Source organism: Rhinoderma darwinii, chromosome 3, assembly GCF_050947455.1.
Source record: "Rhinoderma darwinii isolate aRhiDar2 chromosome 3, aRhiDar2.hap1, whole genome shotgun sequence".
NCBI lineage: Eukaryota > Metazoa > Chordata > Amphibia > Anura > Rhinodermatidae > Rhinoderma > Rhinoderma darwinii.
In genome coordinates, this window is record NC_134689.1 from 142,505,892 (window position 1) to 142,650,070 (window position 144,179).

The 144,179-nt window shown below is 40.0% G+C and overlaps 1 protein-coding gene across 1 annotated transcript; it reads right to left on the reverse strand.

The window, feature by feature from the left end:
- Positions 1–25,355: 25,355 nt before the first annotated feature.
- On the reverse strand, positions 25,356–84,020 carry KITLG (KIT ligand). The gene is made up of 10 exons (XM_075860095.1): positions 83,851–84,020; positions 62,275–62,376; positions 52,677–52,739; positions 43,940–44,101; positions 42,769–42,925; positions 42,615–42,680; positions 31,187–31,308; positions 30,211–30,284; positions 29,260–29,318; positions 25,356–27,688 (listed from the first exon to the last, which is right to left on the reverse strand). Exons 1-9 carry the CDS (start codon positions 83,863–83,865, stop codon positions 29,279–29,281), a joined length of 801 nt encoding a protein of 266 aa, XP_075716210.1. The 5' UTR covers positions 83,866–84,020; the 3' UTR covers positions 25,356–27,688; positions 29,260–29,278.
- Positions 84,021–144,179: the final 60,159 nt, after the last annotated feature.

Here is a 144,179-nt window from a genome sequence, read left to right on the forward strand (position 1 = left end):
GCGAGTAGGGGCAAAAGTGTTAATAGGGGGCTTTCCCCCTTTCCAGCCTGGAACAGCAGGCTTTCGCGCCTCTGGCGCTCTGTTGGCGGCATATACATCCGCTATCTGGGCAGCTTTATCCAGGGTCTTGGGCTCACGGTCCAAAATAAACTGTCGTACTTCCATAGGACAGGTGTGGAGAAACTGGTCCAGGATCATCAGATCCTCCAAATCTTCAAAGGTGTTGACAGCTAATCCCTGCGTCCACTGCCTGAAGTGGTTCTTTAGTCCATCGGCCAGGTCTGAGTAACTGTCAGTACCCGTGCGCTGCAAAGCCCGAAATCGTTTCCTGTATACCTCTGGGGTAAGGTTAAATCGTTGGATTAAGGCCTTTTTAATAGCCTCATAATCTTGATCGATAGTTGTGGGCAGGGCTGCAAACACCTCCAGAGCTTTGCCTTTCAGCCCTGGAGTCAGATACTTAGCCCAGTCTGCAGGTGGCAGTTGGAATTGTCGGCAGACCTTTTCAAAACCTTTTAGATAAACATCCAGATCACCGTCTTTCTCCATGACAGGGAAACGCTCTAGACGGGGTTTAAGGTTGATTGTGCCTGTGGACTCACTCTGAGGTGAGGATGAAGCACTTGGCAGCTGCATTTGGGTCAACTTGAGCTGGTACTCCCGCTCTGCCTGGCGTTCTGCATACTCTCGCTCCGCTTGACGTTCTGCAAACTCTCGATCTGCTTGGCGTTGTGCAGCTTCTCGCTCTGCTTGGCGTTGTGCAGCTTCTCGCTCTGCTTGGCGTTGTGCAGCTTCTCGCTCTGCTTGACGTTGTGCAGCTTCTCGCTCTGCTTGACGCTCTTGCATCACCAGTTGCATTCGCATATCTGGATCACAGTTGCCCATCTGCTGGAGGATTAGAGAAAGAGAAGACTCCATACCGTTTTGAGACCTGGTACTGCCATGCCCAGCCAGATCCTGACTAGAGTCTCCTGTCTGTTCCTCTGAGGCTGAAGTTTCCCGCTCTGGTCCCACGGAATGGTGGAGCTGTGTATCATCTGCCACCAATGCTTGGATCAGATCCGCTTTACTTTTGTTCATTCCGTCCAGCCTTCTCTCCTCACAGAGGACTAGCAGTTCATCTTTCCTCTTATTTCTATACACCTCTGCCATCTTATCAGTGGTTTTTAAAAATAAAAGAAAGAAAAGAAAAAACAAGAAGGGGAAGGGAAACTGTTTTGCACGTATGTATGTTAGCTGACAAATAGTATGCACTGAGTTCTTCCTTGTGGACTTTTGTATTATTTTCAAAGATACTCCAGCCCTTAAGTGTAAAGGTTAATTTCTTAAACAAAACACTTAACGTCTTTAACAGTGTAAATGACAATAACACTATCCCACCGCTGTGCCACCAATCTGTGACGATCGCCGATCTCAGGTCACGTCACAGGGGTGAACTACACTACTGAGTTTATTAATTTACCTCATAAATCCACGCCCACCTACTCTAGATGACAGGATTATGCTAAATTACTCCCGTAGTTTCCAACACCCCAATAATTTATACCACAGTATGCTACCACCACCTATACTTATCTAGGCAATAGGGGCCTAAGTCTCTATGTTCCCTTAACACCAGTTCCTATAACACAGGTTATCTAAATTGAACATAAAATACAGGTAACGTTCCTCACCTTCGGAAGATTAAGTTCTGTAAGACTACAAGGAAGAGACTTATAAATATTTCAGATTTAATACACAATAGTGCAGTGCAATACATACAATAGTTGTCAGAATAAAAGATAAAAAATATACATACAGTTACAATGCAATCAAACAGTTTATGAAAATAAAAGGGATAAAAGAAACAGAACAAAACCTTACTGATGTACAGCGGCGATATCCTGGCTGTGGGGACAGCTGAAAATATGGGCAGTCACTCCAACCGAGATATGGATCCCCAACGACTGACACTGACCCTCACTTCTCATGGCATTTTAAACCCAGTTTTTTCCCTCCAGTTCACTGGCTGGTGATGTCACTGAGAGGAGGCTGTTCATATGATAATGAAGGGTACTCCTCCCATTACACAGTTGTATTTCTATAGAGAAACATAAAAGTGATCATGTGTCCTTGCAGGAATCCCCTAGAAATATAATATTACCTGCATTCACCTGTGCAGACATTTACCAACCAGGGCATATCAAACACCACTATAATAGGCCCATGTTTTTAGCCAATAGCCAATCCCAGGTAGTTCCTCTGAGGGTAGGGATCTGAATTTGACATATATATGAGGGCTATTTTCCCTGATCATAACTAGCTATGTGGGTCATTACAAATATAAATTATGACGGGGTTTGCCTTGATGTATCATACTTTCTTTGAACACCATGCCATTCTCCCATGTTTCTCCTGGTCCACAGACAGACACACCACAGGCATCCATTTGCATAGCTTTAGATGTTTGGTCAGGATGTTTGGTCAGCCCTAGTGACAAATCCTTAATCAGCACATTTCGCACCTTGGTGAGGAAAGAGCCAATTAAACATTTGTCAGACAGTGGACATCCTTTGATGGCCAAAGATCTGCATTTCCTATGCAAATCAGATGTATCTTCTGTGTCAGAGGGAGTTATGAAATTACCTCCTAGTAACCTACTTTTGATTCTCTTACCTATAACACCACAGAGGTTAAAAGGGCACTCATCTTCAACATGCTTAGTACATTGGTAATACATTTGTTTGTATTTCTCTGAATTTATGCTTTATCACATAAACCTTATTATGCTTGCTTCAAGTATGACTATGAATAATCCATTCAGTCTCATTTATTAGCAGTTTCATGGCCGCAGTCTGACTGAAGGACAGTGCAACGCTTTGTTATATTGATTCAGATTTAGGGGGAAGAATTTTCAAAGGTCTTCACTCGATGTAATAGGCAGAAAAAAGTGGTAATAGCCGAAGGCACCATCAACATGCTCTATACAAAGATCCCTATTGTAAGGAGGAGGAAATGCCGCAAGACTTTCCATAGCCGCGGCTGTCTTCTTCTTACTGAGATCTACTGTAGGTGCTAAATCATTTTACAAGTGAATCTTCATTATCAACAATGTTTTTATATTGAAAATAATAAATATTCCATAAATGTTGTAAAAATGACTCCAGGATAGCACTTGACTCATCTTTACAATATATCTCCATTTTATATTTTTCTCCGTTACCAGTGAATAGAACATGTTGTGCCCCCCAGCTATGGATGTTAAATTGGCGTCATGTCATATGCTGTTGTTTAGGATGCCATAACTTTGCACAGAGAATAATGAGGCCTTCATCCACTTTGACTTTTTTTACATGCTAGCTCAAGTAAATGTGGATTATAATTTATGACTATGCCAAGAATAAATACAAAAAAAAGATGTTCCTGTTTCTTACTGGCTTAGTGCCCATTCTGTTTGACATCTATCTGGATATTGTACTTTTCTTTTGGATCCCTATTGATTCTCACAAATTATCTTGAAGAGAGGCCCAGATAGTTTCTGGGTGGTTAATGTTCATTTTGTTATTTATTTTTATTTTTATTGGCTCTGTTATCAAAATGTCCAATTATTCAGTCACATGTGGTTTCAGCCTTTTTACAAGTTCTTATAGTGTTCATTTTTGGAGGTTCATTGGAGTGTCATGGGTACACCTGCTAAATAGAAAAAAAAAAAAGAGGATTCTTCCGTAATTATCGAATAGCTTTACATTTCTCATTTGACATGGTCTTTTGAGATTTGTGGCAGCATCTGAAAGAGATTTAGTGCTTTTTCCAGCATATTTCAGAGCACAAAACGATCGGATCACACTTCAAAATACACTTTGAAAACCCCTGTATACAACTTTCAATTGTTTTCAATGGTATAAAGTTGTAGTTCATACAGGACTTAATTTTACGCTGTTTGGGAATATGCTGCGTAATGCATGTCCTCTTGAGGTGTTTTTGAAGCAGATTTTTTTTTAATTTCCCATTTACAACGACAAAAACTATTCTAAAATACACTTCAAAAAGACTTTGAAATTCTGCTCCAAAGATGCCTGGTTTCAGAGGCTACTTTCTCTTGAAATCAGACTCTTATTTTTCTGCCAGAAAATAAGCCATGAGAACGTGTCCTTAACCCCTTCCCCCTGCTTGCATTCTGGGCCCTAATGACCAAGCCATTTTTTACGTTTTTCCATCGTCACATTCGAAGAGCTATAACTTTTTATTTTTGCATCGACATAGCTTTATCAGGTCTTGTTTTTTGCGGGACAAGTTGTACTTTTTAATAGCACCATTTTGGGGCACATATAATTTATTCATTAACTTTTATTAACTTTTTTTTTTGGGGGGGTGGATAGAAGAACACCTGAAATTTCGACACTCTTTTTTTGTGCCCTAAATCTACGTAGTTTACCGCGTGGTATAAATAACACAATAACTTTATTCAACGGGTTGTTATGATTGCAAAGATACCAAATTTGTATAGATTTTGTATGTTTTACTACTTATACAGTAAAAACACTTTATTTTTGCGGGACGACTTTTAGATTTTATTGGTAACATTTGAGAGTAGATGAGACTTTTTCATCATTTTTTCTCACATTTTTTTAAAGTCAGGAATAGGCTTAACAGAAAACAGCAATTTTTCCATTGTTTTTTATTTTATTTTTTACGGCGTTCACCCTGCGGGTTAAATAATGTAACAGCTTTATAGTCGGGGGCGTTACGGACGTGGCGATACCAAATATGCGTAACTTTTTTGTTTTATTGTGTTTTTTTTAATAGTAAAGCATTTTGTAAGGGGAAAAAGTGGGTTTTTCATTATTTTTTTTTATTAACTTTATTCAACTTTTTTTTTACTTTTTTACTAGTCCTACTAGGGGAATTTAATATGCGATCATCCGATCGCTATTATAATACACTGCAATACTTTTGTATTGCAGTGTATTACTGCTTGTCCGTTTAAAACGGACAGGCATCTGCTAGGACATGCCTCTGGCATGACCTAGCACGCATTCACTACAGGCAGACCTGGGGGCCTTTATTAGGCCCCCGGCTGCCATCGGAGACGCAGACACTCGGTGATCTTATCGCCGGGTGTCAGTGGGATGAGAGGGAGCTCCCTCCCTCTCTCCAAAACAACAAAGTACCGATCTCATCCATTTAACCCTTCAGATGCGGTGCTCAATAGCGTACACCGCATCTGAAGGGTTAAATGGATGAGATCGGTACTAATATTGATCTCACACATTTGAGCAGGGACGCCCCCAGCCCTCCGCTACCTCTGGCAGCTGAGAGCAGGGAGATTGGACAGCTCCCTGCTCTGGTTATTTATTCTGATGCAGCACCGTAGAAAGGCTATTGCATCAGAATAAGGCTGGATTTAAACGAGCATGTGCATTTTGCGCGCGCAAATAAACGCAGCGTTTTGCGCGCGCAAAAGGCACTTAACAGCACCGTGTGTCATCACCATATGATGCGCGACTGTGTGATTTTCGCGCAGCCGCCATCATTATGACACTTTGTTTGTAAACAAAAAAGCACGTTCTGTTCACACGCTAAACTAAAAACAGCTGTAAAATACGGAGCTGTTTTCAAGGGAAAACCGCCTCTGATTTTCAGCCGGTTTTTATGCATCAAGCGTTTTTTTAAGCGTTTTTTACGGCCGTCGTTGTAGCTGTTTTTCTATTGACCCAATAAAAAATGGTTCAAAAAACGGCTCAAGAAGTGACATGCACTTCTTTTTTACGGGGGCGTTTTTTTTAAAAAACGGCCGCGTAAAAACCGCCCCGTGAGAACAGAACACTGTTTTTCCCATTGAAATCAACGGGCAGCTGTTGGAGGCCGTGTAAACATACACTTAGGCCATGTTCAGACGTGGCAGAATTTTTTCGCTGCAAATGTTGCTGCAGTTTCGGGGCAATTACGCAACCAATATTTGCATATTTGACAGGTAATTCAGACGTTGCAGATATCACAGCGGACTTGCCACAGATTTCAGTTTTTGCATTGCAAAGGCTGAAATCCGCCGTGAAATTCCGCTTATTCTCCGCAATGTAATGTGCATGCTGCGGAGGGAAAAATCAGCACCGCAGCCTAATTTCTGCATAGTTATTTTCTGCAACATCTGAACTAAGTTTCCTAAAAATATATAGAAAGAAATTTAAAAAACGGCTGCTGCAGAATTCCACTGCGGACTGTCCGCAGCGGAATTCAACAGCAATTCCGCCACGTCTGAATGTGCCCTTAGAATGGCAAGTTGAAGCTAAGGGATTCATTTGCTACTTACAGGAAATTATAAGGTTGGCGATTGCAAATTTCAGCAGTCACTATATCTGTGATCAACAAATGTGCTTGCACCCAGAATAAGTCATAAAATGCACAATAATTTGTCATTTCTGGTGCATAATGTCATATCAAGTTTTAGACCGGTTTATGAAATTCGCCAAACAGATTAGATGTTTATGCCTTTCTAGGCATTTTTTAAAAAGGGTTTATAAAGGGGGTGTAGCTTACCAAATACATGCGTGGTTTAAATGTGCCTATGTTCGCCAAAATAGCACCAATAGTAAACGAAGACAACCAAGAGGTGGTTTAAGGAAGAGGAAAATGTCTACCAAGATGCGCCAAATTTGTCATACAGCATGCACCACTGTAATAAATTTGGCTCATCTTCTGACTGCCTGGTCTGGATTATCTAAATCTGCCCATTGTCTTTACGGAAAATGCCAAAGTGCAACTGTCTGATTTGACAGGTCAGGAAAAGTTCAGGTCATAAACAATCTGATTCATACAATAACCTGCTATGTCTTACTTTTACAATCTGTATTTAGTCTCCTAGATCAAGTTAAATGTGAATAGTGTTTCACTGTAGACATAGCTGCCATTGCTATGATGTCTTACAGACTTGGTCATAAATAATGCAGTATAAACATATGGAGCTCGAAATGTTATATTATTCATGGAAATATAATTGGTAGGGTGGCTTTCTACACAGTAAATTTTCAATGTAATGGGGTTTGTAATAATGTTCTCTAAAGAGATCTGCATAGTAGCAAGTAAGATCCTAATGTCGTATTGAATTCCAGAGAGCCATGCTATTTATTACATCCATACAGGAAGTAAGGGCCTTCACGATTGTTCTGCTCATGTTGCTTAAAAAACGTATACTATATGATGTGCAAGTGCTTATCCTGCTGAAGACGAAAGGTCAATCTGCTTCTATCAGTTTTAGGCCTTATTCAGACGAGCGTGTTCCGCGTCCGTGTGCTGTCTTTTCAAATAACTGACAGCATACTGACCCATGCAAATCAATGGGGTTATTCACACATGCGTGATTTTTCATGCAGCATGTCCGTTGTGAGACACTCACTGCATGTTCTATTTTAGTCAGTTTTTGCGCACCACGTTGCCCATTGAAGGCTATGGCTTCATGCACACGACCATGCAATTACGGACCCTTTTATTTCTATTGACCACGGACACCTTCCCGTATATTTATGGGAAGGTGTCTGGGCCGTAGAAAGCCACCAAAAAACATAGAATATGTCCTATCTTTTGCTTTTTACGGACCATACTCTCATACTTTGTATGGGAGCACAGGTCGAAAATGCGAGTGGCTGTCTACGGCCGTCAGCCGTGCCCGCAATCACGACGCATGATGTCCGTGTTTCATGCACCAGTTGCTAAAGAAATGCTGAGGGAAAAAGAAAACAGAAAGTGCAGAAACACAGACTTGAAAAACTGATGCCACACGGAGAAAACACTGATGCCACACGCAACTGAAATGCATAGAATACGGTAATTTTTTTCTGCGGACGCAAAACTAACATGCTTGTCTGAATAAGGCCTGATCAGTGGTTGAAGTTACAAGCATGATCTCCCATGTCCCTATAACAACTCTTAGGGTACGAACACATACAGCGTAAACACTGCAGATTTTCCGCAACGGATTACCGTAATTGCGGAAAATCTGCACCGTATTACAGTAGCAGCAGTGTGGGTGAGATTTCAACAAATCTCATCCCCACACTGCGGAAAAATGCAGCTGAAAAAAACGCACATAATTTTACCTGCGGTGTGGCTTCTTCAACCACAGAATGTCAATTAATGCTGCGGAATCGCAGCTCTTCTGTTGAGAGTTTATTCAATGGGGTGCTTAAACCCAAAACAAAGTGGTGTGTGTTGCTACATTTGCAGCAGAATCACAGTGATTCCGCCGCTAAAATCGTAAGTAGGAAAAAAAATAAAGTTATACTTACCCTTACTTCCTTGCTTGTTCTCCAGTCCGTAAACCAAAAAATGTCTCGACATAACCATTACAGACACAAAAAGTCCATAAAAATCTTTTATTACGCCACAATTGTGGACCCCCAGAAACAATAAGTATACATAAAAAAATACATTTAAAACACAATTAAAAATAATACATCTGAGACCATAAGCGAAACACCATAAATGCCGTATAAACTCACAATAGTGCAGAAAATGAATTACTTCAATTACCTGTAGCTGGCATTTTGGCTACTCATGGACTCCAAGGAAAAACACCTCGACACGCGTTTCACACCCTTCGTCAGGAGTGGATGGGTAAAGTGGAACACAGGGTTTTAAATGTAAATCCATTATGTCTGCGACCAATGGAGCATAGCGATTAACCAAGCCAGCAGATGTGTGCCATCTGCGTCACAAGCGTAAGTACAGACAAGGGAAAACAATCCCCCGTGTGTAATTCCACCCAAAGTGTGACAGCTTCCGGCCAAACGTCATTAATGGACAGGAATACGAAATGCTTCAATACAAAACTTAATATTGGGGTAAATCCGGGAGTCCATCAACTGCCACTCTGACAGAAATTAGCTCTATTTTCAAAAACACATACATATATCCTTTATTTAAAAAAAGCCGATACATGGTAGAATGGTAGTTCCCATTAATTCTCTGATTATATATTTTTGTTTTAATCTAAAATACATCAATCAGATGCATAATGGATACACAAACCAAAAAGTCCGTGCATCACATGAACATTGGAAATCGATCACATGGGCCCCAACATTGATAGTAAAGAATAGCGGAAGAATATGAAAAATAAAAAAGGAGAAAATAAATATATATAAAAGGAAAAAGGAAAGGATGAAAAAAATATTATGGGACATCACTGGAAGTGAATGGAAAAATGTGCAAAAATAAAAAAAAGAGGTGAATCAAAATTAAAAAATGTGAATACAAATTAAATATGACAGTGATAAGATTATAGGAATTGATCCTCTATACACAGTGAAAACTATACATCCACAAGTGAAATAGATTGGGCCAAATAAAGATCAGAGCACCCCAAAAATGTAAATATTATATCATATTTAAATAAGCATTAATTATGAGATCTCTACAGTGGTACGGGGCCAATGGCAACCACACCAGTTTAGAGATCCAGACAAGTTACGCCAAGTGTAGACAATTCTATATATGTTAGTAAATATTTTCAGTGCATACATAGTATAAGTTAAATCATTATGTGCTTCTAAAATATTAGACCGAAACAAGGTCAAATAAAATATATAGTGATATACTTGACATCCACAAAAGATTTTCCTCTTTTATCCCAGAAATATACCATAATATTTCTAAACAAAAATTATAATGTTATATATGAAACAGGACTCAACAATGAATATAATTCTGCATTACAGTTGACAAAAATATCTTCCTCCAATCAAAACGTCGGACTTCAGTTGGCAAACGGATCCTCATCCAGTTCCACCGTCTGTTTGGCTTTTTAGGTACGATATACATTTCCCGTTCCACACCCATTACTCTAAAAAAAAATAATAATAATAAATATATATATATTTAAGGAATACTTAAAATTAGAGATCTCACAGATATATTTAGAGATTAGATGCAAAGCTAAGGGGCCGTTCACATATGTCCGGCGTCCACTTCAGTTTACCTCCAGCGTCTTGAAGAAAAGCCGGAGGCAAACTGATCCCATAGCTTTTACAACTGGCACAGGGGACATCAGTTGTGGCACCGTACGGCACCGGACCTCCCTGGGAGCCGGAACCAAAAGCGTACATGTAGCGTTTTTGGTTCCGGCACCCAGGTAGGTCCGGCGCCATATCCTATCTATTTTAATTGTGGCCGGATGAACGCCAGGTGCTGCCGCATCCACCTTCTGGCGGCACGGATGCCAGGAGCGGAATCCCCGGTTATAGCATTGCCGGGGATTCCGCTCCAGGCGGAGACCCTGACGACTACCCTCCCACACGTCCCGGATAAAGCGGGACAGTCCTAGATTCCAGGCGGTGTCCTGTTGCTCCGTGCGGCCGGGGGTATGTCACGCTGTCAACTGTGTTTGCGTCCTCAGAACGCAGACACAGTTGAACTTAATACTGAAGTAGGGAACGATCAGATCCCTGCTTCAGAATGAGTTCAGAGCGGAGAAGCAGAGGGAGCTCCTCCGCTTACCGATAATTCCCCGGGCACAGCACTACTTTAAGCGTTGTGCTCGGGGAAGCCCTTGACATCACTGTAATATATGGACAGTGGAGTCAGGGTGTCCTCTGAGAGGGAACCCCCGGCCACAGCATCCGCAATGCTCTGGCCGGGAATTCCTCTGCTAGAGGGATCTTCAGTGGCGCTATCTACAGAGAAAGGGGGGTAGCAATATATACGATGGGGGTGGTGCTATCTACAGGGGGCGCTATGTCGTATAATCTACATGGGGCGCTATGTGGCACCATCTACAGGGGGCACTGTGTGGCGCTATCTACAGGATGGCTGTGTGACATTATCTACAGGGGGTACTGTGGCATTCTATACAGAGGGCACTGTGGTATTATCTACAGGGGCATGTGTGGCACTATATACAGGGGGTGTGTGGCACTATATACAGGGGGGGGTGTGGCCCTATCTAAAGAGGACAATGCGGCATTATCTACAGGGGTTGTGTGGCACTACATACAGAGGGCACTGTGGAATTAGCTACGGGAGGTGTGTGGCACTATATACAGGGGGGTGTGTGGCCCTATCTACAGAGGGCACTGCAGTATTATCTACAGGGGGTGTATGGCACTATATACAGGGGCACATTTTCAGAGCCTAGACTACCATTTTGTGGACCATTGTGGTAAAAACTGATGTTAAAAACGGATGGTAAAAACTGATGACAACTAATGAAAACTGATGGTTTTGTAGTAAAAATCGTGAAAAAGCCTGATGGCAACTGATACATTTTTGCATCAGTTTTTGCATCAGTTGTAATTACGTGAGAGACAAAAAAACTGATGCGGATACAACTAATATATGTGAACGCACCCTAAGGGGTGCGTTCACATATATCATATATCAGATTGTTGTTGTTTCTATTCACACAACAGGGTTCGGGTGTCGGCCAAGAAAAACGACCGTCTAGGTTTGCACCTGTTTTTTATCTGTTCCGTGTTTTCTATTTTTGACACATTTTTAAAAACAGATGAATTTCATGTGTATATAATAAAACAGTGCCCTCTGTGTATAATGCCACAGTACCCCCTGTAGATAATGTCACACAGCCCCCTTGTAGATAGCGCCACACTGCGCCCACTGTAGATAGCGCCAACCCACAATAAAGCGCTACCCCCTTCCCCTATATAGTGCCACACCCCCCCCCAGAGAATGCTGCAGTACCCCCTGTAGATTTGTCACACAGCCCCCCTGTAGGTAGTGCCACACAGTGCACACTGTAGATGGTGCCGCCATGCCACCCTGTAGTTAGTGCCCCCCCACTGTTTATAGCACCCCCCTTCCCCTGTACTGTAGATAGCACCACTGAAGCTTCCTCTAGCAGAGAAATCCCCGGCCACAGCATTGCCAACGCTGTGGCCGGGGATTCCCTCCAGGAGGAGCCCCTGATGCCACTGTCCATATATGGACAGTGACCTCAGGGATTTTCCTCTAGGAGCGGAATCCCCGGCTTAAAGTAGCGCTGTGCCCGGGGAATCCTCGGCGAGCGGAGGAGCTCCCTCTGCTCCTCCACTGTGAACTAATTCTGAAGCAGGGACCTGATGGATCCATGCTTCAGTGTTAGTTCAACCGTTGACAGCGGGACATACTGGGATGGTTGGGAGGTAGTCAGGGGCTCCGCTTTGAGCAGAGTCCCCGGCAATGCTATGACCGGGGATTCTGCTCCCAGCTCACATCCACGTTCCCGCCGGGTGCTGACGGAAGGTGCATGCAGCACCACCCGGTGTTCATACGGCTAAAATGTACTAAGATAGGCTACGGCGCCAGACCCTCCTAGGAGCCGGACTCAGAAACGCTGCAGGTAAACGTTTTTGGAATCTGCTCCCAGGGAGGTCCAGCGCCACAACTGAAGTTCCCTGTGCCAGAACAGATCCCATAGAAAGCTATGGGATCCGTTCTAGCATCAGTTTTCCTCCTGCTTTTCTTCAACACGGCAGAGGTAAACTGAAGCGGACGCCGGACATATGTGGACTGCCCCTAAGAGATTCATTTATAGCTTTTGGTGACATAGTGTCCAATGTAACAATCCTCTTTAATTCTCTACGTAGGAGGTGTCTAAATATATCACCTCCTCTGTTCCCCTCAAAGTCTATCTATACCTTTCATTTCCAAAAGCCTCCAATTGCTTCCATGGTAGTCCCTAAAGTGCCTCGCAAGAGTAAAATCTCCAGACTTATCCACAAAATCCTTCGGTTGGATACCTTTAATGTTACGAATGTGCTCCATCACGCGCGTTTTAAATTCCCTAGTGGTCATTCCAATGTAGATTTTGTTACATGGACAACGTGCGTGATAGACCACATTCCTGACATTACAATTAACGAAATGGACAATCCTATAATTCTTAGAGCCTTCTGAACCACAAAAAGAATCCGTCCTTTCCATAACCGAACATGTCCCACAATTACCACATGACACAATGCCCCATCTCAGTCCCTTTGATCCAAAAATATATGAATTTGTCAGGAGGTGGGACATAGTGGCTACGAACCAACATATCTCAAAGATTTGGGCTACATCGGGGTGTCATTGCGGAGCCAGGGGTAAGTATTTTCAACAAATGTTTTTTCTATTTTAAGTAAAGCCCAATGTTTCTGAAAAATCCCTCGCATTACATTCCATTGTTTATTATAACCCGAGATTAATCTCACCACACAATTAGAAGCGTCGCCATGACCACACTGATGTAATAAATGGGTTATGCTCAATCTGTATAGTATTTCATTCCCAAAACCACATAAATTCACATATGACGGGGCACACGGAGCCCCCATCGCAGTGCCACATTTTTTTCTAAAAATATTTATCCTTGAATGTAAAGAAATTGTAACAGAAAATGAATTCTAGCAACTCCATAATGAGATCAATCAATTTATCATCCATGCTACCGGTTCGCAGAAAGAATCTACAAGCCTGAAGACCATGAGTGTGATCAATAGATGTATACAGTGACTCAACATCACTAGTCACTATATACGTATCCTCCTCCAATCTCAGGCCTCCTAGAGACACCAAACAGGTCTGTTGAGTCTCTAATAGAAGACTGGAGGGCTTCCACAAAGGGCATCAAATAATAATCAATAAAGCGACAAATCCGTTCACATAAACCTCCAATCCCCGAAATGATCAGGCGACCAGGGGGACAGGTAACATTTTTAAGATCTTTGGGCAAAAAATATATTGTAGGGGTTCTAGGCTATTTTACTTTTAAACCCTCGTACATATCAGGGGTGATAACCCTATTCTCCACCGCTTGTTTCAAAATCAGATCCAACTGTGACTCGAAAAGTCTTAGGGTATGTTCACACACACTAATTACGGACGTAAATCTGGCGTTTTTGTCCCGAATTACGTCCGAAAAATGCGCCTCGATAGCGTTGACAAACATCTGCCCATTGAAAGCAATGGGCTGACGTTTGTCTGTGCACACGAGGCGTATATTTACGCGCCGCTGTCAAATGACGGCGCATTAATAGACTCCCGCGTCAAAGAAGTGACCTGTCACTTCTTGGGGCGTAATTGGAGCCGTTATTCATTGACTCCAATGAAAAGCAGCGCCAATTACGTCCGTAATGGACGCGGCGTTCAAGCGCCTGCACATGCCGTTACGGCTGAAATTACGGGGATGTTTTCTCCTGAAAACATCCCCGTAATTTCAGCCGTTACGGACGCTGCCATGTGAACATACCCTTACTGGGTTTTGTTGCAAAACCCTATAAGTTCTGTAGTCATTTAATTGCCGCTTAGCCTCCTGTTCAACATTGTACTCAGCCACGCCACAATGTTGCCCCCCTTGTCCGCAAGGACATATGTATGTTTTGTTTTTTTTTTTAAATAGAGATAGTTTCTGGCAGAGTGGCTGTCGATGGACTCCCGGATTTACCCCAATATTATGTTTTGGCTTGAAACATTCCGTATTCTTGTCCATTAATGACTGTGGAGTGCGCATGTGCTAGACAGGCTATTTCGCGTGTGGGCGGAAGCGCTCAGACTTTGGGCAGATAGCACACGTGTGCTGGATTGGTTAATCGCTATGCACCATTTGTCGCAGCCATAATGGATCTATATTTAAAGCCCATGTTCCACTTTATCCATCAACTCCTGATGAAGCGTGCGAAACACGCATCAAGGTGTTTTTCCTTAGAGTCCATGAGCAGCCAAAATGCCAGCTACAGTTAATTGACGTAATTCATACACTCTGATTCTTGTACTGTCCAGACTTACCATTATGTAAGCTGTGCACTTTCCATATGGATATCTAGGATTGTGGTACCAAACGCTTTTCGGCACTATTGTGAGTTTATATTATGGTATTTAACTTATGGTCTCAGAGGTATCATTTTTAATTGTGTTTTAAATGTATCTATTTTATGTATATTTATTGTTTCTGGGGGGGGAGGGGGGTCCACAATTGTGGCGTAATAAAGGATATTTATGGACTTTGTGTGTCTGTAATGATTGATGGCTATGTAGAGACCTTTTTTGGTTTATTTAGGTTTGTAGTATGTCTTGGTATTATATGTAAGCCTTAACCCCTTAGTGACCAGCCCATTTTAGGCCCTAATGACCAAGCTATTTTATTCGTTTTTCTATAGTCGCATTCAAAGAGCTATAATTTTGTTATTTTTTCATCTACATCGCTGTATGAGGACTTGTTTTTTGCGGGATTAGTTGTACTTTTTAATAGCACCATTTTTGGGTACATATAATTTTTTTATTAACTTTTAATTAACTTTTTTTGGGGGGATTATTAAAAAAACTGAAATTCCACCATTGTTCTATGCGTTTTTAAATTGACGCCGTTCACTATGCGACGTAAATAACATGTTACCCTTATTCTATGGGTTGGTACGATTACGGCGATACCACATATGTAGAGGTTTTTTTATGTTTTACGACTTTTGCACAATAAAAACACTTTTGAACTAAAATTATAGTGATTTTTTGGGCTGGTTTTCTGCGGGACGAGACGTAGTTTTGATTGGTACTGTTTTGGGGTGCATGGGACTTATTGATTCATTTTTATTATGACTTTTTTGGGGGGCAATGGAAAAAAATAGCAATTTCGCCATTGTTTTTTGCGTTTTTTTTTTAACGGTGTTCACCTTGCGGTTTAAATTACATATTAACTTTATTAATGGAGTCATTACGGTCGCGGCGATACCACATATGTGTATTTTTTTTTTACACTTTTACTAAATAAAACCACTTTTTATGGAAAAAATGGATTTCATTTCTTTTTTTACTGTAACTTACTAATAATCTTTATTTCACATTTATTATTTATTTTATTAGTCCCACTAGGGGACTTTACTGTGCGATCGTCAGATCGCTGATATAATGCTCTGGTATACTTCGTATACCAGAGCATTATTGCCTGTCAGTGTAAATCTGACAGGCAATCTGTTAGGAGGTGCCTCTGGCGCGTCCTAACAGGCATATGTCCAGGGCAGACCTGGGGGCTTTTATCAAGCCCCCGGCTGCCATGACACCCCATTGGAGACCCGCGATTGTATTCGCGGGCCGCCGATGGGTGACAGAGGGAGCTCACTCCCTTTGTAAACAAAGTTAAATGCCGCGGTCGCTATTGACGGCGGCATTTAACGGGTTAAACGGCCACGCTTGAAGTAAACTTCGATCGCGGGCGTTGGAGCAGGAGCTCAGCTGTCATCAGACAGCAGAGCCCCGGCTCCAGCCTGCACGGGAGACCCGTGCAGGACGTAGACTAGGCGAACGTTAAAAGGCGTCAGCCTAGCCTAAGGCCCCTTAGTGACCGACGTGAAAAGGCGTATTGGTGGTCACTAAGGGGTTAAAGATATTATAGGTGCTAATTCTTCTCCAGTCCGGCCTCCTGGGAGGACGTTACATCCCACGTGACCACTGCAGCCAATCACAGGCTACAGCGGTCACATGACCTGCAATGTCATCCCAGGAGGCCGGTCTGTGCGCAGAGAAGAGGAAGGATGAACTCGGTTTTTATTTTTCCGACACGGCTTTACGCAGCGTAAATTCCGACGGAAAACCGCACCATTATGTGGTGTAATTTTTAATACGGCATTCCCTGTGGTATTCAGGGCGGATACACTGTGAAGCTTGATGCAGCGTATCCGCCCTGCATATGTTGTGTGTTCGTACTCTCATGGTATGTTCACACAAGGTGGATTAGCAGTCATTTTTGCGTACCCAAATTTTATTGTGGAAAATCCGCTGCGTATCACAGTAGCAGCAAAGTGGATGAGATTTAAACAAAAAAAGTAAATAAAAAAAAGTTAAAAAAATTTACCTAAGTTGCGTTTTTTTCACCCACAACATGTCAATTTATGTTGCAATTTTTGCAACGGAGAAGCTGCGATTCTGCCGCAAACATTGCAAGTCAGAAAGGAAAACTAACTTTAGATTAATAAAAAAAAGCTTTACTTACGCTCACCCGGGCATTGTCATGGCAAAACATTCCTCTGTTCTTCATGCAGTACAGCCTGACTGGTGCAGCTATCACATGGACTGCAGCGCCATCCCAGGAGGCCGGCAGCACAGAGAACAGGGGAATGTGTCACTATGACAACGCTCAAGGGAGTATGTATTAGGCTGTGTTCACATCAGCGTTGCCCTTCCATTGAGTGTTTCCGTCAGGTTAACCCCTCAACGGAAAGGCAAAATAAAACTTTAGCTTCCGTTTTCCTCACCATTAATCTCAATGGTGGCGGAAACGTTACTAAGGATTTCAGTTTGTCACAGGGTTCCGTTGTTTGGACGGAATCAGCAGTGCAGTCGACTAATCCAAATCACCACCAACATCTATGTTCATATGTAGTTTAAGATGGTTTTGTTAGTTTGTGTAACGGTATTTGTGTTCTTGACTCCACGTAAGCATCTGGGGAAAGTGTTGGCCTTATAGAATGATGTTTGTTCTGTATTGCTCTGATGAGATAATACACCAGTTCTATGGCAGTGCATAGAATTCTTTATTTATAACAATAAAGTATATGTATACAAAGCAATACCAAATTCAAACCAGTAAAAAATAAAAATCAGGACATACATAAAATTTTAAAAACAAATATATACATATCACAATATATAAAAGATTGACATTTTTTTCTTTTGGCTTGCAGTCAGAATTTAATTATCCAAATTACTACATCAGTTTGTTCTACTGTTCATACCTGCACTGTTGCTGTAAACATCCTCATTTTTTTTTTCAAGTGCCACAAAACATTCATTAATGTTACCATAAGTAATAATGGCAAGTTTTGGATATATTATATATATATATATATATATATATATATATATATATATATATATATATATACACACACATACATATATATACATACATACACACACACATACAGTGAAGGAAATAAGTATTTGATCCCTTGCGGATTTTGTAAGTTTGCCCACTGTCAAAGTCATGAACAGTCTAGAATTTTTAGGCTAGGTTAAATTTTACCAGTGAGAGATAGATTATATAAGAAAAAAAAACAAAAAAAAACAGAAAATCAGACAGTCAAAATTAGATATATTTATTTGCATTGTGCACAGAGAAATAAGTATTTGATCCCCTACCAACCATTAAGAGTTCAGCCTCCTCCAGACCAGTTACACGCTCCAAATCAACTTGGTGCCTGCATTAAGGACAGCTGTCTTACATGGTCACCTGTATAAAAGACTCCTGTCCACAGACTCAATCAGTCTGACTCTAACCTCTAGAACATGGGCAAGACCAAAGAGCTTTCTAAGGATGTCAGGGACAAGATCATAGACCTGCACAAGGCTGGAATGGGCTACAAAACCATAAGTAAGACGCTGGGTGAGAAGGAGACAACTGTTGGTGCAATAGTAAGAAAATGGAAGACATACAAAATGACTGTCAAATCGACATCGATATGGGGCTCAATGCAAAATCTCACCTCGTGGGGTATCCTTGATCCTGAGGAAGGTGAGAGCTCAGCCGAAAACTACACGGGGGGAACTTGTTAAGGATCTCAAGGCAGCTGGGACCACAGTCACCAAGAAAACCATTGGTAACACATTACGCCGTAATGGATTAAATTCCTGCAGTGCCCGCAAGGTCCCCCTGCTCAAGAAGGCACATGTACAGGCCCGTCTGAAGTTTGCAAATGAACATCTGGATGATTCTGAGAGTGATTGGGAGAAGGTGCTGTGGTCAGATGAGACTAAAATTGAGCTCTTTGGCATTAACTCAACTCGCCGTGTTTGGAGGAAGAGAAATGCTGCCTATGACCCAAAGAACACCGTCCCCACTGTCAAGCATGGAGGTGGAAACATTATGTCTTGGGGCTTTTTCTCTGCTAAGGGCACAGGACTACTTCACCGCATCAATGGGAGAATGGATGGAGCCATGTACCGTCAAATCCTGAGTGACAACCTCCTTCCCTCCACCATGACATTAAAAATGGCTCGTGGCTGGGTCTTCCAGCACGACAATGACCCGAAACATACAGCCAAGGCAACAAAGGAGTGGCTCAAAAAGAAGCACATTAAGGTCATGGAGTGGTCTAGCCAGTCTTCAGACCTTAATCCCATCGAAAACTTATGGAGGGAGCTGAAGATCCGAGTTGCCAAGCGACAGCCTCGAAATCTTAATGATTTACAGATGATCTGCAAAGAGGAGTGGGCCAAAATTCCATCTAACATGTGTGCAAACCTCATCAACTACAAAAAAAAGTCTGACTGCTGTGCTTGCCAACAAGGGTTTTGCCACCAAGTATTAAGTCTTGTTTGCCAAAGGGATCAAATACTTATTTCTCTGTGCACAATGCAAATAAATATATATAATTTTGACAATGTGATTTCCTGTTTTTTTTTAAATATAATCTATCTCTCACTGGTAAAATTAACCTAGCCTAAACATTCTAGACTGTTCATGTCTTTGACAGTGGGCAAACTTACAAAATCAGCAAGGGATCAAATACTTATTTCCTTCACTGTATATATATATATATATATATATATATATATATATATATATATATGTCCATCCATCATACCACCAGTAAAGAGAAAAATGGCATTATAGATAATCATGCCACCAGTAGACAATTGGCAATGCTTTGGATCTGTTAGAATACAAATTACTTTTGCTTATTTAAAGGATCTTAAAAAAAAATATTAAGAGGAAATCATAAGTAACAAAAAAATAAATATATATAATGGGCAAGTATCAAATGAACATATGCAAATCACGTTATACTTTTTTCCAAAATTTTAGTAATTGCAACTCTATAGTTACATTATCAAATATTATAAAAATGTAACGCTCCTCAAAAAAGTTTATAAAACTGCAGTTCTATTTGGTTTTGGAAAAAAAATACTTTGCATTCAGAAATAAAGACATCCCTAAACCCTGTATATATTTTTTTATCTTTTTTTGCAACTACTGTAATTAAATGCTATTCAAATACAAAAGCCCATGCCGGTTTAGTGGGTCAGTAAATATTTTTACATTTTGACTAAAGTGTCAAATTCCAAGAAAGTATCCTTTTGGCATAAACTCATTTAACCCAATTGTATTATTTTAAAGCACATCAAAAAAATTCAATGCTTTCCGCTAGCATAACCCCTAATCTGATGAATCCATTAACAAGAATAATGGATAATAGAGACCTTATAAAGGTGTTTTCCAGTTTCAGCAAAATAATGTGATTTTTTTTGTATAATTAAAAGTTACAGTTAGGTCCAGAATTATTTGGACAGTGACGCAAGTTTTGCCATTTTACCAAAACATATTGAATATAAATCAATGTGGCCTTAAAGTGCAGACTCTCAGCTTTAATTTTATGGTATTCACATCCTAATTTGAGGAAGGGTTTAGGAATTACAGCTCTTTAATATATAGCTGCCTCTTTTTCAAGGGACTAAAAGTAATTGGATAATTATCTCAAAAGCTATTTAATGGGCTGCATGGGCTATTCCCTCATTAATCCATCATCAATTAAGCAGGTAAAAGGTCTGGAGTGGATTCCAGGTGTGGCATTTGCATTTGAAAGCTGTTGCTGTGAACTCAACAGGAGGTCAAAGGCGCTCTAAATGCAAGTGAAACAGACCATCGTTAGGCTGGAAAAAATGAAGAAATCCATCAGAGAGATAGCACAAATGTTAGGAGTGGCCAAATCAACAGTTTGCTACATTCTTGAAGAAAAAGAGCGCACTGGTGATCTCGTGAACTCCAAAAGGCCTGGACGTCCACGAAAGACAACAGTGGTGGATGATCGCAGAATCCCTTCCATGGTGAAGAAAAACCCCTTTACAACATCTACCCAAGTGAAGAACACTCTCCTGGAAGTAGGTGTATCAGTATCTAAGTCTACCATAAAGATGAAGACTTATTGAGAGCAAATACAGAGGGTTCACCACAAGGCGCAAACCATTAATCAGCCTCAAAAATAGAAAGGCCAGATTAGACTTTGCCAAATAACATGTAAAGAAGCCAGCCCAGTTCTGCAACAGCATGAAACTAAGATCAACCTGTATCAGAATGATGGGTGGAAGAAAGTATGGGTCACTAGTATTTATTGAAGTGACTGAAGACAGAAGCAGCAGGATGAATTCGGACGTGTTCAGGGATATACTTTCTGCTCAGATTCAACGTCACTTCACAGTACAGATGGACAACGACCCAAAACATACTTCAAAAGCAATCCAGGAGTTTAAGGCAAAAGTGGAATATTCTGCAATGGCCAAGTCAATCACCAGATCTCAACCCGATCGAGCATGCATTTCACTTGCCTAAAGAGGCTCTGTCACCAGATTTTGCCACCCCTATCTTGTATTGCAGGTGATCGGCGCTGCAATGTAGATTACAGTAACGTTTTTATTTTTAAAAAACGAGCATTTTTGGCAAAGTTATGACCATTTTTGTAGTTATGCAAATGAGGCTTGCAAAAGTCCAAGTGGGTGTGTTTAAAGGTAAAAGTCCAAGTGGGCGTGTATTATGTGCGTACATCGGGGCGTTTTTAATACTTTTACTAGCTGGGCGTTCTGATGAGAAGTATCATCCACTTCTCTTCACAACGCCCAACTTCTGCCAGATCACACTGACGTCACTCACAGGTCCTGCATCGTGTCAGACGAGCGAGGACACATCGGAACCAGTATTAAAAACGCCCCGATGTACGCACATAATACACGCCCACTTGGACTTTTACTTTTAAACACACCCACTTGGACTTTTGCAAGCCTCATTTGCATAACTACAAAAATGGTCATAACTTGGCCAAAAATGCTCGTTTTTTAAAAATTAAAACGTTACTGCAATCTACATTGCAGCGCCTATCTGCTGCAATAGCAGATAGGGGTTGCAAAATCTGGTGACAGAGCCTCTTTAAGACAAAACTTAAGGCAGAAAGACCCACAAACAAGCAACATCTGAAGACAGCTGCAGTAAAGGCCTGGCAAAGCATCAAAGGAGGAAACCCAGTGTTTGATGATGTCCATGGGTTCCAGACTTCAGGCAGTCATTGCCTGCAAAGGATGCTCTACAAAGTATTAAAAAAACAAAAAACATTTTATTTATAGTAATGTTAATTTGTCGAATTACTTTTGAGCCCCTGAAATGAGGAGGCTGTGTAGAGTAATGGTTGCAATTCCTACACTTTTCACAGGATATTTTTGTTCAACCCCTTGAATTAAACCTGAAAGTCTACACTTCAATTATATCTCAGTTGTTTCATTTCAAATTCAATCATAAAGATTGTGTCACTGTCCAAATAATTCTGGACCTAACTGTATACAACTTTTGAATATACTTTCTGTATTAATTCCTCATGATTTTCAAGATCTTATTGTTGTTTTTCAGCAGGAACATTCGTAGTTTACTTCCAGTCGATAAAATCCTGTCCATGGTCATGTGATGGACACACAAGTCCTGGGATAGTTAGAAGACACAGCTCTGATACACATACTGCAATGAGCTGTGCACCTATGTGTCCATCCCATGACCATGGACAGATTTAATCCACTGGAAGTAAATAATGAATGTTCCTACTGAATATCACGCAGAGATCTTGAAAACCGCAAGGAATTAATACAGAGTATTAAGTATATTGGAAAAGAACAAACACTTTTAAAATGATAGAAAAATAATTATAGAACCTTTAATTATACAAACAAAAAAAAATTAATTGATTTGCTGAAATAGGACAACCCCTTTAAGCCTACAAATTATTTCAATATGTAAAATTGTTTAATTCAGTGCTTTGCATTCAGTTGAATGGGGCTGAGCTGCAATACCAGACAAAACTAATAGAGAGGAGTGTTCCGTTTTTTTTTTTTTTTTTATATCAGACAACCCTTTCAAAATTCATAAAAGCACAAAAACTAGTCCTAAAAAACAAATCTAAAATAATGCACTTGGGAAGAAAGAATCCTCTGTCTGAGCATCGTATTGGCAGTTGTGTTAGCCAAGACTTCAGAAGAAGGATTTAGAGGTACTGAGAGCTTCAAAATGCAAGTGTGACCAGGCAGCAGTAGGGTAGGCTAGATGAATGCTTGGCTGCATAGCTATAACCAGTACAAAGAGGGAGGTTGTGATCCCACTGTATGGAGCTCTAGTGAGACCACATTTGGGACACAGTGTTCAGTTCTGGAGACTTCACCTACAAAAAGGCTTTTCTAAAATAGAACAGAACAGGTCAAAAGATGGGCACAAAAATGGGGGAAGGTCTTAAGAATAAAACTTATCAAGAGAAACTTAAGAGACCCTCCAGTCCCCACAAAAAAAAACTAGCAATAGTAGAATGATTTTTAACTTACCTAGTGTCCATCCCGTTAGTTCTGCTGTTCTCGGTCCCGTTGTCTTCCATCCAACATGGCCACCACGGTCTCAGACACTCAGGCACAGGGAGCACAGTCTTCATGTCCGAGACATGCCCCCTCCTCCTTCACTGCCCTCAAGTGGCAGTAGTGATGGACCAGCGCTGATGTCATCAGTGCTTGTCCATTAGAGGGCAGTGAAGGAGGGGGTCGTATCTCAGACACGCAGACTAGGCTCCCTGTACAAGTCTGAGACAGTAGTATCCATGTTGGATGGAAGACAATGGGAACAGAGAATGAGGCAACCAAGAGAGAAGAACTAACGTGATGGACACCAGGCAAGTTGAAAATCATTCTACTATTGCTAGTTTATTTTTTTGTGGGGACTGGAGGGTCGCTTTAAAAAGAATGTAATATCTATACAATTGAGGAAAGAAGTGAAAGGGGGAAAAGATCGGAACCTTTAAATGTTAAAAGCAATTTTTTTTTTTTATAATTTTGAACAAGTTTAATATTTTTTTTTATGAATATAAAAAAAAACAAAAAAAAACAAAACACAAAAACACGAGAATTTAAAACTAAAATGCCACGAACTTTGAGACGCAGCTTCTAACTATCCAGGATACACAGAAGGTGCATCTTGCGGTCAAGGCTGAATCAGTCATGTCAGCAGGACTGAATGCTTCAGTGAGCACTGGTCTGACACGCAGGATCCAGCTATTACCGATACGGACGGATTCTGCTTTTACCGCAAGATACAGCTTCTATGTATTCAGGATACAAAGAAGCGGAATCTGATTTAAAAAAAAAAAAAAAAAAAAAAAAAGTAATTTTTTACTTTAAACCTTTTTTTCGAATGCTGTTCGTCTTTAAAAGGTTTAAATAATGTTCTGGAGTGATGTGTTTTTACTAAGAAACTATCATAAGAGCAAGAAGTCGCAATCTGAAATTTGGGAGGGGGCGATCAGAAACTAGAAAACATCAAAATATTTTAAAAAAACAAAAAACCGTAAGGCTTTGTTCACATCTGCATCGGAAGCTCCATTAAGAGCCTTCGTTGCAGATACTCTGAAAATTGCAGGACACAATAGCGAAGAACGCTGCGCTATTTTGTCCAGTACAAATAATGGAACCCATTTAAGACAATGGCTGGCATTGGTATTCTTTATACAAAGGATCTGGCAATTCCGTTTTTTGTTTTTCTGCTTGATGAGGAAGCAGAACAGAAAACCGATGTGAGCGACGCCTAGGTAAATATAAAACACGCCTGGGATAAACATATCTATCCGAAGATAAAAATAAAATGGAAACAATATACGGGCAGATGGAACAATGTTGTCTTTTTCTGTTAATCTTCTATATTTCTTTAGATGTACTGGCAAAAAGTTATCAATTCACTGTATAAGCAGGTCATAGTCACCTCATACTATTTATAATATCACGGTCTCTTAAAATATGAAGAAACCAAACTTAATTTGAATATGCATCCGTAAGATAAGGGGGTTAATGTAGTATACAAATCAGGCTTTCAAATTGGGCTCTCTATTTTGACATTCTTTAAATGCCAAAACATAATTTACTTCCTTGGCCAGCTAAGGCGGGCGCCAAAGTTTTCGTTGGCTACTATGGGTCATATGCATTTCTAATTTTGTTATGCGTTTTGCTGTATTTTGAGAGATGTGAAGGCTGGTAGACCACATCATACCACCATATTGAAAAAAAAAAAGAAAAAAAAAAAGTTTGACAAACCATAGTTAATCAATGAGCGGGTTTTCATCTACTCCAATAAAACTGACCAAGACGTACGTGAACGTAATCTTTTCTACTATAAATATTTGTGAATCCAAGTTTAAAAAACAAAACAAAACATTGCTATTACAGATTACATTCTTAGGATCCTTTGAAAGTATCTAAATATTTGTAAATGTTGACATGCAATGAACGTTTGTCTTAAAAATTACAGTACACAGCATTGAATGAATGTACAAAAATGCATCTTTTCTTTGGTGTTTGATGTACATATAATTTTTTTTATTTTACATGTTCCTTTATATTAAATGTAAGAGAAAAAAAAATGTGAGCTTAAAATAAAGTCTACATAAGTTCGATTTCGCATGACCGTAATTAGGCCACATTTTAGTATATGTATTATGGCTGTAATACCCGGACTCCCAGGGGGTTTTGTAGGATCTAATAAAAGATAAACATTAAATTCTTGAGTGACCCAAGTTTGGTTTAGTAGAGCCGGTGTAGGCGTTAAGGTCATAATACTAAAATGTGGCCATTTTAAGACCATCAGAAGCCAGCCTAAAAAACGTTTCACAAAACTGGCAAAAATTACAATTATCATTACGCCCATTTTCTGTGGGGGTAAGAATTTGATTGGTTATGTGCATTAGCATTGTTCTTGTTTGGACCAGTTTTTAGAAATGTTCTTCCTTGAGACATTACAGATGGTTCTCTCATGTTGCCAAGCCACTTCTTATAGCAGCTAGCATCTGCTACTTTGACTTTATATTGAGCTGTACCGTAACAAATGCTCAATTAATGAAGACAGTCCGTATGAGATTGTAGTTTTTTTGTACAGTATGAAATATTAAAATAGAACCTTAACATTCACTTGACTATTATTCTCCATTTGGTGGAGTCAACAGAATTCTCATTAAGGTATAATGATCTGATACCACTGTGGAGGACAAGTCGCTTTTGGCCACTGGACCCGCCAGGAAACCCAGAATCTAAAAGCATCCTTTAAAAGTTTTTGTTTTTTTAATAGAATATATGAACCATACACAACACAAGCGTCATATACTAATTTAATCCTCAAACTGTCTTATTTTCAACAAGCACAGAAAAAAGCCCACTAACTTTTCAAATATTAAACAAAAAAAGAAAATGTCTATTCTGCTAATGCAGTTTATGTATGGTATGCTAATGTCAGGATAATATCAAAACCTAGGTAAATGTTTATTATTAACCAAGAGCTTGGCAATAAATCTGTTTGCTAAATGGAGGAAGTGGCATCTGGGGGTGTGATTTAGATTATCATTTTATTTTTTATTTTTTTTACTACTACCACCACCACCTGACCATACACCTATAGTATTGAGTTTTTCACCATGTTAAAAAAAAGTCACTCAAAAAGATGCCACCAAGAATGTCTTACAATAAGCCAAAGGTGCCTGAATAAAATACATATCCCTGAAACCCATGATGCTTAAATTTGAAAATGTGGAATATAACAGAAAATAATTAATGTCACAATTATTGGTCTGTGTGTAAAGTGAGCGAAATATAAACAGATTTCAATGAAGCACTACAAGCAAATGTTACTACTGGCATATGTTGTCTAATTAATTATTAATGTTATGACATCAGATTTGTATTAAAGTATTTAAGATACTAATTTCTACTAGAGTAAATGGTTGCAATAAATAATTTAAATTGTATATAAATACAGGTCACTTTGTTATGCCATTCAACGCATAACTGAATGTATTTTTTTACACTGTCCCCAGCACCAAAATTTCCCATGGTACTTTGCTGGAGAAACATTCTTTGTGGCACAAATACGGTCATCAACCCTTTCTATGACTGCAATCAGAGCTATGCCACAATTCTTGGATTTAAATAGACTATGTAATTCCTATTTGGTTATATTATTTATAATTATTTTGTATTAATTTATACCTAAAAGGCCAAATTCAGCCAACAGAGTAACCGACTCAATGTAAGTGGTACATATTATAATACTTTATGTACAGAAATGTGTGTCCAATATAAAAAAATATATATTTATTATGTGAACTTTAAAAAGTATACATGTATATCCTGACTCTTGTGCTAGGAGAACTTTGCCCTGTATAAGTAATCCACAATAATATATATATATATATATATATATTTATTTGTTAAAAAGGTCTTCATTTTTCTCTATGGTATTGACAGAGGACTATGTTGACATGACAGTATTCAAGGAGTCAGGGTCATGAGGAGTGTTACATACTTTCAAACTGTATTTTCTGCTCTCTCTCATAAATGGAAAAGGTAACACAACTCAGAAAAAGAAGGCAGAACAGATTTAATTATCCAGTAATCCTAAAATCTGTTTTTCATTTTGGCAGGATAATGTCTCTACCATAGAATTTTTCCTTAAGCGTTTAGTATTTAGCATAGCTCTCGTTCTCCATTTATCTGCTGTTACAGATTCTCCAGAAATCTTAGCTATTGTCTTTAGACAGACAAGGCAAATGTACATGGTAAACAATCCAGTGAGGCACAAACTCTTGCACGTGGCGTCAATTCAGGTGGCAACGATTGAATTCATCGAAAATGTAGTCCAAATCACAAGAGTAAACGTCTGTTTTCGACTGTTCCAGATATAAAGCTAATAGAGTGCAGACACCTGTAGATTAAAATTGAGACATAGATGAAGATTTTCAAATAGTAGTTGGTTGCAGGAACATCCTATAACATGAACCTCTAATAAACAAAAATCCACAGCAGGTTTTTTTTAGGTCTGCTAAAAATGTAATGCTATGGAACTGGCTTAATAGGGATGTCCAGGGTTAGAAAACGGTTTGGTTTTTCTTCTTCAGAAAAAGTGCCACTGCTGTCCATGAGTTGTGACTGGATGCAGCGGTTATACGAGGCACAACCCTTGGACAGAAGTGGTGCGGTTTCTGGGGAAAAAAAGGCTTACTTTTTTTTACTGATCGTGGACAATTACATGAAATGATATACTTCAGCTGGTGAGCAGTCTGGGGTTAGGTGGTAACTTTAGATTTAGCAGGATGTTTCATTGAATTTAAAGAGGCTCTGTCACCAGATTTTCAAACCCCTATCTCGTATTGCAGCAGATCGGCGCTGCAATGTAGATAACAGTAACGTTTTGTTTTTTTCAAGAACGAGCATTTTTGGCCAAGTTATGAGCATTTTTATATTTATGCAAATGAGCCTTTCTTAAGTACAACTGGGCGTGTATTCTGTGTGTACATCTGGGCGTTTTTACTTGTTTTACTAGCTGGGCGTTGTGAATAGAAGTGTATGATGCTGACGAATCAGCATCATCCACTTCTCTTAGTTACCACCCAGCTTCTGGCAGTGCACAGACATGCAGCGTGTTCGAGAGATCACGCTGTGGCGTCACTTCCTGCCCCAGGTCCTGCATAGTTTCGGACGAGCGAGGACACATCGGCACCAGGCGACAGAGGCTACAGTTGATTCTGCAGCAGCATCAGCGTTTTCAGGTAAGTCGATGTAGCCTGTGTCGCCTGGTGCCGATGTGTCCTCGCTCGTCCGACACGATGCAGGACCTGGGGCAGGAAGTGACGTCACAGCATGATCTCTCGAGGACACGCTGTGTGTCTGAACTGCCAGAAGCTGGGTGTTAACGAAGAGAAGTGGATGATGCTGATTCGTCAGCATCATACACTTCTATTCACAACGCCCAGCTAGTAAAACAAGTAAAAACGCCCAGATGTACACACACAATACACGCCCACTTGGACTTAACTTTAAACACGCCCAGTTGTACGAAAGGCTCATTTGCATAAATATAAAAATGCTCATAACTTGGCCAAAAATGCTCGTTTTTGAAAAAAAAATAAACGTTACTGTAATCTACATTGCAGCGCCGATCTGCTGCAATACGAGATAGGGGTTTGAAAATCTGGTGACAGAGCCTCTTTAAATACATGGGTGGATATGCTATACAGGATCTAACCATTTAGTAGTCTGATAATTTAGTAAGATCAGACATCCGAATTTCCGTTATTGCTAGTAAAAGCATATGCAAACAGGGCCAGCCACATGCGCCTGTGCAGACACACACAATACTTGGACAGTTATTCAATAGAGTCTGATATTTTCTAATAAATAATTTTTTGGCCAACATTAGCCACAAAACAATCTCATGTGATCTGTACTAGTCATTATTGAAAAGCATATTTGTATATTTACATAGTAATTACTTACCAGATATTGCTTACAAATTCTATATTACAGAGACTTCTCTTGTGGTCTGCCCTAACATGCTAAAAAGAGAAATATATTAGTTATGCTCATAATAGAATTTCATAATATAGTATTGATGTTTTTATTATGAATGATACTACAATGCAAGAGCATGCTAAGTCCCAAACAAATTAAATGCATCATTTTAGAGGCACTGCATCCATAGTCATAACTTCTCTATAGGTCTTTCTTAGACTGTAGTCAGTACTGCGGTCCATCTTGGGCCATAGGGGTTTCTTTGACATGTTAAGTTGCGTGCTTCCACTGGGCCTAAAGGCTAAAAGCAGCATGTATGTTTACAAAGCTGACACGTATTGAGAGGATCCACTGCAGAAATCAGAGACAGACACTTTGATATCTTCCGCAGATGTAAAGTTTGATGGGCTACAGATTTGGACAAGGATTATCCACATTCAATAAGGCTAATCCGCTTGGGACATATACGCTTACTTTTCCATGCAGAATCCTACGGCGTGGAGTGGAAACAAATCTGCATCGTTTTTTTGTCCAAGTGAACAGGTTTACAAAAACCCCATTCAGATGCATTGGATGTGGAATGTTTGTAGATTTGCTGAGGATTACTTATCAAGATCTGAATGTGTGACTGGGGCCTAAGAGTGAATCATGAGGTTTTTGTTTTTTTTACACCCTCTGTCACCTGAATATCTACTACACATCTCATAATAAGCATGCAATGACAGCAAGCAGAAGGAAGGCGGAATAATTTTGTGTCAATGACCGCTTCAAGCTCTAGATTTAAATGTTCTCCCTCCTAGTACATTTTTTTAAAACCAGATTCAACCAAGTTGTATGTGTTAGAATAAATGGGAATGTGACAAAGTTATATAGACTGAAGAATACATTAAAAAAAGTAGTCAGTCTAACAAATTCAGGAAAGAACACAAAACATACTTTTCATTAGCCTCTCTTTGATTAATGGAGTGATCTGGGATTTCGGTTTGTGTGTGACCTCTTCTGTGCTTTACCTTAAATAAAAGAACATACATTTATCGGTTAAAAAGATAACAAAACACGGTGCATCAATTTAAAATAGAAAAATTCTTAATACACTCTAGAATTTTACAGAAATGTATATGCATTACAATGAGATAAAGGTTTTACATTCCAGCCTCTGACTATCATGAGCAGGTCTGCTGGGGTTCAACGACGCAAGCAGCGCGATTACATCGCGCCGCTTAAGTTTATGAAAGGCGCTGATTGGCAAGGCAGAATGACTTACCCTGTCAATCAGCGCCTTTCAACGACGCAAGTGGCGCAAAGAAGTAATCGCGCCGCTTGCGTCGTTTAATTGTACCTGCGTCTTTCAAGTGCAGGAGGGGGTGGCGGCTGGTTTCAGTGGCGCCGCCACCCCTTCAGAGTTGCAGCAGGCCGCCGTCATGGACGGCGCAGCTCAGGCGCCCCACACCTTCCCTCTTAGTTGCGCCCGAGGCACAAGCCCCGCCTGCCCCCCCGAGTCCCAGCTTATGTTAGCCTCATTCCCCTTTTCAATGAGCAGCGGGAAGCTATGCTGGGATATTTGTCAATACAGGCACCGCAAGGCAAATGTCGGGGACACAAAGATTGGGCATTTTGGATCTCAACAGGTCTAATGTTTTTGTTCAGTAGGGAGACCCGTCCTTGCCAGAATTTACTGCCCTTCATTCCCCAGTGAAATAATCATAAAATCATGGTTAAGCATTGCAAGCTTGTTTTTGCGAGGTCTGTGAAGAATGCAGTCTGTCAATCAAGCCGAAAGCTATGTTCTGTGTATGACCAGTATTAGCGGTCAATAATTTGCAGGTAACTAGCAAGAATAACAGAGCTATAAATTTAACTTCAATCACCACCTTCTTACTGTAGAAAACCGGTATAGCATACTAAAACTTACCTTCCAACATAATGCACCAAAGGCAAATCCAACGACTAAACACATCAATGCTATTGACGCTATGCTTGACCATTGTAATGACACTCTGCTGTCCATTTCACTTGGCTCTGTGTACCCTGTAACTAAACATTTAAAAATAGTTTAAATATCCAGATAAAAAAAAATAAATAAATAATAATAAAATCGACTTAAAATAAATTTTCAGTATTGTTTGTTTTTATGTAATCTACAAATCTATACACAGCTTGTATATTCAAGATTTTATTTTTTAATGTAACCTGATGTAGCCACAAAATTTTAGGTTGTATAAACATTTAGAATACAAAATATTTTACTTGGCATTTGCGTATTATCACCTATTGACGTGATGTTCATTTATCCTGGTAGTCATATTTTTAGATAGAATACACCAACTCAGCAACCCAGACAATATACCTTGGCGTTCTAGGTTTTATCTAACAATAGGTTTTCAATTATTGCATTGAAAAACACTTTTAGGCTGGGTTCACACGGAGTTTTTTGCAGGCGGATAATCTTCCAAACTGAATTTTGAGGCAGATTTTCCTCTGCCTGCACGCCGATTTTCACTGCGTTTTTCGCCCCCGCGGCCATTGAGCGTCGCAGGCATAAACCTCCGCGAAATATACCTTCTCTGCCTCCCATTGATGTCAATGGGAGGTCAGAGACGTAACCGCGCGAAGATAGGGCATGCCCCTTCGGCTGGATTCACACGAGGTCATTACGTCCGTAATTGACGGACGTATTTCGGCCACAAGTCCCGGACCGAAAACAGTGCAGGGAGCCGGGCTCCTAGCTTCATACTTATGTACGATGCTAGGAGTCCCTGCCTCGCTGCCGGACAACTGCCCCATACGTAATGACCTCGTGTGAATCCAGCCTTCTTTCGCGGGAGAAAACTGCCTCCGCCTCCCACTGAAATCAATGGGAGGCATGTTCGGCTGTTTTTTTGTGGTGCGGTTTCCGCATAAAACTCAGCCTTATCCGGTCTACTCTCCGGATTTTAACTAGAACAAATCATAATAGAACATGAAAAATGTTAAACATTTTTAGTACTTGTGTAACTCTACAATCCTGTTTACTAAACATAAACAGATTACAGGTTTCTAATTCAAGAAATATTACAGCAAATAAATTCAGACTCGTAACAAAACCTCACATTAAATATATTTAATATTATATTAGACTCCCTGTGAACTTACTTTTCAATAGGGCATCACCTAGATGGGTTCGCCATTTGAGAGGCTCTGTCACCACATTGATGTGATCGGCGCTGTAATGTAGATAACACTTTTTTTTATTTTGAAAACGATCATTTTTGAGGAAGTTATGAGCAATTTTAGATTTGTTAATTACGTTAATGCCCAACTGGGCTTTTAACTTTTGACCAAGTGGGCGTTGTAAAGAGGAGTGTATGACCAGTGTCATACACTTCTCTTAATTCATAATCAGCACAGCGTGATCTAGCGAGGGCACGATGTCTATTCACATTCGAGACTTCGGTAAAGTTTGTTTGTGACTTAAATCACTGCATAGTGTGATATCGCGAGATCGCACTATGAATGACAGCAGTAGCGTGATCTCGCGAGATCACGCTGTGCAGCGATTATTCACAATCCCGACACTTCGGTAAAGTTTGTTTGAGACTTAAATCACTGCACAGCGTGATCTCACGAGATCACGCTACTGCGGTCATTCATAGCGTGATCTTGCGAGATCACGCTGTGCAGTGATTAAGTCACGAACAAACTTCATAATCCCGACACTTCTGGAAATAGACATCGCGTCCTGGCTGGAGGTGATGTCTATTCACTGTCAAGACACTTCAGTAAAGTGAATGTGGGTGTATGGGACAGCACAGCATGATCTCGCTAGATCACGCTGTGCTGATTATGAATGGAGAGAAGAGTATGATGCCGATTGGTCAGAGTCATACACTCCTCTTTACAACGCCCACTTGGTCAAAAGTTAAAAGCCCAGTTGGGCATTAAGAAAGTAATTCGCATAAATCTAAAATTGCTCATAACTTCCTCAAAAATTATTGTTTTTCAAAAAAAAAAAAAAAAAAAAAAAAAAGTGTTATCTACATTACAGCACCGATCACATTATGTAGGAGATAGGGCACTTATAATATGGTGACAGAGCCTCTTTAAAGTGGTTGTCTGGTTTTTTGTATAATTCAAAGCTATATAATTAATGCTGCAAAGTAATAATGCTTTCAAAAATAGAACTTAGGTTTTTTTTCAAACAACAAAATGCAAAAAGTGAATGAATGAACAGAAGAAAAATCTAAGCCAATTAATATTTGGTGTGACCACCCTTTTCTCCAAAACAGCATCAATTCTTCTAGGTACTCATTTGCACACAGTTTTTGAAGGAACTCAGCAGGGAAGTTATTCCAAACATCTTGGAGAAATAACCACAGATATTCTGTGGATGTACATAGGCTTCCTCAAATCCTTCTGTCTCATCATGTAATCCCAGACAGACTATGCTGAGATCAGGACTCTGTGGGGGCCATATAATCACGGTTAAGGCTTCTTGTTCTTCTTTACGCTGAAGATAGTTCTTAATGACAATTGGCTGTATGTTTGGGGTTGTGGTCCAGCTTCAGAATACATTTGGAGACAATCAGACGCCTCCCTGATGGTACTGAATGATGGATAAGTATCTGTCTGTATTTCTCAGCATTGAGTACACCATTAATCCAGACCGAAAGCCACAACTCCATTTGCTGAAATGCAACCCCAAACTTGCAAGGAAGCTCCACCATGCTTCGCTGTTGCCTGAAGACTCATTGTACCGCTATACAGCCATTCGGCGAAAAAACTGCTTTGTTACAGAACAATATTTCAAATTTTGACCCCGTGCTGCCATTTTTCTGCACCACAATTCCTATGTTTTCGTGCATAGTGGAGTCTCTTGGCCTTGTTTGCACTTTGTAGATATGGCTTTTTGGCCACAATTCTTCCATAAAGACCACTTCTGGCCAGACTTTTTCGAACAGTAAATGGGTATACCTGGGTTGCACTGATTTCTGCCAGTTCTGAGCTGATGGCACTACTGGACATCTTCCGATTTCGGAGAAAAGTAAGAATGATGTGTCTGATCTGCTGGACTAAATTTCCTTGGCCGACTATTAAGTCTGCAGTCCTCAATGTTGCCAGTTTATCGGTGAGTCTTCAAAAGAGCTTGAACAGCACATCTTGAAACCCCAGTCTGCTTTTGAAATCTTTGCCTGGGAGAGACTTTGCTGATGTGGTATACCTACCCTTTGTCTTATTGCTGTGCTCAGTCTTGCCATGGTAGATCTGTGCTACAAAAGTGAGGTTGTGGAAAAGAGATTCCCATCAGAGTTTGGCTGTTCTTCATCCATTTTTAAGCCTCCTACACAGCTGTTTGTTAGTTAATGACCGTTTTAACCTACATATGAAAATTATGATCATTATCACCTTTTTGTTATAATTGGTTAATCATACATTTGAGTATAATCCTACAAAATAAATGACTTTGTGCAAGTGTACCTTGAAGAATTGATGCCGTTTTGAAGGCAAAGGGTGGTCACACCAAATATCAATTTGGTCTAATTTCTCTTCTGTTTATTCACTTTGTATTTTGTTAATTGAAAAAAAAAAAAACAAAAAAAAAAAAACTATTAAACACTTCTAGTTTTGAAAGAATTCTTACTTTGCAGCATTTTTCCACAACTGCCTAAAAGTTTTGCATAGTACTGTACTTCTTGTATTAAATCCTCGTGGTCTTCAAGAACTCTTCTCGTTGTTATTCCATAAGAACGTTCATGGTTTACTTCCAGTGGATACAATTCTGTCCATATTCAGGTGGACACAGGTGGTCATTAGAAGACACAGCTCTGATACACATACTGTAAGGGTATGTGCACACGAGCGGTGGCCTTTACGTCTGAAAAGACAGACTGTTTTCAGGAGAAAACAGCTGCCTCGTTTCAGACGTAAAAGCTCCTCCTCGCATTATGTGAGGCGTCTTTGACGCCCGTAAATCTTGAGCTGCTCTTCATTGACTTCAATGAAGAACGGCTCCAATTACGTTGCAAAGAAGTGTCCTGCACTTCTTTGCCGAGGCAGTCATTTTACGCGTCGTCGTTTGACAGCTGTCAAACGACGACGCGTAAATGACAGGTCGTCTGCACAGTGCGTCGGCAAACCCATTCAAATGAATGGGCAGATGTTTGCCGACGTATTGTAGCCCTATTTTCATAATACGCCTCGTTTACGTCTGAAAATAGGTCGTGTGAACCCAGCCTTACGAGTCATGCACCAGTGTGTCCATCACATGAACATGGGAAGAATTTTATCCACTGGAAGTAAGCAATGAATTTTCTTATTGAACAACAACTAGCAGAGATCTTGAAAACCATGTGAAAAATTAGTAAGTATATTAGGACTTGTGAACGGTTAGCCTGCAGATATTCTAGGATTAAAGATTCTGAACAGGTAATCTAGTACTCAATATAAAACGCCCTCCGTCAAACTGCCATGCTGTCCGTACACTCCTTATGTGCAAAATTAGATTCCTTCCATAAACTATACTGCAGTTTTTGTCTGTAGCCATTATGTGTTTTGGAACAGCCTAGCATCAGTGCTGAACAGGTTAGAATAGATCAGGATCATATCGAATTACATCCTGAACTAATAAAACATGGCAAAGAGGAGCACGGACAATTTGGGTATGATTAAACGAAGGATGGAACTTTAATAAGGATATAGGATTCACAGATGTAGCTGTCTTTATCTTGACTTAACGCATTAAATACAGTGTCAAGGAACTTTAGCTTGACTTTTTTTAATGGCTTTTGTTGTGGGATTACGCTGCAGCAAGCGATCAGTCAAGATAAAGATGGCTACATCTGTACACAAACATATCACTTGTACCTTAGTTCACACGTCTGATTTGGATCTCATGCATGTGAATGGGGTTTCTGCATCCCCATTTATATGAAGCAGAACATTTCCATGTAGACTTGTCTGGCGCGGAAAAAAAAAATACAAAAAAAGAAAAAAAAAAAAAATTCAGCGGCAAAAGTAAGGCCTAATTCACACGAGCGTGTCAGGTTTGCGCGTGTAAAAAAAAATGCAGCGCTTTTCCCGCATTACAATTCCGTGTGACATCCGTGTATAGTGCGTGTCTGCGTTTTTTTATGCACGTACGTCATCTGTATGTCACGCGTTTTTTATGCCAGCAAAATAAACTGAAGGAGTTTGTTTCCTAATTATTTCTTTAGCAACGGTTGTGAGAAAAACGTATGGCACACGGATGTGCGTCTGTGTACTGTCCGTGATTTACACGCACCTATTTACTTAAATGGGTGCGTGATGCACAAAAAAAAATGCACAAGTATAAGACATGCAGTGAGTTTCACGCAGTGGACACACGCTGCGTGAAAAACACTGGATATCTGAATAGCTCAATTGAATTGCATTGGTCCGTGTGACATCCGTTGTTTTAACGCGCGTAACACGGACGTGAAATACGCTCGTGTGAATAAGGCCTAAGTAGTATGCTACTTATTTCCACTAATTCCATACGGAAAAAAAACTGAGAATTAATCCTATTGAATGACAACAGGGCTAATCCTTTTGTAGATCTGCTGCACACTCCCAGAACATCTGTGGTAGAAATGCCTTTGATTTCTGTGGCAGATTATGTATGAATTAGTGTCAGATTTGCAGTATGCAAATCCATTACGTGTGAACGTAGCCTAACCAACATTCTGCACAGAGAAAAATACAGTTAATTTACAAAACTGGAGGTAAAGAAATTTGGAACCAATTCTCACTCACCCAGTGGCAGACAGACAGAATAGGGTCTCTGATTTAAAATAATTTATATATATATATATATATATATATATATATATATATATAAAGTGTTATTCCATTCTAGTAAAAAAAAAAAACTCTATTGAATAGTGTGCCACCAATGTAATTCACTAGTAATGAGCCATGGTAGTCAATAGTAGTACTTTACTCTCTTTTTAAATTGGTAATGGGCCCCTTTGCCTACAGGCCCCTGTGCCCTTCCACTAACTAAAAAATTTACTGTTCTCATATGCCAACATTCACTAGTAAAACAATCGTGACCTAACTGATTGCATTGATTGGGGCTTGTAATATACTGCTAGAAATCCATCAAATGGTGGGGGTCATAATGGTGTTTCAATTGGTTGTCCAGGTTTAGAAAAGCATGGCCGCTTTCTTCCAAAAACAGCGCCACTCCGGTCCATGGGTTTTGTCTGGTATTGCAACTCAGCTCCATTGAAGAGAATAGACAGATGTGGTGCGGTTTTAAAGTAAGCAGCCATGTTTTATAATCCTGGACAACCTTTTAATCACATTTCCTGGTAATAGCGTAGATTGAGCCAAGATGGTATGATGAAAACCTATCATGGCGACAAGCAGCAGGTCGACCCTTTGTAATACAGCCTTTTTTCATGAACTGAAGATCAGACAAACTATGACAGAGAAATACTTATATTTATAGAATACTCATTCCACTATGTAGCAGTAGGAGCACTGGGTCCAAATTAAATACCAAACATAGCAGTAAAGTGGTAGCTACACAATGACATTACATCCCATCGTTGCCAACTAGACCCCAGTGTAAATATTTTATAAATAAGATTAATAGATATAAAAGATTGCCAGAAGTATGATGTAAAATAACAAAAGGAACCAAAGGAAAAAATACAAACTTGAAAGTATTTGAAGTACTGCAAATGTCTCTATTTAGAATGTGGAAGGCAAAGTGTATAGCACAGGAATATGCGACAATGTAAATATTTGGAGTAGGTTAATCGGATATAGAACACTGCTTATTGAACTGTATAACATTAGTACACGTAATATAAATATCAATAAATTCAAAGGGGTAAGGAGACACATTTAAAGCATGTTTTGTCGAGCAGGTACTTTTTGCGAAAATTGCGTTGGCGTGATTAATAATTGTATTGGATATTATTTGTCAAAGCTCCACGGGTTATGCCGTTCTTGTTTGGAACACGTGTTTTAGAAAGCAAAACTTTATTTTCACTACCCACCTATAATATTAATATTAGGGAAATTACCTCATATATTAATAGAATCATTACTTTGAGCATGAGGTATTCAAGGATACAGCAGCCCTGTGTCATTGCCTTTAGAGTCTGTCAAAAAGAGTACAGGCTGCTATTTACAGCAGCTTGTATTTTGTATACGCACAGTAGACACCGGCTACAACAGCTTGTAGTCTACGGATGGGAATTTGGTTTTCCCACAGTCTTTTTATTATCAGAATAATTTCCACTGATAAAAAAAGGAGTCATTCTGATAATATATAATTTAATTACAATTACCTAATAGACCAGGCCTGGGTACATCCAAAGTATAACAATAATGGCAAACAGAAATGCAATGTGACTGACTAGGTTTTATAAGCTGTACTAAAAACACAGATATAATGTAATTGGTTGCTATGGAAAGCTCCAGTGATTTAATTTACACCGTCTAGACAGCAGCTTGCTAGTGCCCTGCTCCAAAATATCTTGGTAATTGTGCAATAATCTAACCATACTAGATGAAGCTTTCCCACTAGACAAAATAATTGGTTGTCTTAGATTTAATTTTAAAAAAATAAAAAAAAAGTTTAAAAAACTGTTTTTATATATATTTTAGTACACAGCCCCACCCTTGTCCATGGGCTGTGTCTGGTATTGCAACTCAGCCCCCCTGCAATCTCAGACAACCTCTTTTATACTTTATTTCTTTCTATAGTGTACACAGATCCTACTGTATGCACCATGCCTCTGAAATCATAGATTAAGTGATTGGGACCTTCTATATGTTCTTTCAGCCTTTACAGACATGCACAGACAAAGGAGGACTGCCTTCCATGCAGTGTCTGAGACCCACGTTTGGGGACCAGACTAATGCCCAGAATATTACAAAGTTACTTTATGTTACATACTCTGTTAGTTTTGCCTTATTTATGAAAAAAAGAGAGGACTTCCAATTGTGAGCTAGTTGTGTTAAACATAAGAGTTGACATATTATTTGCATCAAAGCCCCATAAAATAATAAAAAAAAAAAACCATTGTAAATTTGTTGCTTAACTGACTTTACTTTCGTTGTTATGTTTGGGATTGCAGACGCCTGGAGTAGAATGCTATATCTCCCATCATTAGGCAAATGTAGAATTTAATTATACATTAATACAGAGATATACATGATATATCTACTGATGCTCATGGCAATGTCACACCTGCTAAACTATTTCTAGCTCAAAAAGTTTATTGCTTGAACAAGTTCATAAATGTGTCTGAAAGGCATATCCATTTACCTTGAATAGCATCCATGTTTTTTTAGGTAACATTTAAATGAATAGGATATAGAAGGCTATTTTCAGAAAATTGCTCTCTAAAGAGGAAAGAGGTGGCAGCCACTAGGGTACAATGACATACTATAAGGACATCCCAATGTGTATCCGTATAGTGGTTTTCCCCATCTCAAACATTTATAGCATATTCATTAGATATGCCATAAAATGTCAGATAGATGCAGGTTCCACCTCTGACCACCTCTTTTGCTACGCGGTTTCTGAAACTCCCATAGAAGTGAATAGAAGTTATGGAAACCGCATAGCACAGCGAGTAAGCAGATTCTGTAACAGCCTAAGTTCCAGACAGAGTAGCTCACGGTGCTACTCTGTTTTCGGTAACTCCCATTCACTTCTATGAGAGTTCCAAAAACCGTATCAAAACGTGCTTGGCTGTTTCCAGAAAACCCAGCCAAATCGCAACGTAGTGGCCAGATTACAGCGATAGAACGGGCGTCTAGAGAAAAGGTGTAGGTCTCAAAAAGGTGGGACACTTATTAAAAATGTATGGCATTGTCAGGGATCATTACCATGTATATTGTTTGCAAAAAGATTATCCTCACATATATGTATGTATATATCAGTATATTACACAAAGAACTGGAATCTAACAAAATGGAGAATGTATCAGGGGCACGCCTATGGAGACACCACCCCTGGAATGCAAGGGGAGTGTACAGAAGAACTTACAGCTGAGGAGCCAATGGGGCTTAAGCACGTCCCACATCTCTAGGGAGGGAACTTTTTGTGTTTCTTTGTTCAAATAAAGTTAGTTCACTTCCTACTTGACTGAGGGAAAGATGTCTACCAATACTTGTCTGTCTGGTGTACTTTTTTCCATGCATGCTTTCAGTTTTCAATTTACAGAGGTGGTTATTCGGTGTGAGATAACAGGGGAAAAGGAAGTTTTACCCCGACAGCATTTCCTGTGGACAGGCCATAAATCTCAGATGGGAATACCCCTTTAAAAACATGGATATACTTTATGGCCTGCATTTTATTTTATTAGGGGAATTGCTAGTCATGTATTTCAGAAAATAATCAAAAAAGAGGCATGCTTGTACTATAGATATCTAATAAAGTAGGTACAAGTAGAGCATTCTGTGTACTAAGATACCTGAAAAGGAGTGATTCACAGACAGAGCATTTGCAGCATTAATTGATGCAAACATGTGTCTTAAAGGAAACATTACAACAGTTATCACAGCTGTACTGTAGATTTAGTTTGGCAGGGGACCTGTAAGTAGTAGGTGATTTTTTTTTTTTTTTGTAATGCATGCCTTTGGTATGAATAGCTTCATAGATATCTTAGAACAGACAATACAGTGTAACGTTTACAATATCCCTCCTGGTTATATTGCACTGTGGAATTTTCCTTTTTAAAATGATACAATGCTAACAGTGAGAAAAATGCCAATGAAAATTTCCAGAATTTCCTAAGGTTTTAACCATAGTAAAAAGTACAGTATGAATATAAATCTGTAATATTGAAACATAGCGAAGATCCAGTCAATAAATGTTTGTCACCGTTAAAGTGACAATCAACCAATTAGAACAAAATCATCTAAAACTAAATCAAAACATGGTTTACTGGAACTGTACAATTAAAGTTTATTGAATAAAGCATGGATAATGTTTAGACTGCAAAATATTACATAATTCATATCAGCGCACTCTGCAATAGACCCTCTGCATTATCTTCTAAATTACCCTTGAGAAAACTAATATTTAATACAACATTTAGGGTATGTTCACACGAGGGCGTCCGTTACGGCTGAAATTACGGGGATGTTTCAGCCTGAAAACATCCCCGTAATTTCAGCCGTAACGGCATGTGCAGGCGCTTGAACGCCGCGTCCATTACGGCCATAATTAGCGCTGCTATTCATTGGAGTCAATGAATAACGGCTCCAATTACGGCCAAAGAAGTGACAGGTCACTTCTTTGACGCGGGCGTCTATTTACGCGCCGTCTTTTGACAGCGGCGCGTAAATATACGCCTCGTGTGAACAGACAAACGTCTGCCCATTGCTTTCAATGGGCAGATGTTTCTCAGCGCTATTGAGGCGCTATTTTCAGACGTAATTCGGGGCAAAAACGCCCAAATTACGTCCGTAAATAGGCCGTGTGAACATACCCTTATAGGTTTAGGATATAAGGAGACTTAAATATGTCCTATATAGTCTAAACATTAAGAATTGTTAGAGATAGTAGCCCATCCTATGTAATCGATAGCACAATACATAACAGAAAATGGTTGAATGTATTCACAGAAAGAACTTAAAACTAACAGGTCACTCTTCCGGAGTTTGAAATCTGCCAATGGGACATCATACACAGACAGAGAAGACAAAGAGTAGTCATGGGCTGGGCAGAATATTGCACCACAGTTACCATGGACTGGGCAAATTGTATAAACAAATGTATTCCTTACGTTAAAGGGAATTTTTACATAAATTTTTTTTAAACAAATTAAAAACTATATACGGTTCCATATTGTCTGCAAGCGGTTTACATATTTTTTGTATATATTTCTATTCTATGTACAGCCATCTTGCCTGAGATTCTGTTATGAGAGATGAACAGCAGTTCAGAGTGCTTTACAGCAGCCACATGAACATAGGAAAACTCAGATAAAAAACAACCTATTTAATTCTGTGACAGTGTCTTGCAGAGAGAACGAGGAGGGGAGCTGTGTTCACTACCTGTTGTCAACAGTGCAATCCTGTGTTATCTGGTCTCCAGCTAAATAGAGTTGTTACCTTGCATTATAATATTGCCTGTGATAATGAGAGGACTGCTGAGAAGTGATCTCTACAGAACAGGAAGTGTCAGTCTGTCTATTATGAGGCTCAGTGGCCAAAGTGAAAACTGCAAGATTTTAATATAGATCACAAAAAGGAAAAGTGTAAATACCACACACTAAAATTGATGAGGATTCTTTTCCTTTAAATGTATAAGTAAATTAGCTCAGTGGAAGAAAAAGTTCCTCCTTGGACATTAAGATACTAGCGGAACTTACCAATTCTGGTGCTATTTCGTAAACGGCTTGATGCATATTGTGTGTCTCCTTTTGTGACGTAAACCCCTAACAAAATAAAAAATATCAGTATTTTCTAGAATAAAACATACTGAGATGCACTGGTTGCTCTATAGCTTTCATTCATAGTACTCACCTAACTCAGGATCACTTGTAGGTAGCTCACATGTACTATTATAATTTGTATTGTTTATATCCTTGAAAACATCAAATGTGCTGGTCACAGAGTTAAAAAAGTCTCTGGGTAAAAATTCCCCATCGGAAACATTATCTAAATATTCTTCTATAAAGTCCTATAAAGAGGAAAAAAAAAAAAACATTTTTTACCATACACTCAAATATATATATATATATATATATATATATATATATATATATATTTTTTTTTTTTTTTTTTATTTATTATTATTTTTTTTTTAAATGAACGATATTCATAACGTGGATGATCTGCTAACCAGATAGTTAAGATGGTCAAGTCTTACGTTAATACTCTCCAGCCCCCTGGAGTTTTCAGCATATTTTATTTACATAATGAATTTTAAATATTTATGTACAATATGCACAGAATGCATATGAAGTCACAAGAGGCCATGTTTTTGCTACTGGGTTAAGTTCTTTCACCTATCTGCACACGCTTGGAGGAATGTTCTGCTTATTCCAGCAATTATGTCTTCGCCTGCAGCTACATTCTCTACTCTGTGGGGGGCCTTTTAGCCGCTTTCATATTTTTAAAGAACGTCTATTACAGTTGTGCTTTAGATTAATTCCTGGTAAATTAATGTTCAACTTGTCCTTGCTGTCTTCTCTTGGCTTGAAGGCACAAAGGAAACACAAAATTGTACCATGTTAGCTATTGTTAGAGGCAGAAATAAGGGTAATTACATTGATACCCTTTATTCAGAAGAATAAAATTGCAAGCATGGACTATAAGGATTGATGCAATACCTAAACATGACACAAAAGGAACCTAACAAGTCTTAAAAGGTTGATATACAAGACATAACTTTTAATTCAGCTTTTCAGTAGTAAAGGTTCTGTACTATGCTAGCCAGCTCAGTCATCTACTCGGACAAGCAACGTTGCAGCATCATAGCTTCTCCATTGTTCAACTTGGTCAATAGAAAGCTGAATATAAATTATTATAATGCATATAGATATGAATACAATAGAAAATAGTCAAGGCTTAATTCACTTACTACCTGTTCACTAGATACTAATTGGTTTCATAATGCAAATACCACCACCCCCACCACCTTACGGAAACATGAAGTATAAAGAAGAAAAAAAAATGTAAAAATTAAAATTACCATTTGCTCATTGAGATGGACACAGTTCCTAATCTCTCGAAATATTAGGGACAGGTCTCCTAAGATTTTAGAATTTTGTGATGTATTAGAGAATCTGTTTACAAGTACTTCAAGGCGACTTGACAATTCATGCACCATCACGTATAACCAGCAATGTTTTGCCTGCAACACAAAAGGATGTAAATAAATACAAAATGTATAAAAAAGAAAAAAAAAAACAGGCATATTTCAAGAGAATATACAGTGTGCTTACAAAATATAAATTCTCTGATAAAAAAAAAAAAAAAAATTGAGAAAATGGAGCACTGAACAATTTTAAAATAACAAAGTGATGCTAGAATGTCATTATGTCAGAAAAGCCTAATTATATTTCAACTTTATTACCATCTGGCCTTGTTTTACCCACTACAGATGTTCATTGTTTTACATACAAAATAAATTTTCCAGAAACTGGATATTTTTTGCATTACTAACAATAATTAGCACAGCGAGTTAAAGCTAAAATAATGTGTAGGCAACAAGGTTTTGGACATGCCAAATATAAAAACATAAGACTTATCGGCATGGACACAAAATATATTCTATGATGAGTCAGTCAAACGTTAAGCAACTAGAATAAAAAAAAAAAAAAAAGTCTGGATGAATTGGTTCATACTAAAAAGGTGCCTCTGATATGGTTTTCATTCGAGCCCAACAATAAGGCTTCGTGCACATCTGCGTTGTGGCATCAGTTTTAGCGGATTGGTTGAATCAAAAATAAAAAAAAGACTGGCAGACTGACTAATGCCAGACTGAATGCCACAGAAGGTAAAATATGTTTGCTTTTGACTGATACGGTAAAACAGACTTTTTTCAGTTTGTCATCAGTTACAAGGAATTCGTTTTTATCTTTGCATCTTTCTTGCTTTCTTCATTTTTAGTCTGCGCATGTGCAGGAAAAAAAAAAAAGAATGGAACCGTTAAACCGTAATGCATAAGGCCATGTTCATATCTGCGTCAGGGCTCCGTTCCGTCGAAGCTTTTAGTCGACCGTATGTTTCTGTTTCCATCACCATTGATTTCAATGGTGACGGATCCGGTGCCAATGGTTTCCGTTTGGCTCCGTTGTGCAAGGGCTCAGTCGTTTTGACGGAATGAATACCGTAGTAGACTCCATAACGGAGCCCGGATGCAGATGTGAACGAAGCCTAACTGATAAAAACGGATATGCCATCCATTTGGATCAGTCATCCATTGACTTAAGTGACAAAAACAAAAAGCTCCTTTCCGTCAGGTTCCCGTAATTTGATGGAAACAATAGCGCAGCAGACTAGGATATTTGTTCCGTCAAAAAGAAACAGAAAACTGACGGAACAGAGCCTAACTGAGCACAACTGATGCAAAAATAAAACCTGTTGAAATCAATGGGTTTTTTGACGAATACGTTAACATCCGTTCTTGTGGTCCTCTGACGGAAACACTAGAATGGAAACCACAACACAGCCTAAGCTGTACTCTTTGTAGTTTGTTCTTTGTCTATGAGAAAAGATGGCCACCAGGCAGTGAAGCCTTGCCAACATAAAAAGACCGTTGTACGTATGTGCTCAGCATGGCATTCACAACAGCTAGGGTGTTTCACAGGGGAAGCCCACCACTAACAACTACCTTAGGTCAAGGCTCCAAAGATTAAGTAATTGTACCCTAAAATACCTGCCTAACCTGTTCCATTATTGCCCTTATCGCCATGTGTGGACAATGGAGCATTAAAAATAATAAAAAGGTAATAAAGCTTGTGTGTCTAAGCATGTTTTACTTGTGAATAGCTGGAAACAGAGCTAGTCATTAATATTGCATGTAGTCTTCAGGGTATTGCAATTGTCCTAATTCCACCATCATAAAATGTTAACTAGAGAGTTTATTCACAAGACCGAATTCTATGGAAACATAAGGTGGGATCTGAAATGCTAAATTCTAGTACAACATGTAAGGGTATGATCGCACGGTCGAGATTTGCACTACGCAAATACGCAATGTGGATTTTAAAAATGGCCTGCAACAGAAATCTGCAGCAGGAACATGTAATTCTGCCGTGGATTGGCACGTGGTCCGCACAGGATTCCCTCTATTGAACTTTAATGGAGGAAATCCACGGCTTTTTAGCATTCAGAATTCTGCATGATTTTTTTCCAGAGCATGAGCACATACATTTCAATAAAAAAAAAATACCCCATTCACATGCATTGCCAATAGAATGCTAGCAGATTGCCAGAATTTAGGCATGGAAGCCCTGCACACGACTGTAAAAATGGTCCGTAAATGAGGACCATGATACGGCCCGCAATTACGGACCCATTCAGTTCCAGCTACATACGTGCCGTAGAAATGTTCCGAAAATTATGTAACATGTCCGTTCTTTTGCATTTTATGTTCCGTGCTCTCAAACTTTGTATGGGAGCACGACCCAAAAATGCAGGCGGCTGGCCATGTCCGTAATCACGGTCGTGTCCATGGAGCCTAAATTCTGACAGAATCCACAACATGTAAACATGACCTAAGGAGTAAGAGTCTAAGGAGACGCAAAAGGCAAGACAAAATGGAAACCTTAAGATTAAACAGTGTTTTACAGCGTAAAAAACGTATTTGACATCTTTTGGGTGAAACACCTACTCTGCACATGAAATTGTAGAATTTGGAAGATAGGAATCCAAAACAGACATGGGAGTTTCCCCAAACAGATATAACGAGGAAACAAATTAAAATAAATTGGTAACAAAAGTGCAACTCTATGGCTTATATTAGTTGCGAATGCCTTGATTTTCTGTAGTGCCCTGATATTTTACTACTAAAACCTTGTCTAGGAAAAAGGAATAAAGTTGGGGTAAACTGCATGTATAAATCTTTCAAAAATACAAATATTGTAACATCAGGAAATAAAACCAGATCATAAATAGAATTCAGGTAACAGCAGACATCACTTAAGACACCCCCCCCTCCCAAAAAAAAAAACAAACACACGGAATTCATTAAAGTCTATTTAATTACAACAGGTAAAATAAAAACATGCACCCTACAAAAGATGAGTGACTCCTAGACAACATAAGCATTTTCCCCCCTATGGAAAAATAGTAAATCCAGACTCTGTCTATTCGATATGCAGGAGCTCCCTACAGCACTTTGTTATTCAAAATCATTGAACAGCAGAGAGTGCCCCTATCAGAAAGTTTTGGAATTCCAAGAACTGTAGGTCAAAAAGGAATAGGAATGTTTCTGGATTCCATTTTAATTGGCCTATTAAAAAAAGTTGATCAACTAGTATTTCGAGTTAAGCGGTCTCATCAGGTTTTGCACAAAAAAAAAAACCAAACACCCCCCCAATAGAAGACATTTTAAAAACATACATATAAAATAGAGAACTCAGTCGCTCTAGATCACTTTGGAAGCCAGCGTGTGAATTATATATATATATATATATCTTTTGTACAAATGGTAGTATAAATTTCTATATTTTATTGGATTTCCATACACCAGTATATAATAAAAATGATAAACTAGGGAGTCCCTTGAAAATGTATACCATTACTGCTGCCCCCTTACCGCATCTCCATCCATGACCTTGCTTTAACTTAAACAGCACCCGATCAATTATTAATGGCTACATGGTCGCTGTGCTCTGTACAATTTATGAACAGAGGGGAAACCATATAAAAACCCACTTATGGCCAATTATTAAAAAACATTTCACCTAAAAAGGATGGGTAGATTTTTTATTCTTATGAGGAAACATCGGATTTAAAAAAGGGGAAAGTATTACATTAACAGGTTATAAAATATCATGTTCAAAACATGAAGCCCGAACTTCGTGCTAGTAAAGATATTGATGACATTATAATAGTTTACACATTAGGTGAAACTAGTTTACACTTTTCTATTTGATTCTGTGTTATCGCCCTGTGCTATTAGAATATGAATGCAAGTTAACAAAATCTGTACCGTGGTCATAAAAATAGGTCAAATGGTTCACAGAAACTATTCAGGTATTAAGTAGAAAAGAAGTGTGACTTGTTTGACCATGGGCCGAGGTCGACAGAAATGCATATGGGGCATTTAGCAGGAAACAGCAAGAATTATTTGTAAGAAGTGCAAAAGTCACATCATTAGTGTCGACGCTTAAATTACTTGTGTCTGAAGTACTTCAGCTACACGCTAGTCGTTTTTTTACATCCATTTATGCAGTTCATTGCACAATAAGCTGGAGGTGCCAGCAAGCAATTTACTAAACAATCAAACAGTGAAACTCACGTGTCCAGTTTCACGCGTATATTTTAGAAAATGTATAATATTGAAGTTGTAAAAATAATAATCCCAAATTCCTACTACATAACTATAATATAGCCTTCAAAATGACCTCGTATGAAAAAAAAAATAAATAAATAAAAAGACAGAAAGTAAATATATGAAAACTTACAATATGCCAGTTGCATTGACCTATGGGCCTTCTGTAAAGATAAGGATCTTACACTCCAGCTTAAAACGATGCTGATATTTATTACCAGTCTTGCCCACATAACTAGTACATGGAAGACAGACTAGCTACAAGTTTGTTATCTCTCATTTGTGCTCTTCATACATACATAAAATAAAAATATATATATATATATATATATATATATATATATATATATATATATATATACACACACACACACACACACACACACACACACACACACACACACACATTATATACACACACAATGTAGCAGTAATACCAATCATAAATATACCTACTAGCTAACACCTATAAGACACTTTTGTGACTACAAGGCCAAAACCATTGATGTCATCTACTGTACTCCCATTCCACAATTTTGCTAAGGCCCCATGCACACGACCGTGCCCGCAATCACGGCCCGCGATTGCGGGCACGGCCGGCCGCTGACTGACGGCCGCATTTTCGGGCCGTGCTCCCATACAAAATGCGAAAGAACGGACATGTTCCATAATTCCCGGAACATTTCCACGGCACTGACACCCTTCCGTAGTGCTACGGAAAGGTGTCAGTGTTCAATGAAAGTGAATGGCTCCGGAGGTTTTTTGCTGTCGGGTGCATGGGGCCTAACTTTTGACCTCTTGTTCCTTTTCCAACACGTCCGTCTCAACAGTACATTGCTAAACAGGTCACTGAAGCTCCATGCATGTCGCTGCATATTCCCTTGCTGGTGTGATTCTTCATACTACTAATCTCCATAAGTAACAAAAGTTAAGGATCACATACTGTGATGATTGATGTAAGATTAGGGCCAGGTTAAAATTTCATTTGATTAATAACATCCAAATGGTTGAATGTACAAATGTATTGGTTATTAGACTCTATGATTTAATAGTGTTTTGCTTCAGATTTAAAAAAAAACAAACACTAAGGTTCAATTCACACGACAGGATCCGAGTGTTGGCCGATAAAAACTGCCGTTTTGGCCCGTTTTTCATCTGTTCAGTTTCCATTCCGGGCCGGGTTTCCGTTTTTAACAGACGATTTTTGCATCAGTTTTTTTCCCTATCTGTCTTAAAAACGGATGAACTTCGTAAAATGTTGTAAATTTTTTTGCCACACACTGCCCTTTGTAAATACTGCCATGGCCCTCCTTGTAGATAGTGCCACACAGCCCCCTTTTAACATAGCACCCCCTATAGATGGCACCCTCTAACTTCCTGTAGATCATACCACTGTAGGAGACCATTCCAGGAGAAGTCTGACCAATGTCCATATATGGAGAGTGAATTCAGGGACTTCTCCTGGAGCGGAAACACCAGCCACAGTGCCAGGGATTCCATTTCAGGAGTAGGGGACCGTGCCAAGAGAAGTCCCTACCATCACTGTCCAGATATAGACAATGAAGTTCGGAACTTCTCCTGGAGCGGAATCCCCGGCCACAGCTTCGGAAACAGGATTCCGCTCCTACCGGAACAAAAAAATAAAAAAATACCCTTCTCACATGCACTTCGCACTGTGAGAAGGAGAAGAGCAAACGAGTGGAAGAAAGCTCGGCCTTCACTCGGATCACATCCGAGTGACAGCTGTGCTTTACACAGCCCCATAGACATCTATGGGAGCCGTGCGGCCGGAAGAAAATAGGGAATGAACCATTTTCTAACCGCCTGGTTTAATCGGACCGCTAAAAAAAAAAAAAGCCCGTCAAACGCCTGGGAAACCCGGTCGTGTGAATAGGGCCTTATGCTGATGACAAAGTTGAATGCCCATGAAATCTATTAGGAATATATACACCAGCAGATAGTGGTTTGAAAATTGGTAAGAAAATGAAAAAAAAAAAAAAAATGTAGCACCGTTTTAGCCAGAAGCTATATGCAATGTTTAATACTTTTGTGTCAGAAAAGACAAAAGTATTGTAGGTATGATACCTTTATGGGCCAACCATAAAAATTATATATGCAAGCTTTCAGAGTACAAAGTATTTAACATTGCACACTAAACCAGACAATAACTTTAGGAGTTAACAAAGGGGGTATTCCTCATTCATCTAATAGCCAGGGTGACTACAAAAACTCTTGCTCTGGAGGACATGGCACATATGTGTATTGCATAGACAGTCTATGGAGTTGAACGGGAGCTGCGTGATGCTTCATTCCCCTGTGGTGGCACTGCAGGGTACTGAACAATTACGGTTGGGTTCTCAAAGTTGACAGCTAGCCACAAGGGGTCCCAGTAGCAAGACAACCGGTGATCAGCTATTTTCAGGGTTTCTTTTCTAACAAAAAGAATTTCAAAAGCAAAACACATTCAATAAAAAAAAAATTAGGTGCTAAAAAGGTCATTGTATACAAAAACACTTATTTCAATAAAGTTAAATTATCATACAAATTATTGCTACTAAAAGAAAGGTGATTTCAAATGTATATTTCATGTGGCAAAAGCAGCTATCAATACTTGGTAAGGGATTCTAAATATTTATAAATAAAATTGATTTGTTTCTAGTAAAACAATGGAGGTTTCATTATGGTGGTCATGGCTACAATCAGGGGTATGTATGTATGTTAGTTACACACTTTCGCTTTGTGAAAACTGGATATAATATACACAAACTGTATTACATTTATAAAGTTTAGTATGCATGCAGATTATATACAAGGTGCGTCCCAAAAGTAATAATGATTTCCCCAAAAATCTTTATTTAAAAAAAATAAATAAATACAATTAGGCTCGATCACCTTCAAAGTAAGTCCCCTGGGACTTACGATTCCAGCGACACTGCCATTCTTCATATCAGGGGTTGTTCAGAGTCCTTGTGGCGGATCGTACTCAAAAACTCTTGTTTCATCTCCAGTAATCCCTCTATGCAAAATCGAGCTAAGTTGTCAAACGATCCAACAGTTACTCGAAAATTAACTGATGATTCTCCTGCTCATCGGATGAGTTTTTCAGGGGGGAGTTTTGCACAAATTTTCCTCATGATGAGAACTTCAGCAATGATTTGATGAACCACTGTTTTTGGTATTCCTACCTCATCTGTGATTAGTCTGACATTTAAACGTCGGTCCTGATCCAGAGCAGCCTTGATAACGGCCACATTTTCATCGGTTCTTGGAGTGGAAGGTTGCTCTGAGCAGTGTTCAAGGATGGAAGGGAAGCGGTTGAGGAGGAATGCCTTGTGCCATCTGAAAACTTGGGCGGACGACAAAGCAGCTTTCCCATATGCGGTCTTCAGCATCTCTAAGGCTTCTATAGCTATTTTTCCAAGTGTCATGAAAACTTGCTTGTGTAACGCTGCTCGATGCTCCCCTGCATTTTTGTCCGTGACGAGAAGGAAAAACAAAGGTTGCACTTTTGTAACATACAGACTTTCGAAAAGGCTCGGGCTCATTGGAGGATGGTCCTGCTGTAGAATTGAGATACCATTGCAACAACCTCCATCCCCACGCAGCCCTCGTTGGGAGCTTAAAATAATTTTTTTTTTTTTTTAAAAACTCATCACTTTTGGGACGCACCTCATATATATCTCAATACAGATATATAAAATGTTCCTGGACGTAGCCATGGCAACTAGAGTGAAAACATCTCCAGTTTACACGGCTGGCTGCATTCAGAGAACTAGAGAATTGTGATATAAACTGTATTTCTATTGTGCCTTTTTTATTTTAGGTCTGAAAAGTTTTATTCATAAATAAAAAAGGTGTTTAAAAACTTGTTTAGTATACGCTGTCTAGGTAACAGTCAAAATCACAGAGGGAGAATTCAAAGCAACAGATGTCGCCCTATTTTTTAAGACGATTGATAAAGATGTAAAACATTTTTCGTTTTCCCAGTTATACCCTCTAAACATACACACACATATATATATATATATATATATATATATATATATTTTATTAAAAAAAAAGTTTATTGAAGAGAGCTATAACATTTTTACATTGGCTACTTGCTAGGAGATGGAGAGTAAGCATTTAGACCTGTTTATTGTGCATGTGATATCACATAGGAACAACATTACATAAAAGGGCTGTCCACAATTATGAATCCTAAATTGGAAATGCATATAACCCTATGTGAAATACTTTAATACATGAAAAAAATAAAAAAAATAAAAAAGGCTCCCACACATTACCCCCATTTCTCTATTAGAAAGAGTGGGGAGCTGACAAGAAGGAATAAAAGGGTGTTCAAAAGGTAAAAAATACTCTATATGCAGCTATACCATGCAATCACATTTAGCATTCGCACAATAATAATAAAAGCATTTTATACCAGATGATCCTTTGCTGGGACACGTTTCAGGCGCATAATGTAATCGTTTGGGAGATTTCCAACCTGAAAACAATTAGAAATAAATCAGTGATAGTTTATACATGCATATCAAAGCTACTTTAATATAGTTTGAAAAACATTAGGATGAAGATATTCCCATTGACTCAGTAATTTCAAATATTGTCTGAAGTGTGTATCTGAGATTTTAGTAACTGCACATTTTTTTGCGCTGCAACATATTCTGCCAGTCCTTTGTAATCTCAAAAAACTAAACCCAGAAGGCATGTTTTACCACAAAAGAACAATTATTCAGTTTTTTTGTGGTCTTGAATTGCCCGAAAAAACTAAACGAGTCAGAATGCATTGCCAAATGTGTCACAACATGAAAGGGTGTATCGAAGAATATGCAAACATGCTATAATGCTGCCCATACACACAAGATCAATGTTGGTGGGATCTGCAGACAATCTCATGTGTATGGGTGCCTCCTCACGGTCACTCAATAGCAGATCGGGGAAATGGGGCTCATGATGGATTTTAAACATACCAGATTTTTAGTTCTGATGAAAGTTAAAGGGTAACTAAACTTTCAAAAAACGTCGGACATACAGGGACACGTCAGAAGTTTTGATCGGTGGGGACTGAGCACTGAGACCCCTACCGATTGCTAAAACTAAGTGGCAGAAGTGCTCAGCCGCTTGGTTTCTGATCGGCTTTCTGAGAAAAGCCAAGCAATTAGTGGATGGGCTCAGACCTTCTACTGAACCCGTACACCAATTGTTCAGCTTTCTGAGAAAAGTCGATCAGAAACAAAGTGGCTCAGCACTCAACCAGGTACTGCTGACGTTTCGTTTTAGCAAATGGTGTGGGTCTCAGTGCTCGGACCCCCACCGATCAAAACTTCTGACATGTCACTATGACATGTCAGAAGTTTTGAAAGTTTAGTTACCCTTTAAGCAATCTAGCAGCAGCTTGTTTTAGTTTCTCCAATAGAAAAAAACGGAGTGTACATGTTGATAGACTTATCCACAGACATCATAAGTAGATGTAGAGTTAGACTACATTCACACGAAAGTGGCCAAACTCTCGAAAAACTGCAGTTTCACATCAGAGGAGCACTCGTGCGGGACACATTGTCACGCATCCCCCATACACTAGTCTATGAAAGAATGCGTGAAGCGCCAAAAAAAATAAAATGTCCTTTTCACAGACCCGTCACACGCGCCATTGAAACAACGGTCGTGCGAACAGCCATATTGAAATACATGCATCCATGCGACGGCCGTGATACACGCCCGTCTGAATGAGCCTTTACGCTGTCTGCTATATTAGTTTATATGTCAATACAGATCGGGTTTTTTTTTTTTGTTTTGTTTTTTATCTAATCCACAATTTTCAGGTCAGATCATAAATCCATGTCAAACAGCCTCTTTAGGGCTTAGGATAACCGAAAAAAAAATAAAAAAATAAAACCAATAAATTCAATGACGGATTACAAAATTTGGGATGACTAAAATTTCCAAAAGTAAAAAACACCAGTCATTAAAAAAAAAAAAAAATAATAACATTTAATATGCAGATTCATGGATAGTTAGTCAGGTAAACTATTTTAACTAGAAAAAGAAGCATATATCTCTTTTCTTTTTCTCTCGACTGCAGTACGACCATTTTTATGCTGAGAAAAAGACTTTTGCAGTGATCAACACAAATGTTTAAGGTCATGTCAAATTTCAAAGATAAGATGTAGCCATTAAAATTATTTGGATTGAATTGCAAAATTGTAGCTCATACACCTAGCCTTACTGGTTTTCAGCACTAAAAACATCCATAGGATATGAACTTAAGGTGAGCATGTTGTATTTCTGCTTATCGCTAGCATATAAAGATCAAGGACCAGCATATCGCAAAGCACTTTGCAATTGGAAATATTTTGAGCGTGCATAGCTAGATAAGCCCTAAAGTAAAAAACAGGTAGGTCAAACTAGAGAGGTTGAGTGGTTCATATCAAATTCCATTTTTAGTCAGTCAAATTGTAGGCTGAAAAAAACGAAAAAAAATTAATTATGGAATAACTTGACGGTGTAGAAAAGCATGGCCATGATCTATAGCACAAAAGTAAAATTACTCTTACACCGGATTGTTGTTGTAAAGTTAAGAATAAAAGTTTCCACGTTACTATAAGGGTATGTTCACACGATGAGAGGCATTTACGTGTGAAAAGACAGACTGTTAACAGCTGCCTCGTTTCACACGTAAATGCTCCTCCTCGTAATTTACGAGGCGTCTGAGACGCTCTGAGACGCTCGTAAATCTTGAGCTGTGCTTCGAGTTCAATGAAGAACAGCTCAAATTACGTGGCAAAGAAGTGCCCTGCACTTCTTTGCCGAGTCAATTTACGCGTCGTCGTTTGACAGCTGTCAAACGACGACGCGTAAATTACAGGTCGTCTGCACAATACGTCGGCAAACCCATTCAGATGAATGGGCAGATGTTTGCCGACGTATTGTAGCCCTATTTTCAGACGTAAAACAAGGCATAATACGCCTCGTTTACGTCTGAAAATAGGTCGTGTGAACCCAGCCTTAGGAACACCACTGTTGAGGACATTATGGCCACGTAAAATTACACGCATGTCTTCACTTTTATGACATTAGGAAATTATACAATTACGTAAATTTTCCAAATAGATGCGGTATATATAGGTCATGCCCATGGCCGCGGGCTGTCAGGCTCATTCACCATAGCCATGGGTCTGTGAGTGCTGGTCCCGATCTCCTCAGAAGACGCCAGCACTCACTTCCGCTTCTCTCAGCCGGGTCCCGTAGGGTGCGCGCGCGCGCTCGTGCCTGCTCTTAAAAGGACCAGCGCACGCACCGGAGTTAAAGTGCCAAATTAGCCCATGAGTAACCTAGACTATACGAGGGGCCCAGCCCCTTCCTGCCTTGCCTGAGCTTTGTTGTCGTTACCCTAGTTAGTCTCTGCAAATGGTCTCCTAGCGTCTTCCAGTTCCCAGTGCTTCCCGTTCCTGCTACCTGTACCCCGTGCTATCCTGGTCAAGTGCCGTATTGAGTTGGAGTCGTGATGTACTGTGTACCACTCCTGTCTTGTTACACCACGCCTGGTGTCCGCCTGCTGCCAAAGTCCCTTCCGAGCCGGCCTCACTATGGTCTGAAGCTACCACAGGTACACCTCTACAAAAACTATAGACTTTAATGAGTACCTATAAAGATGCGGATAATATATCCAAAACTGAATAAATAACACAAAAGTATGTACCATGAAAATATAAAAAGAATATAACATATTGACCATCATAAGTTAAAAACCATTGTACAGACAAATAAAAAATTGGGGTGTTCAGTGTGGAGATACTTTGTTGGTGACTCACCATGCAATCTACGGGTTGGTACAGTACTTTGTATAGGTCACAAAAAAGGTTGCCCAAACCAGAGGATCAATCTCATTTTGGATTCAGATCTATATACCTGTGCACATTTCCTTGTGGTACTGGCTAGGTGTGCAGTTTATTTATGGTCTTTTGCCCTATGATACGGTTTTCAGTACACATCTCTTTTGGATTTAGTTCTCTGTATCAATCCGCATCACATGATGTTTATATGGTACTAGCATGTTATTTGTGTAGCCATCCTCGTATCTTCACACTACTTTTTAATTTGTCTGTACAATGGTTTTTAACTTTTGATGGTCAATATGTTGTCATGTTCATTGTAATAGTTATTTTTATATTTTCATGGTACATACTTTGTACTTTGTTTAATTTATTCAGTTTTGGATATATTATATGTCCTCATGCATCTTTATAGGTACTCATTTTTGTCTTGTGATATGTGCGGACGCTTAATTTTTGACGTATGTCTATGGTCTATATTTATAAACTATAGACTTGGACCTGTGTCCTGTTGGCCAGCTGCCATACCGTTAAGGCGGTCCGGCCCAGAGGGTCCACGTACCAATATATACGTTAGAACTTCTCTTCGTCCTTTTTATCTCATAGAGATCCACGATTATTGTATAAAAGGTAATAAATCTGCTGATACTTATGAGCAGTTCAATACAAAATTAAAGTCACATGAAACAGCCATTTTGGTCTAATCAGTCAAATTACAATCATAGTATTATGAAGGAACACACAGATGATAAAGATTATATATATATATATATATACACACACACACACACACACACACACACACACATTTTGGTTCATTTTGCTGAAATGTGCTGTTCAAACTTGTGTTTATGCGAGTCATATGTGGGGTTAGTGACTGCCTCCATTACTTGATCTTGCACTCTTCCCATTCTGCCCTGGGTGATTTTAATTAGTTTAATGCTGGTTCCTACTATCCCCGGTTATATGTAGGCTTAGTTGCAGTTCTGGGTGTATGTGCAGCATAGGTTCCCACCTCAGCGGTCACCTTGTCGTAGCAGGTGGCCTCACAATTTGATCAAAATGTGCACTATGAACCTCACTATTGTAAATAAATTCAGCAGTAATGCATATTTGTTTATATTTTAGGGGGATTAGAGTTCGCAGTGTGCTGCCACCATTTTTGGTCTGATAGATAGATGTCTATGTGTGTTAGTAGTTATGGACCTAGATTTATTATTACGTTTACACCTAATTTGGGCAGAGATTTAAAACGTATCTAAAATTGCACCAAATATACAAAAAAAAAAAAAAAAGTGCATTCCCACTCCAAAAAAATAAATACAGAGCAAGGAAGAAAAGTGGGCATGGGTCAGTTGTGAATGTGTCATTTATCAAAGGCTATAAATAAGGCACAAATTAGTGGCGCAAATGTACAGCTGCTCATATACGTAAAGGGAATAGTCTCACAAAAAGGCATTTATTATCCATCCATATGATGTGATAAATGTCTACCGTAATAGCTAGGTGCCAACAGGATCAATAGAAACCGGGTTCCTGAGCCTCCCATTTCCCCTCACTGCGTGACTGCAATAAGAGGGTGTTTGAACGGAGCCATGGTCACGCCTGGTCTATGGCGCTAACAAAAACAGCTGAGCACTGTACCCGGCTGTTTATCAGCCCCATAGACGTTGAATGGGGGAGGGGGGGGGGGGGTTCTCAAAGCGGTGAAGTGCCCAGAAAACAGAAGTTTTTCACTTATCCTGTGGATAGGTGATAACTGTTCTTTGTGGGAGCACCCCTTTAAAAAAAATACAAATAGCAGATATTTCAGATTGCACCAGATTTATTGTGCAGCGTACATCTTAACACATTCCACTGCAATTCTCCCCAACTACCCTCGCCAACTTCGTTGGTGCAAAATATGCCATCATTAACATATATGGGCCATAGTCTTCACAATTGTAGAATTTCTGACAATTAGATGACTTATGGATAGTGTCAAAATCCTTGCATGAAAAATTTTAGGAGAAGAGGTTTCTCCTGTTAGTTTGAAGTGTTCTCGCAAATTCTTAAGAAAAATAACCTTACGGTGCTTTATGTTTTATAGACAAACATAGGTGACTATATTGATAAGATTTTGTAATGGATTAAACAGAAAAAAAAGTTTGCTTTAATACTAGTCAATTGAATATTTAACAAAGCTGTTTCAGCAACGGTTATTCAACACAGTCCATTCATGACCGTTACAGAAGAGAGCCAAATTTGAGGATTAGGGTTTTGGCTCCACTGCCTTCATTATGAATTTTGTATTTGCAATGCTATTTTTTCAAAGAAGCTGGCAAAGCTTAGAGTGGATGCAAACAACCGGTCCCAAACCATATTTATTTAACAAACAAGGTAAATGATTGCGATAGCTAGGTTTTTAAAAAGGCCTTAAGCAATGTTTGCAGCACTACTGCCATCTATACAAAGTGGAGGTAGCCACTTGGCGTCCTAGGCAAATATTTCCGAGAATGTAGCACATCGAGTTACTAGAAATCAGTGTTATCCTTTGGTAACTATACATTCACTGGAAACCAGTTTGACTTTTTTATTGCTTGGTAGTTTATAGGCGGAAATTAACATCCATATAGTTTTCTTGACTAATGAAGAAAAAAAAAAAAGAAAAAAATCATCTATCAAGTGCAACATAACTGGGACCACATTTGTTTATTTACTTTGCCTCCTCATCTTTTCTGAGCTGAATGCCTTTTGATGGATCTAATAGAGGAGACACAGGATGAAAGAATCGCAACCATAAAAAGTTAGCATGAAGTCTTCAATCAAACTGCTCAGTTGTGGTGACATGCCCTATTTAAGCTGAAAAGAAAAACCATTAAAACAATGTGTTTACTACACAATAAGATCCACCTTTGTCAAATGAGCTCTACCCAAGGATTTCTACACATCCATGTCTATATTGTGCTCGAATTTCCAAGCATTGACATGAAATGTTAAAGCAGGAGTTTTTCTGGTCATTAACGTCAGGTCTTTGAAAAACAGCCCCTGCTGTTCACACATCTGTTCCAAAAAAAAGGTGATAAAACTTGAAGTTTCTTCATGGTTCTATTTGACATTAGGAGGACAAAAGCACCTAACTGCAAGCAAACTACAGGTCAATCGTCATACCTTTCTACATTTCAGAGGAACCGACAGTTTTGAGGTGTTCAAACAAATCCTCACACTAAGCTTGATATATTGGTACTAATATATCTAGATGTCCACATCATGTGGTGGTTATGGTTGATACAAACCAAGTCATATACTAAAAAGTGCAAGTAGGTACATACAGGATACGGGACATAAAAGGTTGCGAAATTAGTCATACAAATGTAGAAACACCAACTGTTTGCAACAACTGTCGGCTATCCTTACAAAACTAATGTTCTGTATCGAATACTCAGAAGGACATTTGTCTAATACATTATTCATTGTATGTAGATCAATTTTAACAATGGAAATAGAATGTGATTTAGGACTTGAAAAATTGCAAGCACACTGTGGAGTCTTGCACCAATTTGTAACAAAATCCTGGGTTACAAAGAAAATCTGAGCACACACCACATATGAATACTCATAAAAGTAGTACCAATATGCAGGAACATGCAACAATAAAAATGGAGCAAAAAGTAAGAGCAGCAACACCTGTGATGAATGAAATCAAGATTGACGTTTGATCCACACATCTGTTATTATCACAAAAACTGAAGGGGAAAAAAAAAACAAAAAAAAAAAAAACTGATTTGTGTTGTAACAATTTTGTTCTAGTCAAGGCAAGCGCAAATAGCCATAAAATAAGACTGGGCAGTTTAGTCCATAAATTTTCTTTTAAAGAATATCACATTACATCAAGGACAAACACATTGAAATTATACTTGGTAAGTCCCAAGATATGGAAACATGTGTTGCTAAGATTTAATTTATAAAGCAAACAATATGAAAAAGAGCCTGAAAATAAAAGAAACATTGTATACGGCATTCAGCAGTCGGCTAGATGTCATCTGCTGCACAGTATATATAATAAAGATATAAATCAGATACATAATGCTTTGCTAGCCTTCCTGCAAATGTACTGTAAATGCAACAACCCAGGAGTAAAACCTAGAGGTGTACATATTATATCATTTTTATTAGTACATAGACTTACAATGGACAACATTATTAACCAATATATGCAGATCATTAAATTAAAAAGAAAGTGTCTTTAAAGATAAGCAGAAAGGAAGGTTCGATCTAAATTGGCAAAGAATTGTTCGGTTTGCTTAGCATAGAATACATAAGATCATTACACATAGCTCCATTTATTTCACTCAGGCACCAGTCGCCACCATTGCGGTGATCTTGTCAAACCAACTTTGTAAATGGAGGTGGTGTTTTTGATCTTTAAAGAATAGCAGAATATGTACTAGACATTAGCATAAAAGTTAACATTTTCCCTCCGGTGTTATTTGGTTAGTTATAATTTATAAAAACATTGAGTAGCACCTTAGGTGACAATATAATGCTGACCCTTTTAACCAGATAATTTTAAGAGGGTAGGACACATTGTATTACAAGGAAAATACAGTGAGTGACAGTTAGGGTATGTTCACACGATGAGGCATTTACGTGTGAAAAGACACTGTTAACAGCTGCCTCGTTTCACACGTAAAAGCTCCTCCTCGCATTTTGCGAGCCGTCTGAGACGCTCGTAAATCTTGAGCTGTGCTGCATTGAGTTCAATGAAGAACAGCTCAAATTACGTGGCAAAGAAGTGCCCTGCACTTCTTTGCCGAGGCAGTCCATTTACGCGTCGTCGTTTGACAGCTGTCAAACGACGACACGTAAATTACAGGTCGTCTGCACAGTAAGTCGGCAAACCCATTCAAATGAATGGGCAGATGTTTGCCGACGTATTGTAGCCCTATTTTCAGGCGTAAAACGAGGCATAATACGCCTAGTTTACGCCTGAAAATAGGTCGTGTGAACCCAGCCTAATAGTAATGTAAAAAGTCTGAAACTTGATGGAAACCTGCCAAACCCCATTATAAGTCAACGGGTTCCACCATTTATCATTGGGATATATTTAAAATATGATCCGTCGTAGCTATTGTGGCTCCGCTAAGAATGGAGGTCAGGACGGTAGTGGGATTGCAGCCTAATATATCTTTTTTTACGCCTCTTCTTTCATCTTGTACTTTAATAAACACAGGTGCTGTTCTAAGCACATAGGTGATAGATTGTCTCTTTAAAATGCCATATTTTCTGTTCAGACAGCCCTGTAGCAACGGTAATCTAAAACGTCAACCAAATAAATGCATAATCCTTATTTGAGGTTTTGTAGACAAATTACTCAGGCGTATGAAGAGTCCAATTTAACAAATTATCCCTTTAAAAAATATTTATCTTTACAATTGCAACAAAACTTTTCAATATACAAAAAGTTGTCAAAAAAACATTCAGCGTGTGGACTTTATTCTTTGATTTAGACATATGTGAATAGGTAAATAGAATGGTTTTTATGCAATATTATTAGGTTTTGTATTGTGTAGTTTGACGTGAGATGGCAGATTTGTATATGCTTTCACGTTTTTGTTTGTTTAAGCCAGTGTAGCGTGCTGGGCCCTCAGGACATATCATATCCTTTTATCCAGCTACTGAAATTCTATTCACATGCATTTTGCATGGACTACAAATAGTGGTACTTTTGTAATAAAGGATAACAAGACCTACAGAAAAGGTAATTGTACAGAAAAGCCCCAACTTGATAAAACTGAAAAGTTAGGGTAATTTGACAGTGCTTTAAATAATAGTTATGTGGACTTTGTGACCCCATTCAGAAATATAGATATCATGTATTGGGGGTCCCCCAATTGGGTTCCTCTCTGTAAGACATTCATGAATCGCTGGCCACATCTTGGGAGATGGACCAACAGATAAAGGGATTGAGTGTTGAGACATCCTGTTACAGCGAATGTCTTACGTGTAGATGTTTGCGAATTCTACCAGCTACTTGGTGAAGACAAGGGCTACAAGGAGACCTTTGCACTGTACCAAGATCCAGCGTAGGCCCTGTATAAAAATACTAGCACCACCTAGAGCAACCTATCAGATAACTTACATTTTGTAATGTGCACCCAAAAATGGGAAATTTTACAGTACAAATTTAAAGAAACAAATAAGTCTTACCAGTTTTTCAATGTCATGCACAGCATCAGTCAAAGGATTTGTGCACGGGCTTCCAAAGCATACAAAAAATAGTTGAAGATAAATACATGTGATAATCCAAGTCTGAAAGAAAAACATAAAAATCACTCAGTTAAGGGAGTAAAACAAAATAAAAAATATAGCACTCTATAGCAAATCCTACTATAGTGACAGGTAATCCTGATCCAAGGACCATATAGTATATAGAGAAGAAATTTTGCAGCACTCCAATATAAGCAAAAATAAAGTGATTTATTCAATCAATGCAGAGATGCAACGTTTCTGTCCAGCCTTAGGACTTTTAAGCTTGAGAAAAGTCCTAAGGCTGGACAGAAATGTTGCATCTCTGCATTGATTGAATAAATCACTTTATTTTTGCTTATATTGGAGAGCTGCAGAATTTCTTCGATGTGTGTATATATACACATATACATACATACACACACACACACACACACACACACACACACACTAGCCTATAAAATGAACAATGAGAGAAGGTCTCAGAAGTAAACATTTATCCCAAAATTTTATAAATACCAGAAACTAGGTAACCACTGGGCCTAGACTTTTAGACATTTGTGCTAATTTTCTGCTTATATCCGTAAAAATTATTCTTTCCAGACTACTCAGAAAGTTAAATTTGCTTCTAAAGTACTATGTCCATGCCTATGTACATTTTCTTTTATACCATGATCGCAAAAATTGCTTATCATTTTTTCAATAACTAAATCATGCAAACCTTATGTTTTAGTACAACGCCCAACATTTGATTACCATTTAGAAATAGTCAAGTAAAAAAGAAAATTCAGAAACTTCCAATGGCTTACAGATAAATCACAATCATAGAATCTACTGAATGGCCTTCAGCCAATGTTCTTGGATTCTAGCTTTATACGGGTCTTGGTAAAAACCACATTAAGTTTAATCAGCAGTTTTCTTGAACTAACTATATGAATGACAAGCGAGTGTCTTGCCTTCATGAGGAATGTTTCACTATGTATGAATGAATGTGGCTTCCAGCAGAATGAAGCTAGTAAGGCCTGGAGGAAAAACTGTCTCTGGTTGGAACAGGGTACTCCGTAGTATCTGTCCAGCTGCTCACTACAGACGTGACTGTTGTCACCTTGCTAACAATAGGCACTTGCAGTGGCGTAACTACCGCCGTAGCAGCAGTAGCGGCTGCTACGGGGCCCGCGGCATGAGGGGGCCCGTGTCGCCCGCCGGCACGGGCCCCCACCATGGCCGGAGGCTCCGCTAGGAGCCGCTATGGCTGCTACAGCGGGACGCCACTGAACACTACGGCAGAGCAGGGAGGTATCTCCCCGCTCTGCCATTAACTGGTTCCCGACCGCTGGCTGTATTTTAACGGCCAGCGGTCAGGGACGGGTCCTTAAAACCCGAGCCATAGACTTTCTACGGCTCGGGTTTTAACTTGCTGCCCGCGCGATCGGGCAGCTGAATGTCGGGTCTCCGGCTGTCAGTGACTGCCGGGGACCCTGAGGAGAGGATAGAAGCAGCTTTCGCTGCTTCTGTCTTCTCTGATCACTTGTACACAGCGCTGAATGCGCGCTGTGTACAGGAATAGAGACAGCAGTAGCGGCGCTGCCTCTATTCCTCCCGGTGATCATGTGACTGGTCACATGATCGCCGGGTGCCGTTACTTACAGACTGCTGCTGGGTCTTACTAGACCCAGCACAGCCCTATTAGTGACAATCGTCACTATGAGAGGGCTGATTTCCTCTGTAACTGGGGCTGCTGTGCAGCTCCAGTTACAGGGGAAAAGCCTGGTGTAAAATAAAGAAAAAAAATATATAAAGTTCCCCAAAGGTCTTCTTTGACCTTTGGGGGACAGACCATAGTAATAAAAAAAGAATAAAGTAAAGTGCAAAAAAAATGTAAATAATAAATACACATAAAATACCCCCCCAAAAAAATACCGTTCCCCCCGCCAATCATTTTTGTAATGCTAGCGCTGACCCAATTACTCTAATATAGACATGTAATATATTAAAATTTACGGTAGACAATGGCGATCACAAATAAAAGGTATATTTTAGGGTAAGACTATGTTATTACCAAAAAAAAAAATAGCTGAAATGTAAAAAAAGCTTACTTTTTTACTATTATTTTCAAACTTTATGAATAAAAATTCTAAAATAGCAAAAAAGGTGCGTATAAAAACGATAAAAAATTAAACCTGCATTGTCTATGGAAAAAACGTCGCAAAAATCACGTCGTTAGCCCAACAAATAAAAAAGTTATAGCCATTAAACTAACACGTGCTAAAAATTAGCTAAACGGTGTCTGGTCCTAAAGGCGCAAAATAGAGCAAAAGACATGTATAGGGGATAGTTAGAGGTTTGACGGAAGTCAGAGGTTTGTCATGGAGAAGTTCAGGGGACTTTCAGTCCCCCGTTCTCCCTATCGCTGCCAGCGATCACTCATGTATCCCCTGTCCTGTGCATATCCTGTGGAGAGGGGATACATGTCTTTTGTAGGACACACTGTAGGTCGCATTTTTTTGGGAGGGGGGATGCTGTATGGCGTTCCCTACAGGGGGGGGGGTGGCTGTATGGCGTTCCCTACAGGGGGGGAGCTGTATGGCGTTCTCTACAGGGGGGGGGCTGTATGGCGTTCTCTACAGGGGGGCTGTATGGCGCTATCTACAGAGGGGGGCTGTATGGCGTTATCTACAGGGGGGAGCTGTAAAAAAGGCACTATCTACAAGGGGGGGGGGGGTTGTGTGACACCCAGAGGAGGGGGGGGCCCCAGTCAAAAGTTTGCTATGGGGCCCAGTCTTTCCTAGTTACGCCCCTGGGCACTTGCTTTTACTGATGACATTTTAGATAACTTATCATTCCAGGTAGGATCCTTTTATTCTTAATAAAAGGCAAATTCATTAAGTAGCTTTTTAGTTAAAAAAAAAAAATCAATCAATTTATGGTTCGATGGAGACCTAAACAAAGTCAATTCATAAAAGACCCTGTATATTAAAGTAGTTTTCAGAGTCATTAAAAAATGTGGCCATGGAAGTTTGATGCAATAAAAATAAATCATATATATCTATCTATATCCACACACACGATCTATTTTAATAGATCGTTTTATTAAATAAAAAACACTGATGTCACCTACATTATAGCGCCAATCTCCTTATGTAGGAGATAGGAGACTTATAATGTGGTGATAGAGCCTCTTTAAGAGGCTCTGTCACCACATTATAAGTGCCCTATTTCCTACATAATCTGATCGGCGCTGTAATGTAGATAACAGTGGTTTTTATTTTGATAAACGATCATTTTTGAGCAAGTTAGGAGCAATTTTAGATTTGTGCCAATTAGTTTCTTGATAGACAACTGGGAGGGTTTTTACTTTTTACCAAGTGGGCGTTGTACAGAGGAGTGTATGACGCTGCCCAATCAGCATCATACACTTCATTGTTCCAGCCCAGCTTATTTCACTGCACAGTCCCACTGCAACAATTGGCTGGAACTATGAGAAGTGTGTGACACTGATTGGTCAGGGTCATACCCTTCTCTGTACAACGCCCAGTTGGTAAAAAAGTAAAAAACACACCCAGTTGTCCATTAAGAAACTAATTAGCATAAATCTAAAATTTTTCATAACTTGCTCAAAAATTATCATTTTTCAAAATAAAAACCACTGTTATCTACATTACAGCGCCGATCACATTACGTAGGAGATCGGGCACTTATAATCTGGTGACACAGCCTCTTTAAATAAATCACGGACATTGCCGTTTACATGTACACAAACATATTTGCTACTATTCAAGCCGGGCAAGATATAGATATTGGTATGATGGTTATTTGAATCCATACAAGGTCTCCATAACACTGCACCTGACTGAAGTCAGAACAGGAAATATCAGAATCTCTAAGTAGTACAGCCTCAGGCCTGTATTATTCAATTAAAGCAACGTTCCGAAATTTCTACTTGTAGGTCTCCCGTATGTCATTTATTTAAACTTTAGTTTACTAGTGCATTGTTTGTTACCGAGCGATATAAATTCAAAAGCAATGTACCTCTGATTTATGGTATGTACATATGTTAAGTTATTCCAATGTGACGGTCAGGTAGCGACTGGACTTGTTTGCCACATACTGTATGTATTCATAAAAAATAAAAAAAAATGCATACAGGCTATGCCTGGTTTGGCATATACGAATTTACTGAACGCAAACTATATTGTGTTTTCCAAATGTGTGCATACAGGTTTTTTTTTTTTTTTTTTTTTAATATGAGCAATACTTTTCACGTATTCTTCCTTGGCAGTTCTTGAGAATCAAGGTTGCACAGGGCAATATTGAATTTAACCAGAGATCAATGGGTAGGGAGGTAAAGGTTTTTGAAATAGGAGAAATCTTCAAGAATCAAACTATCTATTCACTATAAAACTAGTAAACCACTACTTCATAGGGTCGAGGGTTTGAATCAAGGGCAATATCAATACAGGTTATATGTTCTTCATATATTCAGGTGGCTATTATCTGGCTACTCGGATTTCCTTCAACATTCCCCCCCAAAAAAACTTGACATTAGCACTGGAATACGCCATTGAATACACTTTGTACAAAGTTATCAGATAGGTTAGTGATATGTAAATATTGGCTTATTAAATAAAGAATGAATTTCATGTAGAAGGCAAGGCAGGGGAAAGTTGGACTTTGCTTTTTTTTTTTTTTTTACATCTCTCCCTTAAGTTGAAAGTGAAAAACTGGAATATTCAAAGCAACAAATACAACCAGTAGCCATTTAGTGAAAGCATCAAATCTTGAGCCAATATGACATTTAGCAGCAGTGTTTCCTTTAGCATGATTAAATCTGGTTATTTATTAGGATTTGTTCTTAGACCATAAATGCTACTACTGTAAATTGTATTATATCAAGAAAAATGTGTCCACATAGACAATGGATTTTTGTTAAGTGATCCAACCACATTTCGACAGGACAGAAAGTATACAAAATGGATAATTTATAGGCGCCGCCAGACATGTGGGCTGCTGTTGGGGGAAAACAAGGAACAGGATTCTTCCATTCTTATCCTTTTGTTCTCCCCCTTCGATCGAAAAACATACAAGTTGAACAAAGATGAACACACATGATAATGTGGAAATCAGGTCAGCTAACTGTCAACAGAACAATCTTTGGGATGACAGGTATTGTATGTTTATGGCCAGCTTAATGCCTTATATAGGTTAATCTGGTTTCTCAGCATTGCTTCAGATGGCAGTATTAGTAGAATATGTTCTCTCTATTATAGAGCAAAATTCTAATGGATCATCATAACAACTTCAGCTCATCAGAAACACCGGCTTTGTACATTATAATGGAGTGGTCATTGGTCCTCAAATTCACTGGCCCCAATTTTCACATAGGAGAGAATTGCATAAAAAGACATTTGCATCAATTAAAAAACAAAAAAAAAAAACCCTTTTTTTAAATTAGGATATTTTAATAAAGGACCACTCTGGAAAATACAGTATCCGTGCATTATAACGGAATATTCATTTTAATGGGTGCTTTGACAGGCTTAGTCACCCCGCCCCCAACAAGTCTTTGTGACCACAAAAAAAAAATTTGACTATCCCTTTAAACGAAGAAAATGACAGAATATGAACAAGACTCAAACTAGCATAAGGGGTACCAGTTTAATTTTATTCTGAGTTATTGAATAATTTTTATTTCTTCCGTTGATTGGTGTAATTTTGGAATTGAAAAAAAAATATTTGCCTAAAACTTTTCATATCATAATACGTAAAATGTGGAGTAAGCAATGTGTTAAGACTTGTTTTCTGAAACAGATGTCAGGCAAATTATAGTTTAAAATAATACTACAAATGCAAACACTCTCCACATATCTGGAAAGGTTCAATGAAAACAATGGGAATGGTTTCAGTAACGTTGCCATTTGATACATAGAGCTGAACAAGGCGACTGGCAGCTGTTTGGCTTTCTCATTTACATACTAAAAAAGGTTCTGTAGAAATTAGATGAGGAACAGATAATGTCAATGAGAAAACCAGTCCACAGCTTGTGTTTTAAATATTCCCTCTGATGGGGTTTTTCATAAACGAGAAATCTGGACAAAATGCTTTAACATTTTAGAAGGAATGGAGCTAAACTTCTGATACAAGAGCTCCTGCTATATGAAATGAAGTTGTTCTAATGCAGCAGTTCCCTTTCCATTAATACTTGTGCAAGAAGTTGTAACTTTATAGATGAATTATACATCACAATAAGTAGACAAACACAAACAAATACTGGAACAAGTACTACAGAATTGCTTTACACCGTGCCAACCATAAGTCAACCACAGGAAAAGGGTATGAAGAGCTCTTCCAAAGATAATGAAGGGTACAGCAGAAAGCCTAGTCAACTAAATAGAAAATCATAAATGAATGTCACAAGATATGCTCATTTATGATTTTTGTAATCATTTATGACCTGTATTCTAGCCACTGTCCTTGCTTTAGAGAAGTTATACTTGCAACTTAAAGAGGCTCTGTCACCAGATTTTCAAACCCCTATCTCGTATTGCAGCAGATCGGCGCTGCAATGTAGATTACAGGAACGTTTTTATTTTTTTTAAAAAGAGCATTTTTGGCCAAGTTATGACCATTTTTGTATTTATGCAAATGAGGCTTGCTAAAGTCCAACTGGGCATGTATTATGTGTGTTACATCTGGGCTTGTTTACTACTTTTACTAGCTGGGTGTTCTGAAGAGAAGTGGATGATGCTGATTCGTCAGAACGCCCAGCTTCTGGCAGTGCACAGACACAGCGTGTTCTCGAGAGATCACGCTGTGTCGTCACTCACTTCCTGCCCCAGGTCCTGCATCGTGTCGGACGAGCAAGGACACATCGGCACCAGAGGCTACAGTTGATTCTGCAGCAGCATCGGCGTTTGCAGGTAAGTCGATGTAGCTACTTACCTGCAAACGCTGATGCTGCTGCAGAATCAACTGTAGCCTCTGGTGCCGATGTGTCCTCGCTCGTCCGACACGATGCAGGACCTGGGGCAGGAAGTGACGTCACAGCGTGATCTCTCGAGAACACGCTGTGTGTCTGTGCACTGCCAGAAGCTGTGTGTTAACGAAGAGAAGTGGATGATGCTGATTCGTCAGCATCATACACTTTTATTCACAACGCCCAGCTAGTAAAACAAGTAAAAACGCCCAGATGTACACACAATACACGCCCACTTGGACTTAACTTTAAACATGCCCAGTTGTACGAAAGGCTCATTTGCATAAATATAAAAATGCTCATAACCTGGCCAAAAATGCTCGTTTTTGAAAAAAAAAAAACAACGTTACTGTAATCTACATTGCAGCGCCGATCTGCTGCAATACGAGATAGGGGTTTGAAAATCTGGTGACAGAGCCTCTTTAAAGAGGCTCTGTCAACAGATTATAAGTGTCCCATCTTCTACACATTCTGATCGGCACTGTAATTTAGATCACAACAGTGGTTTTTATTTTGAAAAACGATCAAACCACTGTTGTGATATACATTACAGCGCCGATCAGATTATGTAGCAGATAGGGAATTTATAATCTGGTGACAGAGCCTCTTTAAATAGAAACGTTGCCTTTTTTATTGCACAGTCCCTGGAGTATATTACAGCACATGGCACAACATTTAAGTATGGTATCATGTTAAAAAAAAAAAAAAAAAAAAAAAAAACACAAACACTACTTCACGTTGGGCTTAATGGATTTTGATCTTTTTTTTTTCTAGATCTCTAGAACATTTCAACTTCCAAATAGATTTGAGGTCAAAGATGCTATTGCACATGATTCAGTGTTAGACAATAATTTGTTCTTTCAAATATTGTATTGTAAACAGTAATTTGTGACCCATAAAAAGTTTCTTTAAGCATTATAATTATGACGGATACTATGGATTCCAAGATCATCCCGAACTGTTTCTAAGAAGGGGTACCTATAAAATTATGGGAAACTGCTTGTGGTTTTGATACAATGTGATATAATTAAAAAATAAATAAAATAATCTCTGCTCCATAATACATCATACAACCCATTTAATAGACGATAGTTGCTGCTCAGTGTGTGGACTTGCAATGAGATTAAATATTCAATGTCTGGCTAGGAATCTTTCAACAGGAACTAATAAATTCCAGATTCATATTTAGTTCCGGTTCCTAGAACACAGAATTCAAAAGCACATACAGTAGGATCTTGATGTACTGGACTCATCCCCAGCTACTCAGGATATCTACACATACAGTATAGAACAGTTATGACTATCCTCCAAGCACTACCTTATTATATCCAGGCCCTTCCGTCAACACTGAGGGAAAGAAAGGCACAATTCCAAAGTTAGTAGAATACCCAACACACAATGCTAAATAGTCAAACTTTTCATTTCCAAAAACCGGACACGAAGAACGTGTTGTCCTGATGTAGAACTATACCCTCCGCAACATATGATCCACATAATATTAGATTCTGAAGAGAACAAGTCAACTCCTTTCGTCAATGTGCACTTTTGTCTTGCTGCCCCAACCTGTAATTCTCTGGAGATGCACATTCCCTGTAATGAGTTTTCTTTGTCGTAGGACAACACAGCATTTTTCCTCCTTTCTTTAAACTTTCATTGTTCTTAAGTTACACATTTTATTACATTTCTTACAGGTGCAACTTAAGCGACCGTACAATGCTTTAAGTGGAGTTACTTCAATCATCACACTTATTCCCAGGACAGCTAATGATGAAGAAAGATATGAGATTTGTAACATGAAATGAGCCAAGACAGAGCTGCCTATTTAATTGAAGTCACCTGGAACAAGTCATTAATGTCAGAGTAGCTCTAGTTGGTGTACATTTCCCAGTGTACTTATTAAGGTTACCACAAACCCATACTTATTTCCAATTTCTAAGGTTAATTCCTTAGGGAGGCTTAGCACTCAATTTACTACAATAAAAAATTCTTCAATTGCATTCACAGATTTCGCTTTCCTTTTGTGGTTTGCATTAAGCTCATATAAATAGAAGGCCGTCTTCTTACTAATTGCAACAGACCTAAACCTCCCATCAAATAGGACTCAAAGGCCAAAAAGTTGTTTTATGGTGTCATTGAAACCCACCATCATAAAACAACGAGATAAGCACTTGCATGTTTGTCTGACTTCATTTAGAATGGGGTTAACACGTCAAACGTTTGATTTAAAGAACGAATGGCACAAAGACTAAATCCCTCACTAAAAGGTTAGAAGAATGTAATTTTCACTTAAAGTAAAACTTCAATTAGCAACATAATTTATCAGTAAATTTAATGGTAGTATTTGATGTGTAAGCGAATGGTAAATTATTCTAAGAGTTTTTCATGGCTATGATAACATTGAAATCATTCAATACAGTTCTTTACAGAATATCATGGGTCCGTTTATGCGGATATCACAATATAAAGAATTTCTAATCCCCATTCATTGGTATGACACCTTGACTAGAACATTTAAAAGAAGCTCAGGTGTCTTCATAGATCTGACATTATGGTATTTGTGGGAAACCTCAATGTGATAAAGAAGGCTCTTGCCCATTAAGAAAATTAGAAAACTTGATAAATGTGGAAGAGACATGTTAACTTTAGAAACTGTGCCGCCTATGGTGTAAAAATAAACAAATACTTGGCAAAAGTTATATTTTTAGGTAAACCCTATGATTGGTTGATTAATCTGGTTACTATAACCAAAACAGTTTATTTCTGCAAAATCTGAAAAATCTAGTCTTATTATATTTAATAATATTTACATTACCATGCTTACATCCATTGTCTTTGTCAGAGACACCATACAATGAATAAATCATCATATTTACCAATGTACTTTTTAGGTTGCTAGATTAGTTCGAACAGTTTTAGAGGCTCTGTCACCAGATTATAAATGCCCCATCTCCTACATAATCTGATCGGCGCTGTAATGTAGAGAAGTGGTTTTATTTTGAAAAACAATAAATGGAGCAATTTTAGATTTATACTAATTAGTTTCTTAATAGACAACTGGGCATTTCTTACCTTTTTACCAACTGGGCGTTGTACAGAGAAGTGTATGACGCTGACCAATCGGCGTCATACACTTCTCTCCATTCATGTCCATTTGTATTCACTGCAGAAACTTTACCGAAATTTCGGGAGTGTGAATAGACATCGTGTCCTAGCTGGAGGCAATGTCTAGTCACTCTGAAGACACTTCAGTAAAGTTAATGTGGGTGTATGTGACAGCACAGCGTGATCTCGCTGGGAATACAAACTAATTAGCATAAATCTAAAATTGCTCCTAACTTGCTCAAAATTGATTGTTTTTCAAAATAAAAACCACTGTTATCTACATTACAGCGCCGATCAGATTATGTAGGAAATACCTCACGCATGGGGGAAGGACGATGGGAAGCCAAGGCACTTTTCCATATATCTTACTAGGGCATACAGAGATTATAGAATAGGGGGATCTGCTTTGGATGCCCTCTATTAGCCAGAATGGAGATGAACTAAAAAAAAAAAAAAAAAAAAAAAAAAAAGTGGTTTCTGCTCTGCAGAACTCGACGTGACCACATATTACATATTCGCTTATTCATTTGAATGGTCACGGTAATACAAAAAGTTTCTCCGGCAACATTGGAAAACATGTGGCCACCCAGCGCTTCCTCTACCAAGAACCGCTGAATGCCTGAAGGACTGTTCCTGATGTGTCAGCCCTTTTAAATAAGGACATTTGTAAAGATGCCCAAAAAAGGGTTAAGACAGCTGGTAGGAGAGTTCTTGGCAACATGAATTGGAATAGAGTACCTGACTGACAGTACTCCGTCATGTTGGGTGTGTTGACCCACTTGGCCGTACCACCTTGACGGTACGGCAGCTGACCAACAAGACGCAGGTTACAGTCTATAGTTTGTATAGTGTACGTGTGGCAGCTTGGACAGTAGCAATGACCGGCTCGGCTGGGACTAGGCAGCAGGCAGGCTCCAGGCGTGGTGTAGCAGGACAGGCGTGGAATACAGAACGGCACACAGGTACAGGAACGGAAACACTAGGAACTGGAAAACACTAGGAGACCATTTGCTAGACAAACTTAGGGTACAACAACACTGCTCAGGCATGAGAGGAAGGGGTTGGGCCCTTCTTATAGTCCAGGGTACTCATGGGCTAATTTAGACGTTATACTCTGATGCACCCTACAGGACCCGGCCAAGGTAAGCGGAAGTGAGCGCTGGCATATCCTGAGGAGGAGACTGGGGCCAGCGCTCGTAGACCCATGGCTGCTGCAATCATTCAGTAGCTCCAATTTTATTTTATTTTTTAAAGCGTCTGTCTCATGACAGTGGTGCTTCAAGGTTTAATACTACTTTGTACCCGTTTCTGCTATTCTTGTAGATAAGGGATCCACAATAAAATGGATGAATTACTACACTCTTATAAGTAGCAAACCATAATCATATTTTACTTTCAAATTGACATTTATGCAGTAAGATAAAAAATTGTGCTTAAGAATGTAGTTGCTATAATTTATTCAGTTTGCCAGTAAAAAGTAGAGTAATAGAGTCTGTCAAATTTGTCTCTATGGGCTTTAGACGCTTCCTTTTCAACTACAAAGTAGAGAATGACTCTAGGGAAAAGCATTTGCTTTATACCAGCTGAAATCCGTGTGTGGGAGTGCAAGCAGTGCTGCTGCCAATTCATCTCTCAATAGAATGCAATTGCTTACTCTTATACTTGGCAGGGATGGAAGAATTGATACGATCTTAACATTCAAGTTGGGCACGGCAAAACAAGCTTACCATGCAGTGTGCAATGCACGAAAGTGAGCGTTCAGAACTCATAAAATGAACTAATACTACACAACCAATTTAGTGGCAATCAAATTAGTATAACATAGCAGGTAAACAGCCCCAAGTCCTGTTCAAGCGTATATTATATAATTCAGAAAATGTGTTTATCAGTTCTCTATGTTATGACATATCTATGCCAATGCCGGAGCACCATTCGAGTTAAGGCTGGGCGATTTTGCCTAAAAATAAAATCTAGATTTTTTTTCAACACTTTGGGCGATTTTCGATTTGAATCTCGATTGTCTTGCTTTTTTCCCCGTTTAACTAATACCAAGAGATAATTTAATAACTTTAACATATTACTATTATAATTGTACATAACTTCACAACTTTTAACCTCTGCAGATGCTTTTTTTTTTATATCAGAATTACAATTGGAGAACTGTCTAACTAATTGATTATAACTGGTGTTCACCAGCAGGGAACAGGTTACTAGAATATATATTTATTGCTGCGCTGCGTGCACTAACATCCCACTCTACCCGTCACAACCTCAGCTGGTCTCCGGCATTGCAGACGAGAACAGAGTAAATTGCAATAGGGCCAGGCAGATATCACCGGGCGGGCACGCTGGGGTGAGGTGACATTATAGTGTCTGAAGTTTGAGCAGGACCCTGTGCAGTAACGGCCCCACCATCCGGTGTTAAATTAGATTAAAAAGGGGTTGTGTCACAAAACATATGTATCCCCTATCCACAGGATAGGGGATACTTGTGATCGCTGGGGGTCCTACCGCTGGGACCCCAAGCTTTAGGAGAAAGGGGGACCGATGTTGCTTTCGGACACACAAGCCAGACACAGACCCCGGAAGTCTCATGCTTCTCTTGGAGCACGTCGGGGGAATTTCAGTCCCCCATTCTCCTTATCGCTGGGGGCCTCAGCGGTCAGGCCCCCAGCAATCACACATGCATCCCCTATCCTGTGGATAGGGGCTACACGTGTTTTGTGACACAACCCCTTTAAGATCATTTAACACCCCATGGTGGGGCTCACTCTTCAGACACTATAATGTCATCTCGCCCCAGAGTGCCTGCTAGGGGCCCTTTAAGGCCGGATTCACATGACCGTGATTGGACCATGAAAAACGGTCCGTGTGTCTACTGGATTTCCTGGCCCGATCACGGTACATATGAACAGGACTCCTGGAATCGGTTATTTAGGCTGCAGTCACACAACAAAAAATAAAAAATTGGCCATTAAAAACTGATTAATTGGCAATTTTCATGTTCATTTTGCATCAGTGTCTCCAAATTCTCATCCATTTCCAGTCCTTCTGTCAGTTTTGTCATGGCCGTTAAAAAAATTAAAATAAATAAATAAAGAAAAAAGGGGGATGGATGTCATGTCAGGTTTTTTTTGTCCCAATCCCCTGAAAACACTGCAGTGCCCATGTAGATAATGCTGCAACGTCTCTGTACATAGTGCCAATGTAGATAGTGCCATACCCCCTTGTAGATTGTAGCAACTCTCCTCCCTTGTTGATCGAACCCCCCCCATCTTCTTGTAGATACCACTAGAAGCTGAATCCACGGCCAGAGGCTGCCAACGCTTTGGCTGGAGATTGAGCTCCAAGTGGGAGCTACTGTGGTGCGATCTACAAGAGAGGGGGTGGGGGTGCGATCTGCAAGGGGGTGGTATCTCTCTATACTAGGAGTCCCTGCTTTCCCGCGGAACTGCTGTTTCACACTATCATTTTGTTCAGAACAGCAGTTCTGTAGGGAAGCAGGGACAGAACGGGGTGGAGCTTCCTCCTGAAACACGGTGCGAGAGTCCTTGAGGGGCGAATTCATTTGATTAACCGCCCAGCCCTAATTTAAAGAGGCTCTGTCACCAGATTTTCAAACCCCTATCTCGTATTGCAGCAGATCGGCGCTGCAATATAGATTACAGTAACGTTTTTTTTTTTTTCAAAAACGAGCATTTTTGGCCAAGTTATGAGCATTTTTATATTTATGCAAATGAGCCTTTCTTAAAGGAACAGTGTCATCACAAAAAAAAAATGTCATATGTTCAAGAGGTTAGTGCTTTATTAAAAACGTTTATATTTATTTGTGTGTTTGTGTTTTACTTTTTCTTATTTTTACACTTTTTCTTCCCTATGGGGGCTGCCATTTTTTGTTCCATTTCTGTGTGTGTCGATTAACGACACATACAGACATGGAACACGGCAGCCACAGTCCCATAGGGACTGCGAACGGCTCCCGTCCCATTCACTTGTGTGTACGGCGTCTGTGTGGGAACTGCGCATGCGCCGCTCCCACACAGTCCAATTTGAAATTGGCGCCGTCCGGCGCCATTTTCCTGTGGACCAGAAGTCGCGGCCGGACAGTAATATTACTACTTCCGGTCGCGGCTTCCGGACTTGTGCACTTGGACCAGCGGCAGCAGACGGAGCGGACGGGCCGGAGGGAGCCGCGGCGGCAGGAGCAGGTAAGAGATTTCAATGTATGTTCGTGTTTGTGTGTGTTTACTACTGTATGTAAACCTACTACACTGTGTGTTAGCTCAAAAAAAGGCGACAGTGTAGGAGGTTACACCGTTCAAACCCCTCGTTTATCCCGGCACTAGCCAGGATAAAGGAGGGGGGATGCTGAGAGCTCACTAGAGCGAGGGCTTTTTACCCAATTTTGCAGCAGAAAAGCTATGTGGTTGCTTTACCACATTCTTTTGGGAATGGCTCCATCTAGTGACCAGAAATGGTAAATACTATAAATTTGAATCCAATTTATAATATTTCCTGACTCGTGAAAAAAAATAAAAAAAAATTTGAACAATGTTTAATCACCCACACACTAAATGTTTAATTTAAAAAAAAACAAACATGTTTTTCTGGCAACACATTGCCTTTAAGTACAACTGGGCGTGTATTGTGTGTACATCTGGGCGTTTTTACTTGTTTTACTAGCTGGGCGTTGTGAATAGAAGTGTATGATGCTGACGAATCAGCATCATCCACTTCTCTTCGTTAACACACAGCTTCTGGCAGTGCACAGACAGCGTGTTCTCGAGAGATCACGCTGTGATGTCACTTCCTGCCCCAGGTCCTGAATCGTGTCGGACGAGCGATGACACATCGGCACCAGGGGCTACAGTGGATTCTGCAGCAGCATCGGCGTTTGCAGGTAAAAAAAAAAAAATAGCATCCTCCATGAACACATGTGCCTTTCCTTGTTCCTATAGAAGTTCACCTTGCTCAGGCTCAGATAGTAGATCCCATGCTCAAAAGGTTTGGCCTCCAGTACCAAAGAAGCACTGCAAAATTTCTACTAAAAGACAGACCAGTAATTGCTCGCTTGTGTGATTTCTCCCTAAACGATTTACCTTTATCTCCATTTTTAGTTAGTGGCAAAAGGCTTAAAGAGGCTCTGTCACCACATTATAAGTGCCCCATCTCCTACATAAGGAGATGGGCGCTGTAATGTAGGTGACAGTAATGCTTTTTATTTAAAAAAAAACGATCTTTTTTCACAAAGTTAGGAGCGATTTAAGAAGTGTCAGGACATGAGTACACATGACGTCCAGGCTGGATTTCATGTGTATTCATTATCAGGACACTGCAGTAATGTTAGAGTTTGTGTATGAGGCTGCACATAGTGATATATCTATATCGCTAGTGCAGTGTAAATGAATGGAGAGGAATGCATGATGCCGATTGGTCAGCGTCATGCACTCCTCTGTACAACGCCCACTTGGTCGAAAGTAAAAGTACGCCCACTTGGGCATTAAGAAAGCTCATTAGCATAAACTTAAATCGCTCCTAACTTTGTGAAAAAAGATCGTTTTTTAAATAAAAAGCATTACTGTCACCTACATTACAGCGCCAATCTCCTTATGTAGGAGATAGGACACTTCTAATGTGGTGACAGAGTATCTTTAAAGGGAAGGTGTCCTGAAAAAAAAAATTTTTTTATATGTTATTGCTTTTAGTATGTTATTAAAATTAATTTTTGTTGTACTTTTTTCTTTTTACTTTTCTATGGGGGCTGCCATTTTTTTTTTCCGATCTCGATTAACGACACATACAGAGATGGAATACGGCACATACATCCCCATAGAGAATGCGAACAGGAGCCGTTCCATTGACTATAGCGTACGCCGTCTGTGTGGGAACGGCGCCATTTTCATGTGGACCGGAAGCCGCGGCCGGACAGTAGGATGACTACTTCCGGTCGTGGCTTCTGTCCATATGTTCAGAAGCAAGGACTTGGAGTGGAGGGAGGGAGCGGAGGCAGTGACAGGAGCAGGTAAGTTATGTTTGTGTATTTATGTTCGTGTTATACTGTATCTAATCCTCCAACACTGTGCATTCGCTCAAAAAATGGCGGCACACAGTGTAGGAGATTTGAACATTCAACCCCCTCCTTTCTCCTGGCACTACCCAGGAGAAAGGAGGGGGGATTGTTTGAGGACACTAGAGCGAGTGGGTCTTCTCCAATTTTGCAGCATAAAGCAATGAGGTTGCTTTACCACATGCCAATGCTGCAATTTTGGGAATTGCTCCCTCTAGTGACCAGCACATTGAAATGTTATAAATTAGAATCTAATTTATAATATTTCCTGACTTGTGAAAAAATTAGAACAATGTGTAATCATTTATATACTAAACAGTTTAACAAAAAAAAAAAAAAAAAAATATATTTTTCTAGCGACAAATTCCCTTTAACCTATAGCCCATTCTGATAGTAATAAACATTGACATGCTTTCTGCAACTCTTCCATAATCGAGTAAAAGCTTTTACCCACACGAAGCATTAACCAGATTGTAAATACTCAAAGTACTTAATGCATTTCTCAACCCACTAGAAATCTTGTCGAAGAGGTCTTTACCATAAGTCTGTATGAACATGAGGAAGTTCATGGGAACAATGAAACTATATAATGGGAACATTACAACTGGCAATTTAAAACAGTAGACTGTTTCTGAACGGTTACTAATTTCCATTTTGTTTGGCTTGGGGTATTCACGAAAAGCTACATGAAAACTTGTGGCCCATTGTATCTGAAGAGTGAATTTCAAACTAAATTCATCATAATTTTTTCCAACATAGCTGTGGATAGACGGCCAGAAGAGTCACATGGAAAACTATGCTTTTTCGATTGAGTTCATGTGGCTCCTCCATTGTGTTTTTGTAAGCGTTGAAAGCTTCAGGTGAGGATATTTGATACCGGTCGGTTGGGTTAAGCAGCATTAATACATCCTCTCATCAGGTCCCTTGAACAATACCGCTTGAACAATAAATGTGGGTTAAAGGATTTATATTCACAAGCGAGTTTTACATTTCACCTTAATGATCTACATTCTTTCCTTGTATACCATGTCATTCTAAAAAAAATAAAATACAGATAAAAGTTTATATGCCCTCAGGGATCATAATCTCATGAAAAAGTAAAACATTTGGATAACCTAGCAGCAGAGCACGAGATCTAGGGCGAGAGTCTGGCAGGTTTGACAACCTAGTATCAGTTTCCAAACTAGGTCAAATGACCATTGAAAATCAGGTTTTATAGGCATTTCTTTATATGGAGATCTAGAACCATTCGCAACAAAAATTCCCGCCTTCCCAGAAGTATCTGCCATTGAGCGTAAGATTAGTCCTGTCACCAATAAGCATTCACAAAGAATTATCTTGTTCTTATGCAGTTACATGAAAATCTTGTGCAGATAAGCTATGAGCTGAAAGTCTTGATTCCAGACCGACATGGGTGTATCTAGAGAAGCCTTGCGGAACCAAGTCCTGGGGCAGATAATGGTCTAGAAGATTAAAAATATTATTATTACACGCTCAATTTCTAAAACATGAAAAGTTTTGGTAAATAGCATTAGGCCAAGATTAGGTCCTCACGCCTTTGTCCTAGTAGCAAACACGCAATGTAGAACTTTTAGGTTGGCCACTACTTCCGTCATAAATAACCACAGCATATTGGAAAAGGCTTTCAACATAGAAATCCATTTTCTTTCTACTGTACCTCAATTTTGAAAACCTGAACATATTACTGGAACTCTGCAATAAATATGTAAATGCATAAGAAAATAGTGGTGATTGGAGACATGTTAATATTAAGACCAATTATTTACTTAGTGCAATCTTATAATGCGTATGACCCACATGATAAGATCTAAGGAACCAAACAGGCTCTACCACCATGTACTACAGCATGGCTTATACATTTTGAGTAATGTCTACCAGATTACCACATTCTAGCTCACCAGGAGGCATTTCACAGAGTTTTACTGGACTGCACTTTATTAGAACAGTGTGACCTCTTCTCATGAATACCTGAACCCGGTTAAGATATTTCCTATAGATATAGCCCCCTCTATAGTTTGACAAGACAGCAGAAGTTCTTGCTTTTCATAGATGACTTCAGTCACGGTGAATAGTGTTGCAGTCTACTGGGAATAGAGCAGCATATTAAAAAAAAAAACACACACACACACACACACACACACACACACACAACTATAAGCAATGGCCATTAAAAATGCAGTTCTTGAGCATCTGTGTCCACCAGAGAATGAAGTTTGTAAATAAGTGGTTTAATAATAAAGTAGCTAGAGATAGTATTTACAATGTGCCATAAATGCATTCACATCCCAGATCAAGCTTCATAATAGTGGATAATGTATGACAGCGCTTACTGACTTAAAGCTTGCAGGCCACAATTGTAAACTTCTTTAGAAGAATTAGGTCTCTGGGCTGTCCCACAGGCTTAAGGATATTGCACGGTTCTATATATACTATGCTTGGACATGGTATGGGGCATACCTGTTTTAAAAGAGGACAGTGAGACTAAACATTTTACATACCAAATGAATGCTCAGCACGTATCTATGCACAGCAAAGGTCATATGTGGAAGTCTAAACTGGATGGTTGCAAGCAAGCCAAAACCACACTGATGGAAAAAGTCCTTGTTTCTATGGGAGATGAAGTGTTCTTGGTTTACCGAAAATCAATTATCTATATTAGTAACTAAATCTGACTTGGTGACAATCTGTACAATCTTCAGTTGACTATGTGAGATACAACATGTGCCTATTACACAATTATTGAACAGAGCCGATTTACAAGTTCTCTAGCGAGTAAGAACACGTTCAAAATGCCACAATCTATATATAAAAATAAAAAGCATAAAAAAGTGGAGTAACAATGGGATGGGCCTGTTTATTTAACACATCCTAGAAGATAATTGGTTCAGACAAGATTAATAGTTTCTCTCTTTTAATTATGTAAAGTGCCATTGGGACTAATTTTCCTGTTTAATAACCACACCCAAGTACTTTGTACTCTATATGTTTTCTTCAGAGTGAGGAGAGCCTGACCACCTCCAATGCAAAAATAGTTATCAGGAAATGTTACGTAAGCTGCTTCTCATTCACAGGACATACCCAAAATATCTATAGTACTGACTTAACACTGGGGTGTACGCAGACAGTCTTAAATGAAAACACCATTCTGGGACTAGTTTTTCCATACATAGGCTAAGTTATTTAACATTTCTAGGACTAGTAGTTCCTTACATAGGCTTAGCTAATACACCATTCTAGGACTAGTAGCTTCTTACATAAGCTTAGCTAGTACACCCTTCTAGGACTAGTAGTTCCTTACATAAGCTTAGCTAGTACACCCTTCTAGGACTAGTAGTTCCTTACATAAGCTTAGCTAGTACACCCTTCTAGGACTAGTAGTTCCTTACATAAGCTTAGCTAGTACACCCTTCTAGGACTAGTAGTTCCTTACATAAGCTTAGCTAGTACACCCTTCTAGGACTAGTAGTTCCTTACATAAGCTTAGCTAGTACACCCTTCTAGGACTAGTAGTTTCTATCCCAAGCCGTTACAATGGTTTAGTGCATTGCATTTATCTTTTACAAGGACATGAAAAGAACCTATGACTTTGATAACTGATAACTTCTGTAGGCTCAACCGCATTGTGCACACAAGGTCACCCACCAGATGTGGGGCAGAAGATATCTTTGGTCATTATAGACCGGAGGTAAATTGTACCTCTCACCTCTGCACATTCCTGCTTTGATGGTAACTCTGGCAAAGTTGCATATGTAGATGCAACCTTTCGTCCTATGCTACTTCAAAGTCATTCTGCACAAATGCATATTTAAGCATTATAAAATCATGTCACTTATTACTAGTATGGTCTATAAATCCAGGAAGTATGCAGCGGAATCCTTAATTTCAGAGGATTGCTGAACAGAAAAGCTTATCAGCTAGGAAATGTAAATCAAGCTCAAACACTCCAGACTTGTGAACGACTGGCATTTCACTGTTTATTTAATAGAATACCTGCACCCTAGGCGGTTTATTAGGGATGGCCTTGCTGATAGTTTCATTCAGAGTGCACACAGACATCAGACAGGACTGTCAGCTTCCTAGTGACAGATATTACAGTAAACATCAGACACTGCACTAAATCAATGCCACCGCCAGCCCTACACATAGTAGAAGCAGGACTTCTGCATATAAAAAGGAACGGTCAAATACAATTCAATCCTAATTGACAAATATAATGCTATATTACAGTAATATAATCTCAATTTTAAGCGAGTTATACTCCAGTATAAAAAAGGAAACTATGTGATTAATGCTGTACTCAAATTTATGGTCACTTTACACTCAGTAAAGCAGAATAAAACACATTACTAGTTTTAAGTGTCATTTAATGTCAGTCAATGCCTATAATGCAGTTCCAAAATTACTATTCTGCCACCTATGAACACCCACTGAGCAAGGAGTATGAATAGGTCTTTAAAAAATAGAAACAGTCATATCTACAGTATAACAGTAACCTACATAGATCACAAGTTTACACAACACCCAGGAAGCTTTCATTTATTGACCTCTGGGTGTAAAATCTGACAATCTGAACATTCCTGAAAACTTCTGACATAATTAAAAGAAATCCACACACAGCCACAAGGCAAATGTAACTTGATAATACTATGAACCAGGTTTTTAATAAAAATCATACAGATTACAGTGCTGAATTGGTCAGGTTCTGCAGAACATATTGTTGCATTATTTAATTCACAATATAATACAACCACAGAGAGTTAAATGACAAAGTCATTCCGACTACATCAGTGCGTGTATTGGTCGCTGCAGGGTACACTACATATCCAGTGAGTTGGGGACAATCAATGTACATTTCAGAGATTTGCAGACCATATATTACTGCGTCTTTCCATGATAAAGGATATTCAGCTGAAACTCTAAAAAGGTGCAAGAAGAATTCTAAGCAGGACCATAGCCAAATAAATCTCAAAAGCACAACAGCAGACTACAAATAGCAACAAGACAGTCCTTCCTTGGGAAGAAGAAAAAAAAAAAAAGAACAAGTTTCCTGCTGAGATATCCAGCCAGTGCTGTGTGCCAATAGTCCAGAGCAACCAGTGCTCTATGGCTGGACACCTAACTCAAGGTGCACTTTATTGCTCCTCCAGGAGGCTCTGCTGCCTGCACTGCTGTCCTGACATGCAGGCAATGATAGATCTTTAACCCTGGACCTCTAGGCTTGTAACAGCATATTGTGCACCACGTTTTCTCCTATTAAGGAATAAGGCTATGTTCACACTAGGGTTAAAAACTGCATGTGTCCTGCAGCATAACATCTCCACTGAGGGATGGCTCCGTCTGCATCTCTGCTATATGTCAGTTGGCAGCTACTTACTTTTGTCTTCTTCATAAGGAAAGGATGGAGCTCTCCAGTTCAGGTAGCTTGTATAATATCCGTTTAGCTGTTGTGGAGCCCCAGCATATTTGAGCTAATCCGTGCATTGGCTTTCCCTGTACAGTAGTGATGATAAACACTGAATCACTTTGCAGTAATCCTCTCTCATAGTCACTTCGTGGGATTGTGCACTCTGATCCCAATCACTAGTTATATAGCAGCCTTCCCCCTCCTGCTCATCCAGCCTGCTGCCACGCCTGCTGCTTTCTTATTGGGATTTGTTAACACATTACAATCCCAGGCACAGAGATAAAACTGATCTGTACAACCTAGAACAAGTGCACCAATTGATCTGCATGTAAATAATTCACAGGTCACATACTAGGCATATTAGCATTCCACTTTATTGTAATGTATTGCAGCATAATTCATTTTTTATTAATCACTTTCATATACTGAAAGTCATCAGCAAAAGCATTCTGATATTGGTCCTGTTGTAGGTGTGTGTGTGTGTGCCTCACAATCTGTGTACAGCACTGTGGAATATGTTGGTGCTATATAAAGGAATATAAATAAAGTATATAATAATAACAACACATGCATTCTTATGGAATTGTTGTTGTTGTTGTTTTTGTTGTTGTTGTTGCTGTTTTTATTATCACAATATTTTATAATAGCTGTAAAAATACCAGAAAATAATGGATTGTAGACATTATTACTACTGCCGCTAATGATGATGATAAACAAAGATACCAATTTATGAATATATTACTGATCAAGTGTGGCAAGTAGTTTTAGGGTATATTCATCCATGGCAGATTTGTTGCAGACATTTCTGCAACTGTCTCATATATCTGAATAGGGCTTGGAGAAAACCTTGTGCATGCTGCAAAAACAACCCCATTTAGATGTATGGAACTGAATTCGCAAAAATTTCTACCACAAATCTGCCACGTGTGAATATACCCTTAATATCTCTGCTCTTATCTGTGTGTAATGGAAGACGTAATGGTAGCCATACCCAGTTGAAAAAGGAACAGATATAGCTGAATAGAACAAATACCCCAAAATAGAGAAAAAAATAATTATATTTGGGTTAGGAATACACACGGCGTGTTCAGGGCGGATACGCTGCGTCAAGCTGCGCACCGTATCCACCCTGAATACCGCAGGGAATGCCATCCGAAAAATCGCACCACATTGTAAAAAAAAACTTTCATACTTACCCCCTCCCACTTCTCTGCCGCAGTCCAGCCTCCTGGGATGATGTTGCAGGTCATGTGATTGCTGCAGCCTGTGACTGACTGCGGCGGTCACATGGGATGAAACGTCATCCCAGGAGGCTGGACTGGAGAAGGAGCAGGGAACTCTGGGTAAGTATAACTTTATTTTTATTTTTCTTACGTGCCATTTTTGCGGCGGAATCGCTGTGGTTCTGCCACAAATGTCGCAACACAGACCACTTTGTTGCGGGTTTAAGCACCCAATTGAATTCAATGGGAAAACCCGCAACAGAAGAGCTGTGATTCCGCAGCATTAATTGACACGCTGCGGTTGAAGAAACCGCACTGCAGGTCAATTTACGTGCATTTTTTTTAGTTGCATTTTTCTGCAGTGGAGACAAGATTTGTTGAAATCTCACCAACACTGCTGCTATTGTAATACGCTGCAGATTTTCCGCAATTAATCTGTTGTGGAAAATCCACAGTGTTTACGCTGTGTGTGTTTATACCCTTATAGAATCTATTTTTATTTCATGGTATAATAATGTTATTTATAAACGAAACATATTATTATTATTATTATTATTCAAAACTTTTTTTTCACTGTATGGCAGTTATTAAAAAAACAAAAAATATATAACCGGTTTGCTATATCTAAATAATCCAACTTCTCCTTTTATTAGGATCTGCACCATTATATTGTAGTAAATAGTATAGTAAGGCCTCGTGCACACTTACGTCACAGTTTTCACGGCCGCTTTTGACGGGTCCGTGAACCCGTTTTAGCGGCCGTGTGGTTTCCGTGTGCACTCCGTGTTTCCGTTTCCGTGCGCCGAGCATGGTACTGTCCAGGGTGACAGTACCATGCTCAGCGAGCGGAAAATAAAATTTTAATGTAATAAAAAAAAATTTAAAAAAAATAAGTTCATACTTACATTCCTCCTGTCCGGCCTCCAGCGATGACGTTCAATCCATGTCGCCGCTGCAGCCAATCACAGGCTGCCGCGGCCGCTGCAGCCAATCACAGGCTGCCGCGGCCTCTGACAACCAATCACAGGCTGCCGCGTCACAAAAGAAGGTCGGACTGGAGGAAGAAGAGGGACTCGTCACCAAGACAACAACCGGGTACGTATGAAATGCTTTTTATTTTATTTTTAATCAGCAGCCTCTTTTCTCTATCAGTTATTGATAGAGACAAGTGGCTGCCGATTAGTGTAATATTTTTCTAATGTTTTTCTGCCCGCCCGGCGGTTGCTAGGCAACGGCTCCGTCACACACGGGCGGCCCCATTGACTTGCATGGGCCTCACGGTCACGGAATCCCGGACCAAAGTAGGACATGCTCTACTTTGGATCGTAAAGGAGCAACGGACCGTCAAAAAAACTGAAGTGTGCATGGCCCCATTGAAATGAATGGGTTCAGTGTGCTATCAGTGACAAAAACGGATAGCACCCTGAAGGAAAAAACTGAATTGTGCATGAGGCCTAAGAGAGAGCAGGGTATTCATGAAACAGTGTTTGCGTCCTCGGCCCAGTTCATACAGCGTTTTTTGGCACTGATTTTGAAGAGGAAACGTGTCAGAATCAGCTCCTAAAATCGCTCCTAATCTCCCTTTATTGATTACAATGGGAGGTAGAGACTTTTTTATTCCCAGGCGGTTTTTGAATGCTCATGGAAATAAAAGAATCATGCTCTATCTTGTAGCGGTTTCCACCTCAGAACCTTTATTGAAATCTACAGTAGGTAGAAAAAAAGCATTAATTTGGAGCGATTTTTGACACTGTTTTTTGCTTTTGCCTAATTAAAAAGACGTGCCAAGGAACGCATTAAAATCATGTAAAAAAACACTTGCATTTCAAAATTTGCCCGAAAAATCATAAGAAAATGTTGAGGCAAATTTTGTCTGCTTGTCAAAAAACGCTGTGTGCACATACCCTAATGCCCCTTCACATCTCGTTATTGCCTTCCATTGGAGGTATACGTCGGGAGAACTGAAACGTATCCTACTATATAGGCATACAGTGAGATACGTCACCCCAAACTGACCCTTCTTCCTCGGGCAGAGTTCTACCTGATGCTCCGGTTGACATGTGTCCAATATTTGCAACTCAATATTTATTGGCCAGAGTTTATCGTTTTTAGAAATATCACACATGTGGCCCTAGTCTGATACTGGACTGAAATACAGGCATCGGAATTGAAGGAGCAACTAGTGGATTTTGGGGCCTCATTTTTATTAGAACGTACTTTAGGCACCATGTCAGTTTTGAAGAGGTCTTGTGGTGCCAAAACAGTGGAAACACCCAAAAGTGACTCCATTTTGGAAACTACACCCCTTAAGGAATTTATCTAGGGGTTTAGTGAGCATTTTGACCCCACATTTTTTTTTATTTTTTGCTGAATTTATTGGAATTAGGCCATGAAAATGAAAATCTACATTTTTTTTTTTGAAAACACATAGACACTTTTAATTTTTACAAAGAGTATAGGAGAAAAAGCACCACAACATTTCTAACCCAATTTCTCCAGATTATGGCAATACCCCATATGTGGTAATAAACTGCTGTTTGGACACGCGGCAGGCCTCAGAAGTGAAGGAGTACCATTTGGCTTTTGGTGCTCAAGTTTTACTGGAATGGAATTTGGGTGCCATGTCGCATTTGCAAAGCCCCTGAGGGACCAAAACAGTGGAAACCCCCCAAAAGTCACCCCATTTTGGATACTGCACCCCTTATGGAATTTATCTAGGGTCATTGTGTGCATTTTGACCACTCAAGTTTTTTTGCTGAATTTATTGGAATTAGGCTGGAAAAAGGAAAATCTGAATTTTTTCAAATAAAATGTCGTTTTAGATCAGATTTTTTAATTTTCACAATATATAAAGAGGAAAAAAGCAATTCAACATTAAATCAAAGTCTACTGAGCACAGTAATACCGCACATGTGGTCAAAAACTGCTGTTTGGACCCACGACAGGGCTTAGAAGGGATGGTGCGCCATTTGGCTTTTGAAGCACAGATTTAAATGAAATGGCTTTCGGGCACCTTGTCGTATTTGCAAAGTCTTTGAGGTGCCTGGACATACAACTTTTCTGCTTGAACATTTTGACAGGAATGTGGAGTGAAATACACCATGCACATTTTTAGGTGTAATTTTGTGATTTGCACAGCATTGGCTCACATATGCAGAGTCACTGATCTAATAATGCAGATCTTGTTGGGAATGTCAATCTTCGTGAAAACTTCGGTAACAGTGATCATAATATAGTTACATTTTACCTATACTGTAAAAAACAAACGCAGGCTGGGAGGGCAAAAACATTTAATTTTAAGAAAGCCAATTTCCCCAGGATGAGGGCTGCAATTCAGGATATGGACTGGGAAGAACTAATGTCAAATAATGGAACAAATGATAAATGGGAGATTTTCAAATCTACTTTGAGTTATTATAGTGCAAAATTTATTCCTATAGGTAACAAGTATAATCGACTCAAATTAAACCCCACATGGCTTACACCTTCTGTGAAAGGGGCAATACATGACAAAAAAAGGGCATTTAAAAAATACAAATCTGAGGGTACAGCTGTAGCCTTTGTAAAATATAAAGAGCTTAATAAAATCTGTAAAAATGTAATAAAATTAGCAAAAATACAAAATGAAAGGCAGGTGGCCAAGGATAGTAAAACAAATCCCAAAAAATTCTTCAAGTATATAAATGCTAAAAAGCCACGGTCTGAACATGTAGGACCCCTAGATAATGGTAATGGGGAGTTGATCACAGGGGATCAAGAGAAGGCAGAGTTACTAAATGGGTTCTTTAGCTCTGTATATACAACTGAAGAAAGAGCAGCTGATGTAGCCGCTGCCAGTGCTGTTAATATATCAGTTGATATACTGAATTGGATGAATGTAGAGATGGTCCAAGCTAAATTAAATAAAATAAATGTGCACAAGGCCCCGGGACCAGATGGGTTACACCCTAGAATTCTTAAAGAGCTTAGTGCAGTTATTTCTGTCCCCCTTTTTATAATATTCAGAGAATCTCTAGTGACTGGTATAGTGCCAAGGGACTGGCGCAGCGCAAATGTGGTGCCTATTTTCAAAAAGGGCTCTAGGTCTTCCCCAGGTAATTATAGACCAGTAAGCTTAACATCCATCGTGGGGAAAATGTTTGAGGGGCTATTGAGGGACTATATACAGGATTATGTGACAATAAATAGCATTATAAGTGACAGCCAGCACGGTTTTACTAAGGACAGAAGTTGTCAAACTAACCTAATCTGTTTTTATGAAAAGGTGAGCAGAAGTCTAGACAGAGGGGCCGCTGTGGATTTAGTGTTTTTGGACTTTGCAAAGGCATTTGACACTGTCCCCCATAGACGCCTAATGGGTAAATTAAGGACTATAGGTTTAGAAAATATAGTTTGTAATTGGATTGAGAATTGGCTCAAGGACCGTATCCAGAGAGTTGTGGTCAATGATTCCTTCTCCGAATGGTCACCGGTTATAAGTGGTGTACCCCAGGGTTCAGTGCTGGGACCACTATTATTCAACTTATTTATTAATGATATAGAGGATGGGATTAATAGCACTATTTCTATTTTTGCAGATGACACCAAGCTATGTAATATAGTTCAGTCTATGGAAGATGTTCATGAATTGGAGGCAGATTTAAACAAACTAAGTGTTTGGGCGTCCACTTGGCAGATGAAGTTTAATGTAGATAAATGTAAAGTTATGCATCTGGGTACCAACAACCTGCATGCATCATATGTCCTAGGGGGAGCTACACTGGCGGATTCACTTGTTGAGAAGGATCTGGGTGTACTTGTAAATCATAAACTCAATAACAGCATGCAGTGTCAATCAGCTGCTTCAAAGGCCAGCAGGATATTGTTGTGTATTAAAAGAGGCATGGACTCGCGGGACAGGGATGTAATATTACCACTTTACAAAGCATTAGTGAGGCCTCATCTAGAATATGCAGTCCAGTTCTGGGCTCCAGTTCATAGAAAGGATGCCCTGGAGTTGGAAAAAATACAAAGAAGAGCAACGAAGCTAATTAGGGGCATGGAGAATTTAAGTTATGAGGAAAGATTGAAAGAATTAAACCTATTTAGCCTTGAAAAAAGACAACTAAGGGGGGACATGATTAACTTATATAAATATATTAATGGCACATACAAAAAATATGGTGAAATCCTGTTCCTTGTAAAACCCCCTCAAAAAACAAGGGGGCACTCCCTCCGTCTGGAGAAAAAAAGGTTCAAGCTGCAGAGGCGACAAGCCTTCTTTACAGTGAGAACTGTGAATCTATGGAATAGCCTACCGCAGGAGCTGGTCACAGCAGGGACAGTAGATGGCTTTAAAAAAGGGTTAGATAATTTCCTAGAACAAAAAAATATTAGCTCCTATGTGTAGAAATTTTTCCTTCCCTTTTCCCTTCCCTTGGTTGAACTTGATGGACATGTGTCTTTTTTCAGCCGTACTAACTAACTATGTAACTATGTAACTATGTAATTTTAAAAAAAAACCTTGGGTAGTAACCTTAGTTTGGAAACTCCACTCCACTCCACAAAGCATTTATCAAGGGGTGTAGTGATCATTCTGACCCCCACCTTTTTTTGGAGGAATGAATACGAAACTGGTGATAGAATTTTGAATTCCATTTTTTTAAAGAGGCCCTTAGGTGTCAGAACATAGAAGCATTCACCAGAAACTATGCAGATCAGAGAACTACATCCCCAAAGTGTTCATCTAGGAGTAAAAGGAGAATTTTTCGTTTTGTTTGGTATTTCGGAGGAATGCCAATTTATCCATGGGCATTTTGATAATAGAAATAATAGAAGAAATGTAAAAAAGATATAATTTTTAATGGAAAAATTGTTAAAGGGGTATACTAGTAAATAATTGTCATTTAATTTAGTAATCAAGGGAGGAATGATAAATCCATGTGTCACACTGATATGTTGTATCCTTCCTGATCCCTCTCTTAGCACAGACATAACATCGCTTTTGGGGTTTACTTTCTTTTGCAGTAGAAGGCACTTCACTGGGGAAATGCTGCCCCCAAGGTACAATCTTGGTGGCCTCACTAGTAGCCCTACTTGCCCCCAATTCCTCCTGATCTCCAAAAATAAAGCATTTTATGACTTTTTTCTCTTGGTAACCAAGAGAGGTTTCCGGATTGTCGGTGCGCTTAAAAAGTACAAAAGAATTGCACATGGCCATTTGAACCAGATGGGCAGCTAATTTTTTGTACCATTATGTGATTTTTCTCATGGCACTATATGGCTGAAACATTTGATCGGATAGGTCAACTCCACACTTATTTTTATTATAATCCTGTATGAATACAGGATTGGAGGTTGTGGTGCTCGCCCCACGTATTAGGACAGGGCTGGAGTCATCGCCATGAATAGAGAATTGTGAAGGTGATATCAAAGAAGGGGTCCTATGTTAACATGTAACTTGGCCTACTAAGTTTTTTGGATTGAATGAGCTTTTGATTTCTGTAAATATGACCTCCTGATGCTGCAAATTCAACAAATTACCATTTTAGTTCTCTTTACAACCTTTAAAATGTTTTGATCTCTGTTGTGCATAATAATTTGAAACAGTGCATTTTGAGTTTTTTACTTCTAAAAAAAAATCTGTTATCATTAGGAGATTTGTGCAATAAAATTTGCATTATACTCCAACGGTTGATGGCTTGAAGATTATACTGACTGTCATTTGCATCGACTATTTAGGAAAATCAGCGAAAAATAACATTTGCATAATAATTTGGAATGCGGTGTAGTCCGATGCTTATGTTACTACTCGGATCGGACATATAGATGTTTCATTCTTGCATTTGACAATGTTTGTCTGTTCATGGTGGTATATATTTTCACTCACATCTACAGCAGGAAGACGGTCGGCTGATGTTCTTTACACTTGCTGGATTTTCTCTCAAGTCTAGGACCAGATTTTGTGTTAATGTTCATTACAGTAACAGTGGTTTGGGTACTACAATATCATTCTCGGAATATGCCATAAATGTTTGATAGATCTGGGTCCATGCTCTGGGATCTGCATCTATCCCCAGAACAGGGTCATGGTGAGGCGGCCACCAGTGAGCCAGCATGGCTCTCACCATTTTGCATTAAGGGAGTTATGGATACAGCCAACCAATGGCATTTATGGCATATCCTGTGGATTTGACATAAATATGTAAGTTGGGAATACCCCGTTAAACTGTGGAATGCCCTACCACAAATGGAAAGCATTTTGAAATCATTAACAGAAGTTAACATGTACATACCAATATATTTTTATTACAGGCAACAACAATGGTTTGGAGAGTTTTTCTCATATTCTTGATAAGGCTGTGCTAAGCATTTCTCCTGTTCCCCTAAAAATGTAGTAAATATATATTAAACAATAGTAAGATGTAGGCTGCCTTTTGCCACGACTAAAGAGCCAATCTGTTTGCATCGCTTGTTAAGGTCAATAGGATCTATAGAGAGTTGTATGCAGGTTTACACTAAGGTAGTGGCAACGGCCAAGATGTTTACGAGTATGTTTGTAGAGCAAATAAGTTCTAACGTCCGCGGTCACAGACCGCAGACTCCTATCATCCTGCAGATGTCTTCCTCCCCAGAGATACCAGCACATGCGGCCGTCCTGTCCTGCATTGCCCTGCAATCAGAAACTTAGCACTTTAGGACTAAACTTTAGCAGTCAGTGTATTAGAACTGTATGCTTTTCTCTTTCTCAGTTATTTATATATATACTGTATGTTAGGAAACGTCCGTTTAAGATTGCCATGACTACTAGTCTAGCTTCTGGGCAGCTCTGGTTTTAGTTGCAGAGCCTATCCCATTTCTCTGTCTTTCTTCCTATCAGATTGAAGGGTGGAGTATTTCAATCTGGTTTAGTTCTGTGTTCTTTGCTTGTGATTCTCCTTGTTTGCATGTGTTTGATCAAGCTCCTGATTATACCCTGTTTTTTGACTTTTTGAACTTTTAGTACAGGACCTCAGCTTGTCTCTGGATTTCCCCTTTGCTTACTGATTTGGACATTCTGCTCTTATCTGGTTTTGACATTTGCACATCCCGATATACTCTAGCTGTGTGATTTGGACTTTCTGTTTATCCTCTGGCTGTCTTGTTATCTGTATATTGCCTGCATTGCACCTCTTGTCCAACACCGAACTCTGTTAAAGCAACCTGGGTTCTATTCCGGCAAATCCAACCTGCCTTGGCGTGGGCTCTGGTGAAGATCATGGAGTAGCCTTAGATTCTGCTGATCAGAGTTGTGATGGATTTTAGGTAGCAGATTTACTTGCACGCTTGTTCCAGACAGTCTTCAGCTGCCTTTGGGGAATCGCTCACATAGCAATTCCACCAACTTTCACTCTGGGAAATGCTCAACTAGTAATTCCATAACACTGTATATAACCTGTTTCTTGTGTATGTGGAGCTGATAAACTGGGGTCTTAATCAGACAAATTTATTTTAGTAGGTAACTTTGACCTCTGATCGTAGTTACATAGTTACATAGTTAGTACGGTTGAAAAAAGACACATGTCCATCTCTGATGAAAGGTCAGTAAAAAAAACTTTGATGACTTCCATGGCAAAAAATATGCAGGGCATAATGAAATGTAGGAAACATTTTAGGAAATTATTTAAAGAGCAATTCCCTTATATACTATTAGTTTCAGAGTAACAGAAGGGAATTTGAAATCCTCAGCAAACAAGCATGTTATTATTACAAAGCATTTATTCCTAAAGGGTTGAATTCCAGAAATAACCCTGAATGATGGTATTACTGCGTATATGATCCCTTTGCATATTCCTATAGATTCACCAAGGGGAACCTCTGGTTAAGGTGTATTCAGGATGCAGATTCTTTTCATATAGAATAAAGCCAAAATACGATGTCATTGTTATTGCTAGTTAGACATCTATTTCTATACTGCAATATATCTACTTGTATTCTGTACCTTCCAATAAGCAGGATAGTCGGACTCGGATGTAGTATGATAGCCATATTTTTACCATTGGAGTCAAAGGAGCCTGGAAAAAAAATTGTATGTATGTGTATGCACTAATGCTTATGTCTGCAAGATATTTGAGTGTATTAATGTCCAAGTGCTCAAGCAGAATCAGCTATCATGCCCACAGGTTTTAACAAGAAGTTTTTCTGACACATATTGCTGAATTTCCTGCCTAACATTGGTGTCGATCGGCCCTTCTCATGACATTAACAACCACTTCAGACACTGACAAAAGGCAGATTGCAGTGAAAAATTGGATCTGACATGTTGGAGTCTCTTTTAATATTCGGGTGCAGACATTAGCAATAAAGTTGTGACAGATGTGCACCCAATCAATAGAAGCGAAGTCCTGATTACAGAACAAGGTAGAAGCCCAGACTAGATCACAGATCATAGCAGAGCAAACACCTCAAAAAAAATCTTCTGGTCCGGCCTCGGTTCTTCTATGTATATTTTACTTTGAAATGTTTATGCTGAAGAAGCATAAATGTGCATAGATCAGCATTTAGTGTGAGCTTAACTAAAGTCAATTTTCTTCACGTGATTGGCAAAAGTGTGGAGGTCCAATGGTTCAGGGTAATGCAACCATAATGCTACAATGATGTGTAACATTTTACCTATGGTTGGAAAAGCTTTTGTGTAGTAAACCAACGAAAAATATTTGGACTGAATTTTGACATCAACCAATTGTTTTGTAGAAGCATAAAACAGTCAGGCTGCATACATTTTGAGACTGTAACAGACTTGTTGAATCTTCAGGCTTCGGCCCCTTCATTATTGCAAAGATCCCAAATATGCCGACCATACAGTTCTATGAGCCCATATGCCTCTGTGTGCCTCCGATTTTAAGTGTACTTCTAGTGGAGAATATGATGCTTCATGACGGCAAAAACACAACATCACAGAAAGTGGCTACAAGTTTGTGCACATGGAATAGTCGTCTATGTGTGCAGTGTCCAATTGGCCCACCAGAAAACCGGATTGTGACACAATAATGGGCCCTAATACAACAGGGACCCAAACATTCAGCAGAAGACAACCTCATTTTAAGCTAATGGAGCCAATCACTTTCCACTAGGAACTATTTCTTATGGATTGATTCCCAAATGACCTATAAGATCTAATTGATGATGCTGTGAGTACAATGATAACAAATATTAAGATAAAATTAAAATTGGAAGTGCACATGTTCTGTATGGATAGAGGGTGGCCTCTCGAAATCATTTTCTCTGGTGGGACCAAGGTACCCAAATCACTGTGTTTGAGCCTTTATCAGGTAGTGGGAAGAAAATCAGAATTTTTCACCCTATTCAAACTGGCTCCTGGGCCCTTTGTTTATTCCCCCATTTATTTTCATCACAATTAGAAACACGTCCTAGATAAGATCACAGGCAAGACTTGTTTTACTTGATCCTTCTGCTGGGTCCCACTTTTGGTCTAAAATGAAGTGCTTAGATGCTAGTTTGAATGAGATTTCATCTTATCCTTCTATTTCCTCCCACAAAACATTTTTCGTTTGAGAAAATCTAGTTTTTAGCAAACTCATCTCAGGGGATTTCAGAAATAAGTAGGAAAACTTTTTGGATACCTTCCATATGACATACTGCCACATTATTTCATTGCCTTCAAACACTAAGTAAAATCTCATGAATTAGCCTGTGTGTCATTTCCTATTTAATGGAAAGACTCTGTACAGTATACTGGAGGAAATCAAAGCAATGTGTAAGACTTTACTGGTCTGCTCGAATCACCAATGAGGCTTATTATCTTTATAGCAATATTATCAGATAGTTACAACTTATGTCGTTGACGCTTATAATAATTTTGAACATGGTCATGTATAGAATACACTATTTGGATGCAGCTGTGGGATTTACATTATGTACAGTATAGGAGATATATTGTCTTGGATCCAATCACTTGTTATATCAGTCTGTAAACTAAGGAAAGTAGTGCTTTTAAATGTCAAATGACCAGCTAACCAGTGACAGCCATCATCTGCTCATATACACTGATGTTGGTTGATCTAATGGAGTAGCAGTAGGGGATGCAACGGTTGCAGTTGTACATAGGCCAGTATCCCTGTGACCATCAGTGGCCCATGCTATAAGAGTGGATACTGGACAGTGACATTGTAAATTGCATATTATGGACACAATGATCATGGTACCCGCAATGTAATTACAGTAAATAGCGTAATTTAATCTCCCTATGTAAATGAATACGCCACATTAAGTATGTTTATATTGCATGCAACATGACATTGTCATAGCCAGTGGTGCATGAATACATATGCAAAGCTAAGTGCTGGATAGAGGGATAACTTTTACACTGGTGTTTCGAGAAAGGCCTCGTGGTTGATTCTCACTGTTAACAATAGGACTTTGCAAAAGGCGAACGTTTATGGATGCTGCAAACCTACTTCATACATCCCGTCTGATGGGGATATAAAAACCCTGGTGTTGGATTTCTTTTACTTTGCATAGTAGTCGATGGAAATGAGTTGCTGCTGTCTCATGATTGTGTCAGTATCTTTGATGTTTAAGGAATTAGACTATAAAACTGTAAGTGAAGCGATAAAAATATTCTCACCATATCATAAACTTACTGATCACTTTGTCTGATTAAATACTGCTAAACAATGGAGGAGCATTGATGTTTATAATGTATTATTATTATTATTATTATTTCATAATTGCACAGTCGGATTTGTTGGGGTTTTGGAAAAGTTCTCAATATACCATACAAAATATAAAATTGCAGACATGAAATGAATACACTTAGATTTACTTTACCTATTTCCATTAAAGGAGATTTGTGGTTTTATTTAAACAAAGCTTGATATTATAAAATTATAGGTTATATAACTGTCTAATGTTCTTTGTGTTTCCGTTTTTTACCATTTTCAAGATCACTGCTGGTTGTCAGTTTATGGAATCATTTGCTCACATCCAGAGACTAAAAACCCGTCTTCAACAAGTGGAACTCATTAGCTCATCTTTTTGTTCAAGTTCGTAGGTTAAAGAGGCTCTGTCACCACATTATAAGTGCCCTATCTCCTACATAAGGATATCGGTGCTATAATGTAGGTGACAGCAGTGCTTTTTATTTTAAAAAAACGATCTATTTTCACCACTTAATTAGCGATTTTAGATTTATGCTAATGAGTGTCTTCATTCCCAAGTGGGCGTGTTATTACTTTCGGCCAAGTGGGGGTTGTACAGAGGAGTGTATGACGCTGACCAATCAGCGTCATGCACTCCTCTCCATTCATTTAGGCAGCGCATAGGGATCCTTTTAGATCGCTATGCGCTGTCTTATACTAACACATTAACGATACTGAAGTGTTTAGACAGTGAATAGACATTCCACGGGATGTCTATTCACAATCTCTGCACTTCGTTACTCTGTCTGTGGTAGTTACAGCAGAGGAAGCGTAATCTCGCGAGATTACGCGGTAAATGACAGGTTACAACGAGATTACGCGTCCTCTGCTGTAACTACCACAAAAACAGTAACAAAGTGCAGGGATTGTGAATAGACATCCCGTGGAATGTCTATTCACTGTCTAAACACTTCAGTATCATTAATGTGTTAGTATAAGACAGCGCATAGCGATCTCAAAGGATCCCTATGCGCTGCCTAAATGAATGGAGAGGAGTGCATGACGCTGATTGGTCAGCGTCATACACTCCTCTGTACAACCCCCACTTGATCGAAAGTAATAACACGCCCACTTGGGCATTAAGACACTCATTAGCATAAATCTAAAATCGCTAATAAAGTGGTGAAAATAGATCGTTTTTTTTAAATAAAAAGCACTGCTGTCACCTAATTTATAGAGCCGATCTCCTTATGTAGGAGATAGGGCACTTATAATGTGGTGACAGAGCCTCAGTCTTTAAGATAAAATATGAGAAAGGTTGGAGTGGAAACTAGCCATCTTCTCGACTACCCTTTCCTCTTGCTAAATAACCTTTATTTCCAAACACTTTTTTTTGACAATGGAGCTGAGAACACAAATGTGACTATGTGCGTTATACTATTATGAAATAAAAGATTAAAAGATGATGACTCACTGACTCACACCTACAATTATAGGTGACATATACTCATCACAGTGCCAAGTTATTTGCATGTAGGTAACATATACAATTTGATAAAAATGTTAACAAAGAACCTCATGTTCATGTTTATAAAAAAATGTTTTGGCTTAATAGCTATATGTATATTCCAGATGTGCGGTCCATGTTTCCTTCTTCATTTTGAATATATTATATAGTCTTTCTCTTATCTGATTTTCTTGGTACCAGCACTCCACACATTTGGCCTAGGTGATTTTAGTTAAGGAATGACCTCATAAGTGTTTCTGCTCTTGTGCTCCCAGTTAGCCATTGGGGGCGCATGAAAAGATGAGCTCATTCCATCTGATCACATGTTGTGGCGTTTTGTGGTGGGGTCTGTGGCTGTAGTGCTGTGCTTGTAGGGGGACATGGTCCAGAGCCAAGGTGGCTTGGCCTGGCAGCATGGGTGCTTTTCGGCCTCTGGGTTGCTCCCCCTGGGTTGCGGTAGAGGATGCCCATGAGGTGCTGCAACTAATAGAGTAGGGGCCCACTTTAAAGAGGTCGTCGTGAAGTGGCAAGTGGGCTTATACAATTTGTTCATGTTTATAAAAAATGTTTTGTCTTAGTAGCTATAGATCAATGTGTATATTGTGGATGTGCGGTCCATGTTTCCTTCTTAATTTTGAATATACACAAGATTATGACCTTCAGTTTAGCAATCTTGTTCTAAAAGGATTGACAAAATACTACATTTAGTTTATACTTCCATAATATCACCTTCCTTTGTACATGCCAGGTGGATTCACATTGGATAGTCAAATAGATAGGCCAATTTTCCACTTCATCCTGAGAACCTGCTAAATTTTTGTCTTGGGATAATAATCTGGTATCTAGAGAACTTTCCAACAACGTCTCCCAAAGACAAAGTTTATTTTGGAAAATGAAAGCAGCCAACTAATTGATCCCTATCGGAAAAGCAATAGTTTCTAAAAATAAAATCCATAATGAAGATTTAAAAGCTTCACCGACTTATCTGAAAAGGTTTCATGATAAATAACCAAACTTCCATTACATTTTATGGTAATTTGGCAAGTCACCATGGTAAGACTGGATTCGCACAAATCATTTAGGAATATTTTTTACACTGTTTTTCACATAATTTTTTCTGGACATTTTTCAAAGTAAGACGGCTAAATGTCTGCTGTTACATAGTTACTTTAGTTGAAAAAAGACACATTCAATGCTATATTGTTAATAACCATTACTGCCGTTTGTCATTAGATAAGCATCTAGCCCTTTTTTGAATGAGGTCATTGTGTCTGCCATTACTACACATATATTTTTACATGTTAATAAGATCACCTCTAAGGTGTCTTTTTATAAGCTGAACAAGCCCACTTTTTTTTAGCCTTTCATTGTAAGCAACTCCTCCCATCCCATTTCATAATCTAGTCATCCGCCTTTGAATCCTCTCCAGCTCTCCTATATCCTATTTACCATATGGAGCCCAAAACTGAATGCCACATTTAACATTTGGTCTTACAACCACAATCTATAGGAACATATGAATATCTCTACACACAGGTACTGTAGGTTTGTGGCTTTTGCCGTTTTTGTGGTCAGTGGAATTTTTTCAAATGCAGCATGCTCCAGTATTGTGTTTTTAATGAAATATTTTTCTATAGACTTCAATAAGTGCATGTACAAACAAACATTAGCTTAAAAAAAAGCCATAATAAACACCATAAAATAATCTTTGAAACTTTAGAAAAAATGTATTTCGATGATATCAGATTTACAGAATTGACAAAAAGAAATATTTAAAAAGAAATAGACAAAAACGAGACTCTCTAAACCCCAGTCATTTATCATTCTTAAAAAAAAATTAAAGCTGGTCAATGATTTACAAATGTAATAAAAGTAAAAAGTAGTCATCATATCAAAGCAATTTTTATTGTCTCCATAATAAATAGTATTCTTAAGGGTATGTCATTCAGTACAGAACCAGTTCTTGCAAATATTTAATACTTCAAGAAATATTATTTTACTATATAGATCCAGCCAGGACATAAGGCTTCACTGACTGGAGTCTGTGTAGGCTCTACATTCTACTGGGTAAAACAGTGGCATGGTTCTTTAGACTATGTTCACACTGGCGTATTTGCCAGTCTTTCAGGATTTTCAATATTGCTGTGCTATTAATTCCGTCAAAAACACCAGAATCCCAACAGTCGAGTAAACCGGACACTATCCAGGACCGGAAGATACAGAACTCATGATTCATTGTTCTTTGTCACTTGATAAACATTTTCAATAAATGGACATTATTAATATAATTTTTACTAACTCTAACATACTCTATTTATTTGGTAATTCCTAATGACAACGGCACAAAATAGCATGAAAGTAACACAGGTGTTTAATCTGGAACAGAAGGTAACGTTCTTTGCTCAGAAGATCTTACGAGCAGATGAGCAGCTGTACGGGAAAACAAAACAAAGAATTGGATCCAGCGAAGAGTCTGTTAGGTTCTGTTAAAATATAGGAATCTTCTTCCAAGTTTTAATGAAGTAAAGGATAAAACATGTGCAATGAAATGTGAAAAATTCCCAAACATGCGATAGAGGGATGAACAGCAAAATGGAGCGGGGCCTACGCGTTTCTGACGTTTCTGGCAGCCATGACTAAGGACGCAGTCAGCGTCAGAAACGCGTAGGCACCGCTCCATTTTGCTGTTCATCCCTCTATCGCATGTTTGGGAATTTTTCACATTTCATTGCACATGTTTTATCCTTTACTTCATTAAAACTTGGAAGAAGATTCCTATATTTTAACAGAACCTAACAGACACTTCGCTGGATCCAATTCTTTGTTTTGTTTTCCTGTGCTTACACGTGTGCCGACACGGGGATCCGTGCTTGAATGACTCAGCATATCTGCAAAGGTGAGCTGGAGGAACCCTCCTATTTTCCTGAGCAGCTGTACGCTTTACGCACTGGCGTAGCTATAGGGGTCGCAGCGGTCGCAATTGCGACCGGGCCCCGAAGCCAGGGGGGCCCACGGCCCCCCGCACCACATCAATAGAAAGTTACTATAGTAACTCGGGCCGCGGGCCCCTGTTACTATACTAACATACTTTACTTACCTTCCTGGTTCCGGATCGCAGCGGAGGTCCTGAAGTCAAGCGCTGTGCGCAGCGCATGACGTCACAGCGCTATGCCGCCGCGCACAGCATCGAGACGACAGAACTCCCGCCGCGGCCGAAGAGGAAGGTAAGGTTAGCCCTGACTGGCGGGGTCTGACTCCCGGGACCCGCCAATCAGCTGTTTTGAAGGGGCCGCAGCACTCGTACGAGAGCTGCTCCCCTTCATTCCTGTCACTTCATTCCGGTCACATTGTGAATCGGTGTCGGCGATTCACAGTGTGGGCGAGTAGTGAAATGAAGGGGAAGCAGCTCTCGTACGAGTGCTGCGGCCCCTTCAAAACAGCTGATTTGCGGGTCCCGGGCGACACATCAGCTATTGATGGCCTATCCTGTGGATAGGCCATCAATGTTTAGGGACTGCACAACCCCTAAGCCTACGATGTATCAGGCTTAGGGGGCCCATGAGACAGGATCACAGATTGTGTGATGCTGTCTGCTGGGCCCTGTATCTAAGCCAATCACATGGTAGGCTTAGATACATGGCCCATGCGTGATCCTGTCTGCTGGGCCCTGTATCTAAGCCTACCACACTGTAGGTTTAGATACAGGGCCCCAGCACACAGTAATCTTATACTGTATAAGATTACTGTCTGCTGGACCCTGTATCTAAGCCTACCTTGTGGTAGGCTTAGATACAGGGTCCCACAGACAGTATCACACATGGGCCCTGTATCTAAGCCTTAGGGTATGTGCACAGACACTAATTACGTCCGTAATTGATGGACGTATTTCGGCCGCAAGTCCCGGACCGAACACAGTGCAGGGAGCCGGGCTCCTAGCATCATACTTATGTACGATGCTAGGAGTCCCTGCCTCGCTGCAGGACAACTGTCCCGTACTGTAATCATGTTTTCAGTACGGGACAGTTGTCCGGCAGCGAAGCAGGGACTCCTAGCGTCGTACATAACTATGATGCTAGGAGCCCGGCTCCCTGCACTGTGTTCGGTCCGGGACTTGCGGCCGAAATACTTCCGTCAATTACGGACGTAATTAGTGTGTGTGCACATACCCTAACACATGTGTTACTAATCATTTTTTGTGTTTTTTCTTACAGGTTCGGTCGTTGGATTACGTCGGATTCCAGGACGACTTCGATGACAGCTTTTTTTTTATTGTCAATAAAATGGTTAATGAGGGTTGTGTGGGTTTTTTCTTATTTCAATAAAATATTTTTTCTATGTCTTTGTGTTTTTTTTTTTAAACTATATTACTACCGCCTTAGTAATGGCCGCCGGCTGATTGACAGCATCCATTGCTAAGGCGGGGCTTAGTGTTAGCGGATGCAGAGGCTAACACTAACCCCCTTTATTACCCCGGTACCCACCGCCACCAGGGGTGCTGGGAAGAGCCGGGTACGATCTAGTACCTGACCATCTGTAGGGATGGTCGGCCACTGGGGTGGCCGCAGGCTGGTATTATCAGGAGGGGAAAGGCCAAAAACAGTGGCCCTTCCCATCCTGGTAATGCTGCCTGCTGCTGCTTTATTGTATCTGGCTGGTTATGAAAATGGGGGGGACCCGACGTCATTTAAAAAAAGAAAAAATAATTGGAAAGAACGATGTCAGGTCCCCCCCAATTTTCATAACCAGACAGATACAACACAGCAGCAGCAGGCAGCATTACAAGGGTGGGAAGGGCCACTGTTTTTGGCCTTCCCCAGCCTAATACTACCAGCCTGCGGCCATCCCGGTGCCTGCCCGTCACTACAGATGGTCGGGTACTGGTTTGTACCCGGCTCTTCCCAGTACTCCTGGTGACGGTGGGTACCGGGGTAATAATGGGGGTTAGTGTAGCCTCTGCACCGGCTAACATTAAGCCTCGCCTTAGTAATGGAGGTTGTCAATCAGCCAGCGGCCATTACTAAGGCGGTGATAATAAAGTTTAAAAAGATACAAGGACATAGAAAAAATATTTTATTGAAATAAAAAAACAACCCTCATTAACCATTTTATTGAGAATAAAAAAAACGCAGTCATTGAAGTACTCGAATCCGAAGTCCAACAACCGAACCTGTAAAAAAACACACACACACAAAAATAATCAGTAACACATAAAGAAGCAAAATTATTATTCTTACCTATCCTGGGTCCAGCGCTGGAGCCGCAATGTCAGCGAGCTGGGCCCTGTATCTAATCCTATCATGTGTGATACTGTCTGCTGAGCTGTGTATCTAATCCAATCATGTATGATACTGTCTGCTGGGCCCTATATCTAATCCGATCATGTGTGATACTGTCTGCTGAGCCACTGTATCTAATCCTATCATGTGTGATACTGTCTGCTGAGCCACTGTATCTAATCCTATCATGTGTGGTACTGTGCTGAGCCACTGTATCTAATCCTATCATGTGTGATACTGTCTGCTGAGCCACTGTATCTAATCCTATTATGTGTGGTACTGTCTGCTGAGCCACTGTATCTAATCCTATCATGTGTGGTACTGTCTGCTGAGCCACTGTATCTAATCCTATCATGTGTGATACTGTCTGCTGAGCTGTGTATCTAATCCTATCATGTGTGATACTGCCTTCTGAGCCACTGTATCTAATCCTATCATGTGTGATACTGTCTGCTGAGCCACTGTATCTAATCCTATCCATAGTTTATAGGGTCGTAGTGCTATAGATATGCTATGCTGTCTCATATACACACTTTTTTTTGGGGCGGACACATATGTATTGGGGCTATTTCTCGGACATTTTAAGCCCTGAGGGTATGTTCACACGGCAGCGTCCGTTACGGCTGAAATTACTGTGCTGTTTTCAGGAGAAAACAGCACCGTAATTTCAGCCGTAATGGCATGTGCAGGCGTCTTTCGCTGCGTCCATTACGGAAGTAATTGAAGCTGGTTTTCCATGGAGTCCATGGAAAACGGCTCCATTTACGTCTGAAGAAGTGACAGGCACTTTTTTACGCGCCGCCTTTTGACAGCGGCGCGTAAAAAAAAATGACCGTCGGCACAGAACATCGTAAGACCCATTCAAATGAATGGGCAGATGTTTGCCGACGCTTTTGAGCCGCATTTTCGGACGTAATTCAATGCTAAAACGCCCGAATTACGTCCGTAAATAGTGTGTGTGAACCCAGCCTTAGTGACGCCCCCGGCTGCTAGTGCTGCATTGTTGGGTCACTTAGGAGACCCAGCGATGCAGCTGAAAGCGGACCGTCGGCCATGAGAAGTTTGCGGGGGGGGGGGGGCCCAGTAAGAATTTTTGCATCGGGGCCCATGAGCCTGTAGCTACGCCCCTGGAGCTCAAAAGTTACAAGCTATATATATATATATATATATATATATATATATATATATATAAAAGCATGTGTAACAACTCTTCCAGCATAGCAACAGGTTTTTTTTATTTCAGGAACTATTCATTCACGAGCTTTTATATTAAAATTGTGTCTCCTCATGATGCATTTGTATTTATTGTATGACTGAGACAATTAATCTATGACTACAAAGACCATTATTCAGTTATATGTTTCCATAACTGTTTTATTATTGGATAACTACCGTACGAGTGCATACAAATAGTCAAGCATTGAATACATTGTAGAAGTGATATGACCATTATTATAAGTGACATATTTACCACTGAATTAGCGTTTTTAATAATATTTTTAGAGAAATGTTACGTTAAGATATCCTGAGAAACAGAAATGTTCCCACAGAGTGTGCATGTAAGTTTACATATGATGTGCCTGGGGAAAAGTACGACTCACACAGTAGCATCCTTCACTGGCAAAGATGTGAACCAGATGTTTTTGGAGAAGTGGTAAGTGTAATTGGTTAGCTTTGGCTTTGTGTGTGTGTGTGTGTGTGTGTGTGTGTGTGTGTTTTATAACAGACTATGTTTGCTCCTTTTACCAACTAATTGTTGTTCCTGACCATAAAGGAAATGACTAACATTTTGAATTAATTGTGTCTAATTTAGGAAACTGGAATACTTTTAAATCTATTATACTAATACACAAGACAACATCATTTGTCTCCATTAGGTACAATACTTGATGAAATTTCATCCCATTTAATGCATCAGTGATTCTAATAATATTCTCTAGACTAGTAGTTGGAAAAGCTTATATAACATTATGTGCAGCATTATTCTACAGTCCAGAGTTCTAATGATGTCCATAGTCATAACAATTTTGATCCAAAATGGTACAATATGATATTTTTTGGATCAGGATTGTTTCAAAATAATGTATTGTCCTATTAATGGAATGGCTGCTAGTAATAATTGATCAAAAAAATCCTAAAACTTTAACCTCACCATAATCTTGCAAACTAAGTTCTCATGTACACGGCCATTTTATGGCACCATATTGTATGAAGCAGTAGAAGGGCACCTTGCTGTACCTCTGTATGCCCCTGTTTTTATATGGAGTAACAGAATGATTTTTAACAGAGAAAGTGTGTCATGTACCATGTGTTGCCATATCATAAAGCTACTACTTCTAGGAAAGAATACAACACAATATGGTGCATTGTATGACGGCATATGAAGTCTCTGCGTCTACGCATTAAGGAGCTGCACGGGATTCTAAGCACCATACCATACAGTTTTCTGCACATGTGGTATGTTTTTGTATACAGTCAAGAAATAGTATCCATATGTAGACCTTTCGAACATATGCCCAAAAAACTATTTTGGCCTATAGAAGCCTATAAGTACGTCACAGGATACATTTGTAACATTTTCTTTGATAGCCAAACTTAAAGGCATGGTGTCGCCCCAAAAACATGTTTTTTTTTTTAAATTTAAACATTTAGTGTGTGGGTGATTAAACATTGTTCAAATTTTTTTTATTTTTTTCGCGAGTCAGGAAATATTATAAATTTTTTCAAATTTATAATACTACCCATTTTTGGTCACTAGATGGAGCTGTTTGGAGCTAGTTCCCAAAATTGCAGCATTGCAACATTGGGTTAAAAGCTATCGCTCTAGTGAGCTCTCAGCATCCCCCCCTCCTTTATCCTGGCTAGTGCCGGGATAAACGAGGGGTTTGAAAGGTTTAACCTCCTACACTGTGTGTCGCCATTTTTTGAGGTAACCCACAGTGTAGTAGGTTTACATGCAGTAGTAAACACACACAAACACTAACATACATTGAAATCGCTTACCTGCTCCTGCCGCCGCGGCCCGTCCGCTCCCTTTGCTGCCGCTGTTCCATGTGCACTTGTCCGGAAGCCGCGACCGGAAGTAGTAATATTACTGTCCAGCCGCGACTTCCGGTCCACAGGAAAATGGCGCCGGACGGCGCCAATTTCGAATAGGACTGTGTGGGAGCGGCGCATGCGCAGTTCCCACACAGACGCCGTACACGGCAGTCAATGGGACGGGAGCCGTTCGCAGTCCCTATGGGACTGTGGCTGCCGTATTCCATGTCTGTGTGTGTCGTTAATCGACACACACAGAAATGGAACAAAAAATGGCAGCCCCCATAGGGAAGAAAAAGTGTGAAAATAAGAAACAGTAAAACACAAACACACAAATGTAAATAAACGTTTATATTAAGGCACTAACATCTTTAACATATAAAAAAATTATTTGTGATGACACTGTTCCTTTAACACTTGTGATGTAGCCCATTTGAATGGGGCCTAACCTTTGTTTTTACTCTCCTACATTTCAGAAGCCATAGCTATCAACAAACCTTAAGGTTTATAGCGTAGAATAAATAGTTCTGTTATGTATAGCATTACTATAAAATAAGTATATAAATCTGTACTTCCCATTTGTCAACATTTTGCACTTAGCAATTTTTCCAACCGCTGCCAAGCATTTTATGGAGGAGTTGGGATAGATAGCTGCCAGTCAAATGGTCAGCTGACAGCTATCATGAGTGTATGCCCAGCATAAGCAAATTACATTCAAATAAAAAAAAAGGTCCATCTATAACTCTATATGCGATTTGTATTAGTATAAATGTCCAGTTTACCTAAAGGATACTCAATATAGCTATAAACATATGCCATAGAGAAATTGTAATGTTAGTTTAGGACTAATGGAATTGTTTTTTGCTACTGTATGAATTAAAAAGTAATTTTATTAATCTTGTAAATAGATACAATATCAAGTAATGTCAAGATCGGAATGGACTCATTGACAAACCACCTCTGCTGTTGCAGTGGGGGTCAGATCGTTCTCCCTATAAAAAAAATAGGTTTGTTTACTTACAAATACAGTTTGTAAGGCCCCATGCACACGACCGTGCCCGCAATCACGGCCCGCGATTGCGGGCACGGCCGGCCGCTGACTGACAGCCGCATTTTCGGGCCGTGCTCCCATACAAAGTATGGGAGCACGGCCCGCAAAATGCGAAAGAACGGACATGTTCCATAATTCCCGGAACATTTCCACGGCGCTGACACCCTTCCGTAGTGCTACGGAAAGGTGTCAGTGTTCAATGAAAGAGAATGGCTCCGTTTTTGCGGACCGCAATTGCGGTCCGCAAATACGGAGGTTTTTTGCTGTCGTGTGCATGGGGCCTAACGTTAATAAATGTTGTTTGTCTTGTGTTTAGCACTTCTAGTCCTTCAAAGATCTTAAACTTTTTTAGGCTAAGTACACATCTCGTTTTTACTGTACGCCTGACGTGCACGATTCGACATGAAAAAACGGTGTCAAAACGTGTACCACAGCATGTATATTGATTTCTACGGTCAGGATGGATGCCCTAATGGTGTAGCTTGTGCATACGTTTTGTGTGCTTACGTTCTATCCTTTTTTTTTCCCATGTCCTGAAAAGCATAGTCTACTACGCCAAAACTTATACCACCAGTATTGAAGTCAATGGCAATGTAGGAACGACGTATGCAATATTAAACCCTACGTTTGCGTATACGTTTTTAGAAGAATGAACACAGACGTATAAAAACTTATACGATGTATACTGCAAAAAACTTAAGCGTGTGTTACAAATGCATACGTTTTTGTTACTTTAAAAACCTATACGTCGTCGTATACCACAAAGGTGTGCAAAAAACGAGATGTGAACTTAGCCTTATATAATATATAGGCCCAATTATTGGCTTCAAGAGAATTTTTTTTTGGGTGGGGTGAAATGTTTTTTTGTGGGGTCCAGTATTGCTCTGGACAATTTATGGTTTCTAGAATAAGGCAGTATTTCTCTCTGGAATTGTATAATTGGATTAGGGAAACCTTATTTTTTCCCAATTTAGACCTAGAAACAGCATTTTCTAAACCGTGGAATCTCGCAACTCTACTTTATACCCCTATTTGCTAAACCATGGGAACTCGCAACTCTACTTCATACCTTCTATTTTCTAAACCATGGGGTCTCACAACTCTACTTTATACCCCTATTTGCTAAACCATGGGATCTCACGACTCTAACTTCTTCAGTTAGGGAAAACAAATACTCGTTTTAGATTTTGGCAATTTCAGGGAATCAGAAGGTATAAAGATACAATAATCTATGCAAGTAGCGCTATTTACTCTATAGAGGCAATATATCAAGCATAATATAGCACCATCAGACTTTTTGCAATATGAACAGCTAAAGAAATGCTTGCTTTAACTAGGTGCTTTAATGTACAAATAATTATGATCAGTTATTGGATGGGGCACATACAAAGTATTTTTATTTTGAAAATATACAACATTATTAACCCTTTCATGACCAAGGGTCATTGATGCCCCTGTGTCCAGGTCAAATTTTCAATTTTTGATATGTACTTCTAATATCGCTGTAACCGCTTTGAATATCATAACTATTTTTACTTTGTTTTTTTTTACAAGACTTATGAGGCTTTTGTTTTCTAAATTACTTTAATTAATTCCATATTGAATTTTTTTTTTAATGAGAAGACAAATCACTAAAAATGTTAAAAAAAAACCACTTTTGTAATTTAATTTATTCAGTCAACATCAGGCAGTGCAACGTTTCAGTCCTGCAATAGGACCTTTCTCTATCATAGTAATACATAGGCTCATAATGGTTTATATAGCATATATTTAGTAAGCGTCATCAGCCTCATTATAATCAATATAAAAAGTGTAACGTGCAAATACAGTGATAAAAACAGGTTGATCCAAAGTCCTGTTTTCAGATGAAAGTAAATTTTGCATTTCATTTTAAAATCAAGGTCCCAGAGTCTGGGGGAAGCGTGGGGAGGCACTCAATCCAAGTTGCTTGCGGTCCAGTGTGAAGTTTCCACAGGCAGTGATGGTTTGGGGGGCCATGTCATCTGCTGGTGTGGTCCACTATGTTATATCAAGTCCAGAGGCAATGCAGCCATCTAGCAGGAAATTTTCCAGCACTTCATGCTTCCCTCTGCTGACAAGCTTTAAGGAGATGCTGATTTCATTTTCCAGCAGGACTTGGCACCTGCCCACACTGCCAAAAGTACCAATACCTGATTTAATAACCACAGTATCACTGTGCTTGATTGGCCAGCCAACTCGCCTGACCTAAACCCCATAAAGAATAAATGGGGTATTGTCAAAAGGAAGATGAGAGACACCAGACCCAACAATGCAGATGAGCTGAAGGCTGCTATCAAAGCAACCTGGGCTTCCATAACACCTCAGCAGTGCCACAGGCTGATCGCCTCCATGCCACGCCGCATTGATGCAGTAATTCATGCAAAAGGAGCCCCGACCAAGTATTGAGGGCATATACTGTGCATACTTTTCAGTAGGCCAACATTTCGGTATTAAAAATCATTTCTGAAAGTGGGCTTATTTAATATTCTCATTTTCTGAGATACTAAATTTTGGGTTTTCTTGAACTGTTATCCATAATCATCAACATTAAAAGAAAAAAATGCTGGAAATATATCACCCTGTGTGTAATAAATCAATATAATATATGAGTTTCACTTTTTGAATTAAATTAATGAAATAAATTAACTTTTTGATGATATTCTAATTAATTGTGAAGGACTAGTATATATACTGTACACTGTTGCAGCTCTGTAACAATTAGTCGTCTTCTCTCTCCACCAGCCTGGGTCGCTGTGAGGGGAGAGAGAAGAAGGCTACAAGGCTATATTCACACGACAGTGAAAAAAAAGACTGTCAAAAATAGATCAACTGTCAGTTTTTCATGGCCTTTTGCATCAGTGTGTGTCAAAAATGTCATCCATTTCCCTGCCATCTGATTGTTTTTAACCGCCTTTTGCCATCTGTTTTTCTTGGCCATTAGACAGTGCCCACTGTAGATAGTGCCACAGTGCCCACATAGTGCCACAGTGCCCACTGTAAATAGTGCCCACATAGAAGGGCATTGTATGTGGCACTAATTATGTGGGCACTTTCTACGGTGGGCACTGTGGCATTATATGGGCACTATCTACAGGGGACACTGCCGCTATCTACATGGACACTGTGTGTCCCTTGTAGATAGTGCCCACATATGTTCCCACAGTGCCCATGTAGATAGTGCCACACCCCCTAGATAGTGCCACCCCTGTAGATAGCACCACACCCCTTTGTAGATAGCACCACCACCTTTAGATTGCAACACCCACTGTAGATAGTGCCACCCCCTTCAGATAGCACCTCCCTGTAGATTGTACCCCCTGTAGATAGCGCCACTGAAGCTTCCCCTAGGAACGGAGTCCCCGGTCAGAGTGTTGCTGGCCGGGGATTCTGCTCCCAAAGGAGCCCCTCACGTCACTGTCCGCATGTGGACAGTGATGTCAAGGGCTTCCTCTAGAAGTGGAGTTTCCGGCCAAAGCGTCATCACCACTCTGGCCGGGACTCCGCCCCTAGAGGGAGCCCCTGACATCACTGTCCATATATGGACAGTGACATCATGGGCTGCCTCTAGGAGCGGAGTTCCCTGCCAGAGCATGCCGACACTCTGGCCGGGGATTCTGCTTCCAGAGGAGCCTATGACATCACTGTCCATAAATGAACAGTGACGTCAGGGGCTTAATCTCAGAGCACAATCCCCGGTCAAAGTGTCGGCAACGCTCCTGCCGAGGATTCCGCTCCTAGAGGGAGCTTCAGTGGTGCTATAAACAGGGGGGTGGCACAGTCTACAAGGGGGTGGCGCTAACTACATGGAGCACTATCTACAAGGGGTTGGCGCTATCTACAGGGGGTGACGCTATCTACAGGGGGAGTAGCGTGCTATCTACAGGGGGGGTGTGGCACTATCTACAGGGGGAATGTATTCCGGCATCTCCAAGCCCCTAACGTCACTTTCCATATCAAGGGCTTTCCGAAGACAGGAGACCCCTGCCAGAGTGCAGGACTTCATCTGTGCGTGAAGAGCTGTAATTCTAAGCCCCCTAACAGTGATCAAACACATGGTTGTTTGATCAAACTAAGGGGAAGAGATGCCAGCACTTGTGGAGAGAGAAGGCAGACAGGAAAGTGCAGCACTGCTCACACTGAAGCAGCACTGCACACATAAAAACCCATTCCAGGCCACCAACGTTTATATACGTGACAACTGCACAGGGCATCGGCAGTTGGAATGTATATAGCCGTATGGCTGTCATGAGGGGGTTAAGAACAGAGTGTTGGAAAAGCCAAAAAAATAAAACATACGGGTCCTAAAAGACTTAAAGGCCTTAAAATACATTACTGAAAAAAATCCATGCAGAATGGCAGACAGTCAGGAAATTCATGGTTAATGAAAAATGAAGGGGAATGCAATACAAAATCATGCATAATATAATTTATCTATTCAATAAAAATAAAGTTCAAGGTAGAAAGAGCTATAATCCAGCTCGCTGAAAATGCGAGAAAGAAGAGGTACTGTAGACCTACTCCACTGCTCATGGAAATTTGATTATCCCTAATCGTTATGGAAAAGAATAAGCCCTCATAAAGAATATTTGGAATCTGGTTGTTCCACTAGAGCCCGTGTTATTTCTACTGCATTATACTGTAAAAAGGGACATACACCGATCAGCCATAACATTATAAACCACTTGCCTAATATTGTGTAATATTGTGTGCTGCAGACTGCACTTTTGCTTCCGTCAAAAAAACAGAAACCTAGCAAACGGAGGCAAACGGAAAGCAACTGAAACAAAAGAATTACCATTGAAATCAATGGTAATTCTAAAGGAAGCAGTGCTTTCTGTTTGGACTCTCGTTCATCTATTCCTCCGACAGAAGAGAGCTAAACGGAGTTTAACGATAGTGTGAATTTGCATAATATATAGGTTTATGTCATTTCATGTATTATTTTTGCAGGGGCGTAGCTAGGGGGGGCAAGCGGGGCACGTGACCCGGGCGCAGTTCAGAGGGGGGCGCCAGAGCCCCCTCCTCCTGCACTATAATTGTACCTGTGTCGCAAGGACACAGGTACAATTAGAAGCAATGAATGACCGGGCACGTTCCGTGCCCGGCCATTCAGCGCCTCTCCACGAATGAAGCGACTGGTACCTTTTGTACCAGTGACGCTTCCATCGATGAAAGGCGCTGACTGACTGGCAGGGAAAGTCATCCTGCCCAGCCAATCAGCGCCTTTCATAGACGCCGCGTTCAACCCCCAGGAGACCTGCGCAGAAGAGAGCAGGTCTCCATGGCTGCCGGACGGCGTGGGAGCGGGAATAAGGTGAGTTTGAAATTTTTTATTTTTTTTTAATTGTAATAGAAGTGTGGCTGTATCTGTGGGGGGGGGGGACTTTGTCTACACGGGGGACTTTATCTACGGGGGGTGTTTATCTATAGGGGGACTATATCTACAGGGCTGGGCTATATACAGGGGGACTATATCTGCTGGGCTATATACAGGGGGACTATATCTACAGGGGGGCTATATACAGGGGGACTATATCTACAGGGGGGCTATATACAGGGGGACTATATCTGCTGGGCTATATACAGGGGGACTATATCTACAGGGGGGCTATATACAGGGGGACTATATCTGCTGGGCTATATACAGGGGGACTATATCTACAGGGGGGCTCTATACAGGGGGACTATATCTACAGGGGGGCTATATACAGGGGGACTATATCTACAGGGGTGGGCTATATACAGGGGGACTATATCTGCTGGGCTATATACAGGGGGACTATATCTACAGGGGGACTATATCTACAGGGGGCTATATACAGGGGGGCTATATACATGGGGACTATATCTACAGGGGGCTATATACAGGGGGACTATATCTACAGGGGTGGGCTATATACAGGGGGACTATATCTGCTGGGCTATATACAGGGGAACTATATCTGCAGGGGGGCTATATACAGGGGGACTATATCTACAGGGGGGCTATATACTGGAGTGGGCTGTCTATAGAGCACCATATACAGGGGTGGGCTATATAGTATATAGCCCCCTGTAGATATAGCCCACCCCTGTATATGGTGCACCATAGATAGCCCACCCCAGTATATAGCCCCCCTGTAGATATAGTCGCCCTGTATATAGCCCAGCCCTGTAGATATAGCCCCCTGTAGATATATTCCCCCTGTATATAGCCCACCCCTGTATATAGCCCCCCTGTGTATAGCCCACCCCTGTAGATATAGCCCCCCTGTGTATAGCCCCCCCCTGTGTATATCCCAGCCCTGTGTATAGCCCAGCCCTGTAGATATGGTCCCCCTGTAGATATGGTCCCCCTGTAGATATAGCCCACCCCTGTATATAGTCCCCCTGTAGATATAGCCCACCCCTGTATATAGTATCCCACAAATAGCTCCCCCTATAGTGCTCCACAGAAAGCCCACCCCTGTATATAGCCCCCTTGTACATATAGTCCACCCTTGTATATAGTGCTCCACAGATAGCCCACCCTTGTATATACTATATACAGGGTGGGCTATCTGTGGAGCACTATATCCAGGGGTGGACTATCTAGTGGAGCACTATATACAGGGGTGGACTATATGTACAAGGGGGGCTATATAGAGGGGTGGGCTATCTGTGAAACACTATATACAGGGGTGGACTATATGTGGAGCACTATATACAGGGGTGGGCTATATCTACAGGGGGGCTACATACATGGTTGGGCTATCTGTAGAGCTCTATATACAGGGGTGGGCTATATCTACAGGGGGCTATATACAGGGGTGGGCTATCTGTAGAGCACTATAGGGGGAGTTATTTGTGGGACACTATATACAGGAGTGGTCTATATGGGGGCACTATCTACAGGGGCTCTATGGCAGGCACTATCTACAGGGGGCACAGTGTGTGTGTGTGTGGGACACGGTGTATGGTGCTATTATAATTAGAGGTGCAGTGTATGGCGCTATTATATTTAGGGGCGTAGTGTGTGGTATAATGATAACTTTATATTTATTTATAGGTGCAGAAATGTTGGAAAAGTGAGAAGGTGAAGACATGTGAGCGCCAAACTGCAGAAATGGACCGGGAGAAGTCACCATAGAGGTCTGGACCGGATGGAGAGAAAGAACTAGAATCTGAGACGTAATCACTTAATGTAAATGTTTATTCTGCCTCTAATCAGCACTGTAGTCACTGTATGATCTGCAGCGAGATGATGGGTGATATGATTATGATAGGATTTATTTTTTGTGAAACGGCATCTCCCAGCATATCCTTATCATTGTTCGGGCTATGCTGGGAGCTGTAGTTTTACGCCGTACACACCTATACGGCAGGGGTTGCACTAAATTGAGCTGTATTTGTGCTGGTGTTGTATATATGTACCGAGCTGGGTTCTGGTGTTGTGTATAGAACCATATTGCTTGTGAAATGTACAAATAATTTTATGCTCGCGTTACATAAAAAGAAATGACACGTCGATTGGTAGAGAAAACAAACACGGCGAGGGGGAAGGAGATGTCGGGGGGGGGGGGCGCCAAACTGAATCTTTGCCCCAGGTGCTGGAGAACCTAGCTACGCCTCTGATTTTTGGGTAAAAAGCTGAGTAAATCCTGAAAGGACTCCAAGTTTCACTGTATCAGTGCGTGTACAGAGAGGGTTGCCAGTCAGCTTGTGTAGGTTGAATGAGCAGGACTCTGTCTCTCCTAGGTGTCCCGTCAGTGTTTTCTCCACTTTTAGCTTCAAATTACATAAACCTATCGATCACAGAACACAGCTTCTTTCCTTCTACCATACGCTGCCTTTAAAAAGAGCAGCAGAAATCACCTGACAAGTTCACTTTAATAAATTGAAAAATCCCAAAGGCCCCATTACACTTAAATTTTTAAGCCACTGGCAGACAATCGGTGGTTTCTAAAGGATCCAATGGTCACTTTTATCAGGATGAGCCTCGCAACCAATGGGGAGAAAACTTCTTCATGTCAAGCAAGGAACATCATTGTGGCCTAGCCATGGCACTTGCAAGAGTTGTGCGCCAGGCAGCAATGCCTTGTGTTAATGATTTAACAATCGTGGGATAATTTTTACTGTGGCATGATTGATAAAGATGAACGATAAATTAAAAAAATTAACTTGATACATAAATGACATATGTAAGCAAAGGACTAGATTATTTCAAAATTAAGGTAAGAAAAAAGAGTTTAGCTTCTAACAGAGGAAGACTTCAGGATGGTGTGAGGAGTTCATGTCAAAATGTGCAAAATGATATTGTGCAGCAAGTTTTCTTCAATGCCTTTTCCGCGCTTATCTAGAGATTCCTTATCTAAATGACAGGGAACTGTTTTAATTCAGACTGTTTATGGAAGGAGGATAACTCCTCACATAAAAAGTCAATATTTCACAGAGTCTACATATAACTACTGTACAATTACGCACATTGTAGTGGAGGAATGTTATAGGAATAATTTCACTCTTGTTTGTTAGCTTAATCTTTGAGAAATCTGCAGGTTTATATTATTTTAGTTTAAGTAATATATGTCTCCTTGATGTATTGGAAAAATAAACACAGACATCATTGTCTGTAATTCCCAGAATTGCGCTATCTCTGCCAGTACTCTTTTGTTGTCAAACACAGTAGTTCAGAGTTGTTCTACACGTCATAGAAGAACATTGTTTTCATCTTTAGACCCAATGAAATGGCAGTGTGGTATATACAGAGCCTATATGATGAAACATGGAGTCCCTATGGTTCTGAAGTATGGAGCAATAGGCACTCTGTGTACCAATATATGGTGCCTTCATATGGCACCGTATTATGTAGATATTCCTTCCTGTATCGATTTACAGTATGGCCCCGTAGAGTTCTATGGGTGCCGTATTATTGCTCCATACAACAAGGAGGTTGTATGGAGCTGTAATACGCCCACGTGCATTAAGTTGTCAATAGAATAATGTTATTGCCCTATTTAGACTTTAGTCAACCATATAAATAATTCCTTCAGAATATCCTGTTTTGTGCTTAGCTCTTCTGTATTCTCAATGACAAGTTCATTATTTCTGAAATTATATCCAGTCATCTAGGTGTTTATTGTATTTGTCTTTGTCCTTCAACTATTCTAGGAATGGCTATTTTTCTCAATACATTGGGACTGTTTGATCAAAATAAAGTAGTTTAATTCTGGTAATTTGTGCGTGAGTAGGCAGTGTTTCTAGATATTGCTTTCTTGCTGTCAACGATATTGTAAAAAGTTTTTACCAACACCAAGTTCGAAACCATGAATACTTTGACAGTCTCGTTTTTTATTGTTTGTTTTTTGCAAAAAAAAATAGCATAATCAATATCTGATCTTTGATTTTGTTGAGTCATCATTATATTTGAAAAGATAATGAGGACCCTAGGTAGTTGGCGGGCACAATATAAACTAACAACAGAATGCCAACAGGCAAGAAAACCCTATTTCCCAACTACCCTAAAAGATAAAATAAATTATTTATTGTGCTACGTATAGCAAGAAAGACAGACCACACATAAGTATTTTAAAATACTTATGTGTGGTCTGTCTTTCTTGCTATACGTAGCACAATAAAGAATTTATGTTATCTTTTAGGGTAGTTGGGAAATAGGGTTTTCTTGCCTGTTTGCATTCTGTTGTTAATCATTATATTTGAACATCTTTTCTGCAGCTGGCTACATTCACACGACAGTGAATGTAAAAAAGTGCCTGTTAAAAACTGATCAACTGTCAGTCTTTCATGGCCATTTTGCATCAGTGTGTCTCCAAATTTTCATTCATTTCCAGTCCGACTGTCCATTTTTAATGGCCGTTTGTCATTTGTTTGCTATCCATTTTTCATGACTGTTAAAAAAAGGATGGATTTAATATTTCCGGGTTTTCTTTTGTCTCAACTCCCTGAAAACACTACAATGCCCATGTAGGTAGTGCCCCAATGTCCCTGTAGATAGTGCCACAGTGCCCACTGTAGATAATACCCCATAGGGCCAGTTCCCACTGTAGATAGAACCACAGTGCCCACATAGTACCATAGTACCCACAAATAAAGTGACATAGTGCCCACATATAAAGTGCCAGTGCCCACATAGTGCCACAGTTCCCACTATAGATAGTGCCACAATGCCCAAATAGTACCAGAGTGCCCACATATAAAGTGACTTAGTGCTCACATATAAAGTGCCAGTGACCACATAGTGCCACAGTGCCCACATATAAAGTGAGGTTTTCTCTAAGGGCGAATTCCCCTGCCGTCGGCAGCCCTCTGGCTGGGGATTCCGCTGCACGAGTAACCCTTGATGTCACTGTCCATATATGGATAGTGAACCTGGTGAGCTTCTCCAGGAGCAGAATCCCCGGCCACAGCGGGGTCTGGCTACCAGGTGTTCCGATCCTACCGGGAGCTACAGTGGTGCTCTTTTCCAGGGGGTGGGGGGGTTGCTATCTACAGGCAGAGGGTGCTATCTATTGGGGGTTGGTGCTTGCTACAGGGGGGTGCTATCTACATGGGAGGGTCAGAGGGAGCCCCTGATGCCACTGTCCATATATGGACAGTGACGTCAAGGGCTTTCCCAAGACAGGAGTCCCTGGATAGAGAACTTGCGTTTCTCTGGCCTGGGACTCCATAGTTGAAAGCCCTGACTTCACTCTTCATATATGAGCAGTGTTGTCAGGGGCTTCCCCGGGCTCAGCACTCAAGTAGCGCTATGTTCAGGGAATCCTCAGCCAGGATCAGTTTTTACCGGCCATAACAAGGATTAATTTCTGAAAAACGACCGGTAAAAACTGATCCATTGAATTCTATGGGAGCCGTCTGGCTGTGAAAACTGGCAAAAATAGGACATGTCCTATTTTTTGATGGCTGGTATATACGGGCCGTTAAAAAAATAGGCAAGTGAATACACCCATAGAACTTCATTGTTCTGAAAACGGCCCTGTGATGGCCGTTATAAAAACTCTGTTGTATTTGTAGCCTTAAAGACCTTTGGCATAACAATACTGTAATATAATATAACGACATTGATCATCTTTTAGGTCTTCTTTCTTTGGGATTTAACAGACTGTTACTATAAACATTAGATGTTTGTAGGCATAGCCTGATTCACTAACAATCTAATGTTTATGAGGACAGATTGACTGTTCGCTGATGTCTCGTGCTGAGTAAAGCAATGGTTGGATAGTTTGGATTTTATTCAGTCTCATCATTTTTTTTCACAATGATATGTGGTGTCAGATGTGTCTGGTAGACACTTATCCCCCTTGAATTAAAATAGTATGCATGCTTGGCCAAGGTGAACATAAATGTTGATTGGGGACTGTATCTTTTTTTTTGTATGTGCAGCTTTCTATAGTTAAGTGGTTTATAATATTTGGTATAATTTTATTAATGAATTCCTGTAACCTTCATTTTTTAGTAATAATCTCTAATCTAATCTTTTACCTCTGATTTATCCTTGATGAAATATTTCAGTTCCATTCATAGTTCACTTGGTTTAGAATTTATTTATGTGCCCCCGATTGCCTATTGTAACGTTCACTGGGTATGTGGACCCACTGGGCTACTCCGTAACGGAGTAGCTGCGATAGCTGGAAGCAGGCTGGTACCGAATTACTTGAAGCAGGCTGGTGCTGGTTTACAGGAAGCAGGCTTGTGCGGGATAGCTGGAAGCAGGCTTATGCAGGATAGCTGGAAACAGGCTGGTGCCGGATTATCGGAAGCAGGCTGGTGTCTTATTATCGTAAACTGGCTTGTAATGGATTACTGGAACCAAGACTGGCACTGAGGAAGTGGATAGGCTGGTGCGCGTGCCGGCCCTATGTAGATAGGCCGGCGGAGGAGGAGAAAGCAAAGCGCGCTGGTGTCCCTGGCCACGGAGACGCCGGCGTGGATAACAAGCAAGCTGGCGGCTGCAGGGTTGAGTGAGCTACACCTATATAATCCCAACATATTCCATTGAAAACCCATTGTATTCACTGCCATCAGTCTCTTTACCTAGTGGGGCTCACAAACTAATTTTCTTATCTGACACAAACGCACACTCGCACCATTATTCCGAAAGCCACTTGAATTTTCACTTTATTTTCTTTGCAGATATTTGATATGTTATGAAATCTATATTTTGAAAGTCTGATTTTTTTATTTTTCTTGCTTTTTCAACATTATTTTAAGCTTTCAGATTGTAATCACATGTTTGAAGCACAGACTTTCTAGGTCATATCTTTACTCAGCTCTTTCATCTTCATCAATTGTTTGAGAATAACTGCATTATTGTTATGATGAATGGGTGTTCAGGAAAAAAAATCTGATGATCTTAACCCTCTGCCAACAGAAATAAACATGCATGCTTAGCTGTTTTGAGCATGCGAGTATATGAGAGGAAAGGGCTGCATATATTCTTGTCCTGTTCTCATTAGTTTAGTGATTCATATGCCATTGATATGTAAAAAATCCAGTGCCGCCTCCTAAACCTTACCTAGATTCATGCACAATTCAGGATCCAAATATGAGTTTGTTTTAGCAACTTTGGAATGTCCAGATGTTGGAATTCATATGGTTTTCTTACTAAATTACACAAGTGGTTTACCATATCCTTCTCATGTGCAGTCTGAATTGGTTTCTCTGTGCTTAATTTAAGGCCTTATTTACACAAACGTGTTTAACGTCCGTGATACGCGCGTGAAAACCAGGCGTGTCGCACGGACCTATGTTAGTCAATGGGGCCGTTCAGACATTCTGTGATTTTCACGCAGCGTGTGTCCGCTGCGTAAAACTCACGACATGTCCTATACTTGGGCATTTTTTGCGCATCAAGCACCCATTGAAGTCAATGGGTGCGTGAAAATCACGCGCAGCACATGGAAGCGCTTCCGTGTGTCGCGCGTGATTCGCGCAACAGTAGATAAAGAAATGAAGGAAAAAATAAAAGCACTTCCTTCATTTCTTTTTCTAAACATCAAAACCGCGTGTCATAAGGATGGCATATGCGTGAAAATCACGCAGTCACGCACCATTCACTGATGACACACGGAACTGCAATGTGCGCAAAACACTGCATTTTTGAGCGAGCAAAACGCACACGTTCGTGTGAATAAGGCCTTAGAAAGAAAAAAACACTGCGATAAGAAAAAGGTACAGGGATTTGTAGACATTTCTCTGTAGTCTTCTTTGCCCATTATACATATGAATTCAACATATTAAAAGTGCTGTCTTCAGAGTTCTAACCGCTTACAGATTACTACATGACTGAATAAAATGTATGTTTTTAGTTCCTGACCTATTTGATCAGCTGTAATGAAAAAATATGTATTTTCCCTATTATATTAGAAAACATAATTTACTAGTGGCTTACACAGAAGAGAGGTGGTAGCATAGTGAAGATCAAAATGGGCACCTATAATCGTGCCAAGTATTGCCACCAAGATCAGAAGGGCATGGTGTTTGTTTCCCGTACAATGGCCTTTTCATTACCCTGGGCCCATACCCCACACCTTGCTTACTAACAATACAATGCCCCTGCAAAAGAGGGTCCGGTGCAGGTTTTCACCATTCAGTAGAAAAGAGAATGGCAGCAACTAGGGCTGGCCCCTCTTTCCAATGGGCCCTATAGTAGGTGCATGGTCTACCTCTATTGTATGAATGCCTTTGTAACATCCACTATTTGACCATTTTAGAAAAGTAAGCAAGCATGTCCACGAATCACATCTATCAACTAAACCTTACTAGTATCATTATGGGAAGCCCTTTATTTAACCATCTCGAATCTCTCTCCCAAATATGTAAAAGCTTCCTCATCAAACAGTGTAAGCTGTTAAGAATTTAGATCACTGTTTACAGGATACAGTACACTCACAGGAAGTTGGCCCACACCATTCATTAGGTATGGATTCATTTTGGAAGAGTGCATCATTCTCTTAAGCTTCTTCAGATTGATATCACATTAGCTGGAGCAAATTAAATTTGGTAATTCTATATTCCTAGAAACTTAGTTTACCTGAGCCCTTCAGTGACAAGTCTGCCTTTCCAGTACTATTAGCACAGTGTAATATGAATAAATGGAAAGATGGATTACAAGAGTTTCATAGACCCTTTTACATAGTTATTTAATCAGCACCTAGATATAAGGCTTGCAGGTTACCAAGCAACAGAGCAGAATGCGTAAAGGGGAAATATGTTCTTGATGAAAATTCAAAGATACGAAGAAAATAATGAAATAATAGTCATTTAGGGCCTTCCACCGCTATAATAGGAATAGATGGGAAGGAAAACCAACTGTGTTACCACAAAATAAAAATCATTTCATCTGGCATCAAAATGACCAATAGGTATCAGATTATCAGATATTCTACATCATCGAACAATAGAAAACTCACTTGAAAGGGGCGAAAAACTTTCAGGAAGAAAGACCAACATTAAATGTAAATGTAAAATATGGAATATTTTGTTCATACAAATCTGGAAAAATTGACTTCCGTTTTCAATTTTATGTTTTTATTTATCAGGGCCTAAAAAATAATTGTGCGGTCCTTACCAACTCCTATGAACAAACAACAAAAAACACTTGGTTGCTAATTACTCTTTTAATGATTCTGGAAATATAAGGGTGTATTTATTTTTTCCCACCCGGTTTTTAAATGTTGATTTCGTTTTTGAAAAATAACTCCATATTGAAATCAGTTTTTCTTGTCCCCAGAGGCTATATGTAATGACAGGGATTGGGAAACAGACAAGTGAGCCCTAATCTACCCGCCACTCAGTCCCTGCCTACTTGCAACGACCCGCCCTAGACGACGGGGTACAACTGGGCGACGGTCCCTACACTCAATAAGTGCACGACAGACAACCAGACAAGGGAACACAGAACAAAAGGGAAACGGGGCAGTTGCCCACGGCAACATCGTGAGCAACAAGAGAAGTAAACGAGCCGAGTCAAACCAGGAGAGTACGAGGTGCCAAACGCAGAGCAGGAGAGTAGTCAGTAAGCCAGGGTCAATACGAAGCAGGGACAAGTAGTACAAGAAGCTGCAGCAGGGCCAGGAAACCAACAGAGAAGCATCACAAGCAAGGAGGAACAGGAAAGGCCGGTATACATAGACAGAGGGCGGGAACTAGCTCCGTCTGGCCAGGCTGTGATAGGCTCTCCCACTCCTACGCCTGCCATCCTGAGTGGTGGAAGATGGAGTTAGTCTCACAGACATAGAAGCAGGTGCAGACTGATTACCTATGGGCGTTGATACAGAAGTTGTGCCTGGCAGATCCTTTACACTATATGTTTGTTTATTGTTTTTTAGTCCCTGGTAAATAAAAATAAACGGAGGGTGTACTGTTCTTTCCCCCACAAGTGTATATAAACAGTCGGGTCCAGAAGTATTTGGACAGTAACACAATTTTCATAATATAGTCTCTGTACACCACCAGAATGGATTTGAAACAAAGAAATGAAGATGTGATTGAAATGTAGACTTTAATTCAAGGAGTCTAATAAAAATATTGAATTAACCATTTAGAAATTGCAGCCAACACATAAAGTGAAAGCTATCCAAGGGCTTCTTAAAATAAAGAAATGGAATATTCTTAAATGGACGAGTCAGTCATCTCACCTCAACCCGATTGAGCATGCTTTTCACTTACTGAAGGCAAAACTGAAGGCAGAAAGCCCCCAAACAAGCAGCAACTGAAGGCAGCTGCAGTAAAGGACTGGCAAAGCATCTTAACTGGTTAAGGACTGCCAACTGTAAGTATACAGTTGGCGGTCCTTGTCCTTAATGCACAGTATGTTCCATAATAAATGTCAGGTGCCTGGAGAGAAGACCCTGGAGAGTGTTCCAGAGGAACTTCTCTACTCTCACGTACACAGTCCTCAATGAGCTGTGTATAAAAGAGAGGTCACATGATCTCCAGAAAACCGTTAGTAAGAGGCTGCTGCTGGGTCTAACTAGACCCAGCTCAGTCCTAACTGGGACAATAGTCAATATAACAGGCCTGATTTTCCATGTAACTGGGGCTGCTGTGCATTTATGGAAAATGCCTGTGGGGTCAAAATGCTCACTACAGCACTAGAGAAATGCCTTGAGGTGTGTACGAATACAAAATCAGGGTAATAAATATTGCAGGGGTATAGCTAGGGGGGCCGGCGGGGCATGTGCCCCGGGCGCAACTAGGATTGAAGGTAGGGAGGGTGCCGGGCTGGGCTCAGGTACAATTGAATACTCCTCCTGGAGCGGAATCCCCCCTGACGTCACCGTCATATATGGACAGTGACGTCAGGGGCTCCTCCTCCAGGAGAGGAACCATCCCGGATTCAGCAGGACAGTCCTGGATTACGGGCGGTGTCCCGCTGTCCTGGGCGGCCGTGGGTATGTCCCGCTGTCAACTGTATCTGCGTCCTTAGAACTCAGATGCGGTTGAACCCAATGCTGAAACAAGAAACTGTCAGCTCCTTGCTTCAGCATTAGTTCAGAGCGGAGGAACAGAGGTAGCTTCTCTGCTCGCCGAGGACTCCCCAGGCACAGCGCTACTTTAAGAGTGATGTCACTTACCATATATGGACAGTAATGTCTGCATGCTCTGGCAGGGGATTCCACTCCAGGAGTAGCCCCTGATGTCACTGTCCATATATGAGCGAGAAAGAGAATGTGGGCAGCACAGCAGAACAAGAGGAGCCTCCAGGGCCCCAGATGGGTGCCGACCTCCAGGGATCTGACTTCTAAATCCCACAATGTTCAAACAAGAAGTAGAAAAGAGAGGCAGCACTTCAGCATGCTTGACAAAGGCTGCATTTAGCAGCTGAAACGTTGCACTGTTTACTGCACTGATGGGAGAATAAATCCACTTTTCTGACAATATCTGTTTGGAGTGCTGCCTCTCTTTTCTACTTCTTGACTGTATTTATATATGGACAGTGACATCAGGGGTTCCCTCTAAGAGCAGAATTCCCAGCCTATGCTCTGACTGGGGAGTCCCAATGGCGCTATCTACAGGGGGGGTAGTGCTAGCTACAGGGACCGTGGTGCTATCTTCAAGGGGGGTGTGGCACTATCTACATGGGCATAGTGGCACTATATAGGGGCACTATCTACAGGGGACACTGGCGCTATCTACATGGGCACTATCTACATGGGCACTGTGGCACTATCTACATGGGCACTGGCACATTATACTCTATGGGGCAGTTAGGGGGCATTATAATATATGGGGCAGATATGGGGGAATTATACTGTATGGGACATTATACTGTATGGGGGCAGCTATGTGTGCATTATGCTGTATGGTGTTAGCTATAGGGGCATTATTCTGTATGGGAGCAGCTATTGGGCATTATGATGAATGGGGGAATTTGTTTGGGCATTATACTGCATAGGGGCATCTGTGTGGACATTATACTGTATGGGAGAATCTGTGTGGGTTTATACTGTATGGGGCAGCTGTGTAGTCTTTATAATGTATGGGTGCATCTATGGGGGCATCATACTGTATGGTGGCAGATATGGGGGCATTATACTGTATAGTGGCAGCTAGGGGCATTATGTGGGAGGCACTATGGGAGCATGAAACTGTGTGGGCTGAACTGGGTGTGTATGGGCAAGGATTGGGTGGTATTAGAGGCGTGGCTTAAAAGAAAAAAATTCTACACACGCCGTTTCGGTTGTCCCTCTTTGTGATATTTGGAAGTTGGAAGGTATGGAGGAATCCCTGGCCAGAGCATTGCCGATGCTTTTCCCCGGGATTCCATTTCTGGGGAAGCCCCTGATGTCACCATCCATATATGGACAGTGACGTCAAGGGCTCCTCTAGGGAGCCCCAATGGTGCTATGTACAGGGAGGGGGGGTGTAATGCTATCTACAGGAGGGTGTGTGTTGCACTATCTACAAGATGTCACCATATAGTCTCATTAGCCTCAGATATACAATCTGTTTTAGTCAGACACACTGACCGCATTCATTTATTTTCTTTTAATTTATTGTTATGTTAACTTCCTTATATAACTATATTGCTTGTAAAATTAAGAAATGGTTTTATGCTCGAGTTACATTAAAAAAAAGGTAATTTTTTTTTATATCTCTTGATTAGTAGAGAAAGCATACATGGCGAGGGGAAAAGAGATGTCAGAAAAGAAGCTGGGGGGGGGACGACTGAATCTTTGCCCTGGGTGCTGGAGAACCTAGCTACGCCTCTGAACATTGGGTTGCATTTCTCCGTTTACACCTGCTGTGTTATAGAAAAAATTGGATTAGAAGTGAATTCACCTCCACCCTTAGCTTTAATTCCTGTGAACATTTGCTGATCAACTTTTAAGTCTTCTAACGTCCTAAAAAAATAAAGAGATGTTTGAAAAATGATTCGAACATAAAGCAGACATATAGTAGATACTACTTAGTAACTATTTTGTGTGGTATGACTATCTGTCTTACAAGAAAAAAAATTCACATTTTGAAAAATGCTAACTTTCCAAAATTTTCAATAAGTTTTGATGTTTTTCACAAATAAATACAGAATAAATTTAGTTAAATTTACTATTAACATAAAGAACAATGTGTCACGACAAAACAGTCTTAGAATTGCTGGGATAAGTAAAAGCATTAAAAAGATATTCCCACATACAGCGACTCTGAAAATGGGGCTTTGACTTAACTAAAAATAATATTCTTCATGGTACAACATCATTAAAGCCCATGTACACCTTTTAAAAATGATTATATATATATATATATATATATATATATATATATATATATACACACACACACGTGTATTAGTGTGATTGGTGCAACTTTTATAATTACATTCAGTTAAAAATTATTTTTACGTTTTTGAGCTACAGCTGCGTTGTATTCTGTATCCGTCAGGTCAGTGGGACTGACGGGTCAGACACGCAGGATAAAGCTGTTATCAATTACATCTAAGTTCATAACTTAGATGTGATCCATAACAGGTGAATCCTGCATCTCAGTGCAAGTTACAGCTGAATTTTTTTTTTTAATTAAATGTAATTACAAAGTTGCACTAATCACACTGATACACTGTTTTATTAAAAAAAAATAATAATAATTTCTAAGGTGTACATAGCTTTTAAGAGTTAAAGAGGCTCTGTCACCAGATTATCAAATCCCTATCTCCTATTGAATGTGATCGGCGCTGCAATGTAGATAACAGCAAATTTGTTTTGTTTTTTTGAAAAACGATCATTTTTGCCCAAGTTATGAGCAATTTTATATTTATGCAAATGAGCTTTTCAATGGACAACTGGGCGTGTTTTCTCTTATTTCCAAATGTGTATTGTGTTTTTACCAACTGGGCGTTGTGAATAGAAGTGTATGACGCTGATATATCAGCATCATACACTTCTCATCGTTCCCACCCAGCTTCTTTCACCTCAGAGACAGCGTGACGTCACCCACAGGTCCTTCAATCTTGTCGTCGGACAAAGAAGATACATCGGCTCCAGGCGTCCAAAAGGTTAATATGCTCGTCCCTAGGGAGTTTGCTATGCTTACCTGCACATGGTGATGCTGCTGCAAATTCAACTGTACTCTGACTCCTGGAGCGGATGTGTCTTCTCTCTTCCGACGCCAAGGTTGAAGGACCTGTGGGTGACGTCACGCTATGTCTGCAGTGAAAGAAGCTGGCTGGAAATGATGACGTCACCCACAGGTCCTTCAACCTTGGCGTCGGAAGAGAGAAGACACATCAGCACCAGGCGTCAGAGAGTACAGTGCAGGGTATGTGCAGGTAAGCATAGCAAACTCCCTAGAGACGAGCATATTAACCTTTTGGATGCCTGGAGCCGATGTATCTTCTTTGTCTGTTGACAAGGTTGAAGGACCTGTGGGCGACGTCACGCTGTCTCTGCTGTGAAAGAAGCTGGGTGGGAACGATGAGAAGTGTATGATGCTGATTTGTCGCGTCATACACTTCTATTCACAACGCCCAGTTGGTAAAAACACAATACACGCCCAGTTAGTAAAAACACAATACACACCCAGTTGGAAATACGAGAAAACACGCCCAGTTGTCCATTGAAAAGCTCATTTGCATAAATATAAAATTGCTCATAACTTGGGCAAAAATGATCGTTTTTAAAAAAAAAACAACTTTGCTGTTATCTACATTGCAGCGCCGATCACATTCAATAGGAGATAGGGATTTGATAATCTGGTGACAGAGCCTCTTTAAGCTTGACATACTTTAGTGATTTTAACTGCCAGTTTTCTGAACGACTTGTTATTCATGGTTGGTCTTTGAAGGTTGTCAATTTAGATATCTACTCCATAAGTCAAACAACAAATTTCCGATCAATGTCTGTCTTGATCTGTGACCTGATCTGGGCTTCTAATGATGGAGTGCACATCTGTCATTCGGCATGAACAACTTTCCAAAGACTGCATCCGACAACAACCAAAAAAATCCAACAAGACAGCTCAACAATAGAGATCTGACTTCAGTCAGCGTCTATCATGCCTGTTAGTGTCACAAAAGGCTCCAACAGTCAGCAGAAATTGTATTTTGAAACTAGACTTAAAGAGGCTCTGTCACCAGATTTTGCAACCCCTATCTGCTATTGCAGCAGATAGGCGCTGCAATGTAGATTACAGTAACGTTTTTATTTTTAAAAAACGAGCATTTTTGGCCAAGTTATGACCATTTTTGTAATTATGCAAATGAGGTTTGCAAAAGTCCAAGTGGGTGTGTTTAAAAGTAAAAGTCCAAGTGGGCGTGTATTATGTGCGTACATCGGGGCGTTTTTAATACTTTTACTAGCTGGGCGCTCTGAAGAGAAGTAACATCCTCTTCTCTTCAGAACGCCCAGCTTCTGACAGTGCAGATCTGTGACGTCACTCTCAGGTCCTGCATCATGACGGCCACATCGGCACCAGAGACTACAGTTGATTCTGCAGCAGCATCAGCGTTTGCAGGTAAGTCAATCTTACCTGCAAACGCTGATGCTGCTGCAGAATCAACTGTAGCCTCTGGTGCCGATGTGGCCGTCACGATGCAGGACCTGTGAGTGACGTCACAGTGTGATCTCTCGAGAACACGGCTGTGTCTGCACTGTCAGAAGCTGGGCGTTCTGAAGAGAAGAGGATGTTACTTCTCTTCAGAGCGCCCAGCTAGTAAAAGTATTAAAAACGCCCCGATGTACGCACATAATACACGCCCACTTGGACTTTTACTTTTAAACACACCCACTTGGACTTTTGCAAACCTCATTTGCATAATTACAAAAATGGTCATAACTTGGCCAAAAATGCTCGTTTTTTAAAAATAAAAACGTTACTGTAATCTACATTGCAGCGCCTATCTGCTGCAATAGCAGATAGGGGTTGCAAAATCTGGTGACAGAGCCTCTTTAAATATCTCCAAATATGTCCAAAATCTCTAATGTATGGGCAGCTTTACTCATTGTGTATCACCTGCCCACATTCAGATATAGCCAAATGATAAAACATGATAATATGAGGAAAACCATAGATTGGTAAATCCACATTCTTCTAGCCTTTGTTTGGCTACTTTGTACACAGAAATCCTTTATTTCGTCTTTAGTTGGATCTGTAAACACTCCTGTTTTGTTGTTATATAGAATGACTGTCATATAGATATTCATTCAGCACCATGTAGTATTATACAGCCTTAGCCTCAGGAAACATTAGTCATTTATTCATTATCTTCAAAGAAGTACCTGACTCCTACGGTTAGAGACCCTAATGCATTGTATTTGTATAGATAAAGACATATATAGTACAGTCATTCTCCTGAATATGAAAGAGTTAACGCAAGACAAATACATACCACATTACAGTATCCATGCGTTACAACAAGAATGGTAGGCACTTCAAAGATTAATGGCTTTATATTAGTAAGGAGTCATGGGAAAAGCTGCTTGGAGCTCAAATATCCATTGCATACGAAAAGGTGACTTCCAGTGAAAAAGCTTTTATAGCTGTTGATGATAAATAAACGTGGTATTGTTACCAAGTGTTCTTATTGTGATTCTTGTTGAGTCCTGAATTAACACTAGCTAGGAATGTGGCTACAATCCAAATCAGGGTCTATATATATGCAGTCATTTAAACCGTGAATATGCGAGAGGCGAAACTTGTGCTGCCTCTGTGTGACCCTAATTTACCAAAGTACATCAGCAATTTGTTATAATATCATACATAATTATTTCACTTTTTTAATGATCAATAATCTGCACATTTTCCCATAGGAAATAACCGTCTCCCAATGACGGCTGTTTTATATTTAATGACAGATCAAATGTATCATTGGCAAAACTCAAAGAAACAATCATTGCATGAGAGGAAGCAAAGTAAACATTTTTGGCACAATTTTTCTGGCCATGTGTTGCACATCACATACACTCTTACAAGTATGTCATGCTAACTTGATATGAAAGTTACAAAAAAAATTCTTTATTTCAACTATAGCAAATGTATTCATCATTCCTTAGAGCCTGATATTACACAATTATCACACAGTTTTTCCAAGAATCTGAAAGCTTGCAACTGCACTTTGACTACAGACGCTTATGTATTATTACACTTTATTTTTGCCTAGGTGTGATATCTATTTAAAGTCTTGTAATTGTAGATAGTATAAATTTAGCTTTTACCAAGAAATGTATAAATGTCTTTACATCAATGAATGAACCAAGCTGCTGTATTATTTCAGTGCCGACTGCATGATCCTTTACACACATATATATATATATATATATACATATATATATATATATATATATATATATATATATATATATATACAGTCCTTAAAGAACTGTATATTTTTTATGTGAATAATAATAAGAGAGATTCTGACTTTTTAAGTGCCCAAGGTGATCTAAGTCCTTTTTAGTAGAAAAGCAGGAGGTCGATGTTTTGTGGCCATAATATGGAATATGGACCTCCATTAGACCATCTAAAAGCAACCTTACGGATCTGTCACAAGAATATGCTGCCCTATTAAGGCATAAAAATGGCATTGCTTGGTATAATAGCCCAACGGGCCTGTCATGCTAATATGCTGCCCTTGAATAGATATGTGTTTATTTACAAACATCAAACATCTACACTGTGAGTCAGTGGATCCACTGTTCACAGAACAACATGCTCCTAAAGATCTTGACTAAGGGACTTAAGGGGTATTCTCAGAATCGAGAATTATCACCTATTCACAGGATAAGTGTTAATTGTCTGATCACTGACCTCCACAGATCGCGAGAACGGAGATCCCGAACCCAAATCCTCCTCACTGAACCCCAAGCAGTGAGGATCAGCTTAAATTAAGTGGCGTCCGAGCATGTGCCCGCAACTCCATTCAATATCTATAGTGCTGATGGAAACAGCCGAGCGCTGTACTCTGCTATATCCATCATTCTTATAGATTTTGAATTTAGCAACAGCACGCATGCTCGACCACCACTCAAATCAATGTCCTCCTCACTGCGATCGAGCAGTGAGAAGGAAAAAGAGGTTTAAAACCCCCATTTTTATGATTAGTGGGTTCCCAGCAGTGGGGCCCCCAATGATTAAACATTCCCATAGATTTTGAATGTAGAGACAGCATGGATGCTCGCCAACCACTGAATTTGAAGCCCTCTTCACTGTGCTTATGCAGTGGGGAGGCAAAGGGAGTTTAAGACCCCTGTTCTCATGATCGGTAGGGGTTCCAGCGCTGGGTCTCCCTGCGATAAGACAATTATCACCGATCCTGTGGATAGTTAATAATTGTCGATTCTGAGACAACCCCTTTTAATACAGTTTATATATTAGACATTTTTTAACAATTTTAGTACTCTGTTGCCTCTTTGCCCCATCTGCATTTTTCGGCTCTCATTTTGTAGAAGTATAGAGCATGAACGTGGAAATCCATTTTATAGACAGAGGCAGACATTTTCAGTGGGAACTGAAGAGCATAGATGAGCACTTCTACCCCTTCATATTACCAATCAGTGGGGCTTTCAGCCTCGGACCAGCACTGATATAAATTTTTCTACGACATGTCATAAGTTTGTTCAAACGATAGATGCACTTAAATGAAATTGTAATCTTATGGCTTTTTTTTTTTTTACTGTTTTGCATTATTGAGTCACTGGATATGAGGATCATTTTCACCTGGCTGTCCATAAAAGCAAACTGTACTCTAGTCTAAAGTCATTAGGATAGTAAGGGCTTATTCACACAAACAGGTCTGAAATGGGCCGTGAAAAGCAGTAACTGTGAAGACGGCAAAAATAGGACATAGAAACAAACTGTGGAAGGAATCCCCCAGCTCACCTTGGATGCAGATTTTCTGCGCTTTGCGCCCGGGTCTCCGTGGCGGCTCGCGGTGTTGTAGACAGTAGAAACAAAAGTAGAGGATCCAGCGCAATCAATGAGGAAGGACGTGGTGTACGTCTGAAACGCGTAGGCACCTATCTATATCTCTATCTTTGCATTCGGGAATGATTTTGTTTTAAATCATCTAAATAAAATTGGAACTACGTTCTATTTTAAATTGATTGCGCTGGATCCTCTACTTTTGTTTCTAAAAATAGGACATGTCCTATTTTTTCACGGACCGCTCACCTGGTCCGTTAAAAAACCGGCCATGTGAATAGCCACATAGATGCACATTGATTTAATGCAGCTGAGTGATGACCATTCAAAAAAACAGCCATCACATGGCCGATTATCCCATTCGTGTTAATAAGGCTTTAGCTTGTAATTCTCTGGCCTGAGCTTGTAGTACTGTTGGCACAATGGAGATCCCGCACATGATAAAGATTGCTTACAGAGCAGCCAGTCTTTGGACTTTGACGCATGGATTCTGTGCTATCATTGACACACAGCACTGAACGCAAGGACCAGGTTTTGCGAGATGAAATTGAGCCAACTGCACTGATAGCTCCAGAGTGCAGAGTGCATTTTTAATGAAGATTATTTATAGTTAGAATAGCTTGGTGTATGTAGACTTGCACATGCAGAAATCACTGCTATGTACACAGGAGACATCTGGGAAGTTTTTGTATTTTATCTACTGAGTTCATCTCCATCCCATTTTCGCAATCTTGGGAGGATCTGTCATTTGTATGTTTTACATGTGGCAGAACATCTGTTGCAAATGCTGATTCATATATCAAAATGTGCAGGTTTTACTTTTACATCCATGTTTGCACTTTCATGCCATATAAGCAAGTGCTGTTACATTTCCTTAGTCATGCTTCTGCTCTCTCCCCTTTTTTCGTTGGTCTTAACATTTATTTAAGTCTAGTTTCAAAATTACCGTAATTTAAAGGGGTTTTCCAGTTCCTAAAAATGTATTGCCTATCCTCAGGATAGGCCATCAATAGGTAATCGCTCGGGGTCCGACTGCCGTGACCCCCGCCGATCAGCTGTTTTGAAGGGGCCACAGCGTTTGTACAAGCGCTGCTACCAGTCATATCGGTCACTGCTCGTACTGTGAATCCCCGACACAGATGTAGCGGCACTTCACAGTATTACAGCCTTCTCCCATTTACTTCAATGGGAGGAGATGTAATACTGTGAATGGCCGCTACTGCTGTGTAGGCGATTCACAATACAGGCAGTGACCGAAATGAAGGGAAAGCAGTTACATAGTTACATAGTTTGAAAAAAGACATAGGTCCATCAGGTTCAACCTTTCTCAATAAATTACCCGTCATTCATTACTTGATTAGTTATAACCCTAAATGCAATTTGTCAGTAAATAATCATCTAGCCTTTTTTTTAAATGCTGACATAGTATCTACCATCACTACCTCTTGGGGAAGGGCATTCCATAGCTTGACCACTCCAACTGTAAAGAACCCTTTTCTATATTGATGTTTGAAATGTCTTTCTTCCACACGTAATGGGTGTCCCATTGTCCTTTGTAGAGTCATTGGAAGGAACAAATCATGTGCTTGTTCTCTGTATTGACCACACACATACTTAAACATATTAATAAGATCCCCTCTAAGGTGTCTTTTTTCCAAGCTGAACACCAATTTTTCTAGCCTTTAATTGTAAGCGACACCTCACATCCCATTTAATAATCTCGTTGCCCGCCTTTGAACCCTCTCCAGTTCTCCTATGTCCTTTTTACAATGTGGAGCCCAAAAATGAATTCCATGTTCTAGATTTGGCCTTACAAGAGATTTATAGAGTGGTTTATATTACATTTGAATCGCGGGTTTTTAGCTCTCTTTTTATACACCCCAAGATCCTATTTACTTTTGCAGCTGCTGCCTGACATTGAGTGCTGCTTAGCTTATTTGTTACCAGAATACCCAGGTGCTTCTCTTGTTCCGTTATCCCCAGTTTTATTCCATTTAATGTATATGAATTAAAGCTATTATTGTGGCCTAAGTGCATTACTTTACATTTATCAACATTACATTTCATCTGCCATGTTTTTGCCCATGCTGCCAGCTTATCTAGGTCTTTCTGTAATATTTTATAGTCAAGTTCAGTTTAAGTATCCTACAAAGTTTTGTATCGTCAGCAAAAACTGTCATTTTGTTATCAATCCCATCCACAAGTTCATTAATAAAGAGATTAAAAAGAATTTGGCCTAACACCGATCCTTGTGGTACCCCGCTGTTCACTTCAACCCATTTTGAGTAAGTTCCATTTATACCAACTCTTTGTTTTCTGTCCCTTAACCAATTCCTTACCCACTTGCATACATTTTCCCCCAGTCCCTGTGTCTTTAGCTTCAGAACAAGACTGTGGTGTGGAACAGTATCAAAAGCTTTTGCAAAATCCAAGTAAGTCACATCAGCCACATGACCAACACCCAGATTTGCATTTACCTCCTCATAGAACGAGCATGTTTGTTAGGCCCGACCTGTTTTTCATGAATCCATGCCGGTTATCATTTATTTGACTTTGCTCTGCTATATACTTTTGTAGTTCATCTCTTAGAATACCCTCACATACTTTACATACCACAGATGTCAAACTTACCAGATGGTAGCTACTCGGTTCCACCTTTTTACCCTTCTTAAATATTGGTACAACATCAGCCATCCTCCAATCCTGTGGCACTGATCCTGCTACAAGAGAGTCTAATAAGATGAGATACAATGGTCTGTCCAATACTGGGCTTAATTCCCTTAATAGCCGTGGATGTATGCCATCTGGGCCAGGGGCTTTATCAATATTTAATTTGCTCAAACGTAGCTGTACTTCCTCCTGTGTTAAAGAGGCTCTGTCACCACATTATAAGTGCCCTATCTCCTACATAATGTGATCGGCGCTGTAATGTAGATAACGTGTGCTGTCCTTCACAGAAACTTTACCAAAGTGTCGGGAGTGATGAATAGACATCGCGTCCTGGCTGGAGGTGATGTCTATTCACTCCCAACACACTTCGGTAAAGTTAATATGGGAGTATGTGACTGCACAGAATGATCTTGCGAGATCACGCTGTGTTGCGAGTACTGCTAAAAATGAATGGTGAGAAGTGTATGATGCTGATTGGTCAGCGTCATACACTTCTCTTTACAACGCCCAGTTGGTAAAAAAAGTAAAAACACGCCCAGTTGTCTATTAAGAAACTAATTAGCATAAATCTAAAATCGTACATAACTTTCTCAAAATTGATTGTTTTTCAAAATAAAAAACACTGTTGTTATCTACATTACAGCACCGATCACATTATGTAGGAGATAGGGCACGTATAATGTGGTGACAGAGCCCCTTTAAGCAGGTAATATTGGGTAGGGAACCTTTATCACTGTCCCCCTGAATATCTGGTACTGGCAGCTCATCAGTGAACACAGAGGAAAAGTACGTGTTTAATATCTAAGCCCTCCATTTATCCTCTACAATTGTATTCCCATGGTCATCATTAACAGGGCCAATATGATCAGATTTGTTCTTTTTGCCATTAATATACAAAAGTTTGGAATCACCCAGACAATTTTGTGTTTTCCATGAAAACTCACACTTATATTTATCAAGTGAGTTGCAAAATGACTAGAAAATATAGTCAAGACATTGACAAGGTTAGAAATAATGATTTTTATTTGAAATAATAATTTTCTCCTTCAAACTTTGCTTTCGTCAATGAACGCTCCATTTGCAGGAATTACAGCATTGCAGACCTTTGGCATTCTAGCTGTTAATTTGCTGAGGCAATTGGGAGAAATTTCACCCCATGCTTCCAGAAGGCCCTCCCACAAGTTGGGTTGGCTTGATAGGCACTTCTTGCGTACCATACGGTCAAGCTGCTCCCACAACAGCTCTATGGGGTTGAGATCTGGTGACTGCGCTGGCCACTCCATTACAGATAGAATACCAGCTGCCTGCTTCTTCCCTAAATAGTTCTTGCATAATTTGGAGGTGTGCTTTGGGTTATTGTACTGTTGTAGGATGAAATTGGCTCCAATCAAGCGCTGTCCACAGGGTATGGCATAGCGTTGCAAAATGGAGTGATAGCCTTCCTTATTCAAAATCCCTTTTACCTTGTACAAATCTCCCACTTTACCAGCACCAAAGCAACCCCAGACCATCACATTACCTCCACCATGCTTGACAGATGGCGTCAGGCAGTCTTCCAGCATCTTTTCAGTTGTTCTGCGTCTCACAAATGTTCTTCTGTGTGATCCAAACACCTCAAACTTTGATTCGTCTGTCCATAACACTTTTTTCCAATCTTCCTCTGTCCAATGTCTGTGTGCTTTTGCCCATATTAATCTTTTCCTTTTATTAGCCAGTCTCAGATATGGCTTTTTCTTTGCCACTCTGCCCTGAAGGCCAGCATCCCGGAGTCGCCTCTTCACTGTAGACGTTGACACTGGTGTTTTGCGGGTACTATTTAATGAAGCTGCCATTTGAGAACCTGTGAGGCGTCTATTTCTCAAACTAGAGACTCTAATGTACTTGTCTTGTTGCTCAGTTGTGCAGCGGGGCCTCCCACTTCTCTTTCTACTCTGGTTAGAGCCTGTGTGTGCTGTCCTCTGAAGGGAGTAGTACACACCGTTGTAGGAAATCTTCAGTTTCTTGGCAATTTCTCGCATGGAATAGCCTTAATTTCTAAGAACAAGAATAGACTGCCGAGTTTCACATGAAAGCTCTCTTTTTCTAGCCATTTTGAGAGTTTAATCGAACCCACAAATGTAATGCTCCAGATTCTCAACTTGCTCAAAGGAAGGTCAGTTTTATAGCTCCTCTAAACAGCAAAACAGTTTACAGCGGTGCTAACATAATTGCACAAGGGTTTTCAAGTATTTTCTAATCATCCATTAGCCTTCTAACACAGTTAGCAAACACAATGTACCATTAGAACACTGGAGTGATGGTTGCTGGAAATGGGCCTCTATACACCTATGTAGATATTGCATTAAAAACCAGACGTTTGCAGCTAGAATACTCATTTAGCACATTAACAATGTATAGAGTGTATTTCTGATTAATTTAATGTTATCTTCATTGAAAAAAACTGTGCTTTTCTTGCAAAAATAAGGAAATTTCTAAGTGACCCTAAACTTTTGAACGGTAGTGTATTTATAAAAATTTTTGGGATTTATTTTAATGTCGTTAGCAATTTGTTTTTCTGTAGATAACTTTGCTAACTTGATGTAATTTTTACATTTTCTGTTGAGATCTTTGTAAATCTGGAATGCTTATGCTGAGCCCTAAATGTTTTGAATCCTTTTTGTTTTTGTCTTACTATATTCAGTAATTCCCTATTCATCCATATTGGTCTCCTTTTATTCCTAGACATTTTGTTACCAGTGGGTATAAACTTAGTACACGATTCATGTAATATATCTTTATAAGCTCCCCATTTCTCTTCAGTATCCCTATTTACGATTACATTATCCCAGTCAACAAGACTAAATGCTTCCCTCAGTCTATTGAATTTAGCTTTCTTAAAATTTCAGGTTTATGTTGCTCCCCTTTGTATTGTTTTATTGAAAATTATATTAAAATTTACCATATTGAGGTCACCATTACCCAAGTGCTTCCGGACCTCCACATCTGATATTGTGTCTGGTGTATTAGATAAGACCATATCCAGCACATTATCCCCTCTGGTCAGTTTATTAACCAGTGCTCGTACTGGTCTGTCTGTTTTAATCTTATAATTGCATTGCATCGTGAGTGAATTCATTTTGGTTGTGTCCATTATGTTCTCCCACCGTAAATACAAGTCAACAGTTATCTCAACAAGAATACAAATACATTGTCTGCAGTCTGAGAAAGCTCCATAACAAATTGCAAATAAAAGACAGACCCCCAACAACCCAATTCCCTTCTACACATTTATTCAGATGGATGAAATGTAACTATGTTTTAACCAGTTCAGGACCGGGCTATTTTGATCCTTCAGGACCAGACACCGTTTAGACCTTTTTAGCACGCGTTAGTTAAATGGCTATAACTTTTTTATTTGTTGGGCTAGCGACGTTATTTTTGCGTTGTTTTTTCCATAGACAATGCAGGTTTCTTTTTTTTATCATTTTTATACACATCCTTTTTGCTATTTTAGAATTTTTAGACTTAAAGTTTGAAAATAATAGTAAAAAAATAAGCTTTTTTAATTTTCAGCTATTGTTTTTGGTAATAACATAGTTTTACCCTAAAATAGACCTTTTATTTGTGATCCTCATTGTCTACCGTAAATTTTAATATATTATATGTCTGTAATAGGGTAATTGGGTCAAGGCTAGCGTTACGACAATGATTGGCGGGGGTGAAAGTTTTTTTGGGGGTGTGTATTTTCTGTGTATTTATTATTAAAAAAAATTTACACTTTACTTTACTTTTATTTTTTTATTACTATGGTCTGTCCCTCAAAGGTCAGAAAAGACCTTTGGGGGACTTTATATATATTTTTTGTTTCTTTTACACCATCTTTTTCCACTGTAACTGCAGCCCCAGTTAGAGGGAAAACCAGCCCTCTCATAGTGACTATTGTCACTAATAGGGCTGTGCTGGGTCTAGTAAGACCAAGCAGCAGTCTGCCACTAACGGCACCCAGTGATCATGTGACCAGGCCGCTGCCTCTATCCCTATACACAGCGCTCATTGAGCGCTGTGTAAAAGAGATCGGAGAAGACAGAAGCAGCGAAAGCTGCTTCTATCCTCTCCTCAGGGTCCCCGGCAGTCACTGACTGCCGGAGACCCGACATTCAGTTGTCCGATCGCTCAGGCAGCAAGTTAAAACGTGCGCCGTAAATAGTCTATGGCACGGGTTTTAAGGACCCTGACCGCTGGCGGTAAATACACAGCCAGCGGTCGGGAACCAGTTAAAAGCAGTGGCATAGCTAAAGGAGTCGCAGTGGTCGCACTTGCCACCGTGACCTAAAGCCAGGGGTTCTATGGCCCCTCACACCACATCTGTTCACAGTTACTGTAGTAACTGGGGCCTATGTAGTAAAATATACTGGAACCTGTTACTACAGTAATGGTATACTTACCCTTCTCGCTCCTGAGTCGGGTCATCTTCTACCGTTCAGCATCAGGTAGTTGTATGCGTGGCACACATTTCGTTGTAACTCTGAATTGCATCAGGATCCAGCGCTGCACCAGAGGAGGACCTGACTCCGGAGCGAGGATGGCAGGTATATGGATACTGTCTGCTGTGGTAATGTATCTAAACTGATCAAATGGGTTCTGGCATGTGGAACTGGATAAAAAAAAATCACGTTTATTGACAGCATTTTCTTCTACATTTGAATGCTATAAATGGCTGAGAATGCCCATGGGATTAAGTCCTGCTCCAGAGGTGTTTCAGAAGAAATTGATACAAACCTTGGTAGGACTCCCTGGAGTAAAAACAATAGCAGACGATATACTTATAGTTGGAGAAGGTAAAGATCTGGATTCTGCAACAAAGGATCATGATCAGGAGAGGATACAGTTATTAGACAGATGTAGAGAAAAATAAATCAAGCTGAACCTGGAAAAATGTAAACTGAAAATGACAGAGATTCCATATATTGGACATGTTCTAACCACAAATGGTGTGAATTTGGATCCTGAAAAGGTGAGGGCAATACAAGACATGCTGACTCCTACAGATGTACGTGGAGTACAACGACTCCTGGGCATGGTAAATTATCTTTCCAAATTTTGCAAGCATTTATCAGACTTGTGTGAGCCATTGAGACAGCTAACTCACAAAGATGTACTCTGGGAATGGACCCACGGCCGATTCTAGCTTTTCTGCTGAGGAGAAAATTGAAATGGCGAGACAAGATTTTGATTGACACCCCCTAACTGTTTTGCATCACTACCAACCCCCTCCAACCTTGCCTTGTACTCCGCTGGCATGCGCAGTGCAGCGATGAAGCTGGGCAGAGTACACCTCGCTGCACAGTGCGTGCCTAAGTAGTACACGGTAATGACGCATCTGAGAAAGTTGTATCAGCCAGGGGGGTATCAAGCAAACATAGAAAGGTGGGTTTGGAGGGAGGACTATGTGACTCTTCAGGATAGCGGCACCGCCCGATGACCCTTTAATGAGTATTTAGCATATAGTGTGTGCTGTTTTGAAAGTTGATCTTATAGATTTTGCTGCATCTGAAAAAAACATACATATAATACAAATATTGTCAGGTCATGTATTACCACATGGTGGTGGTTCAAGGGGTTAAAACTACCAGACAGGTTCCCTTTAAATATACAATGAATTCAAAACAACTCCAACTGTCCTGCAATTTTGTTATTATAAATATATCCTATATGATTACAGCTCCAGAACCAAGCTCTGATATATACGGCTCCAGAACCAAGCTCAATACATATATACAGACACCAGAACAAAGCTCAGTACATAAGTACAGCCCCAGAACTAAGCTCAGTACATATATACAGCTCCAGAACAAAGTTCAGTACATATACAGTGAAGGAAATAAGCATTTGATCCCTTGCTGATTTTGTAAGTTTGCCCACTGTCAAAGACATGAACAGTCTAGAATTATTTAGGTTAGGTTAATTTTACCAGTGAGAGATAGATTATATTTAAAAAAAAAACAGAATATCACATTGTCAAAATTATATATATTTATTTGCATTGTGCACAGAGAAATAAGTATTTGATCCCTTTGGCAAACAAGACTTAATACTTGGTGGCAAAACCCTTGTTGGCAAGCACAGCAGTCAGACTTTTTTTGTAGTTGATGATGAGGTTTGCACACATGTTAGATGGAATTTTGGCCCACTCCTCTTTGGAGATCATCTGTAAATCATTAAGATTTCGAGGCTGTCGCTTGGCAACTCGAATCTTCAGCTCCTTCCATAAGTTTTCGATGTGATTAAGGTCTGGAGACTGGCTAGTCACTCCATGACCTTAATGTGCTTCTTTTTGAGCCACTCCTTTGTTGCCTTGGCTGTATGTTTCAGGTCATTGTCGTGCTGGAAGACCCAGCCACGAGCCATTTTTAATGTCCTGGTGGAGGGAAGGAGGTTATCACTCAGGATTTGACGGTACATGGCTCCATCCATTCTCCCATTGATGCGATGAAGTAGTCCTGTGCCCTTAGCAGAGAAACACCCCCAAAACATAATGTTTCCACCTCCATCTTTGACAGTGGGGACGGTGTTCTTTGGCTCATAGGCAGCATTTCTCTTCCTCCAAACACGGCGAGTTGAGTTAATGCCAAAGAGCTCAATTTTAGTCTCGTCTGACCACAGCACCTTCTCCCAATCACTCTCAGAATCATCCAGATGTTCATTTGCAAACTTCAGACGGGCCTGTACATGTGCCTTCTTGAGCAGGGAGACCTTGCGGGCACTGCAGGATTTTAATCCATTACCGCGTAATGTGTTACCAATGGTTTTCTTGGCGACTGTGGTCCCAGCTGCCTTGAGATAATTAACAAGTTCCCCCCGTGTAGTTTTCGGCTGAGCTCTCACCTTCCTCAGGATCAAGGATACCCCACGAGGAGAGATTTTGCATGGAGCCCCAGATCGATGTTGATTGACAGTCATTTTGTATGTCTTCCATTTTCTTACTATTGTACCAACAGTTGTCTCCTTCTCACCCAGCGTCTTACTTATGGTTTTGTAGCCCATTCCAGCCTTGTGCAGGTCTATGATCTTGTCCCTGACATCCTTAGAAAGCTCTTTGGTCTTGCCCATGTTGTAGAGGTTAGAGTCAGACTGATTAATTGAGTCTGTGGACAGGAGTCTTTTATACAGGTGACCATTTAAGAAAGCTGTCTTTAATGCAGGCACCAAGTTGATTTGGAGCGTGTAACTGGTCTGGAGGAGGTTGAACTCTTAATGGTTGGTAGGGGATCAAATACTTATTTCTCTGTGCACAATGCAAATAAATATATATAATTTTGACTATGTGATTTTCTGTTTTTTTTTTTAAATATAATCTATCTCTCACTGGTAAAATTAACCTAGCCTAAAAATTCTAGACTGTTCATGTCTTTGACAGTGGGCAAACTTACAAAATCAGCAAGGGATCAAATACTTATTTCCTTCACTGTATATACCACCAGAACAAAGGTCAGTATATATATGCAGCACCAGAACCAAGCTCAGTACATAATTACAGCCCCAAAACCAAGCTCAGTACATATATACAGCTCCAGAACCAAGTTCAGTACATGTTTACAGCACAAGAACAAAGCTCAGTACATATATACAGCTCCAGAACCAAGATCAGTACATATATACAGCACCAGAACGAAGGTCAGTAGATATATGCAGCACCAGAACCAAGCTCAGTACATAATTACAGCATCAGAACCAAGCTCTGCACATAAATGCAACACCAGAACCAAGCTCATACATATATACAGCACCAGAACAAAGCTCAGTACATAAATACAGTACCAGAACCAAGCTATGCACATAAATACAACACCAGAACTAAGCCCACTACATAAATACAACACCAGAACATAGCTCAGCACATATATACAGCACCAGAACAAATACAGCTCAATTTAGTGCAACCCCTGCCATATAGGTTTGTACGGCGTAAAACTACAGCTCCCAGCATGGCCCAATGAATGGTAAGGATATGCTAGGAGTTGCTGTTTTACAAAAAAATAAATCATACCACCCATCATCTCGCTGCAGATCATACAATGACTGCAGTACAGATTGTAACGTCTATGGCCACGGCCCGTCGTTCTGACTTACACCTCGACGGCCGTGGCCATGGACATCCGAGTTCCTTGCAGCGTCGTCCTCCTGTGAGGCGCCGGCACTCACTTCCGGATATCGAGACTGTCTCCGGAGAGGGCACGCGTGCACTGTCTTAAAGGGCCAGTGCGCGCATAATTGCAGGAAGTCTGCAATCTAGCCCAGAATGCTCTGGGCTATGAAAGTTGCTCTGACCTCTTGTTCTTTGCCTAAGCGTTGTTCGTTACCCAAAGTTTGTCTTGCTAATGGTCCCCTAGTGTCTTCCAGTTTCCTAGTGTTCCCTGTTCCTGTATCCTTTTCCTGTGCTATCCTGATCTACTGCCGTGCTGAGCTGTTGCCGTGTTGTGCTGCATTCCACACCTGTTCTGCTATGCCACACCTGACGTCTACTTTCCGCCTGGTCCCAGCTGTGCCTGCCTTGCTACTGTCTACATTGCCTCAGGTATCCTCTCTGGACTATAGACTCTGTACTTTAAATGTTTGGCCAGCTGCCATCCCGCTACGTGTGACATCGTGACACTGATTAGAAGCAGAATAATAATTTACATTAAGTGACTCACTGGTATCGTCTCAAATTCTAGTACTTTTTCCCTTTTCTTGTCCATCCGGTCCAGACCTCTATGATGACTTCTCCTGGCCACAGTTTTCCGCTCAGATGTCTTCAGCTTCTCACTTTGAAAACATTTCTGCACCTATAAACGACAATACATTTCTCAATGCCCCTAAATATAATAGGGCCATACACTGCATTTCTAATTATAATAGCGCCATACACTGTGTCCACACACACACACACACACACACACACCGTGCCCCCTGTAGATAGTGCCCCCATAGCCCCCTCTAGATAGTGACCCCCATAGAGCTTCTGTAGATAGTGCCCTACATAGAAGCCCCTGTAGATAGTGCCCCACATACAGCCCCCTGTAGAATGTGCCCATATATACGGTTTCCAGAGCTGCAAGGCAATAGTGCTAACCACTGAGTCACCGTGCTGTCCTACATATAGATCCCCCTATAGATAGGGCTCCACATATAGCCCACCTCTGTAGATAGTGCCTCACATAAAGCTCTCCCTGTAGATAGTACCCTACAGGTAACCCACCAATGTTTATAGTGGCCCACATATCCAACCCTTGTAGATAGTGCCCTACAAATAGCTCCCCCTATAGATAGTGCTCCATATATAGCCCACCCCTGTAGGTAGTGCCTCACATATAGCTCCCCCTGTATATAGTGTCCCACATATAGCCCACCCCTGTAGATAGTGCCCTACATATAGCTCCCCTTGTAGATAGTGCTCCACATCCCCACATATAGTTATCAGCATATTTGGCTTCCATTACCATCTCTACGCTGGTGACACCCAATTATATGCCTCTTCCCATGACATCACCCCTGCTCTAATACAAAACACCAGTGATTGTTTGTCCGCTGTCTCTAACACCA

What these genes read in the sequence shown, in the direction of transcription:
- KITLG (XM_075860095.1), bottom strand. An exon ending in TACAAGTGATCCTGAGTTAG is followed by an intron (nt 42,681 to 42,768) that starts GTGAGTACTATG and finishes TTATTTTGTTAG; the next exon opens with GGGTTTACGTCACAAAAGGA. An exon ending in CAAAGAGAGGCTAATGAAAA is followed by an intron (nt 29,319 to 30,210) that starts GTATGTTTTGTG and finishes TTCTCTTTTTAG; the next exon opens with CATGTTAGGGCAGACCACAA.